The sequence below is a fragment of the Zalophus californianus genome, chromosome 4, assembly GCF_009762305.2.
Source record: "Zalophus californianus isolate mZalCal1 chromosome 4, mZalCal1.pri.v2, whole genome shotgun sequence".
Taxonomy (NCBI): Eukaryota; Metazoa; Chordata; class Mammalia; order Carnivora; family Otariidae; genus Zalophus; species Zalophus californianus.
In genome coordinates, this window is record NC_045598.1 from 93972569 (window position 1) to 94115655 (window position 143087).

A 143087-nucleotide genomic window follows, 5' to 3' on the forward strand; every position below is an offset into this window, starting at 1 on the left:
AAAGCATCTCTGTGCTGATGAATCCCAAATTTATATCCAACTGTTGTACTCAACGTTCCATGTGGGTATATAACAAGCACCTTATGTAACATGTACAAAACAGAACCCCTGATCTCCCCCATCCCCAAATTTCTCCTGTTTGAGTCTTCCCCGTCTTCCGAAATGGCCCCACCCTTAACCCATCCTTCAGGACCTGAACCTAAGAATCATCCATGATGTTTGTTCCTTCACACACTCTCTGTCAAATCCATTCCAATTCAAAATGTATCTGAATAACCTTCTCACTCCTTTGTTGCCATCCTATTCCAAGTTACCACCACCAACATCCTTAGTGGTCTTCTTGCGGACATTTGTGCTTCCCTATTGTGTATTTTACACATTAATATGTGTAAAGAATATGTGCATGAATAACTTTTTAAAATGTGAATCAGATGTGGTCATTCCTCTGCTCACCCTCCCATGGCTTTCAGTTGCTCTTACAACAGTCCACAAGGCTCCCCAGAATCTAATCCTTCCACACCTCTCTCCACACCTGCTCTCTGGCTAGCTGGTTCCATTCAGCCATACTGGCCTTTTGCTGTTCCTGCAACCTACCGGGTGTATTATTCTCACCTCTGAGTTTATGGCTGATTATCTTTCAGCTTGGAAAGGCTGTCCCTGCCAACCCCCTCCCCACCCCAAACACACACCCTAGGTATTTGCTAGGCTCATTCCTTCACATCATATGTATATAGGCGCTCAAAGGTGTCCTCTGCGGGGCAGTATCTGGCCAGCTATAAAGTCACTCCATTCCTGGCTTTATTTTTCTTACCTGACATTTTTCTTACCTTACATGACAAATGTCATTACCTGACATTTTTGTTTACTTGTTTGTTGTCTGTCTCCTCTCTCCCACCCCACTAGAATTCAAGCTTCCCGAGGGGCCTTTGCTTGCCCTATGGTGTTATCCCACCCTCCCCCGCCGCCCCGCCCGCGCCTAGAACAGCGCCCGGCACTTACTAGGTGCTCAATTAGTATTTGTTGAATGATTGCATTCCCTCCAAAATTCTATTCCTCCTGAATCTTCGGACCCTTCCTCATTTCGTTTCCCGCCTTACGCAGCCTCCCACCCAGCCCTCCGCAAGGCCCCAATACCCGCTCCTCCCACACGGTTCTCAATTCCCACCACCCTCTCCTGCGCGGCTCCTTTAAGCGGACTCCGGAAAGCCGCGGGGAAGGCGGGGCCGAAGCCTCGCTGACGCGGACTCGGAGGGGAGGGGCGGAGCTGGGGGGCGGGGCCTGCGTGCTGCGTGCGTGCGCGTTCTGGAGGCGCCGCCGCCGCCGCCGCCGCCGCTCTCGAGGCCGCCGCCGCCGCCGCCGCCGCCGTCGCCGTGCGGAACCCGAGCAGGAGCCACGGCCGAGAAGAGGGAGGAGGTGGAGGAGGAGGTGGAGGAGGCGCCGGACCGGGGGGGTGAGTGAGGGGCGGGGAGCCCGAGTCGGCCCCAGAGGGAGCCGGGGGCGCGGGTCGGCCGAGCCACGGCTGAGGCGGCTCATGTCGCCGGTCAGTCCCCTGGCTCCCCCTTCCTCCTCCGCGTTCCCTCGGTGTCCGGGGCGGCGGCCCGGGGGCCTGGCCGGCGGGAGGGGCCGGGGCTCCGGGAGGCCCTGCCACCGCCGCCAGGGCCAGAGCCAACCACGCCCGCGGACCGAGCCGGTCGACTGTGGCTAGGCCTGCGGGAGACGGACGGGAGGGGCCCGGGCCGGGTGTGGGAGAGAAAGAGGACATTGTGTCCCCCACCCTCCAACTGCCCGAGGTGTCATGGCACAAGCCCATTTCCCTCGCCATCTCCTCGGACACAGTGCCCTCGCCACTCACTGCCCGAGAGATGCAGAGGGTTGGACATCGTTGCCTTTTTTCTCTTCTTGCGTGTCCCCAGACTAGGGTCAGACCTTCCCTCAAACCCAGCTCTCCCCTTGGGGGTCACGCGAAGAGGGGTTGGAGGGTTGGGTGAATTTTCTACCCTCCTCCCTCTGCTGGAGAAGGTGCAGGTAGACGGGAGCGTTGCCCTCTCTGCGTGCACTTCTGTCAGGGTCAGGGTCTCCCTTTCCTTCCTTTATCCCCCCCAGTGCAGAGGGCTGACATCTCTACGTCCCACTCCACCTCCCAGCCCCTTTCCCGCCCTCTTTCCCCCACGTCTTCCGTAGCTTGCCATGTGTTCTCCTTTTCGGCGTTGCTCTTCTTGGGTCTGTGTTTCTTCCCTGAATTTTCTTAGGGAAGGGGTCACCGTGTGATTCTTGGCTTCCTTCAGACTGGGGCTGGTAGGAGTGTCGCTTGTCCCCTCAGGAAGTTAAGGACAGTGTCTTCCGCTGAATTGTGTAATTTACTGCTACAGGGAGAAGGTGAGGGGAAGACACTTGTGCCTGAAAAAATGGGATCTTCTCCGCAGGGCTAAGCACCAAGAGTTTGGGGGACCTTTTGACCTCTTGGAAAAAAGAACTTACGTTGAGTTATGTTACTCCTTTTTGGGAGGGAAGATGGTTTTGTCACTGCTTTGAAGGGAGGAGGTATAAGAAAAAAGGGAATAACAGGGCAGGAGGTTAATGGGCCACAGCCTTACAGGTGGCCACAGTTTTCTGCTTCCTGGGTGTGGGATGATGATTCTGTTTTTACCACAGTAAGAGTAAAGTGGCAGCTCTTAGTTTTAACGTGGGGCACCTACCTTCAAAAGCATGCTGCAGGGCAGTCTCAGAAGGGATGCTGCTGGAAACAGGATTTGGAAACTTTCTTCTGGTTTCCTGTCAGTGTGTGGAGGCGGGGTGTGTGTGTGTGTGTGTGTGTGTGTGTGTGTGTGTGTGTGTGTGTGTGTGTGTGTGTGTGTGTGTGTGTGTGTGTGTGTGTGTGTGTGTGTGTGTGTGTGTGTGTGTGTGTGTGTGTGTGTGTGTGTAGTTTTTCTTTCCTTTTGATGTAATTGATATCTGATATCTGCAGTATTTTGACATAATAGATACTAAATCAGGCCCTGAGCTCCTTTCTGTCTTTATCATGATTTCTTATAACACTTTCTGTTTTGAAGTTATATTTGCATTGGTTGAAATTATTTTTGCATTAGTTGAAATTATTTTTGCACTGGTTGAAATTATTTTTTAGTCTGGTGTTTAACTGAACCTTGTCTCCTTGGTATTTTCAATTATGTCCTGCAAAATATGATTAGGTGTAGGATATTGAGGATCACACAGTGCCTGGCACAAGGTAGGCACTCGGTATTTTGTGGATGAATCGAATGATTACAAAGAAGTGGCTAGATATCATATATCTTCTGTCCTTTTGAGAGGTGGCTTATATTAGAATATTGCATTTCCAGTATAAAATAGTAATTCTTAACCTTTTCTAGGCCACTGACACCTTTGAGATTATGATGAAATATATAGTCTCTCTCCCCAGGAAAAAAAAAAAAAGTAATAGACTTTTATGCACGAAGTTTTGCGTTCAGTTTCAGGGTCGCTCTGAAGCCAAGCATAGATACCTGTCTCAGACTGGAATCCCTGTTATTCAGTTCCATATTAAAACTGTTTAAAAGCCTTTGTTCACTGTCTATGTGGCCTCAAGAATGACAGTGCCGATACTTACAGACTAAATTTTGGGTCTTTAGGAACAAGATTTAAGAATAATTGTTACTACAATTTTATGAGGAAAAGTTGTCACTAATAACTACTACCGGTTTTAAGCTAATACACTAATGGCTTCCAAGGAAGTAAGATTGTTGTAGTCACTTTTGGCAGCCTAAAATCATAATCACAACTGACTTAAAATTTTTATTATACAAACTCCTTAGTTATATGATCAGCACTTGAAAATGTTCACAAATCAAACTATTCATTTTTCCTGTTCTCTTCCGAGCTTGTTTATATGCATGATTTTTCATGTAGTTAAAATTGTATCAACATTTAATATTAATTCAACAAATGCTTTTTGAATGCATGTTCTGTAAATAAAATCAAGTTCTTGTTGTCATAGAGCTTATATTGTAATCAGGAGAGATGGGCCATAACCAAATAAACGTAGAATATGTTAGATGATAAAGTAGGGTGAGGGGAAAGAGAGAAGCAGTGGCAGGGAAGTCATGAGACTGGAGCAGAGACCTGAAGGAAGTGAGTTAGGTGTGCTCTCTTGGGGAAGGTTATAGGCAGAGAGGACTGCAAGTTCAAAGATCCCCTCGGTGTACTTGGCCTTTTGAGAAGACAGTAAGCAAGACTGAGTGAGAGAGCTTTAGGTTAGAGAAGTAACTGAGCCTTGTAGGTCATGGTAAGAACTTTGAATTTTACTTTGAATGAGATGAGCAATCAACTATTGGAAGGTTTTAGGTAGAAGAGTTTGTGAAAATCCTTCTGGCTGCTGTGTGGAGATCAACTTGGTGGGGAGTTGAGGTGGGCAAGAGTGTAAGCAGGAAAACCAGTTAGGAGGCTAATCTTTATTTTAAGCCTTTTTCAGAGGTTGCAAAATAGTCCATCTACCTGTTGTTGGGCATATAGGTAGTTTCTGTTTCCCCTTACTAAAATTAAGATGAAATGAACACTTTTGTATATGCAGCATTTTCTTTCTTTTGGAGTATTTTCTTGGGATTGATTTCCAGAATAAGGACTGCTGAATCAAAGTATATGAATTTACTTGTCTTCTTGATGTATCCGTGAATTCCTTCAGAGTATATTGTACTAGTTAAAGTGATAGCCACAAGTTGTTGATCTAGTGTTATGGCAATGTCACTTGTGTTGAGTGTTATTTAATACTTGAAGAAATCATTTTGGTTATAAAAGAAAAATCTTCTCGATTGTTAGGTTGAATTTTCCAGTAGCTTGAATTTAGAGTTCGTATGTTAGTTCACCTCTCCAGCATTTAACAACGGAGTGCTAATTGTTGGGTATACAGAGATGAATTAGACAGGGTCTTTGTCCTCAGTAAGTTTTACATTCTGTCAGAATCTAATAGTTAAATAACTTAAAAGTCTTGCCCAAGTTTACTACCATCCATGAACTTTGTTATATGGTTGATGATCTTTTATATAAAATAGACATTCTAATCAAGCATCTAATTTTTCATATTGATAATTTCTTTTTTTTACAAAGGGATTTTTAAATGATATCTGCAATTTATTTAATTTCTGTTTTGTATGTCTTTAGAATCTTAAAACTGACAGCCCCGTGTTTTGTTCTTTGCAATAAATTATGCAGCTAGTACTTAGTTGAATTTTTAGATTGTTGTAATTCGTTATAGTTATTCAAAACACAGGGACTATTGTTAAATAAGGTTAGCTTTGCATCTTTGACATTTTATTTAGTTTATAAGGGAGAATGATACCAGCCTGTTTTGATAGGAATTATACCACTGTGAGGGCATTGCTCAGCATTTCTAGTTCTGAAATCTAGATGGCTTGATTTGGCATGAGCAGGGAACTCCACCATCTCTAAAAGTAAGTGAGTTGAGTAATTGAGTTACCTGCAAACACCTAGCACTGTGGCTGACACATGCTAGGGATCCAGCCGATGTTCACTGAACCTCAAATAACCTCTAAGTTTCTAGTTCTAAAATTCTCTTATTTTAGAAGTTCCGTCAAAAAATTTGTATAAAGCGTTTATATATTAATGTTGTGAATTTAAAATTGTGAACATCATCTTACTTCCTCCTGATGTTCCTTTTCAGATTAAACTCATTAATTTTAAAAAGAGTTATGGCGTATTTCCAAGTGTTTTCTGTTCATTCTGATGTCATATATTGCTGCATGACTTAATGCCAAATTCACATCTTATGGAAGTGATTAGTGTTAAACATAAATATGTTTAAGCTTTCTTATGTTACTGAGATGAAGCATTCACTTCCCTCCACCCCCTTTTTCTGTTCGTGAAATTTGGGCATTACAAATAGTAGTTTTTATGTGCTTTTCAGTCTTTCATGTACATGTACATGTATTGGCACATTCAGGTTATGGAATTTTTGTAATAGTGATTATGGACACTGAATGATTCACACACTCTTTACAGCCCCCCTTGTCACAGTTTTGAGATGAGTGGTTAAGAGGCCAGTTTGTTTCAAAGTTAAATGATCCAGAAGAGTATTGAACCTATAAGCTTAGCTTATTATGATGTACTGATCAGCAAAGCAGTTCAACAGAGAACTATGCCATGCTCTCGTTTGCACTTGAAAATAGGCCTTTTAGACGTAGAAGGTACATGCGTGCACCAATAAGAAAAGGAAATTGTGTGTGATGATTAAGGTGGAGTTCAAAGAAAAAATAGTGTACTTTTATAAGTGGTCTAAAAATAATGGTTTTAATATGATCTTCAGAAATATATGATATACATAGGGAGGATTAAATGTGTTTTATGAAATTAACTTTAATCAGTAGACAAGTTAATGGCTTTTTTTTTTTAAAGGTACTGATGTCTTATTTATTTAGGCTAATTCCAGATAAATCTGGAAAAAACATTTCTTTGCCTACCCAGTTTTCTATTTCTGGCCTATGTATGTAGTTCACATTGCTACAGATTGGTTCAAAGTGTGGAATGATAAAGTTAACCGAATTTGGAATTAAATATGTGACCCTGTGTTTGGTTTTAGAATATATTTAGGTTAGTCCATATTTCATAAGAGTAGGAATATACTAAACTATACATTGTAACTGGTAAAAGATACTGTTGGATTAATCAAAGCTTGAAGTAAGTTACTTTGAGCTCATAAGTATATGTACCTGTAACATTCCATGGTTGTTTGCAGTGCTGTGTTATACACATTTATTCTGGTTGTAAGACATAACTTTGCTCAGGATAGAACTGTGGTTTCGTTATCAACCACAAAAGTGTAAAAGTAAGAGGCAGAAAGAACTGGGTGCAGTTGTTTTTTTGGACAGATCCCAAATGCAGCTTGTAAGATTCTAAGTTAGTAATAGGAAATTATCTCCTACTGCAGACTGAACTTCTCAGATCAGTCCGATGTGTAATCTGAAGAGTAAATTCATTCACTATATTTTCAGTGATATTTAAAAATTCATTTGTAAACAGGATCATTCTGTTCTAGACAAGTTGGCTGTATTATAAAACATTAAGCAAGCCATAACCTAATTATTTTAGCAGTTGAAATTTAGACTAATCTTTGGAGTTTCTGTAGTTTTCAGTATCTAGCCCAAATCTTTGATGTCTTTTGATCTACCTTTTCCATTCCATTGAATGCATGTAAAAATGTTGCATGATTTTATTAATAGATTTCAGATTCAGTCATTGAACAGATGTTTGCATGACCCAATATTAGGTTCTTTGATGGAAACGGAGATGTGAGACTGTAGCTTCTATTATAAGGAATTTATAGTCTAGTAATTTATTTTGTTTGCCAGAACCTGACATATGTTTTATAAATAAATGTTGGATTTTCATGGTAGAGTGGAAATAGAATGATCCTTATTTTCTAAGTAAGATCAGTGTAATACTTTAAATTTTCTCCTAGTTGCTCAACAACTATTTCTGTGGTATTATTTTCTTTTTTTCCCCGTGGCTTTATTTTCTAACAGCTTTTTAGTATTACAAGTAAACCAGTTTTCCAGTTTAAAATACAGTAAAATAAGAATTTTTTGCTTAATGCCTGTTTTACCTCAAGACTTTTTGTGTTTTTGTTTTGGCAAATTGTTTTTCTGAATATATGCCAAATGGTAGGAATTTTTTTTCCTCCTGGTTCAGCTGGCAATTTTAATTTTGTGTTTAATGCAAGAAGGTTTTTTTGTTGTGCTTTTGTTTTTTTGTAGACCAGCTTAATCTTTTTTTTCTACACTGGTAAAAATCATCTTTTGCCACTAAAGTTAACTATGCCCTAGAACAGAAATGTGCATGTAGAAAAAAATGGCATCAATGTGCATTTTTAATGAATGTTGGTAGCTTGCCAGCTTTATTTTCAAGTTCCTCCCCACTCCAGACTTAACTATGTTGGGCTTATAAGGCAACAGCGGTATACATAGTTAATTTGCAAAACAAGAATAGTTTTTCTGGTTTTTCCCTTTTGCATGTTTTGAGTTAGGATTAATTGGACATTTATTATTCTCAATAGACATGCAATAAAACAGTTCATTTAACTGGTGCTTTCTGTTGAAACATTGGCTGACTTTTAGATAGTGAGCCTTGTGCAAGTTCATGAATACTACTGAATTTTGGGTGACATTCTTTACACAGTCTAAAAGTAAGTGTGAGCTAAGAGAAGGTGGGAATGAAACAAGTTTGACACTTTCTTTGCACTAGGAAGTGTTTCTTTTCCAAGTAACATGCCTTTGTAGGTTCAGGATCATTTTCAGTGAGTATAGCTGCTTAAGTACTTTTTTTCTTGTTTAAAGTAATTCATGTTCCATTGTGGCAAATTTTGAAAAGAACATAAATGTAAAGAAGAAATTGAAAATCATCTATAAACCATCACACAGAAATAATTACTGCTGACATTTTTATGTACACTTTTCTAGTTCTTTCCTTGCATGTATAGACTTTTTAATTTAAAAAAATGGAATTATACTTTTATATATACTGTTTTGTTCCTACGTTTTTCTCTGAACAGGATATTGGTCTCCTAGCTTGGGACTTTTAGGTTGATTCTTTATAATACTATTTTAAGTAACACTGGAGCAAACATTTTTGTACATTTATCTTTGATTGCATCTCTGTTTTTTTTTTCTTCCTTTAGGATAGATTCCCAGAAGTGGGATAACTGGATCAGAGGGTGGTTACCCTGTGTATAAGAGTGTGTGTCTCACTGCACCTTCAATGGCATTGAGTAGGTCAGTTTTTACAATCTTTGCCAATTTGATAGATATGTTACAATACGTGGGTGGTGATCGCAGAATCCTCTTATTTTTAATAATCTGTAAAACCATCATAGTGTATGATTGGTAATTTGCAGTCATCTTTGAAAAAGTTGGTTGGAATGAATTTCTTTGAAAATATTTTAGGTGAAAGTAATCTTTGTGACAAAAAAGGACATTCCTTAAAATTGCAATTTGAGCATTGTTCTTTTATTGGAAAGAAACAGCATTTTAATGTTCTCCCTTTACTAAACTGGCAAACATGAGAAAGCTTATTGCATAGTATATAGTAAGTGGAGATAATCATGTAAAACTAAATTATTTCAGATAGATGAGGGGGGTAGTCACATAGTTCAGACCAAAAAAAAAAAAAAAAGCCAACTGACTTAGGGTTTAGAGCAATGTTTCTGGACTTAGGCAGCCTGGGTTCAAATCCTTGCTTTGCCACTTAACTAAGTCTATGAGTTGTGGCAACTTACTGAGTATATAATGTGAGATAACTTACTAAATGTATGATTTGATGTTTCTGAACTTTGGCTTTCTCATCTTTACAAGGAGAATAATAATAATACCTACTTCATAAGTTTGTTGAGAGGATTAGAAATAATATGTAAAACTAACTGCTTGGCACATAGTAGGCATTTAATAAGAGCCAGCTGTTGTTAAATTTGGGTTTTTTTTTTTTTTTTTTTTTTGCCCGTTTGGGGGGTGTGGGGCAGGAGATATCATTTGTGTGTCCTTGTTTACATGAATAAATGCAGAGATGCAAAAGGGCCATGAGCAGTGGCAGCTGGAGGGGAGTGGTAGACATTCTTTATGGTAGGAATGGCATGAGCCAAGATAGAAAGTTCAGGACAAGTTGGAGGACAGGAGATTGATTTGACAGAAGCCTGAGCTTGTATAATTAGAAAATACGGTGATAAGGCTATAAAGATTTGTTGGGCTAGACTGTAGAAGTCATTGAATGCTAGATTGAGAAGTATAGGCTTTTATTTAGGAGCACAAGAAGTTTTGATATGAGGAAAATTACCCAATCAGAGCATTCATCTTTTAAAAGATGAATCTGGGTATAGAGTACAGAGTGAATCGAGGAAGAAAGGCACTGAGGGCAGGGAGGCTGGCTTGATAACAAAGGTAAGGCAAATCTGAGGGTTTAATGGAAAACAAGAAGGTAGGTTTTGGGGAGAGTTGCTGGGAGTCACTGTTGTGAAAGTCTCTGGGTCTTTAAGTGTACTCAGTTTGGAGATGAAATTCAAAAGAAATAGTCTGTGCCTAAGGGATTAGGTAAATGGAGTTAGGAACCACTGAAAGAAGATAGGACTCACCATGCTTTGGTTGTTGCTACTTTTTTTTTTTTTTTTAATCGAAGGGTAAAAGAATCCTATTCTTTCACCTGTGAAAAGCATATGCTTACACTCTTTGACAAATGGATAGTCTGCAGAAATGTTATTTATTTAGCATTTTTGAGTTCTTAGTTAACAAAGACTCCTCAGTATTAGACATTATATTTCTGGAGGTATTATCTTAAAATACTTCACTGTAAGGTTAAATTCTGCTGTCCATGCAACTGGGCTTCAGAAGCATCAGTTATGTGAGCAGAAGTGATGAAAAGTGAAATACAGGCTTCTCGTTAAGCAGCTTAGAATATTGCCAGTGAAATATGGAACAATGAAAAATAGGAAATCAACTATGTGATCTTTAGAGGAAATCCTACTTTTAGTACTTCTCTCCTCCCCTCTTTAATTTCTTAATTAAAAAAAAAAGTTTACACGTGCCGTTCTTAGTCATTTTGGTACCTGGCTCTAGCTCTATGCTAAATTGTACTTTCCACTTGGCTGAATAAGTAAGCAGGTTAGCCTACAGACTGATATTAATGTTTCTTTGTGACTGGTAAGTAAACTCACATGGGTTGTGGATTATCTACTTGCTGTCTTCCTTTAATACCACCAGTTGAAAAAAGAAGCAACACCCGATTTTTAAAAAATAAATATGGGCTTGGGATGCTTTCAAGGTGTTTGCATTTTTTAAAGCACTCAGTTGTTATATCTTTCTTAAATGTTTCTTTTAGTTTTCAGATATTTTCTAAGCTCAGAAATAAAGTTTTTATTGTTAGTTATTTTCATTTAAATCTCTTTTAAAAGTATTCTTGAAAATATTTTTAAATTAGCAAGCAAATGTAGCACATAGTATTGGGATTGTGTGTGTTACTTATTACAAATACTATGTTTTTCTTATGTGAAACTGCAAAAGCCCGTTATCTTGTCAACCGAATGATATTTCATTTGCTAAAGAGACCTCAGGTATTCAAAACAGTTATGTAATGTCGCAAACTATAAGATTCTAGTTGAGTCTCTCTTGATTTGGTTTGAAGATATTTCTGTTTGTTAACAGAAATCAGAACTACAATTATTCTCCTAGGTCTGATCACTCTATCCTTCCCTCCTTCCCAACACGTTATAGCTGAGAGCAAGATCTTCCCTGGTTTGGGCCATTCTGGCACGGTCACTGTTAGGGCAGCTATGGCCTTCCCAGTCTGTATGTTTTACATTCTTAGAAGCTGTCCTGCTTGCAGGAAAAATAAGTTATTAGATTGAGTGGCTGGTAGTTCATGGTATACGATTATAAGAAAATTCACAATTTTGTGCATTATAGCTCAGTAAAACTGAAATAAAAAAATTCATTTTCTTTTTACATGAGGTGACATGAAGTGTGTGAAACATGAATAGACTTTCATATTCTATCCAAAAGGATAGAAATAAAATAAAGCTCACTTGTTGAATAGAATGTTGTATACATTTTTCTTATTCTTTATAGTCAAAAAACATTTTTTTTTATTTCTTTTGGATCAGCAATTTTGAATGCTAAATATAAGTTGACTAAGAAATCAGTCTTTCCCCAAAACATTCTTAAACATTTTGGCTAGTGAGCTAACAAATAGTTATTGCACGATTATGGGGTGCCTCATACTATTCTAGGAACTAGAGATAGAGCAATGAATAAGACTTGCTGTCGTGGAACTCTTTATACAGTGGGGTTTGGTGGTGGTGGAGAGAAATAATAAGTGAACAAGATAATTTCAGAGGTCACAAATGCCATGAAGAAGCTTTAGATTGAGTGTTGAGGGAAAACTCTGAGATGATAATATTTAATTTGAGACCTGAATGACAAAAAGCTAGATGTAATGATCCGCAAGAAGAGTGAACCAGGCAGAGGGCCCAGTTAGTACAAAAGCCCTTAAGTGAGAAGCAGCAAGTTGTTTGAGAAGGCCATAGTGATAAGCTGAGAGGAGACCAGTAGATGGGCTTGTCAGGAGACAAATCACATAGGTCTTTGGTGAAGGGTTTGGATTTTGTCTTATAAATACAAAGGGAAGACACAGGATATCAGTACATACTTACCTCTATGGATAAATATGTGTAACTTTTGAATTTGAAGTTGGTGTTACTAATGTACTGGCTTAAATCTGTAGGGTAACCAGTAGTTTCTCTAGACATAGAAAATCATGAACATGGTACATAAATTACGTTTTTCTCGGGGTCTGCAGAGAAAGGAATGAGTTATTCTCAGTATTGTAAAAAGCCTAATGAAATTATATTTGTGCTCTCGATAGATTTAAACAGGTGAAATATTGTATATCTTTGCTTTGACCAAAATTATATTGACTCAAATCTTTGCGGCTAATTATCACAAATCATTATCATATATTGTGGTGATTTGCAAGCTGTTAATGAAATAAAACATCATACTTGCACCTCAAGAACCTAACATTGAGTTTCATTAGTATTTATGTCTTTGACAGTTTGAGACATCTGATTAGTCATTACTTCTCTAGTTAATTAAATGTCATTGCAATTGATAGACAAAAATCTGTAAAGATGTGGAATCTGGAGAAAAGAGATTTTTCATAGTAAGGTTGAGAACCACTGATCAATGTCCTAATCTGTAGAGGGCCCTACAGGGAGAAGGGAAGTAATATCTTTTTGAAGGTAAAATTACTACATCTCATTTAATCTGTACAACAAATCTGAAAAATAGATATTGTTCATTTTTTACAGATGATAAAACTCAGAGTAATTATATAATTTATAAAAATTAACAAACTAATTATGAAGGTTAATGCTGACAGCCGACTTCCAGAAGGGACTACCACATTACAAAGCACACAGTAGGTGGTCAGTAAATATTTGTATTTTGCTTATACGCAAACTTGAATGAATAAGTAGCTGAATCCCTATATCCTTATAATCATTTCTTCAGTGTAACACATCATTTTTCTTCTAGATGAGTCTAGAAAATTACTCAGAAGTAATTGGCTTCACTTTTTTTTCCCTGCAAAATTCTGCCCCCCCACCCCGCCACCACAAGGTGTAAGTTATTTAGATCAATCACAGAGTACAGGTCCTGAGGAGGGAAATAAAGACCACAAACTTGGAAAGTGTAATTTTCATTTAGATTTTAACTGACTAGTTTGTAATGTTTTTAGCTTTTAAAACATTAAAGATACCATCTTTTGTATTCACATTCAAGATACCATTTTTGGTTCTTTGCTCTTAATTTTTTTTTTAACTTAAAAATTTATTATAGTTTTCTGAATTGAGATGGTGGAAAAACAGTAGTCAAAATGTTTATGTAGCCAATATAAGTTGTCCACCTAATCTCTGACTGTTTCAGTGGTGTGGGAGGGAGTATACTTAGGCAGAATAGTAGTATGAGATCTCTGAACTGCTTATTTACAAAGCTTCTTCTAATCCTTCAAATGAATTAATATCCAAATAAATTTAAGTTTAGAGTTCTTTCAAATGAATACCTAATAGGAATGGATGCCTAAGTGATGAAAGCAAATGCAGGTGATCTAGAGAGTAAAAGAGACTATTTTAGTGGAAGGTCTCAAAAGGGGAAGGGATTATGATACAGGATTAACTGTAGGAGAATGGGTAATGCATGGAAGTTGCTATGATAGACTGGAAAAGAAATTTATTTTCACAAAAACAAAAACGAAACTGATGAAACGTGGGCTATGAGATAAATTAATGTTGAACAAGTAAAAAGAACACCTAGGTTAGATATGGTGGCCTGCGGGGACCTTCAGAGAGGATATGATGAATCTTACCATGTGTGGCAGTATCATCATTTCACGGAGTATGGGATCTGTCTTGTTGGTTTGAGTTGGGAGTACAGTACAATAAAATGAATAGGGTTGTTTTTGTGAAGAAGGAACATATTTTAAAATATATTTCCAGTTGTCTGAGACTAAGGTTATACGATGACAGGTCCACAGAAGATAAGTTTGTATGATATTTTGGTTCTTGGTATCCTTGAAGTGCTCTTTTTGTTATTTTGGATTTTTTTGCTAGATTTCTATATGACAGCTTTTAGACTGCTTCTGCTGCTCTTTATTCTAATCATATAATCGGTTTAGTAATGGCATACATGACTCCTGGGATGAGATTTTCATGCTTCAGAAAATTGTTTTGCATATAAAGTACAAGTAACAATTAGCTCTATAGATGTGTATATCTAAAAATTGTGGGTGAAACGTTTAATTATTTGAGAATATCAGATTAAGAAAAACGATGGGCAGGTGAGCTTAGAAGGTGAATCTTATGTCTCAGACCCACCTTTGTTTAGATTTTCAGGTGGTAGGTTATTTTGATGATGTTTCTTTTACATTCAAATGGTAAGGCTGGAATTTAACTCAAAATTGGTCAAGTAGTATATACTCTTTTAAAAAAGTTTTTGTGTCTTTTGAATGGAATTTCACACTTAGGACAAACTCCATTGTAAAACATCCCTTTGAATTTTGAATAAATATTCAGTAACTTCTCATAGTACTCCAATGTCATAATTTTCACATTGGAATATGACAGCATATAATTCAAGAACCAACCAAAATCTGCAGTTGAAACCATGAGTAGAGGGGTTTTAGATGACGTAGTCATTCTGCTATTCCCATTATGCTTTAGACTTGGACTACTGTCATCAATAGAACAAGCTTGAGATTGTGTCACCACTCAGTACCATCTGCTTGCATGTGTATGTAAGCAATAGGCCTTCGACACTAGATAAAAAGAATCATCACTTTGTGGTGTTCTTAGCTGGCTCTGCTTGGGTTCCAGTGTACTGGGCTGAGCTTGTGTCTACAGTGAATTGTCACAGTTTTGATCTTTTGCAGCCATAACACTTCTGTAACCATGTTTTCGATGTGTTGCTGTGCTGAAGATGGACATGTGAAGTTTTTCAGTAATGAAAAGAAAATGCTTATTTAATCAGTGAAATTTAAAAATGATTTTTAAAAAATATTCAAATACTTGCAAGAGAGAGAACTCTTTCTATAAAGGACCAGCCATCTCCTCTACACCTCGTGGTTAATTTTCGCAGTATAACAAACTACTTTTTAAGTCTAGTAAACCAAAGTATTTTGTAGAAAATCAATCATAATTTTATTTGTCTGCACTCTTTTTAAAAAGTGCTGTATTGTTAAGAGAAAAATAAACATTACCAATGTTTATATAATATCAGTTCTTAGTTTTACAAAATGCCTATTCATATATAGGCTAAAAGGAAATACCAAAAGACTAAAGTTGTTATCTTGAAATTGTGATTATTAGGTGGTCTTTATTTTTCTCTTTAAACCTTTTATTTTCTGAATTTTTATACATCATTCATATATTTTATAATTTAAAATGAGTTCATTATAGAATGTGAAATGAAATTTAATGACATTTTTAAAGATGAAGATTCTTAGGGGATAAAATGAATTTAAAGGCTTTACAAATGAATTAATATAACAGGATGCATTCCTGAGATGGAATATATAATGATAAAATCTGTACTTTAAAACAAAAGCAAAATTAAGTTGTCATTTTTTGGGTGTAAGGAGTGAGAAAAAACTGGAAAAGTTTTGTACTACTTGATATGATGACTTGGAAAATTTTTGTTCCATTTTTCTAACTCAGGTTTGCCTCAGTTACATTCATTTATTTGCTCTTTTATGGATAATTATTTTATTACAAGATTTAAATTTATTCATACAGATGATGTGCCAAATCTCACCGAATATTTGGTCATTTGTTAATAACATATTTGTGGCCAGCAGGCAAAACACTCAGTGAAAGCTTGCCGATAGCACCTACTAGCTGTTACTTCTTATTTCTCAGTCTTTTCATCTGTAAAATGGAAAAAAAGAACAGTACCTATTTCTTAGACATGTTTGAGGATTAAATAAGTGTATGTGGCACACAAAAAGTACTTAAATATTATTGCTGCCACTATAAGGATTATCACCACCACCAAAAGGTGTGTAGATGTCTGTAAGGAATTGGAAAAGATTGCTATGGACTGGAGCGGTATCTTACACTTTGTATCCACTACTTTGACTAATCTCCTTGTATTCTTCTTTCCTTAAGTAGAACTATTAGCTATGAACTTAGATAGTTTCATTATATATGTATGCAATAAATCTTGGCATTGGTGGCTTAATGTTTTAAACCCAGAGTATTTAACATGGAAGATGTTTAATTTGGTGTAGGCAAAATGTTGAATTCTGCGTATTTCAAGGCTGACATGCTACTGAAGTTTTTGTTTGTTTGTTTTTGTTTTTTGCCACTGAAGTATATTAACTAGAGAATTGAGTTTAGTGGATTGCATCCTAGTTATTATTATCCAGCAGTGACTTTTGTTCCTTACTTGTTTAATTCGCATAAGATTAGAAACTGTGTTTCTGTGTGACTAATGGTGCCTTGAAAAAGCCAGTGGTTAATGCTGGTTTTTGCAGATTTAACTGAAGTGAGTTTATTTTAGTGGCAAAATTGACAAATATTGCTTTTTTCTTTTATATTCTTCACAATGCCTTGTCCAGTAGAGACCGCGAGTAATAGGGTGTGCTTGATAGTTTGTGAAGAAATTTGAATCTTCAGGTTCCTTAAAGGAAAAAGAGGAGTTTAGCAGGGATTCCTAGATTTCTGGGCTCTTAGTTTATTTTAATTTTATCATTTTAGTACATAATTTAAAAAGTATCTTAGACCAAATTAAAATATATCTGTATTACATATTTCTGTGGAGCGGTATGATGATGTAAGTGTGCCTCATTGAATAAAAGCCACTAGCCCCATGCATAGAAATTTTGATTTTATTAGGTCTGCAGTAAGGTTGACTACCTTTCAGTAAAGGTAGTTTACTTTATAGTTGATTTAGTTTACTGCAGAATCTGTAGTTCACTTCTCCAAGTGATTCCAGATGATTCTGATGCAGTACTTTCTCATTTTCTTTATATTTTCATTTTAGTATTATAGTGAATAGTCTACATTGTATTTTTAAAGACTTAGAGGAGTATAGGAATAAATTTTATATTTAAAAATGAAAATTAATGCTATGTCTTAACTTCCATTGTATATCCCTTTGTAATTAGTCCAATGTGTATATATATTACTATCCAAACTCATGTAATATCGGGACACCTGGGTGACTCAATCAGTTAAGCATCTGCTTTCAGCTCAGGTCATGATCCCAGCTCCTGGGATCGAGTCCCATATCGCACTCCTTGCTCAGGGGGTAGCCTACTTTTCCCTCTGCCCGCCATTCCCCCCCCCCCCCCCCCCGCTTGTGCGCGCGCTCTCTTTCTGTCTCACAAATAAAGTCTTTAAAAAAAAAACAAACTCAAGTAATATCAAGTTCATTGTAGAAAAATTGAGATTACCAGTGAAGCAGTGTTCGTCAACCTTTTTAGCATTATTACTTGCTCACCCTGCCCCAGTCTTTAGATATTTTTTTTCCTAACTGTACCCCCATGAAATTTTAATAGCACAGATATACTCTATGTTTATGTACTGTATGTTAATTTGTGTTTTATATGCTAAGAGTTTTACTTTTCATTTTTCTTTTCCTTTCTTTTTATTTTTGCCCCTCAATAGCCAATTTTCACCCCCTTGGGGGTGATATTGCCCCTGATGAGAATGTATGCAATAAGCTTAAAAAAAAAACCAAAAACCCTTAATTTTACCTCTTAGCTTATTAATATTTTGGTATACAACTTTCCCAATGGTTTTCAGTGCATATTTTTTTTAAAAAAATGAGATCAGATGCATAATATTTCATCTCCCTTTGAAAAAATATATTGTGAATTTTTTGTGAAAAACGAACATATTTTAATATCTAAGGATAAATATCAGTGCATTGTATTCCATTATATGAATTTGCCATCATTTCTTTAAGTGATTCCTTGTACTTCTCAGGTTTTTTCTATTATAAAAAACCCGATCTGAATATCTTTGCAGTTGAATTGTTCCATGCATTCTTAATTATTTCCTTAGGATAAATTCCAAGAAGTGGAATTATATTATTCTGTACATTTAAATATTTTTGGTATGTATAGCCTAGAGTGTGAAAGCCCTTTTCCCAAGGACAACCACCATTAATGACGTGCAGTAATTTATCCATTCTTCTATTGAAAGACCTTTTGTTTCCTGTTTTTTTTTGTTTTTTGTTGTGGGCATGCATCTTTGTTTGCTTGTGTTTTTCTGTATAATAAATTCCCATTTGTGTGAGAGTTGTTGGGTCATTTAAAAATTGGAAGTACTTTACATGCTTGAATTTTTTTTCTTTAGGCTCTCCTTATTTGCCTATTCTGATGTTGCTACTAGATTTTAGTTACTAATAACTTTGTAGTGTTGTGCTTTTATATCTGGAAATATAAAATGTTCCATTAAGTAAGCAAATGTGTTTGTATATTTTTCAGATTACAAGTTACAGTTAAGTTTGGCTAGCTTTTTGTTTTATTGTTTTTTAAAGACAAGTATATATATTTTAACTAGACTAGAATAATACAGATTTTTGAGGATTTACAGTTTTAGGCTTGAGAACTTTCAATGCCTAGCAGTGATTCAGAACTCTAAAAGCACCTCTCAGTTGCAAAGGAAAGAAAAAAACTACTGAGCTGTGAGCTTTATGGAATATTTGGAACTGCAACATTTTTTTTTAAAGATTTTATTTATTTGACACAGAGAGAGAGAGAGTGAGAGAGGAGACACAAGCGGGGGGCGGGGTGGGAGAAGGAGAAGCAGACTCCCCACTAAGCAGGGAGCCCGATGCGGGGCTCGATCCCAGGACCCTGGGATCATGACCTGAGCCGAAGGCAGACGCTTAACGACTGAGCCACCCAGGTGCCCCTGGAGCTGCAACATTTCTGTCAAATATGCCTTTTAATCTTTGGCTTATTGATGGAAGTATCTTGGACATATACTCTGTTTGCAATCCAACTTTTCTTCCTTTTAAAAGGAAATATATTCTCTTTCTCATTTTACGTTTCTGGTAAGCACTTATTTTAGGTATGCGCTGCTGTGCTGTTTCTGCTTATTTTTTATAGAATTCCTTTATATATTGTCTTCAGAGTTATTCGTACATTTTTCTGAGGTTTAGAGTCTCATAAAGTTCAAAATATATCAGAATAGTTATTACATTAGAATACTTGTGAATCAGCACCCGATTTTTACAGAATCTTAATCTAATTAGTGTTTTTTGCTAGATTGAAACAGGTTTCTTTATAGGAAACCATTAAACATTGCAAAAGAATTATACTTTGGTTTTAAAAGTAGAAATTTTTTTGTTTTTGAAAAATAGAGCTAATTTTGGGATGCCTGGGTGGCTCAGTCAGTTAAGCGTCTGCCTTCAGCTCAGGTCATGATCCCTGGGTCCTGGGATCGCCTCCAGCATCTGGCTCCTTGCTCAGCGGGAAGCCTGCTTCTCCCTCTGCCTCTGCTGTTCCTCCTGCTTGTGCTCTCTCTCTTTCTCTGACAAATAAATAAAATCTTAAAAAAAAAAAATAGGGCTAATTTTTCTCAGGTAGTTTCATCTTTAAATTTGAATTTAATTTTTAAGTGCTCACACCATCACTAAAATCTTTAAATGTTGATTCTGACCCTACTGTAATTATATGAGCTAGTTTTTTTTTTAAGACACACTCTTGAGTGAGACTTTCAAATGCTCTAAGTGTTCTGGAAGAATTCATTGACCTTTGTAATGAAAAATCCCTCCCGAGGGTACTACACTCACCACTAGGATGAAAGCTAATTATAATAAATATAATAACCGATACTCTACCTCGGCAATTCAGACAGATCTGTTTTCTAGGAGTAGCCTCTCTTGGAGTTGAGTTGTCACCACAGCTAGCTTAGGCTCATTGCAGAGGTTCCCCATGCTTTGGATCACAGTTCTTTATTTAGTGAATTGAAAAACCATCTGTTTTCCCTCATAGTAGTAGTCTTTTTTTTTTTTTTGCATGGTATGTTAAAAAATTAGCATCTCAAGTGTGATTTTGTCTATTGAAGCTTACCATTTAACCAGGTGGGAGATTTTATTCTGTGGTGCAGAATTTAACTTAAACACTTTATGAATGTACACAAAGCTGGGTCCTTTGCTCAGAATCACAGCAGCAAACAAATGACAGCATATGTTTGAGCATTAACTCATTATGACTTTAGACCTTTGGCCAAGCCTTATGATTGCTTGGGTACTGCCTTAGCACCCGCATTGCCTACTTCTTTGTTTTCTGAATCCTGAAGCCAAATGAAAAACTTAGAATTCATTTAAATGTATAGTCCATATAACGAGGATATTTTATCTTAACTAAATGTTATGTGAGATTACTATAAATGATTGTAAAAATTAGAATGTGTGATAGACGTTTGTGTTTGTAAAACTTCAAAATATTTCCATTTTATGGGCGCCTGGGTGGCTCAGTTGGTTAAGCGACTGCCTTCGGCTCAGGTCATGATCCTGGAGTCCTGGGATCGAGTCCCACATCGGGCTTCCTGCTCAGCAGGGAGTCTGCTTCTCCCTCTGACCCTCTTCCCTCTCGTGCTTTCTATCTCTCATTCTCTCTCTCTCTCAAATAAATAAATAAAATCTTTAAAAAAAATTTCCATTTTATTCTTATTTAAAATATTTTCTCCTCACACTAAGTATTGTGATGAATTAGTACCAGTAAGACTTTAATTAGTAATAGCCATCTGGGGGTAAAGATTTGTTAATAGATTGTTAGGATATAGATCTCCCCTGTACAGAGAAGTAGGGAGTTTCTGTGTTTTGTGCTCTGACAGAAAGTAAACTTTCAGGACAGCATTAAGTAATTTTTACTAGTTTTTTATATAATTTTTCTATTCAAAATATAATTTAAGTAATCCTTGAATATCTTTTTAGTCACACTATTTTTAAAAAACTGATTGTTTTTAACTAAACAAGTAATACATTACAAAAAGAAATAACAGGTCACATAAAAATGTAGATCAAGTGAAAAATACAGATAAGGCAAAAGTAATAGTTACTAGTTTGCTGAAATTCCTGGTAAACATACGTACATGTACAAATATTGTTTTCATAGCTTTTTTTTTTTAAGTTTTCAGATACGGAGGTGACACATGAAGACTAGAAATGTTCTTTGCTATCATGCTGTGGTACTAAATAAAAATTCCATTCTTTAAAGACAGGTTTTGTCAAGTTCCCCATCTCCGTCCTTGCTCTTCCCCTCACCTGGATTCTATTTTCATTATCACTTTTGTCCTTGACAGGAGAGAGGTATACTGATGTGATGCATCTCCATTCTGGCTTGGCTGTACATAAGAATTAACTGAGGAGCTTTGAGAAATAACCACATCCTGGCTCCACTATCCAGAGATTCTTATTTAATTGGTCATGATGAGGCAAGACATGGGGGAGGAAAATGTGCTTTATCTTGGCCTGAATATGGAAGCTTGCTGGAGCTTCTGAGTTCCAGTATGGGATCCAGGAAAGCAATGATTAGTCCAAGGATCTTCTTCCTCAGTTTCCTGTCTTTAAGAAGGGTGATAGGCATAGATATTTATAATCCCTCAGGTTCTCAAAGGAATGCAGTGCCACAAACTTCTTCATTTATTCCAGTATTGGTTCATCTACAGAATTTGTAATACTTAAATTCTAAGGAAAATCAGCTCATTAATGCAGCACAGATTAGACAGAGAAGAAGGTCAGTGGTGAAGCAGTATAATGTTGTGGTTAACTGCACAGATGCTAGAGGCCGACTGCCTGGGTTTTAATCCCACTTCTGTAATTTATATCTGTTGAGCTTGGGCGAGTTTGTTTTCGCCTCTCTGAGTCATCAATAAAATGGGGATAATAGTCTCTACCTCATAGGGATGTTGTGAAGATTAGAAATACTAATGTATAAAGTGCACAAAGCAGCATTTTGTGTATGATAACTACTCAATAAATAGTACAATTAATGTGTTTCTTTTCTTGTATCTTCTTTTCTAACAATGTTACTCTTGCCCATTCCTCCTGGAGGTAAATTAATGCTTTCTTTGGTAAACTAGAGCAGGGATCAGCAAACTTTTTTCTGTAAAGGGCCAGATAAGAAATATTTTAGGTTTTCAGGGCCATATGGTCTCTGTTGCAATACTGTGGGGCAAAAGCAGCCAGAGACCATATGTAAACAAATGAGCATGGCTGTGTCTACTTTATTTATGGACACTGAAGTTTGCATCTCATACAATTTTCACATGTCATGAAGTACTGATTTTCTTTTGATTTAAAAAAAGACATTTAAGACTGTAAAAACCGTTCTTAGTTTATAGGCCACACAGAAATAGGCAGTGGGCCCTGTTTGGCCTGCAGGTCATAGTTTGCTGATTCCTGAACTAGAGTAAAGGAACCCACACATTCTGACTATTTTAGACACGCTTTCTTTCTTGAAGCATGCCTTCATTCTTTAACTTCCCTATACTTTGGAGGAATCTAGAAAATTATTTTTATTGCCATCAGGTTTAGAATTTAAAAATTCTACTTAGAGTTCTGATCTTAGCAATAAGCACATGTGTGAAACAGGAGCTCTGTGAACTCTCCTCTCCTCAGGGACGTATATAATAGTACTGAGGGTTCTTCAGTTGCAAGCAACAGAAACAGACTTTGTCTTGTTCTCAGCACCAGTATAGTAGGTGTTTGTATTAGGGTTCTCCAAAGAAATAGATCGGTAGGATACATACACAAATACTATACATTTTGTGTGTATGTGTGTATAGTGAGAGATTTATTTCAAGAAATTGGCTTAAATTGTTTTGGGGCCTAGCAAGTCCAAAATCTATAGGGCAGGGCAGCTGGGAACTCTCTGGCAGCCTTGTGGTAGAATTTCTTCTTCGTGGAACCTCAATTTTGTCCTTAAAGGCCTTCAGCTGATTGGACAGAGCCTCCCCCACATTATTGATAATTTCCTTCACTTAAAGTCGACTGGTTATAGGTATTAACCACATTTACATAATACCTTCACAGCAACACCTAGATTTTGTGTGTGTGTGTGTGTGTGTGTGTGTGTGTGTTTTTAAAGATGTTATTTATTTATTTGACAGAAAGAGACACAGCGAGAGCAGGAACACAAGCAGGGGGAGTGGGAGAGGGAGAAGCAGGCTTCCCGCTGAGCAGGGAGCCCGATGTGGGACTTGATCCCAGGACCCTGGGATCATGACCTGAGCTGAAGGCAGACGCTTAACAACTGAGCCACCCAGGTGCCGTTGTGTGTGTTTGAATAACTGGGTACTACTATATCCTAGCCAGGTGACACATACAACTAACCATCACATAGTTCAGTAAATATTTTTCCAATAAAAGGATGAACAAATGGCTAAAATGGTTAATGTAAGCAGAAAAAGACATGTAATTTGAAGGATGTTGAATAATAGAATTTAAGAAATAAGCGTTCAGACCTAAGGAAGCCCCAAGAAACACTGGGACAGTTTGCAGGGTTTGAGACCTAGGTAGCAGGAATAAACAGTGTCTTTAGTGTAGCACAGTCAGAATGAATCTGCTCTAACCTTCTCCAGTCCTCACGTCATTCTGCTCAAGATTCAGCTTCTTAAGAGATTCTGCCTGATTGGCCTACCTTGAGTTTGGGTAAGAGAGCTCCTTTGCCCAGTAGAGGGTGGGACACCTTGATTGACATTTCCACCAAAACTACCGTGAGGGAGTGAGGTTATTTTCCAACAGAGTGTTTGGATGCTGTTACCAAAAGGAGGAGGAAGGGATACTAGACTAATGCAAAAATAACAGATGTCTGCTTCACCAATTCTTGATATCTGCCCACATAGAAAGACAGCTGGTGAGGCTGACATGGACAGGGGCCAGATCATGAACTTTATAGGCCCTGGTAATCAGCTTGGGCCTTAATCCTCTAGAAGAAGGAACTTTTTTGGAGTCATAGACTCCAGTGAGAATTTGAAATTTTTGAACCAAATTTTGGACCATCTTCCTTTCTTCAGAAAATTACACTTAGGCTTTAAAAAAGGTTTGTTTTTGGAGCGCCTGGGTGGCTCAGTCGGTTAAGGTCTGACTCTTGATTTCGGCTCAGATCTTGAATTCACAGTTAGGAGATGGAGCCCCACATTGGGCTCCGTGCTCGGCGTGGAACCTGCTTAAGACTTCCTCTCTCTCTGTCTCTCCCTCCTCCCCACTTGCTCATGTGTTCTCCCTCTCTAAGAAAAGGGGGGGGGGGTTGTTTTTGTTTTTTGTTTTGCATAGGATTTCAAAAGATCCTCCTACCTTTTGAAGTACATCTGTGGTTGGTGGGAAGAAGGGCCAGTCTCTTAACCAGATGGTTAAGAACTCATAGGGAGACAGTGGTATATACTACGTAAGGATTTTAGGCATGGGAACCACAATATAGAGTTGCATTTTAAATAAATCATTCTGGCTTGAATTGGGGGGTGGATTCGAGGGGTCTGTAAGGCTGGATGGAGGCTGAAAAACAACCACAAAATTACATCTCTTCCCTCAGCTTCTGATAGTTGCAATTTTATGATTCTCTTTAATCTCTGATTGCTCGTGGAAAGATTTGGTTAAGGGATGACGAGGGCTTCAATTAACAAAGAAGAAATAGGAATGAAAAGGGAAACAACTTTAAGAACTATTTGGGAGATAAAGTTCACAGGACCTAGCTATTGATCATATTTGGGGAACAGATTGTCTATGGCCATGTATGTCTCTAGCTTGCATGACAGAAAATTGCTGAGGGAATTAGTAGAGAGCAGGTAGAGGGATTGACCTTAAAGGTGAGGAGGGACTTTATCCCCTGAATGGGACTTGAGGAAAAAAGATCATAGTGACTGGACTTGATAAGTTTACCAGTGAGGGGAGGGAATGAGGGAGGAAGTAAAGCAATGATTGGTAAAAGGATGATATGCGGTACTGAAGGTCCAAGTGAGATTTCAGACCAGGAATTTGTAGTAGTGACATGAGTTACATAATGCTGTTTTCTCCAGCAATGAAGAGAGATTTTTAAGATTCATTCATGGTTGGGGCACGTGGGTGGCTCAGTCGGTTAAGCATCCGACTCTTGATTTCATCTCAGGTCATGATCTCAGGGTCTGAGATTGAGCCCTGAGTCAGACTCCGCGCATAGCGGGGAGTCTGCTTCTCTTCCTCTCCCTCTGCCACTCCCCTCTGCTCTTGTGTGCCCATGTGTGCACTCTCTCCCTTTCTCTCTCTAAAATAAATAAATCTTAAAAAAAAAAGATTCATTTGTGGTTGTTACACTGGCTGATTTTGGGGGAAACACAGGAATATATAGAAGTGGCTGGGCAAACAGTAACTCAGACAAAGAGTGTGATAATGATAAAGAGGAAACACATATAGAGCCCTTACTCTGTGCTAGGCACATATATAAGTATGTTTTGAAGATACTAACTCATTAACTCAAAATAACCCTGTAAAGTAGGCACTGTTATCCCAATGATGAAACTGAGACACAGAGAGGTTAAGACATTGCCTAGGATTATAGAGCAAGTTATTAACAGCTGGACTTCGGACCCAAAATTTAGTTTCCAGAGTCTGTGCTTAGCTACTAAGCTACACTGATGATCACTCTTGGAATCCAGGTTTGGGAGAGAAGGAGAGGAGATGATAGGCTAGGAGATGGTAAAGGCATCAAAGTGTCTGAAACTTTAGTGCGGTGGAAAACCTGTGCTGTAGGATTTTCCTCAGATTACAGACATACACAAATACACACTGATTTATACCAGGCCAGGTATTGCAAAAAAGGAAATTAATTTAGACATTTACTAGTAATTCTTAATGATCAGGAGCCTTTTTCATGAATTATATTTGGACTTCACAGTTCTTTTGCTTCATTTTTGCGTGCTGACAATAAGATATTCTTGTAAAAGTAAACCTCTGTGTTTCCTTTTGTATGCTTCATCACCCCAGTTTTGACAGAACCTTTAGTAAATGACCAGATTTTTTCTACTCTTTTTCTTTGCTCTCATAACATTAATGTGGCAGGCTTTTTCATTTTAGTGTGTTTGTATCCACTGCACTGCTGCTGTTTAGTAGGGGAGCCCTGCCAGTTAGAGCTAGAGATGTTTTGTTCTAATTTGGAGAGACAGCATGTGTTTAAGTTCTCCATCAGATTTCCTTTTCTTTCCTTTTTTTCCCCCCCTCTTAATTTGGTGCCCAATTTGTAAATACATTTCTGCAAATGCAGACTAAGGAATAAAAAAATGAATGCATCCCTCAGGATGGAGCACCTTTTCAACATAGAACTAGTTTGCTTTTTCAAAAAATGTTTGGCTTTTTCCAATGGTGTTGTTACCTAAAGGCCATACAATTGATAAATTAATCAAACTAACACTTTGACAAAAGGCATTATAATATTTTTATTTTACTAAATTTTGACAACTGGTTTTATTTTCCTATATCTCTCATTGTCTTATATTCTTAGATCAACATAATGGGTTTTTGCAGTATTAGAGACCAGTGGAATGCTGTTGTTGTTTTTTTCTTTTCCCCCCTGTATTAATCTAGATACCAAGTTAGGTTTGATGTTTGCTGTGCTTGGTGTGCTTTACATATTGATTTGGGCTAATAATTTCAATTATTTGCTTCTAGCCAATGAAAGGCATTGTTAGAAACAGGACTCTAGATCTAGTTGTTGAGATTTTAGCCTCTAGAAAATTTAATAATATATGTTTAATTATAGTATCGGCCTTTGAACCCTGACCCTCAAGGCTTTAGTGATAAACTTTTTTCTGTAGTCAGGTGGCTTTCGATTTGACTATAAATACTTTTTCCCAGTTAACAAGCTTAGTTCAAATCTAGGCCTCAAAGTAAACTCTTTTTATGCTTAAGAGAATTTTAGTAGTTATTATTGATTGGTATATTTTATGTGAAATTATTTAAATTGGCAAATCATGATCAACAAAGTATTGTAATAATTCATTTTTGTAGAACTTTGAGGATTAGGTGAGTCCAAAAGTATTAGACTCAAGCACAGTTTTAATAGTTGGTAATTTTGTAATTTATTTGTATGTAGCGTTGTCCAAATTTCACAGTTTATATATGCCTTTGTTTGATACTTTCATACATACCAAAGGATTAAGATAACATTTAGATACTGAGAAATTTCTAATAAATGTGAATGTGTATGAATGTTGTAGATAACCTATCAGTCTTTTAATTTGTACTATATTGAGAATTCTCTTCATTGAAAATAGCTGATATACTTGTTGTCAAGAATTAATTCTACATAGAAATTCCTCTATAATCATATTTTCAGGTGTTTTATAACAAAGTCACTACTCAACTGTGCTATATAATTTCTGTTTGTTGTATTTTGTGTTTGTGGTTACTTGGAAATTTTATCATATATCATGGGAATAATTCTTTTATGACAATTTAAAGATTGTTCTCCTACCCCTACATTTTATTTTTGTAGTTTTAATTATTTTATTAAATGTTGGGGTTTTTTTTGGCAGTTCTTCTAATATCCTTAAATGTTTCCAGGCTTGTGACCCTTGGTCACTGTCTTTCAACATATTGATGTCAAATGCGAGATTTTGGGGTTATTTTCCCCTTATACAATGTTCTTTAGATAAAAGAATGATACAATTCATTCAGACATAACTTTATTTTTTTTATTTTTTTTTAAGATTTTATTTATTTATTAGAGAGAGAGCGAGCGAGAGAGGGAACACAAGCAGGGGCAGAGGGAAAGGGAGAAGCAGGCTTCTCGTGGAGCTGGGAGCCTGATGTGGGACTCTGTCCTGAGCCGAAGGCAGACGCTTAACGACTGAGCCACCCAGACATAACTGTAAAAAATAGAATTAGATACTATTATTGAGCAGATATTTTGCAGGATTAATATTCTTTCTAGTTAGAATTTTCCTGGCAAAAATGTTGTAATTTTCAGAGTTTAAAGTATTTTAAAGCTTTGATCAGAATTTTCAAGGAGGTTGTTGTAATATATTGGTTTCTTAAAACATGCAGAGTCATTAGGTACCAGACCTTACATTGATGTATATACATAAGTAAAAATGGGAGTAGGGAAAGTGGAGGTGGGATTAGTTGGTTATGCTGATGGAATGTGGGTGGACCTGGATGATGACAAGTATTTCCTGGTGATCATTTCTGTCAACAAATAGGATTTCAAATATTATTCTCTGAGGCAAGTATTCTAGCACATTTCAACCACAGTGACTTAGACTTATAGTCAGTGGAATGGGTTTTCTTTAAAAGAAATGTAGCCACTGTGAGCAATGTAATCCACTGAAACAAGGCTTAATTTTGAATTAAAAAAATTAAAAGCTGATATTAAAATAAGTATATATAGGATATGTTATCTCAACCCTTCATTCATCACCCTATTTTGTTGTGTAGGCTTCTGGTCATTACTTTTTATCAGTTTTGTAGTAATTGGACAAGGAAAGAAAATGAGATGAAATGCACATCTGGAAATTTTGCCTTTTTTTGGATTTTGTTCTTGTTTTGCTTTTACTATAGAAAATAAAATCTGATAAACAATTTAGGAAGAGGGCATAGAGTTAGGTTAAGAATGTGGGCACTAGAGTCATATTACCTGAATTCTGATCCCAGCTATGCAAATTACTATGTTCAGTCTTCAAAATACTTTTCTTAGCCTCACTTTCTTTAGCTATAATATGACAATTATAATTGTAACCCTGCTTTATGGTCATGAAAATCAAACAGTATGGTCTATATGAAGTACTTAGCATTGAATATTAAATATTACTGTTTTATTATCCCTTTTCTGTTGATCAAAACTTTACATGGATTCTGACTTCGTTTTTGAGGTTACTGTTTGGTTCCCATTGAATTTTTACCAGGCAGTTTAGTGTTTAAAGGAATATTTAATACATTTTTCCTTTTAACTGGAATAAGCTAAGGATGCAAAAGATTGAATGTTGTCTTAGATTTCTAAGACCTGGGGAACCGGTCTGAATACTTTTATGCACTTGGTTAACCTTTATGCCATTCAGAATGCGAGACCAGTTTGTGCTGATTTCCATTCCTCTGTTAGTCTTAAAAAATGAATCACCATTGTCTTCAATGATGTCATTAGGACCATTAGGAAAAATACCTGTTATAACTATGAAGATCCAGGGAACTCTTGTTTATACTTATTTTAATAGTGATAGCTTGGTTTTGGTTATTTCTTCTAACAATATATTAGTAATGTTACTAGTAGAGTGCTTTTTATAGACTTTTATAAACTTTGTCTCATTTGATCTTCACAATTTTGTGAAAAAGGTAGGACAAATGGAATCACTCCTACTTTTAAAGATGAGAAATCTGGGCTTCAAAAAGTTCAGTGACTTTCCCAGAGATAGTGATGTCTGCTGTCTCTTACATTAGTTTTCATTCTACCATATCAAAGAGTTTCTATGTAGAACCAATTCCTTCTATATGATCAACCTATAATTTCCAGAATGTAATACTCAAATTGTTGAAATTACTGGATTTTCACATTTGCCAGAAGTATGTACCTTTTGTTTTGTTTTGTTTTGTTTGGCTATATATCAAGTTAGAAGAATAAATAAAGTTCTGCCATAGTATATTAGTATAATTTTAATCTTATTTGTAGCTGTAGGATTTAGAGATAATTGACGTGGAAGTATATCCTTAAAATGCATTTGGTGCTAGAAAGTTATTTTAATAAGTTAATTAACTTTCAATATAATTTTGATTCAAAGGGCACTATGAAAGATTTTTTTTCTCTGATTCTTATGATATTCTTAGTCAAGTTGCCCAATTTCAAAAGAAAGGTGACTTTACTTTTAGCAGTCATTTTAAAAACTAGTATACTTTATATTGTGTAAATACCTATGGGAAGATGCATATTTCTTTTGATTGGGGACATTCTTTGTGTAAGAAGTTCAGATGAAGTGTTTTTATATCCTCTGCTTTTGTATTCATGGGCTCTATGCACATCACTATGAAGGAATATGAAATAATCCTTGCCTTGCTTTCAACAAAGTTGAAGCATTGATAGAGAAGGTAAAGCTAATTATGACACAGAGTAGAGGCTGCCAAACTATAATCTAAGGCCTGATTTTATATGGCAATCAAGCTAAGATGGTATTTGCTTTTGTTGTTTAAAAAAACAAACAGGAGACTATGTAACATAGACCATGTGTGGTCTGCAAAGCAAAAAATATTAACTGTCTGGGTCTTTACAGAAAAGGTTTGCTGACTGTGAATTAGAGGCATATGTATCACATAAGATATAAGGAATGCAAACCAAAACCACAATGAGATACCATTTCATACCCATTAGGATAGCTGTAATTAAAAAATGGACAGTAACAAGTGTTGACAAGGATGTGGAGAAATTGGAATTCTCATGCACTGCTGGTAGGAATGTAAAATGGTAAAGCCACTGTAGAAAACAGTCTGGCAGTTCCTCAAAAAAGTTAAACATTCTTACCACATGACCCAGCACTTCCATTGTAGATATAAGCCCAAGAGAATTAGGAACATATGTTCACGTAAAAACTTGTTCATATTATTAGTCACAATAGCCAATAAGTCCATCAGCTGATAAATGAATAACCAATATGTGGTACAGCCATACAGTGGAATATTATTCAGCCATAAAAAGAAATGAAGCACTGATACATGCTACAACCATAGATGAGCCTTGCATTATATGTGAAAGAAGCCAGACACAAAAGATCACAAGTTCTGTTATTCCATTTATAAAAATGTCTATCTAGAATAGGCAAGTCTATAGAGACAGTAAATTAGTGGTTGCCAGAGGCTGGAGAGGGGGAATTGGGAGTGACTAGTACTGGATGTAGGGTTTGTTTTAGGGCAATGAAAATGTTCTGGAATTAGTGGTGGTGATTGTACAGCCTTCTGAGTATAATTTAAACCACTGCTTATACACTTTAAAACGGTGAACTTTATGGAATGTGAATTATATCTCAAAAGAAAATGTAACTAAGTAGTTTTATAAAAGAAGTAATGAGAGATCAGATAAAGAAGACTGCAGGCGTGAATTGATTGATACAAACTTTGAAGTTTGGGCTTGAAATGCTTCTCAAAGGGCATGGAGAATTTGGATAGAAAAAGAGGAAGTAGGTGGGTATGGCATTACAGATCTTAGGAACAGGTACAAACTAAAATCTTCCTGTTTGACAGGAGAGGAAGAAGTGGCAAGACTAAGGAAGAAAGACAAGCTGAATTTGTTTCCATGAGATTTCTAAACTGTCATATTTAACTGAATTGCACTGCTAGGGATCATGCTTTGCACTATCATTTTTATGGAATAAATTGTGTATTCTTCTAGGCCAAAGCGGGAATTTTTTATTCCAGCCAGAAAGCAAGAGCCATGGTACTTTTAACAGGTTATTGTAAGGACTTCAATTCTCAGTAATATGCTTTGAAGAATTTGCTACCATCTTTTTTTTTCTTCTTTTTCAAGTTTTTATTTGAATTCCAGTTAGTTAACATACAGTGTAATATTAGTTTCAGGAGTAGAATTCAGTGATTCATTACTTAAATATAACACCCAGTGCTCATCACAAGTGCCCTCCTTAATACCCATCACCCATTTAGCCCACCCCTCACTCATCTCCCCTCCAGCAGCCCTCAGTTTGTTCTCTGTTATTAAAACTCTGTTTTTTTGGTTTGCCCTCTTTGTTCTTTTTTTCCCTTATGTTTATCCTTTTTGTTTCTTAAATTCCACATATGAGTGAAATCATATGGTATTTGTCTTTTTTCTGGCTATTTCCCTTTACATAATACTCTAGCTCTATCCATGGCATTGCAAATGGCAAGATTTCATTCTTTTTGATGGCTGAGTAGTATTCCTGTGTGTGTGTGTGTATGTGTGTGTTCCACATCTTTTTAATCAAATTTAAGTCATACAAAGTATCTATCTGATTTTTTGTTATTTGGAACAAAAATCCTTAATAATATGGTTCATTATACTTGCTGCTTTACACTTGCAAAGTTCTTTCTTGTGTATTGCCTCATTAAATCCTCTCACCACACCTGTGAGATAGATGGTATCATTCCCATTTTTTTTTAAAGATGAAAGAGGCCATATGATAGAGTGATTTGGAGCTACAGTGGGGCCACTGGAGTCAAAATGCCTAGGTTGGAATCCTGGTTTTGCCATTTACTAATTGTGTGTGAGTTTTGAGTTATTCTAACCTCTCTATGTTATATGTTTTCTCTTATGCAACATGGTGATTATAATATCATAGAGTTGTATTTATATAAGTTATAGAAGTAAAATTCTTAAGAATCATGCTTAATGCATAGTAAGCCCTCAGTGTTATGCTCTTATTTGTACATTATAAGAACTGAGTGAGATTAAGAAGTCCATAGTCTTCCAGCTAATAAGTGGTAGAGCCAGCACTTAATTACAGGTGTTCTGAATACAAGTCTTGTTTTTTTAGTTGCTTTTACCAGATTTTTATTATATACTTACTTATTGGCCGTACGTTTACAAACTTTCTAAACTTTCCATTTACATGGAAACCAGACAATAAACCAGATATTGATAACACAGGGAGATTTTCTACCCTCTTTACAACAGAACTTTCATTCAAAATCCAGTCTTTTGCTTTAATCCACCGATACCCAGTTCTTAGCTGTTATAAACCCAATTATATATGGGTTTATGGGAACTATGGAGGGAAATTGACAAAGGAAAACATAGATTTAACATAGTTAACAAAAATCAACTTGAATATGATAAAAATGAACGATTAACAGCAAATAACACCTGGGGGGAAATCTGGAATAATCAAAAGGGTGGCTGTCCTTAATAAATAAGCAGAAAAGACTGATTGATAGGAAAAACAACTTTTTTCAAAGACGAATGCGAAAAGAATAGGCAGTTTGCAAAAGAGAAAAGATGTGACTGATAAATATCTGAAAAACAGTTTAACTTCACAAGTTAATCAAAGAAATTTAAGTTTAGGATAATACATTTTTGATGATACAGTTAAACCAAGAACATTTAAGTTAAAATTTAAAAATTTAAGTTGAAACTCTGTGCTGTTAGGGATATAGTGAAATTAGGATCCACATATTCCTGATGAGAATGTAAATTGATAAACCTAGTAGTCTCCATGAAAAACCTTAAGAATGTTCCTAATCTTAGACCTAGTAATGATCCAGCTGAGAATGTAACCCAGAGAAAAATGATAACTTTGGATAAAAATTTATGCACAAAGATTCATTGTAGCATTATCTATAATAAAGAACATTTGGACATATCTGGTGAAAAGATATTATTGTACATTTACTGCAGTATTATTTGTCAAACAGTTTTCATTAAAAATCTTAATGCCCTTGAGAAAAGATGATGAGAGAATGTTTGGACGGGGAGAAAAGCAAGATTCAAAATTACAGCACTAACCTCTGTGTCAAGTGGTAAACTGAAGTCTTGAGAATAAATAGTTCATCCTGGACAAACATATACTGAGTAGCTCTTAAATGTTTGATGTACTGAATGTCCACCCACTATAAAAATAGAATAAATAACACAAAATACCTCTTGAACCCAAAACCTCTTTCCTTGTAGTAGTGAACACTCATCTCTATTCTTTAAGCAAACTCCTCAAAAAATTTTCTACAATTCTGTTTCTAATTTCTCACCCTTTCCTGAATTCAGTCAGGCTTTTGTCCCTAGGTTAGTCCACTGAAATGAGCTCTTCAAGTCTCCAGTGACCCCCAGTGGTCAGTTCCCAGTCCTCCTCTTACTGGACTCATGAAAAGCATTTAGCAGTTGATCACTTCTTTCAGATGTTTTCTTCTTTGTCTTCCAAGAAGCCACACACATGGTTTTCTCCCTCCCTCACTGGCTGCTGCTTCTTGTCCTCCTTTGCTGACTGCTCTACTTATGATTTTTTTTAAGTTAATATGATGAATTACGTATTTTTAAAAATTGTAAAATACACATAAAATTTACCATTGTAATCATTTTTAAGTATACAGTTGAGTGGAATTAAGTCTTTTACATTTTTGTAAACTGTTCCCACCATACATGTCTAGAATTTGTTTCATCTTCCCAAACTGAAACTGTGTACCCATTAGACATTTAACTTCGCATTCCCCTCTCTGCCCAGGCCCTAACAACCACCCTTCTACTTCCTGTCTATGAATTTGACTATTATTGACTGTTCTAGGTGTTTCATGTACCTTGGAATCATACAGTATTTGCCTTTTTATGATTGGCTTATTTCAGTTAACATAATATTTTCAGGACTCATCCATGATGTAGCACGTGTCAGAATTTCCTTCCTTTTAAGGCTGAATATTCCATTGTATGTATATGCCACATTTTGTTTTATCTGTTCATCTGTTGATGGACACTTGGGTTGCTTCCACTTTTGACTACTGTGAATAATGCTGCTATAAACACACATGTACTACAAATACCTATTTGAGTCTCTGCTTTCCGTTCTCTTGAGTATATACCCAGAAGTAGAACTGCTGGATCATATGGTAATTCTGTATGTAATCTTTTGAGGAACTGCCATAGTGTTTTCCACATTCCCATTAACAGTGCACAAGGGTTCTAATTTCTCCACATTCTTACCAATACTTGTTATTTTCTGGTTTCCTCATTTGTTTGTTTCGTTTGTTTTGGTAGTAGCCATCCTAATGGATGTGAAGTGGTATTTAATTGGGGTTTTGATTTGCATTTCCCTGATGATTAGTGATGTTGAGCATCTTTTCCATGTGCTTATTGACCATTTGTGATTTTCATACCTTCTTTGGAAAAATGTCTATTCTTAAAGTCCTTTGCCCATTTTTTAATTGTGTTGTTTTTTTGTTGTTGAGCTGTAGGAGTTCTTTATATATTCTGGATATTAACCCCTTGTCAGTTGTATGACTTGCAAATGTTTTCTCCCATTCTATCAGTTACCATTTTACACTATTGGTCATGTTCTTTGATTCACAGAAGTTTTAAATTTTGATGTAGTCTAATTTATCTCTTTTTTCCCTTTGATGCTTGTGCTTTTAGTGTCATATCCGGGAGATCATTGCCAAGTCTAATGTCATGAAGCTTTCCTTTATGTTTTCTTTTAAGAGTTTTATACTTCTGTTCTTACATTTAGGTCTTTGATTCATTTTGAATTAACTTTGTATAAACTGTAAGGTAAGGATCCAACTTAATTTGCATGTGAATACCCAATTCCCAACACCATTTGTTGAAAAGACTGTCCTTTCCTCATTGAATGGGTATTAGTACCCTTGTCAAGTCATTTGACCATTTATATAAGGGTTTATTTCTGGGCTCTCTATTCTACAAATTTTGATATGTTGTATTTTCATTTTCGTTCTATTCAAAATACTAATTTCCATTTTGGTTTCTTTGAATCATGGATTATTTAGACATATTATTTTGTTTCCAGATATTTGGGGATTTTCTTAATGTCCTTTTCTGATTTCTAGATTAATTCCACTGTGGTCAGAAAACATACTGTGTATGGCTTAAATTCCTTTAGATTTATTGAGACATATAGTCTAGATTCTAGTTTATCTTGGAAATGTTCCATGTGCACTTGAAAATGATGTGTATTTTGTTGTTGGATGAAGTGTTTTATAAATATGAGTTTGATCCAATTGATTGACGGTATTGTTTAGTTCAAATATGTCCTTACTGATTTTTGCCTGCTGGATCTGTCAATTACTGATAAAGGGGCGTTGAAGTCTCCATGAGTCTATAATAGTGGATTCATCTATTTCTCCTTGCTATTGTATTTTTTGTCTCATGTATTTTGATGCTCTGTTGTCAGGCACATACACATTAAGGATTGTTAGATCTTCCTGGAGAGTTGACTCCTTTATCATTATATAATGTCACTCTTTATCCCTGATAATTTTCCTTGCTCTGAAATCTGCTTTGTCTGAAATTATATAGCCACTCCAACTTTTTTTTTTTTTATTAGTGTTAGCATGGTATATTTTGCTCCATTTACTTGCTCCTTTACTTTTAATCTATCTGTGTTCTTATATTCAAAGTGGGTTTCTTATGGACAGCATATAGTTGGATTTTGGGTTTTGGTCCACTTGGCAGTCTTTTATGGTATATTTAAACCATTGATGTTTAAAGTGATTTTTTATTTGTTGAATAAATAGCTACCATAGTTGTTGCTGTTTTCTGTTCATTGCCCTTGTTTTTTTTTTTGTCATCTCTTTTTCTGCTGCCTTCTTGTCTTAATTGAACATTTTATATACTTTCATTTTTTTCCTCTCTTACCATATCAGTTATATCTTTTTTAGTAGTTGCCTTTGAATTTAAAGTACACATTTACTGCTGATCCAAGTCCACTTTCATATAACACCATACCACTTCACAAGGTTGTACATGTACTTAATAACAGTATTCCCAGTTCCTCCCACCAATCTCTTACAACAGTGCTGTCATTCATTTCAGTTACCCATAAGCTATAGTCACCTAATGTATTATTATTATTCCAGATGAGATAAGGCACGTTCAGGGTGGTATGGCCGTAGACTGTTGTTATTATTACAAACAAACTGTTATCTGTTAGATCTACTGGTGATAAGAAAAATAAAAGTTTTTATTTTACCTTCATACATTCATATTTAGTTCCAAGTACCGGCCCTAAATCGTTTTCCTTCCTTCTAAAGAACTTCTAACATTCTTTGCAGGGTAGGTCTTCTGACAACAAATTCTGTGAATTTTTGTTTGAGAAAGTCTGTATTTATCTTTCATTTGAGAGATAATTTTGCTGAATATAGAAGTGTAGCTTGGTGGGTTTTTTCTTTCAACACCTTAAATATTTCACTTCCCTCTCTTTATGCTTGTGTTACTTCTGAAGAGAAATTGGACGTAATTCTCATCCTTACTCCTCTGTAAGTAGGGTGTTTTTTCCCCTCTGGCTTTTTTCAACATTTTCTTTTTGTTTTTGATTTTCTGCAGCTTGAATCTATGCCTACGTGTAGATTTTTTGGTATTTATTCTACTTGATGTTCTCTGAACATCATGGTTTTGTGGTTTGGTGCCTTCTTTTTATTATTATTATCTTGATTATTATTTATTAGTTACTAATTATTTTTTCCTTTCAACTCCTCATTCCTTTTGGCCCTGAATTCAGAGTATGTCTGGAAGATAACTAATTCTTACCACTCCACCACTACTACTTTCGTCCATGTTACCATCTTTTGAGTTGTTTCATTTGCTTTCACATAGTTCTCCTTACCTCTGCCCTTCACCTCCTCCTTCCTTTCACCACGTAACAACAGGATAGCTGTTTAAAATTTCAGTGGGAACCCGGCATCCTTTGCTCACAACTATCCAGTGACTTCCCATCTCATAGCAACTAAAAGCCAAAACTTTACCATGGCCTGTATTTAGCTGTCTCTTACCTTATCTGCGACTAATCACACTGTACTCCAGTTAGGATGCCCTCCTTTCTCCTTGGAAGTCGGCATACATCTCAGAGGTCTGCACAACTCTCTTGTCTAACTTCCCATTGCCTTTAGGTGCTCTTGAAATTCAAATACCAATTTTTCAGATTATAAATCTTCATGCCCCGTGAACTCCCTGTCTTCCTTTCCTGCCTAATTTTTTTCCAGAACACTTTCACCAGCTGACCTGTGTCTTTGGCAGGAGAGAAAATAGCACATTAGAGAAAATTAAAGAAAGCCAGTTAGCTGGAACATTGAGAATGAGAGGGAGCATATTGTAGGGTGAAGCTAGAGTAGGAGTTAGGGACCAAACTGTGGGGAACCTTGTAGACCATCTTAACATTTTTGATCTTTATTTAAAAGTAGTGCGAAAGCACTGAAGTATCTTTTTTTTTAATTTTTTTATTATGTTAATCACCATACATTACATCATTAGTTTTTGATGTAGTGTTCCATGATTCATTGTTTGTGCATAACACCCAGTGCTCTACGCAGAATGTGCCCTCTTTAATGCCCGTCACCAGGCTAACCCATCCCCCCACCCCCCTGCCCTCTAGAACCCTCAGTTTGTTTTTCAGGTCCATCGTCTCTCATGGTTTGTCTCCCCCTCCGACTTACTCCCCTTCATTCTTCCCCTCCTGCTATCTTCTTTTTTTTTCTTAACATATATTGCATTATTTGTTTCAGAAGTACAGATCTGTGATTCAACAGTCTTGCACAATTCACAGCGCTCACCATAGCACATAGCACTGAAGTATCTTAACTGGAGGGATTTGGGAGGATAACATGGGTCAATAACATGATTTGATAATGATCGTTCTGGCTTCATTGTGGAAAAAAAGATTGGAGGGGGAAAAATTGGGTGTGGGGAAACCAGATGAGAGGCTATCACAGTAATCCAGGTGTAAGCTGATGGTAGCTTATCTGACCAGAGTTGATGGCCATATGGAAAAAATGTTTGGAACTGTTTGATTCTTATGAAGAAATCCACTTATAAGCATATATGGTCAGCAATTTATAACTCCTGATTGCCAGGTTAAGATCTCCCATTTATGTGATCTCCATCGGATTCCATTATGAGAAAATAAAATTGTTCACCCAGTGTAACTCTTTAAAATAGAGCCTAGAAAATCAAGAGTTTTATATCTTTTTATATATTTCTTTGTGGTAAGCACAAAAATCAAAGATCCCTAATTAAGTTATTCTTATTTTAATGGCCAATTTCTAGACCTGATCAAATTGATTTCTCTGTCATGAAAACAAGGCTTTAAGTAATTTTATTATATTTTTTCTGACCTCCTCTCCTCTCAAAATTTAAGAAGTTGATTAGGACTAAGATTGTTCTCATCGGGATTTTTAAAAGACAAAGATGTCTGCCTGTGGTATTTCTTGTCACAAAGCCAGTAACCTCTGTCAACAGGAACCTGGGTAGAACTTCAGAGTTTATGAGAATCAGAAACTGAAGACAAACTCTGGCCATGCTAAGATAGATTTAAAGATCTTAAAGCAAACAAACTAGTAAACTAGGATCCTAACAGTAGTTTTCTAATGTGGCAATATTTTCATCAAACCAAAATGTTGGTCCTATATTTGTTTGAGTTTTAAGAGGGAAAAAGCATTTAACTTCTCCCATGGGAGGCATTTTATTTTATATGTGCCTAAAATATATTGTTTAATTATCAGAACCAAGTCAAGTTATCTGAATCCAGCTTTGTTTTGTTAATAAGAAAATTGCATATTAATGAGGGCAAATAACTTGTCCAGGCTCGTGCAATTTATAGAGTTTGGTTTTGGATCCAGATATGCCAGCAGAAAGATCTTTCATTTCAGTCAGGGGTGTTAATTTGGGTTCCCTGGGCCCTACTTCCCCCTATGTGTTTATGGTTTTCAAAGAGCTGTGGGCCCTTCGATTCAGTAAGGTTCAGAATCAATAAATTTTGTTAATCTGCCTCCTGATTTGGGATTCCTAATCTGACAGTGCGGTCCACTCTTGGCTTATATTACCTTTTCACAATTCTTGTCAAAATACCAGTAACACTCTAGTTACAGTAGTAAAGCAGTGATGGTAGTTATTTTTTAGTGGATAATATTTGCCAGGCATTATACTAAGGGCTATATAAGCATTATCTTGTTCACAGCAACGTTGCTGAACTATGTCCTTTACTTTAAGATTAACCCTCCTTCTATCTCAAATCCCAGCCCCATTCCTTGCTTTCCTAACTGATTTCCCTGCTCCAGCTTCTCATTCCTTTGTTCCAACCTACACAATTCTCATAGAGCTTTTTTTTTTTCTTAACTCAAATTATCTGCTCAAAAGCCTTAGGTGGCTTTCCCCCACTGTTAGGAAAGGTTCAGGTTCTTAGAATATCAAACAGGGCCTTTGGTAGCTTGCTAGCGTACTGTTAACGTCTGTATTCATTCCTTTCCCACTGCCTTTCACTGAAAATACTCAAACCACCTAGTCTACTTTCTAAATAGTTTTTTTCTGTTAGACTCATTTTCTTGAGTCTGCCTTTTTAAATGGAATTCCATGTCTACAATACTGCTTCTATCTCTACCCCCTTCCTCTGCCTCACCTTCAAGAAATATATGCAAGGCATACAATGAAAAATCTCCCTTTTTTCCATGTCCCCTCATTCCTCAGTTTCCTTCCAAAGGTAGTCTGTGCATTTACAAGTTTCCATGTACATATATGAGTATAGAAGGAAGTTAGCATGTTGGTTAAAGAATGTGAACTCTGGAACCAGGCTGCCTAAGGTTGAATCATGGCAGCTCTTCCTAGATGTGTGGTTTGGGCAAAGTACTAGTTCCTACTTCATAAGCTTTTTGTGAGGATTTCTTACAACAGTGCATGGCATGTGATAAGCTCTCAGTAAATGTATGCTATTGTTATTGTTGTGTTGTTTTATAACAGAGCATGATACATTGAAAAGAGAATGGCATTTAAAAACATCCTCTTAATCTTCCCTCTCGTGCTTTCTCTCATTCTCTCTCTCTCTGAAATAAATAAATAAAATCTTTAAAAAATAAAATAAAATAAAAACAGCCTCTTAGTTATTTTGTGCCTGAGTCATTTAACCCAGGTTAAACCTTGTGTGGTTTCTTCATTTTCATAATTAGGATAATGATGTACAGTTTTGATTTTGATGAACTGAACAATAAAAGGAAAGAGCTTTGCAAATAATAAAATGCTATATGAAGTTTAGTTGCTGTTGGTCACATCATTTTGTTTTCTCTTCTAGGAAAGGTCACAATATTTCAGCTGATCATAAGAAGTGAAATGGTCTTTAAAGGATAAAGATATCACAAATTTAATGACAGTTCTGCTGTTTTGCTTTACTAATTCTAAATTCATACTTTTTCATTAGCTGTGGCTTGCTTTCATATTAGTCTTACATTTTTAAATTATGATTATATAGTTTATGTGTCAGTGCCATTAAGGGAATAATGTTAAATACCTCTATTTGTGCAAATGTATCAATATTTCAGAATTGATATAATTAGCAATACTTAGCATAAATTAGTAAACCTAATTTGGTAAGCCTTATCTTTTAAGGAAAAAAATTTTTGTCAACCTAGAAAATATTAGTCACTGCCTGTAACATTTTTTCATGGTTTACAAATGTGTTATTTGCCTGTGATGATAACAGTTGCTGAAGAATATTCATTTTACTAAGTATGTGGTGATACATGTAAAAAGAGGTTCCCTTTGATGCATCTTTTGATGTTTATGCTGTTGTTAAAACAAGAGAGGCATTCACCTTTTTTTTTTTTTTTGATAACTCCTGGATTGCACAGTGCATATCAGTACCCAAAGACAAACAGAATGGCATATTTTTGAGTACTCTGATATTCTCCCTTTCTTAATGAGAGGCATTTCCAGTATCCAATGTTTAGGAGGAAAAATGTAGTCAAGTTAGTAGGTGGTAGAGCAGAATTCTAGCCAGGCAATATGGATGCTAAGTTCAGGCTTTAAACATTTCCCTGTATTGCTTATGAGAATGAGATCACAAAAAATTAGCAGTAGACAAAGGGAGGGGGGATTTCTAGAAATAATATAAATTAAAAAGAATATAAGCTTAAGCTTCATGGATCACTTTAACAACAGATTAGTCTAGAGAATTGGTGAAGTGGAAGATGATCTGAAAAGTAAATTAACTAAAATAAAGAGGCAGGGATAGGACATGTAAGAGAAGAAAAGAAAAGTAGAAATTTCTAGTTTTCTTTAATTCCTGTCTCTCTCTAAGTAATGGATGTATTAGTTGGATGCTTTGCTGTCCCGCTACAGTTTCCCCTTTGCTGCCTTTCTGATAGTGAAGTTTGACTACATGACAGGGTTTGGGCAGTTGAGATGGAAGTGGAAGTTATGTGTGCGTAGGTTTTAATCTTATAGGTTATGCCTATCAAAGGAAAGAGATATGCCTTTTCCTTCCTGTGGACTGGAATGTGTACATGGTAGTGAACTATTTTTAGGTTGTGGAAGAGGGCAGTACTCCAAGGACAACAGAGCAACAAGATACAAGAACTTAGCTCTCTGACTGCTAAGCTGCCCCCTGGACTGTATCCACTCTGACTGTCATATGAGAGAGGGAAGAAATTTGAATTTTGTTTAAGCCCTCCTAGGGTCTCTTACTACAGTAGCCTAGTCAGTGTCCTAACTACTAGAAGAAGAGCATGAGAAAATCTAACAAATCTAAGCACAATCCAGATATGAAGAAAAATGAAGTAGAATATTTGAAGAGATTATGATTGAGAATTTCTAAAACTACAAAAAGACCCAAATTTAAGAAGTCAAATAAAGGATAAATAAAAATATAATTTGCATACAATGAGCGATCTTAAAAATAGCCAGAGGGAGAAGATAGATTATTTTTAAAAGATCTGCAATTTATTGAAAGGAAAATTGAAACCAAAAGACATGAGGATAATAACTACAGTGGGCTGCAAGTAAATAACCCTTAAGGCAAAAATTTCTTTAAGAGTATAGGTAATACAAAGTTTTCAGATAAATAAAAATTGAGAGATTTTACTACCAATAGAACATCTCTAAGACAACTTCAAAAAGACATACTCTAAGATGTGATCCCTGATGGAGGGTTTGAGATATTAATTAGAAAAGAAGAAAGGCTGAAAATTAAAGAGCCAGGCATCCAAACTAAATTAGAAAAAGAACAGAATAAAAAAGGGGATGAAGAAATAGACATAAAATCAGATATTAAAGAAATAAAAAGCAAGCTTATAGTAAAGGATGAACAAAGCCAAAGTTGATTCCTAGAAAACGACAGACCTGGTAAGATCAGTCAAAAAAACCCAGAGGATTAAGAATGAAAGAGGAGCTACAACCACAGATGCTATAGGATTATTATAAAAAAAGTATACCTAAGTAACTTTTTGTTTAAGGAATAATTTCAATGGTAGTTTATTGCATGTGTTGTCATAATAGTATATTAAGCTTTTCAAGACCACTTGTCAAATTTGCTTTCCTGAATAAGAGGGTTGGATTAAATATTTTAATCCTTCACTTGAATTTTTGGAGAATTTCAAGGGTGCAGTGAATGGGATGATTGTCTCAGTCAAACTTTACTTAAGTCATACAGTATTAAGATTTTGGTAAAGATTTACTTGGGCATAATTGACGGATGAGTTTCTTTTAAAACAGAATTTGTGTTCCTTTTTAATATATAAAAAAGTGAGGAAGTGTCATTCAGTAGGAAATGCAAGAATACAAGAAACTGTAGAAACCTTGTATTCTTAAAATTGTTTTTTTAAAACGTGTTACTGGGGTGCCTGGGTGGCTCAGTTGGTTAAGCCTCTGACTCATGATTTTGGCTCAGGTCATGATCTCATGGGTCCTGAGGTTGAGCCCCCATGGTGGGCTCCTCTCTCAATGAGGAGTCTGCTTGAGATTCTCTCCCTCTGCTGCACACTCCCCCCACCATCATGTGCTCTCTCTTTCTCTAAAAAAAAAAAAAAAAAAAATCTTTTTTTAAAGAAAAGAAATATGGAGGAGAACATTCAAAGAAGCTAGAAGTTTGAAGTAGCTGTTGTAAGTTAAAGGGGATACAGTGACTGCTTTTTTTTTATTTTAAGCTTTTTAGTAATGCCTGCTAATAGTACTAATTAGCACATAATACTTTTAAGAGAGAGTAAGAACTAAAACTTTTGCAGAGAAGACGAGAATGACTATAGAATTTGAAACTTTACCATTTGAAAAAGGAAATAGGATTGCTATTTGAAAAAGAGGATATTAGAGATGGGGGAAAATAACTGTCTTCAAATATTTGAGGGATATGGACTTATGAAGAGGAATTCTCTTTATTCTGTTTAGCATCAGAGGACAGACCCAGTAAATGGCCACTACAAGGAAATAGAATGGTGAACGGTGTAAAGAACATTATAACAATTAGGTTACCCAGAAATGGAATGGACTATTTTATGAAGGTAGAGTTCAAAGGGCTTAGATGACCATATCTAGAGATATTTTTAGACTGAATTTCCAGAAAAGAAACACCTACTATAATTCAGGCATGCTGTTGTTGAATACTGACTTCAGTATGTAAAACAAGAAAAGACAAAACCAGCTATTCATACAACATGTCATAAGATTTGCTACATGGAAGTTAAATGTATTGTTTAACAGGTCTTATATTTGTCATCCTAGACTTCATAAAATAAGGTTTTATCATTTGTGGTTTGTAAACTTAGGATTTAGGAGGACTTCTTTTTATTGTATCAGGACTACTGATCTCTTTTGTCTTATTCCTGTTATCTTTTGTTTACCTTTCTTTCCTGTTGTTTATTTTTCATTTTCTAACTTTTGGTTGAATTGGTCAGGTTTTCTTGCCCATTTTTCCTTTAGTGATTTTTAAATTATATATAATCTAGTATTTTTCATCTGTCTAAATTTATATTTTTTCAATATATAGAGAGATTCAGTATCTTATTTTTTTTTCCCCAAGCAAGAGAAAAACTTCAACATGCCTTAACTTTCCTTCCTAACTCCTCTCTAACCAGTGTGGAGATAATCATGGAGTTTTATTTCCAAGTTTTTGTACATATTTTACAGCAATAATCTTGACTAGCCATAATTTTGACTGCTCTGCTTGCCATGATTTCTTATTCTTAATGCCTTTTTGTTTCTTGAATCGTTTTCCTTTTTTTGTTGGCATACCCATACCTGTAAGTTTTAATATGTATTTTTTATTGTCATTTAGTTCTAATTGCTTACTTTCCATTTTGATTTCTTCTTTGACCAATGTATTATTTAGAACTGTGTTGTTTAGCTTACAGACATTCTGTGATTATGTAGTTATATTTTTGTTGTATTGATTTCTAGTTTGATTGCATTATGGTTAGAATACTCTGTGATTTCAGTTCTTTGAAATTAGTTGAGCCCAGCATGTCCTTACTAGTAAGTGATCCAGGCACACCTGGCTGGCTCAGACTGTAGAATGTGTGACTCTTGATCTCAGGGTTATAAATTCAAGCCACACATTGGGTGTGGAGATTACTTAAAAATAAAATCTTAGGAAAATTAAAAATAAAAAGTATGGGGAGCCTGGGTGGCTCAGTTGGTTAAGCATCTGACTCTTGGTTTCAGCTCAGATCATGATCTCAGGGTCTTGGGATTGAGCCCTGCTTCTAGCTCAGCAGGGAGTCTGCTTGAGGATTCTCTCCCTCTCCTTCTGCCCCTCCTGCTGCTCACATGTGTGCACTCTCTATCTCTCTCTAAAAAAAATAAATCTTCTTAAAAAATTAAAAAATAATAAATGATCCATGTACACTTGAAAAAAAATGTGTCATTTGCAGTTGTTAGGTATGGTGTTCTATATATATATATATATATATATAATATATATGTATATATGACTATTGGGTTAAGTTGATTCATTATTTGGTCAAATCTTTGTTACTGATTTTATCTTCCTCTTCTGTCAGTTCCTGAGAATCATGTTAAAATCTAATCATGGCTGTGTATTTCTCTAGTTTTCCCTTTAGTTGTGTCAACTTTTACACTATGTATTTTGCCTTGTGTTTTAATTTTCTTTCCTATTGAATATTTATTAATGTAATTACTGATGTATTTGCATTGTTTGACATCTTTCCATTTCAGTTTGTCCGTCTGTTCTTTGTTCCTTTATATTTTCTTTTCTTCCTGCTATATTTAGTTATTAAACCATTCCAAACTGTAGTGGCTTAAAGCAGTAACCATGTATTCTCACCCATTAGTTTTTTAGAGTATGGAAATAGGGAGTGGTTCAGCTGGGTGGATCTGGCCTAAGGTTTTTCAAGGTGTTGCAGTCAAGATGGTGGCTGTCTGGGATCATCTTAAAATCTTCTTTATTCACAGATCTGTGGGTACTGAAACTTTGAGGGCTCCTCACGCAACTCTCTCTGTCCCGACGGTCTCTAAAGTGGTGGCTTCAGGGCATCCTGACAGCTCTGGGCCCGATGGCATGGCTCCCAAAAGAGAGATCCAGGAGGAGGCTCTGGCCACCCTTTCTAGCATCAGAAGTCAGACAGTATCACTTCTGCTGTATTTTATTTAATAAACCTGCCCCTGATGTCATGAGCACTGGGTGTTATATGCAACTGATGAATCACTGAACTCTTCCTCTGAAACTAATAATACAGTATATGTTAATTAATTGAATTTAAAATTTAAAAAATAAACCTGCCCATATTCAGAGGGAGGGGAATATATTTTTCCTCTCTAGAAGCTTTTTGGGATTTTGTCTTCACTTTTAGTGGTTTGAAATTTCAACTCCTGTATGTTCAGTTGTGAATATCTTGTTGTTATTTATTATGTTTGGCATTCATTGAGCACTTTAAATCTGAAGATGCCTAATTTTCTTAGTTTAGCTCGGGAAGTGTCTTTCTATTATTTCTTCAATTCTTCTGTTTCTAGACGTCCTGTCAGAGAGCTGGTGGAACTTTGAGATTTAGCCTTCTTACCTCTTTCTCGCATATATTCCATCTCTCTATCCTTTTGTTCTGCACTCTTTGGGTAGGTTCAGTATATTGCTTCACTGACTTGCTTTTCAGCTATATCCATTTTTCACTTCAGCTCATCTACTGAGTTCTTTTCTGATGGTCATATATTTTATTTCCTAAATCTCTGGTGTAACTTTTGCATAGACTTGATAACTTTCTGAGTTTCTTTAGGGATATTTATTTTACAGTGCTTTTTAGGTCCTCTTAACTGTTTTCTTTGGTTTTTGTTCTTCTCTTTGTTGAATTCATTGCCTCTGTCAAATTGTTTTCCTCGAATCTGTGATTGTCTCCTCTTCTTGAGAATCCCTGTTGGCCTCTTCTATTTATAAGAGCTTATCTCCTTTCATTATGGGAAGGGGTAGGAATGTTGTTGGGCTGAATGTGCCTGGTTTTAGACTGTGAAGACTAATTTATATACTTCATTTACAAATACGTGATGTCTGATCACTTTATATATATCCTACCCCCAAAGTGCTAATCTTGAGAAGAACAAGAAGAGAAAGTATCAAGGAAGAGATTCTTGCAATGAGATAATAATGTGATTTCATGTTACCAAAAAAGTTGAATTTCCATTATGATGTAATGTGAAGAACATTGTTCTTTATTTTAGGAGATTAAATCTTACCATGATTTCCATATTTACTTAACCATCACCCCCAGCATGTGTAGTCAGTTGTCAGTTTTAAAATATTCATGGCTTCTGGGGCGCCTGGATGGCTTAGTTGGTTGAGCTTCTGACTTTTGGTTTCAGCTCAGGTTGTGATCTTGGGGTCATGAGATAGAGCTCCGTTGGGCTCCAGGCTCAGCAGGGAGTCTGCTTCCCCTTTCCCTCTGCCTCTCCCCCCTCTCTAAAATGTGTAAATAAATCTTTAAAATAAAATAAAATAAAATATTCATGGCTTCTGTAAATATAATCAACAATATAACTGCTTGTTAAAAAACTACCTTCAGTGTTTCTTAATGTAAAACATTTTTTCTCTGAAATTTCTCATCACAACCAAATTTCCTTAAATGAACTTTGTTTTGTAGGTTCATTTGTGTAGGAGAAACTATTTCATCTTGTAATTAATTAGCTTACCTATTTAAAAACTGAAACAAAATTGGGATTGATTTGTGTTACAAAGACAGTCATGTTATTTTGTGAAATTTAAAGTTTTACTGAAGGAAGAATGAAAAAATTGTATTATAGCTTAGACTATAATGTTAGGAACTCAAGATTGACTTAAAATTTAAACATAGTGTAATGTTTATTCTTGTCCTCCTTATTTGTCAGAGAATCTTAACCAGAGTGAGAAATTTTCTGGTGCTGTGTTGGGAGTGCAGGGCACAAGAGATTTCCATAAAAAGGCATGGGATTTGCTTGGAAGAACATAGTGGTTTTCTAACTTGGCAGTAACGAGTTAGAACTAACCCCTTTCAAAAGAAAATATTAATCCACATTATTCCTTATTGGGTATTTGTGTGTGTTTTCTTATCTGAACTATATTATTTTTGTATTTGCATGTGTGTGTATGTGTATACATTCATGACCCATGGTATTTGTTAGGTGTAAAGAAAATAATTTTCTGTACATATAGTATATATGAAAAGTAACTTTGGGATTTGAATATCTTACTACTTGATTTGAGGAACAGGGGCCAAATATTTTGTTGTTGCAGAATACCCAAAATAATTTGGCCATGTCTGAGTGCTTTTCCCAAATTCTGTTGCCCTAGGAGGCAATTTGAGAAATATAAATGAGCCTTGCTATATTAGGATTCCCTCTTGAAAGATAACACATTTTCGGATTAGAGAGATGATGTATTTACATCTTGTTAAAATGACAGTGGTTCCCAGCTAAGAATCACCAGGGACCTGAGGAGGGTTATAGAAAATTGTAGATCTGCCTGGATATATATATGCTCTTGTGTTTAATAATCAAGGTGTTTGTTTTAATTTCGTTTTCACAGAAATAAGAGAACCACCTGATACAGATAGAGGTATAGGATGCTCAGTGTCCGGCACAAACCTCTTCCAGCTCATGTTTTCGTCTGGTTTCCTGTACATCTACATTGTAAAATGTGGCCTTTTTTTCAGGGCTTAATTCTTAGCTTTCTTCTATTTTCACCGAATAAATTCTCCTTGGTTGATCTCATCTGCTGTGGTTTTAACTACTAACATTGCTTACAACAACTCCTAAGTCTGTACCCTCTAGCCCTTTGGTTTCTACGGAGCTTCCAGACTTAAGAGTTTTAAATACCACATATTACCTACTTTTCCCCATAGGAATTTCAAACTTAATTTTGGGCAGGAATATTAACTTTCTTTTTAAACCTCCTTTTGGCCACCTAATTTGCCCAAAGTAGATATTTAGGAGTTATCCTTGATTCCTCTACATTCCCATAAATAATAACCTATAACTAGCTATGGAGGCCTGTCGGTTTTACCTTCAGAAAACCACTGTCCCCTCATCAGCCCTGGTGCCACTATGCAGGCCTGTGTCATTTTCCACCCGAGCTATTTCAATAGCTTCCTGACTATTCTCCCTGCCTCTGGTGTCTCCTTCAGTCCATTTTATATACTGTTAGCAGTTGTCTTTCTGGAATATATATCTGACTGTATTACTTTAAAAAAAAAAAAAAACTTTTCTCCCCATTGCTTACTAGATAAATTGTAGACTCTTTTACATAAGTGCCTTTGCAAGCATAACCCAGTCTCCGTACCCTGCTCCATTTTCCATACCTTGCTTTTTTTTTTTTTTTAAAGGTTTTATTTATTTATTTGACCGAGAAAGACACAGCGAGAGAGGGAACGCAAGCAGGGGGAATGGGAGAGAGAGAAGCAGGCTTCCCGCTGAGCAGGGAGCCCGATGTGGGGCTCGATCCCAGGACCCTGGGATCATGACCTGAGCTGAAGGCAGACGCCCAACGACTGAGCCACCCAGGCGCCCCTCCATACCTTGCTTTTAAACAAGTTCTGTTCTGGCCACACCCAGCTGTGGGGTATTCCCTGGATCTTGTGTATTCAGTGATTTAGAGTATTTGCTCAAGCTGTTTCCTCTCCTTAGAATGCCCTTCCCTACTTACCTGGAACATTCCTATTCAGTTTTTCATTTAGTTGTTATGTAACCTCCGTTGAAAAACTAACTGCTCTCTCCTCTGTTTCTCCATCCTTCCCCAACCTTTTAATCTCTGTTCTGTAAAAGCAGAGAAACACACACACACACACAAATGTGTTCACATCATATTGTAGTTACTTATTTTTTCCTCCTCCGTGAGCTCTTTGAGGATGGGAAACATACTTTTCATTTTTGTGTCCCTTGCACCTAATACAGAACTGGTACCTGGGAGATACTTTGTAAATGTTTTTTGATTCAGAACAGCAATCATAACCTGCTGCCATGTCTGTTGCATAGTCTACTATAATTTATCCTTACTATGTTTCTTAGTAAGGGCTGCTGGAACAAATTAGCATAGACTAGGTGGCTTCAACAACAAATTTATTTCTCATAGTTCTAGAGGCTGGGAAGTCCAAGATTAAGCACTGGAAAATCAGGTGTTTGAGGAGGACCTGCTTCCTGACTTACAGGTGGCTGTCTGTTTCTTCACTTGGTGGAGAGTGAGAGAAGCAAGCTCTTGGGACTCTTATTAAGGGCACTAATCCAGTCATCTAATCTTCTTCTAATCCTAATTACTTCCCAAAGGCCCCACCTCTTAATATCATATTGGGGGGCGACACATTCAGTTTATAAAACTATATATGTAACGTATTCTGAGAAATTTCCCTTTTTCCCCATTGGATTTTCTTAAATTAATTCTATTGAGCTACAGTTTACATGTAATAAAATGTCCCTGTTTTTTTTCCTTTTAAATTTTTAAAATTTTATTTATTTTTAAATTTTAATTCCAGTATAACATACAGTGCTATATTAGTTTCAGGTGTATAATACAGTGATTCAACAATTCTGTACATTACAGTGCTTATTGTGATAAGTGTACTCTTAATCTCCTTTCCCTATTTCCCCCGTCCTCCCACCCACCTCCCCTCTGGAAACATCAGTTGTCTATATTTAAGAGTCTGGTTTGTTTGTCTTTTTTCCTTTGTTCATTTATTTTGTTTCTTAAATTCCACATATGAGTGAAATCATATGGTATTTCTCTTACTCTGACTTATTTCACTTAGCATTATACTCTGTAGATCCATTCATGTTGTTGGAAATGGCAAGATTTCATTCTTTTTTATGACTAATATTCCATTGTCTATATATACCACATCTTCTTTATCCATTCACCTATTGATGGACACTTTGATTGCTTCCATAATTTGGCTATTTGTAAATAATGCTGCAATAAACATAAGGGTACACATATCTTTTCGGATTAGTGTTTTCATATTCTTTGGGTAAATACCCAGTAATGGAATTACTGAATCATATGGTAATTCTGTTTTTAATTTTTTGAAGAACCTCCATACCGTTTTCTAAAGTGGCTGCACCAGTCTGCATTCCCATAGACAGTGCATGAGGGTTCCTAAAATGTACTTATTTTAAATATGCAATTCAAAAAGGGGGCACCTCGGAGACTTGGTCAGTTAAGCATCTGCCTCCAGCTCAGGTCATGATCTCACCCTCTTCCTCTGCCCCAGCTGCCGGCCCCCTGCCCCCCTCCCCTGCTTGTGCACGCTCTCTCTCAAATCTTTTTTAAAAAATGTACAATTCAGTAAGATTTGATAAATGGAAATACCTATGTAACCACCACCATTGTCAAAGTACAGATCATTTCCGTCACCCAGAAAAATTCCTTTATGCTCCTTTATAGTCATCACCCCTGCCCCACCACTGGCCTCAAGTAAATTTCTGGCACTATAACTTGGTTTTGTCTTTTCTAGAATTATATGAGTGGAATCATAAAGTAGTCACTCTTTTCTGTATTTTGCTGAGTGTTTTTTGAGATTTATCCATCTTGTTGAATCTGTCAGTAGTTTGTTCTTTTTTATTACTGAGTAGTATTCCATTGATTGGACATACCACAATTTATCCATTCACTTCTTGATGGATACTTGGGTTGTTTCTAGATTTTGGCTATTATGAAAAAGGTAAGAGTTGAAATTTATTTTTTTCCAGCTTGACTTGTTCAAAAGACTGTCTTTTACATACTGAATTACTTTTGCCCCTATCTTAAACAATCTATTCCTATGTAACAGATTAACACAAATCTTACTGGGCTTAAAGCAACATTAATCATTTATTGTCAGTATCTGTGGATCAGGGGTTGGGAATGGCTTGACTGTAAGGTTCTGGCTCATGGTCTCATAAGATTGCAATCCTCTAAATTAAGGCTTGACTAAAACTGCAAGATACACTTCTGAAGGGGGCTCACTCACATGTTTGGTAAAGTGTGCTGTTGGTAGGAGTCCTCAGTTCCTCTCCAGTTGGGCCTCTCTGAAGGGCTGCTGATTAAATGTCCTCATGACATGGTGAGTGGCTTCTCTTAGAGAGAATGATCCCAGAGACCAGGGTATAAGCTGCAGTGCCTTTTAAAGGAGGTCACATATGGTCACTTATTCTATTGGTCACACAACCAATCTTAGGAAGAAACTATACAAGGATATGAAAACTGAGAGTGAACAGTACAGGTTATGAATACCAGGAGGCCAGGATCCTTGGGGGGTTATCTTGAAGGATGGGTATGACAGTCCCTCGATCAAAAATGAACTGAAAATATATATGTGGTTTTATTTCTGGATTTAATTTGGTGCCACTGATCTGTTTGTCTTTATGACAGTAACAATGTCTTTATTACTGTAGTTTTATATTATGTCTTAAAATCAGGTTAGTGTAACACTTTTTTTTCTTTTTCAGAACTGCTAACTATACTAAGTTACTTGCATTTTCAAAAAAAAATGTTAAAGTTATCTTGTCAATTTTAACAAAAAAGAAACCCGCTGACTGGGATTGCATTCAATCTGTAGACCCAGCTTGGAGAGAATTGACATCTTAACAATAATATGGACATATCTTAATAAAATATGGCACATCTCTCTAATTACTATGTCCTAAATTTCTCCGAGCCATGTTTTGTAGTTTCAATATATAAGCCTTGCACATATTCTGTTAAATTCATCTTTTAAGTATTTTATTTCTTATTAGATACTATGGTAAATGGTATTTTTTAAATGACATTTTTCAGTTCTTTGAGAATATATACAAATATAATAGTTACTATTTTTTTTGTATCAATCTCTTATCCTGAAATCTTGCTAAATTCACCTGTAAGTCTGGTAGCTCTTTTTGTGCATTATGTACATATGGGATCATGTTATCTGTGAATAAAGACAATTTTACTTCTTTCTTTTGCATAGGCTAGACCCTACTATATCTAGCTTAGAACAATGTTGAATAGAAGTGGAAAGAGCAGACATATTAGTGGGAAGAAAAAGAAAAACTGCATAATACCAATAGATGCAGAAAAAGTATTTGGAAAAAATCCAACATCCATTCCTGAGAATCCATGTAAATGTAAACTCTTAAGAATATAAAAGTGTATAAAGAAGATGTGAAACCAAAAAGTTTGAGTTTGATTAGAGTAACCAAAATGTTAACTTCTTGGAGGAGGTAGGGATTCATAATCTAGGGTCCCCAACACTTGTATAGAAAAAAAAAAATCTTTATTTTTCCTTAACCTCTAGTATTTGTTTCTATTTTGAGTGCAGGCAACAAACCACAGTAGTGATATTAGCAGCAACTGTTGCTTTGTCACCAACAAATACTACTTTTAACTTTCCTTGTATCTTTAAAGTTTGTTTCTTGAAGACAACATGGTTAGGTCTTGCTTTCTTATCTTGACTTTGAATTGGAATTTTGGAATATTGGAATAGATGATTTACATTTAATGTAATGGTGTGGTTGCCTTTTAATTCTGCTCTCCTGCTGTTTGCTTTATATTTTTCACATCTTTTCTTTGTTCTTTTTTGCTTTTTTGTATTTTTTCTGTTTTTTGGATGAATCAGTTTGTTTTCATTGGCTGCTCTGGGTTTTACAGTATGTATCTTTAACATACGACAGTTTATCTTCAAATAATACTATACTACTACAAATACACTGTAAGAACCTTGAACAATATACTTCCAGTCCCCTTCCTTTTTTTGTGCTATTATTGTGGTATTATTGTACTATTACTTCTGTGTGTGTTGTAAAACCTTGTAGTACATTGTTATTTAGTTTTGCTTTAAGTGGTCAAAAAGGTCTTGTAGATTTACTCTCATTCACCATTTTTGGTACTTTTTATTCCTTTTGTAATCTTCATTCCTTTATATAGATCCAAATTTCTGTCTGTTACCGTTTTCTTCTACCCAAAGAACTTCCTTTGCTTTTTTTTAAATGGTACTGGTAAAATTTTTTTCCCCAGCTTTTCCTTCTTCCTTCCCTCTTTCCTTCTTTTGTTTCCTTTCATTTCCTTTTCCTTCCTTCCTTCCTTCCTGAAAAAAAAAAAAACTATTTCACTTTCATTTTGGAAGGATAGATTCATTGTATTTAGCATTCTAGATTAGCCATTTTTTTCTTTAAGCATTTTATTTTATTTTTTTAAAGATTTCATTTATTTGAGAGAGAGCACAGGGGGCGGGGGTGAGCAGAGGGAAAGGGAGAAGCAGACTCCACACTGAGCACAGAGCCTGACACAGGGCTCGATCTTAGGACCCTGAGATCATGACCTGAGCAGAAACCAGGAGTCTGATGCTTAACCGACTGAGCTACCCAGGCACCCCTTCTTGAAGCATTTTATTTTTATTTTATTTTTTTAAAACTTTTTTTTTTTTTTTTTATTCGTGAGAGACAGAGAGAGAGACAGAGAGGCAGAGAGAGAAGCAGGCTCCCAAGGAGCAGGGAGCCCAATGCAGGACTCGATCCCAGGACCCTGGGACCATGACCTGAGCCGAAGGCAGACACTTAACCATCTGAGCCACCCAGGCGCCCTTCTTGAAGCATTTTAAAGATACTCCTTTTTCTTCTGTCTTGCATATCTTCTCAAGAAGTCAATGAATCTTCTGGCATTTCAAGTGAATTGCCTGTTTTTCAACAAGGGGAACTTTCCTGACCAAAACTCCCAATATTTCTCAGCACCCTGGAATTGTTCAGCTTATAGATCCCTATTTATTCTTTGCCTTTACCTCATGGAGTTTCATCCTGCATGCTCTGCTTAATGTTTGGTCAGAGACTCAAGTGAAGGCCTGTGCAGATTTCTGGAATTTTCTGTGCTTAACTCCCTCTTCTCTGATACACATTCTGGTCTCTGCTTGAGTTCTTCCTCTGTGTACCACAGTCTGAAAAGTGCCTCCAAGCAGAAAGCCAAGGCAGGTGTAGGCCTCACTTCATTTTGTCACGTCACTCAGAGATCGTAATCCTATACTGCTTATTGTCACATGTCTGAAAACAGTTGTTTCACGTATTTTATCTGGCTTTGGTTTTTACTGTGGGATAGAAAGTCCATTCGTACTTATTCCATCATGGCCATTAGAAATTCTTTCCTGCCTTTTTACCTCTTAAGATAACTGGAGATAAAAAAAAAAATAAAGTTTATATTTCTTTTTTTTTTATTCTTTCTAGCAATTTGGGCCTTATGGAGTATATTGCTAATACCTATGTATAGAGTTTTAACAATTTCATTAATACTATCCCTTTCGTATCCTAATAATTTTCAAGGTAACATTTTACATGGTTCAGCTATGATAGAATAATGATCAAAATAGTATATAATTACCATGATATTTTAAGCAAATAAAATAGCATATACTTTAATGCTAATGAGTGAATTTTTCAAAAAAGTGTGTTAGTCGTTTAAACAATAGCTTTATAAAGAATTAGGTTCGTGATTGTAGTTACAAGACAACTACTAGTTTTAATCACCTTATTTTCTGGTCAGTCACTTACAAGTAACAGTTACTTACAAGTAACATGAATAGGCTCTAATGGTGATTGATGCCTAGTCAAAGATGATCTTTAATGAATTAAAGTGCCTGGCAGTAGTCCTATAAACTTAGCTTAGAATCTGCACACATCTACTGTGTGCCTGTCTTCCTCTTAATAGTCTTAAAGGAAAAAGCAAACAAAAAACAAAATACCATATATTTCATGTAACAGTTGCACATTCTTGGCTATTCTTAGCATGTTTATTAATCTTTAGGTTTTTGTTTTTTTCCCCAGATTGTCAGTATTTAAACAGACCACATCATGCGTGAGTACAAGCTAGTGGTCCTTGGTTCAGGAGGCGTGGGGAAGTCCGCTCTGGTAAGTTAGCCACCTAACTAACTTAATTAGTATAGTACAAGAAGAACATTGATATTTGCTTGCCTTAGACATTTAGTCATCAGTGAGAAAAGGTGGCAGTATTTTTTATATGCTTAGTGTCTGGCCTACAGGGGACAGAGATTCATTCAGTAACCACACACGTGTACCGTGTGTACAATGGTGGCTCATTCATTCTTTCACTTAGCAAAATAGTTACTGGGTGCCTACCATGTTCTTAGCACTCTGTGATTGTGATTCAAAGAGGAATAAGATTGTTCTCATTTTTTAAGGAACTTACATTCCAGGTGAGGAGGACTGATTATTTCAGATACTAGTGGATAAGTCCTACCCTGCTCCCACCCCAGACTTAAGTGAAATGAAGTTAGTTTTTGTTTATTTAGTAAATATTTATTGAGCTTCTACACTGTCAACTCTAGGGTTACAGCAGTGAACAAAAACAGTCATAGTCCCTCAGAGCTTACCATATAGTGAAGGAGATACAATAATTACAAAGTTAAATGAAGAACTACCTCATTATAATTGTGAGAGAGATACTTTGAAAGAAAAGTACAGACTGTTAAGAGAGACCCTTATGACAAATGAACCTCAATTAGCATTCGAACAACTGAGAACAGGTCACAATTGCCAAGGCAGGAGTGAACTGGAAGGAAAGTAGAAGGAATGAAGTGAGAGGCAGGGACCACGTCATGACTTGAAGACCATATAACAACTTGAAACTTACTCCTAATGACAGTGAGAAGCCATTGAAAGTGTTTTTTTGGGGGGTGGGAGGGGTGTTGACAGAATTGGATATATGTTTTAAACAGAATACCTTGTTCTGTGTGGAGTAATTTAGAAGAGAAGCCGAGTGGACATGGGAGACCAGTTGGGAGTTAACGCTGAACCTGATTGTTTGTGGAACCTTATACTGGGGCTGTGCCAGCGAAGAAGAGAAAAGTAGATGTTTTGAGAATTAAATAACTTGGTGCTGGAGTGATGTGAGGACTAGGAGAGAAGGAGCTGTTGAGGATGATTCCCAAATTTCTAGTTGTTGAGCTACTAATTTTATGGATGGATCATTTAAGTAAAAGGGAAACACTGGAGAATGAGTAGATCTGAGAGTAAAAATGAAGAGTCATGTCAAATTTGGTTATGTGAGATGTTAAAGTAAATACATCAAATAAGTAATTGGATCCTCAAGATAATAAGCTTGAGAGACTTGTGATATGATTTGGGGCGCCATGAATATATCAGCGGTATTTAATTTCATGAGAATTATGTTACTTTTAAATTAGTACCTGTAAATTAGTACCTCTGTGGTGAATGAGAATATCTGTCATTTTAGATGCATATATTCGGGGTACCTGGCTGGCTCAGTCAGAAGAGCATGCGACTCTTGATCTTGGGATCGTGAGTTGAGTCCCACATTGGGTATAAAGATTACTAAAAAAAAAAAAAAACTTTAAAAATAAATATAAATGCATATAACTTTCAATTCAGCAAGTCTCTTGAAATTTCACATATAAGTTCATATATACAAAATAACATGGTCAAGGATATCAATTGCAACATTCCATACAGTGGTAAGAGTTTGGAAACAACCTAAATGTCTACCAGTAGGGGCTGGTTAAAAGTAAGTTTTTCAGTATACATTTTGAGTAGAATAATATATAACTATTAAAAAGAATGTAACAGCTCTGTATATACTGATATATAGTGATATCTAAGATGTATTATTTAGGGGGAAAAAAGGTACCAAACAGTGTAGACTATCATTTGATAAGAAAAAAAAGGAGGCTAAGGGGGAAGATAGTATAAAATGTAGAGACTATCTCTGCAAGGTTAAATAAACTACAGATAACATACTGGTTACTTGGGGGTGGAATTGGATAATTGGGAACAAAGGTGATAGGTAGAGTTGGTTACCACTGCATACTCTTTTTTGTCTTTTGTATTTTGTCCTATGTCCATGGGATTACCTTTTCAAAAATAAATAAAATAATTGAAAATGAAAATCCATAGGAATAAGTGAGATTGTCTAGGAAGAGACTAGAGAAAGAAGAATTCAGGACTGAGCTCTGAGTACCTCTCAACCTTTAAAGAGTAGGTAGGATTGAAGAATCCAGCATAGAAGAGTATATCTTATACTTGAATGTAAGGAAAGCCGCTTTACTTGAAGTCAAGTAAAGGAGAGGTAAGAGATGATACAGAAACATGGAGGTAGCTGGACTTGGTAAAGGCAAGCTTCAGTAAGGTGATAGTGCCATAACCATGCTGGGGTGGGTTAAAGAGTAAATGAGTGCTGAAGAAACAGAACCATGATTGTAGACAGGTGAAGTTTGATTATGAGAGGGAACAGAGAGGGGAGGTGAAGCTGGAGGAGTTGTGGAGTTAAGGGAAATTTTTATTTCTGGGTGGGAGAGGGTAGAGCAAACGGTTTGTGTGCTGGAGGCAGTAATCCCGTGGAAAGGACAATGATGACATAGGAGAGGAAGGGAATAATTGTTACAGGGGTCAAAAGTTCAAGAAATAACAGAAGTAAAATTAATGAATCATTGAAGTAGTAATTAGTTTATTGTGCACACACCAAAAAGACAGTTTGCAAACCGGGAACCTTCAAAACCAGAACAAGGAATGAGGCTCAGGGGTGTATTGTTATAAAGCAGCTTATAGAGTGAGAAAGCAGTGACTTTATTCTTCAGTGACTGGTTATAGTGTTAGAATTTTCTTTAAACGATAGAGAATTGATTAGTGGTTACCTCAAATCAACCTTGGGAAACTGTAAGTTTTGCTTTTGATTTCCAGAGGCATAAGCAAGAAATGACCACCAGGTCAATTTAGCTTTGCTAAATAAACTAAATTAAGCTTTGTTTACATGACTAAACTGGTTTTATCTGCTCAGGGAATTTTCAGGCTGGTCTCTGTTTTAGATTTTAACACAGAAAGGACAGTAGGTAAGGAAGGAAGAGGAGGCTCCAGCAGGAAAACTGAAGGTGTAAAAGTCGGTATGAATGAGTAAGATGTCCCTGAGAACTGAGGAGATGAGATTCAGAGAAATAATGAAAGCTTGCTTTAGGAAGAAGGAAGTGAAAAATGGGAGATTGTTTTTCATTTTTGCAAGTCTCTAACAACCGCTTAGAGAAAGCACTTGGGTTCTCATACCTGCTTCTGCGTCTAGTATCTAGCTGTAGCATGTTATATACCCTTTGGAAAACCCTGTACATTTATGAGAGAAAGCAAGTATGTCATGCTATTATGAGGACAATAGGTTTTTTCCTAAACATCTGCTCTGGACCACATTTTGAGAACCTCTGTTCTAGTATAAAGCATATTAGGAAGTTTTCCATGTTTGACTTCTATGTAGTGCTAAGAAGATGAGGTGATTAAATCCTTGATAAAAATAATGATTAAAGTTTTTGGTGTAATTATATCCTGAGTCTCCTTTGAAGAACAGGAGCTTAGAGGAAGAAAGGTGAAGTTTACTATATTCCAGCTAATGTGTTTAGCTCAAGCTTAAAATCGTGCATAATTTAAGTGTAGGTGACCTCGGGCCACATTCTTACCCTTCCTTGCTTTTAGGTGACAGTGTGCCAGACCTTGTTTCAAAGCTGTCCAGGCAATATTTCACAACCATCTTCCATACTTCTTTTTATTTACCAAATGATAAACTACCTAGTTTCAAGTCTGTATTTATAGAAATCTTAGAGAAAGAAGTACATAACCTGAAAAAGATGAGTAGGCATGAGTTTCCAATGAAAAAAGTAAGGCTTTGGAATCAGAAAGGTTATATATTTGAATATATATATATTTGAATATATATATATATTTGAATCTCAGCTGGCAAATGGGAAAAATAACTACTTCTAGGGAGAACATGAAACTTGAATGTGACTGTAAATTTAGTAAATTCGGGACTTTCTAATTTCCTTTTCTCTTTGCCCCCACAATTAGACTGTTTAAAGATTTTCAAAGATTTAGAACCTTTTGTTTATTCCTTTAAGAGCATGAAATAAAAGTTCCTATAGATGCGTAAAGAGGTATTTGGAGTTTCAATACTGATAAATTTTCATTTTTTCATTCATTTGGATCTGTGTCCTTATTTGTGTCTTCATTGTATTTTGAAACTTAAAAAAATATAGTAATTATTTCACAGGGGGAGTTGGCTACAGCATTGTTGACAGCTTTTTAACATGACCGCCTCCTTTCTCAATGTGCTCTCTTAGTTGTGGATGTATCCCTGTATTGAAAAATAACGAGACCGTACGTCTGCATGTTTACCCAAAATTTTCACATAATTTCATTTAGTCTTTATCACTTCTGAGGGTGTAAGTAGCATTCTAGAAGAGTTGATTTTTCTCTGAAGTTCTTAACTTTTCTCTGCTTTTTTTTTTCTAGACAGTTCAGTTTGTTCAGGGAATTTTTGTTGAAAAATATGACCCAACGATAGAAGATTCGTACAGAAAGGTAAAATGTGAAACTTGTGTACACATGCTCACCAGTAGTTCCTTAGGACTTTAAAACTTGACCCATAGAATTGCTCTTTAAAAATACATTTTGAGACGTGATACAAATGTTTCATACCTGTTTTTACAAATTTCACGAGGACAGACTATTTCTCATTAAGTACTACTTAGCTACAGAGAGCCCTGTACTCTGTGACTGATTAGTAGTCTGTTCTTTAGTGTACACATTTTCCTGGCAGAGGGTTTTTTTTTTAATTTAGAAAAATTGCATATAAATAGGTACATTTTTGACAACTCTTTTTGTGAAGTAAAATTAAGATCGCTTTTATTCTCAAAGTTATCCTGTGACCAAAAGTTTTTATTTTTGTTTAGTTTTAGAATAACTTTAAGGGATTTCATCTTTAGACTGTAAGAAATTAGATACTGGATTCTGTATGATACTATAATGGTAGATACATGTCATTACACATTTTCCCAACCCATAGAGTGTACACCACCAAGAGTAAACCCGTAATGTACACTGCGGACTTTGCATGATAATGATGTCTCTACGTAGGTTCATCAGGTGTAACAAATGTGCCACTCCGGTGTGGAAGGCTGATGGTAGGAGAGGCTAGTGGGAAGCAGGAGAAGGGTATACGGAAACATTGTACTTTCTGCTCAATTTTATTGCGACCCTAATGCTAAAAGTTCTGAAACATAAAGATTATTCAAAAGAAAAAATTTCAGTAGTTTTGACGAAATACTATTTTATTTCATTATAAGACTAACATTATGAGGAATTTTCATGATTTTATTTCCCAAGTACATTAAGAGGGGAGGAAGAGGATTAAACCTACCTTTCAACAAATAGGAAAGAATTACTTTGTTAAATGTTGTAGAATTTACCTTTAATAGTGTTACAAGTTTTGTTAAATTATGTAAGCTCATCCAGCCATACTGGCAGAGCAGTTTCGTTATCTGCAAATTGGAAATAAAGTTGTGTTCCAGGTACATTGAAAAACTACAGACCTAATTCATTATTCCCTGAGCATGCCCACTTACTGATTGTGCAGATTACTACAGCAGTCCTGTAAGTGGTGTGACAGTGAGTTTGTAGGTCCATCAGTGGTGCATCTCAGCAATCCCTGATCTGACGCAGAAGAATTTAAAATAGGCCTTATGTTTAATACACTTATTTTTAGAAGACAGTGTTGCCGTACTATAATTGCTCCCAAACAAGTTGCTGGCTAAAGCTGTAACTACAAACAGATCTGTACCTAGAATGTTGAAGATTGGACTTTTCTTAATCACTTCTTTATTAAAAATTTTCCACACAGTTGATAGTTGATACTTCTTTTAGGGCAACCTTCTCTTACTTTATAAAACACTGGGGAAATACAATTCAGTATATACAATTTCACCTTATGCACATAGCTTTTCCAAAGACATACCTTTTCCTTAAAGCCTTGAGGACTGTATGAGCTCAGTATTACTCATTTTAGCACCTCTGCTTTCCCCTTACCTCTTAAAATTTTCCTATATTAAATTTGGGGCATATTTTAGTAAAATTTTCTTTAAAATCTTGTCTGCATTTTGAGCTATTTAATAATTTTGTGCTTTGTTTCCTTTGAAGATAATACAGATATACATATTTTTATACATTTTTATTTGTTAGAACTATACCTGTTTGTTGCAGTTTTTCTTAAATTGGAGACTGTGACCATTACCTTCTAATAATAGCAAAAATCATTGCTCAGTTTATAGTGGTCAGAAAATATCTAAACTCAGCATTAACAGTCCTGGCTTCTGTAGTATTAATAGAACATGCTTGAGATCTCCTGTTCTTTATTATAGTACCAAGTTAAGTCTCAGCTAATATAGCAAACTCCTAGAGAAAAGGCTTTGTAGTTGTTAATAGGTATTTGGAGTGAAGAGGTGGCAGGAAGACAGACTGACATTTTGATTTTGATATTACTCTTTCATTTTTCCTCCCTTCCCCAACAGCAAGTTGAAGTAGATTGCCAACAGTGTATGCTCGAAATCCTGGACACAGCGGGAACGGTAAGGATGTTTTCTCTTTTTCTGATAGATTTTAGTTAGTGAACAGGTTTTGTCATCTGAATAATTCCTCTGAGTAAAATTAATTATTCTGATTAAGAACAAATTATCTAAATGTAGGGCTTCTTAAATTTTCTTATATGCTTCCAACAATCTGTGATGTACTTCATGCCCACATACCACTCTTACGTTGTATGTCAAGTTCACCTACAGAATGTGTATGTTGGGTATCTTCTCCCTATATTGAGGTAAGGATTACCCTATTACTGCTTTTTTAAAAAAAGGTATTTTAAATCCAGAATTTTAGTTAAAATGGGTATTTCTCTGGGTTTATGTAAGACTTTGTCTCTTGGCACCATAGTCTTTAATTTTTATCAAAATTGTTTTTGCCCTTTATTAGTATTTTAACATATCAAGGGGCTGTTGACAAAAATCTTTAGGATTATTTTGAGCCTTATTTTTCTCATCTTTAAATGACTACTGTATGATGACATTAGTATATCATAGGGTGCTTGTAATGATCAAATGAGATAATGATTATAAATCACTTGGCATAATGCCTGTTTTATAGTATGAGCTCCAAGTATTTGCTTTTATTTTCATTGCCTTCATTTGTCATCTCCTTTATAATTTTGTTATTAATTTCTGATGATTTCCTGTTATACTGCCATAAATGCACACCTTAAGTGATTTTTCTTTTTTTCTCCGTACATATAGACTTTACTTATTAGGCATTTCTCAGCTTTAGAATGGATGGTATTCTTAAATGTTATAAGTTGTTTAAAATTTAGCACAAATTTACCACATAATTTTATAAATGATGAGAAAGTTTCATGTCATTGAGAAAAGCATATAAGTAGACTGGCACAATTGTAGTGCTAATGATACTATATTTTTCCATTCTTTTGTGGGAAAATGGATCTTGATTCCAGTAGGAAGCTTGGGATCATTAGAACTACATCTTTCTTATATCTGCTGGCTCAAAATATCTCCCTCTTTTGCCAATCCAACCTCCCCTAATTTCCTTAGCCTCTGAATCAGCAGTCATTCCCCTCTGTTCCCAGATATCCCAATAGTTAAAGAGCACTTTTCTACTTTTTTCTTTCATCACCTCCACAAGGGTGAAGGAGTTTTTTGTTCTTCCTCTTGTCCAAATTAAGGAAGTTCTTCCCTACTGTAGAGATCTTTCCTTTGTGCTCTTAAATATCTTGTCATTCTCCCATCCTAGTGCTCAGCGTACAGTGTCATAATTGCCTGTTTAGTTGTCTTTGTCCCCAGTGCCTTGCATAAAGCTTGGAAAGTAGTTGATGCTCATTAATCGTGTCCCAGATCACTCCTTACTCCTTGAAGAGTTTTGCTCACTCTCTTCATCACTGCTTCAGTCAGAATTCTTGGTGATTTTAGAATTCAAATAGAATCTATATGGATATTATAGATGATCCATTTCCTCGGCCTACCAGTTTATTGACCTCCATACTGCTTCAGCCATTCCCACCCATGGTCTTACCTAGACTATCTGATTACCAATAACTGTGATACCACCTTCATCTCATTTTCAAGCATGCTACTCTCTACCTCTTGTTTTTCCATCTCACTTCCTTTTATACCTTCAACTTCACTGGAACCTACAGTCCATTTATCCCACCATCTTTTGATTGTCCTCATATCCTAAACCTCTCTTCACATGGCTTCAAGTCCATGGCCTGTCATTCATGATCAGTCCTCTGCATGTATCCTCAACTCCCTTGGACTTTTCAGCAACCTCCAACTCGGTTGATCACTGTCCTCTGTAAAAATTTTATTCATTTGGCTTCCAGGAATCAACACTTGCTTGGTTTTCTCCCTCTCTCATTGGCTACTCCTAAGTCTCCTTTCCTGATTTGTCTTCATCTCCCCAATCCCTTAATGTTGGAGGGCCTCAGGATTCAGTACTCAGGCGTCTCTTTTCTAACAGCACTTTCTTGGAGGTCATCTTTAGTAGCATCAGAATAATTTAATTAGGATCTATATGTACAAAGGAATTATATACAGTTTTCTAAACCACACAGAAAGCATGATATTGCATGATAAGGTGGTTAAGATCTCCCTTCCTTTTTTTTTTTTTTTTTAGATTTTTATTTATTTGAGAGAGAATGAGAGATAGAAAGCACGAGAGGGAAGAGGGTCAGAGGGAGAAGCAGACTCCCTGCTGAGCAGGGAGCCCGATGCGGGACTCGATCCTGGGACTCCAGGATCATGACCTGAGCCGAAGGCAGTCGCTTAACCAACTGAGCCACCCAGGCGCATTGTCATTGCTTCTAGTTGTATAAGTAGGGAACAAGAACATTTACCTCAGAGTTTCTAGAAACTGTGTAATAGGTCTTATATTTCCTGTATGATCGCGTGGAAGAAAAAATTGAGTAGCTTACTTGTGATTATTCAGATGTAAATTGTTCCAGTATACATTCAAGAAATCATACTTATAATTGTACATTTTTTATTATAGGAGCAATTTACAGCGATGAGGGATTTGTATATGAAGAATGGCCAAGGGTTTGCACTAGTATATTCTATTACAGCTCAGTCCACGTTTAATGACTTACAGGACCTGAGGGAACAGATTTTACGGGTTAAGGACACAGAAGATGTAAGTATTTTTCTATTTGTTTTAAAGATTGTATTTATTTGAGAGAGAGAAAGAGACAGAGCACGAGCAGAGGGGGAGAGGCAGTGGGAGAGGGAAAAGCAGACGCCCTGCTGAGCAGGGAGTGGAGCTCGATCCCAGGACCCCGAGATCATGACCTGAGCTGAAGGCAGACGCTCAACTGACCGAGCCACCCAGGCGCCCCTGTTTTTCTCACTGTAAGACATACTGCTATCTCTCTGTGGCCAAAAAGTGTTTTTGTTTTTCTGTTAAGAGGATTTGGAGGGTATCTACCACAAACCTAAAGGTGTCTCTGTGATCAAAAAATTTTTACAACTTTCTGAATTTACCTACAAATTAATATGCTAAGATAGAGGGCATGTATGATAAAGTGCTCATTGTGCTGTGTGTTAATAAGTGCAGTAGGGAAGAGAGAGGAGTCAGAGTACTTGGGAGAAGTGGGGCTCGAATTGAGCTTTGAAAGGTGGTAGTTATGTCAGAAACAGTGTTCAAAGAACATTAGTAAGAACCATAATGGTATGTTCCATTTCTAAAATTCTCTTGGTATAGTTTGTACTGAACAGTTTTTTTGCTTTGAGTTATGTTGAAGATTTTAATTAACTGGGCTTTTGTATTTTTTTCATTTTATTTTTGTTGCAGAATTCTTATTTGATGAATAACATCATTGCTGTTGTGCCTTTTTGCAAAGATGAAATGTATATTTTACATGTTTACCTCAGTTTTGAACTACAGAGAGTTCCTTTTCAGTTGTATAAATTGGGATATTAAATTTCATTTGTACCTTTCTTTCTGTTTTTGTGTGTTCTCTCTCATTATTAATGGGAACATATGCACCTGCTCAGGACCTTAACTTTGGGTAATACTGTAGGCGGAAGGGATTTCTACCATATGACTCATGATCAGCGTAACCTAATGAATAGTTCTCTTGCTTCCCATGAGTAATTTATCTAAGAGACTTCTGTTTTCATAGGCAGTTATATACAAATCACTGAATTCTGGTGATGTTAATCTCTTTATCTCATGTCATAACTAAAAAAGATGGACTTGTAGATGTCTAGTATGTTTCATCTAACTTGTGATAATTGCTTATTTTAGGTACAAGATCCACCATGTCCCTTAAATCCTTTCTTGTGTGTAGTGTGCATCACCTCACAAATGACTTTGTTCTGTGGACACCTTTTATCTAAGGATGTTATATAGTTTGTTAGCAACTTGTTTTATTGCAAGTAGGGGCAGCGTTTCTGGTATGGAGAAAAAGGGAAGGCATGGTTGCTTTGTGGCTCTATTTTGTGGGTTGTTGTTAAGCTGTTATTCCTTCTTAACATCTCACCTAAACTGGTCTTCCGATCTAATGTCAAACATAGAAGTAGAACCTGTTACTGTGTTGGTCTTGCCAACTACTTTTGGAATTTGTTGGACCTGTGAGATGAAGCACTTAAACCACAGTTAGGCCCAGTGAGTACATTCTTCTCTGCATTGCAGAAGGTTCCTTTTCGTTCAGATTTTTGTACTTGGAATTCAGCTATTAGTAGTAGTCCACATGAGAATTATGCGATTATATCCTTAAAATAATTTAGCAAATGAACGTAGTAGGGTCTCTTCCATATTTTTTCTGTCTCTTCCCCCTCCGTCTACCTTCTTTCCCGCATTGTGCATACACAGAATTTTTTTAAGCACTTGGTGAAGCTTATAGTCCTAACTAATACATTTCAATTGGTGACAGACAGGTAGTTGCTTACTTAAAGGAGGCTAAGGAACAAATATGCTAGTGCTCATATTACGTTTTTTCCTTCCCACAGGTTCCAATGATTTTGGTTGGCAATAAATGTGACCTGGAAGATGAGAGAGTAGTTGGCAAAGAACAGGGTCAGAATTTAGCAAGACAGTGGTGTAACTGTGCCTTTTTAGAATCTTCTGCAAAGTCAAAGATCAACGTTAATGAGGTAACTACAGCTGCTAGGCAGCACAAACAAGTGCCTTTTTAGATACCTTTAAGTTAATAGCTAAAACCAAATTTTCTGAAGAAAAAATTTTGTTCTTCTAAGTCGTCTTGATTTTCAGTGTACAGAGAACAACACTAAGTAATTCCTAGAAATCATATTCCCTCATTTGCGTAAAATCACTTTGATGGCTGTGATGCAGACACTGATATTTACCTTATAGGCAAAGAGAAAGTTTAAGTTAAACAATGTGTTTCAAGTCCTGCTAAGCTTCTGAACGATATGCCAGAAGGTGGTGTGTGCACATGGTTCTGTCACCCTTGCATTGTAACAGTTACTATGCACATGTGTGTAAAGAGGTTGTAAAGTCAAGTAGGAAAATACAAAAATCAAAGTAGTTATTGAGCTTGTGAACCTGTGTTATACAGAAAGATAATACCTCATGGATACCACAGAATTTGGTGTTTTGAGTCATGCCTGCCTTTGGTTTCTGACTCAAATGGAGGAATCTGTGAGCATGGGCATGGAACTGGAATTCACCCGCTCTTTGAGGCCTGGTGCAGCAGGTGCCCAAGGCTTTTTTTGTCTGTGACTTAAGCCTTCCACTATCCTGAGAACGTAGCTGTGACAGGAAATGCTTAATAAGCATGCCTGCTGCCTGGGTGTCAATCCAATACCCTCCTGGATGCCTGAAAGATCCGTGTACTTCACCTGCCGCCACCAACCGACCAAAACCTCAAGAGGTTCTCTTTGCTTTTGTTTGTTTTAAAATATTTAACGTAAGCTTAAAAAAAAAAAAAAAAAACACCAACCAGCCAACCAGAGTAGGCTTCTTTCCTTTCCCCGTAATGCAGAAGTCTTCACTTGACAGTTTGCATGTCATTTGTGGCGTCACAGGTAATGAATCAGTTTAGCTCACTTATAACATAGGTGAGAGTTATGAGTGCCTTAGGTTATCAGCATCCTGTGTTTTTGTTTGCTATTCCTCTCTGGCCTTTGGGTCTGTAGGTCACTTTTCCTTGACTTAATATTATGGTTGTAGGTCACTTTTCCTTGACTTAATATTATGATCATGACTTTTAAAATGACTAAGTTACTTTAAACATCTGACAGGCAAAAAAATTAAGCTTGCTACAGATCCTCTGTTTTCAAATAACCAAGAATGTTAAAGCTTACTTCTTTAGATAAAACCAATTTTTATAAGTACATAAAAGATTCATAAATTTCATTATTCAGCAAATATTTATTGCATGCCTGTGTGTCTAGTAGTGTCTGGCACTTTATTCAGCAAATATTTATGGTGTGCCTCTGTGTCTGGCAGTGTGTCAGGCACTGGGGTAACAGTGATCCAGACAGACACTATTCCTGTCCTAGAGAAGTTTGCATCCTAGTGGGGAACAGTCCTACTGAGATCTTCAACAGTCATTTCTTTTTCACTGCCAAGTAAATGAAAGGAAGTATGATACGCTTTTAGCTTCATCTTTCTCTGTTGTATAATTACAGTTTTATAGATGTTATTTTGAAAAATGTGACTAATCATAAAATTTTAAGTTTTTTTTTTAAGATTTTATTTATTTGAGGGGTGCCTGGGTGGCTCAGTTGTTTGGTGTCTGCCTTTGGCTTAGGTCATGATCCCAGGGTTCTGGGATCAAGCCCCACATCGGGCTCCCTGCTCCACAGGAGGCCTGCTTCTCCCTCTCCCACTCCCCCCCCCCCCCCGCTTGTGTTCCCTTCCTCGCTGTCTCTCTCTCTGTCAAATAAATAAAATCTTAAAAAAAAGATTTTATTTATTTGAGAGAGAGAGAGTGTACAAGGTGGGGGGACAGCGGGAGAGGGAGAAGCAGACTCCCCTCTGAGCCGGGACCCTGATATGGGGTTCCATCCCAGGACCCCAGGATCATGACCTGAGCTGAAGGCAGACGCTGAACCAACTGAGCCACCCAGGCGCCCCTAAAATTTTAAGTTTTACTATAGTCTTTTCTCAAAAAAAAAAAAAAGAAACAAAACAGATAAAAAGCATGGTGGGGGGTGCTCGTACATCCTCGCATGCTCGCTGTCTTGTACATAAGTAAATCTTGGGGAAAAAAAGCATTAGGATTGATGCATGAGCTTGGTTAGGGAAACAGTAGTACAGGGTCACCATCTGCAGGATGATTGGCCTTAGGGATCTGGTTCTTTGCTGTCCCTATTCTCACCCTCACTGGTACCTGCCGGTACCCTCCCGCCAGGTTCATAGGACTTGGCTATGCTGGGGCTGGGTTGGGCCAGGGTCCAGTGAGCACCATGGCCTGGAGGTGTTCCTTACTTTTAAAAAGCATTACATGTTTGTGAGAACTCACCTGCTACTTGCTGAGCCTCCTGGGTTATAGTTTCCAGTGCCCCAGAGCCCCATTTTCACAGCAGTCTTGTTAAACTTTGATGTGAGGGTTTATTAAAAACAGAGAACAGTAAAACAAAATGGAATACGTTAGCTATTTAAGGATCTTTACTCTTTTAAGGGACATACAGACTTTATGCTAGAGTATAATATTTGAGTTTCTTTTAATGTTTCTCTATTTATAGCTTGATAATCCAGCTACAGAGTTCCTTTGATAGTTAATAGTTCCTCAGATAGCTAATGCTTTGTAAATATACATGTGATTTCTGTTGGACTGAAATTTCAGATCACACAGGGACGTACTGCTTGGCTAAATAGCCCTCTAATTCCCGATACCTGTAGCAGAATATATATATTAAACTCTTATCCAAACCATTTTTGCTATGTTTTGAAAGTAGAACTGACAGTACCAGAATCACATCAGTCTTACTCAAGAATTAATTGTTCTTTGCTGAGGCTGGAATAATAATTGGAATCAAGACATCTCCGTTGAGTAATGGCAAAGGGATTGAGAAACTATTCTGTGTTCCCTTTAGATTTTTCTGTAGTTCAGAGAGATGAGGAAGAACCTAGGCTGAGGCCTCTGAGCCTATCTAACCAAATACTATAGTTTGAACTTGCCTTCATCACTGAACCAGCTGCTGCTGTGAGGTGGGCAGCGTTTGCCAAAGAAGTCATTGAGGATATCACTACAAAATCAGTTAGTGTAGTACCAGAAACCCAAAACTGGCTGGCATGAAGAAATATGTGGTTTTGATCCTTGGACTATTTTTGTTTGTCCTTTATTTTTTCATCTTCTAGCTTATGCATTAAGGCTAGGGAACAAAAGAGAACTTGTTCGTGGCTTATGCATATTAAGTTCTTGAGAGAGTTTCAGAGTTGTGAAACTGCTGTTTTGTTCATAAATCCAGTGTTTTCAACTTTCTTAGAAATAAGATAATAGAGAAGTTAAATGGTTTGAAGAAGATGGCAGTGGGGAGGATGGAGCAGAAAGCACTTAAAGCTTTGGGATAAAGCTTTTCTTTTTAATAATTTAGCCTTGTAATCTTAGGACCATTTTAAAAAATAAATAGAAGTTGTTTTATCTGGGCACCATCCTCAAGAAATGATTTTAAAAATATTTTACTTTTTAAAACTTACTGAAAATATGTAAGAACAGTGGAATTTGTTCACTCTTCATCCAGATTCACCAGTTAATATTTTGTCAGTGTTTAAGTATCACACTCCTTTACTCCTAAATATTTAGTGTATGTATCCTTAGATCAAAGACCTTTTCTTACACAACCACAATTATTAAAATCAAGAAAATTGTTATTTACACAGTCCCTGTTCAGTGCATATTCAGATTTTGTTGTTTGTCCCTATAATGCCCCTAAAAGCTAGGACCTTTTGATACACTTCTACAAAGCACTATTTATTACAGATGAGTGATAGTAAAGAAATTCTGCGATATTTGCTTCTCAGGTCATTAGTAAGTATTTGCATTTCATAGCAAAGAACCAAATTCAGCTGATCTGTTGTTCAATTGTTCCAATACTTGGACATACTTAGCACTATGAAACATATAAACATATCAGTATTAAAATAATCTGCTTCTGTGAAATAAGTACTATTGTATTTTTGTCTCTGATGCCTTGCATTTTTCATCCAAAACGAATCCAGAAGTTGTAGTAACAGAGATTGTTACTTAAAATTGGGGTCACACACTTTTTCTCTTTTTCAGTTTAGCCAAAATTAATATCACCAAAAGCAGCAAACAAAAATCATTTGCTTTTACATGTGGTATCTTGAGGGGAACACGGTTGTCCTAGTCCAGCCAAAAATATATAACATGAATCTACTCATGAGGAAACATCAGACAAACCCAAACTGAGGGAAATTCTATAAAGTTACTAGCCATCCATTTTCAGAAATGACAATGTCATGAAAGACAAAGACTAAAGAACCGTTCCAAATTTTAAAAGATTAAAGTGACAGAAAAGTAAATGCAGTATGTGATCCTAGATGGACCCTTTGGGGGGGCGGGGCAGGAATTCTATATAGGACATTATTGGGATAACTGATAAAATTGGGATCTGTGCTGTAGATGATACAAAGTAACGTATCAGTGCTTAGATGTACTCACTGTGTAACTGTCACATGGGTATGGAAGAATATCCTTGTTCTTAGGAGATACACACTCAACCATTAATGTATGCAGACTACTCTCAGATGGTTTAGAAAATAAGAGTGTATTTAGAGAGAAATGATAAAGTACACGTGGCAAAATGTTACTAATTGGTGAGTCTGGGTAAAGAATGTACACAAGTCCTTGGTATTCTTGCAACTTTTCTGTAAGTTTGAAGTTTTTATTTTTATTTATTTTCCTTTAAAGATTTATTTAAGAGGGAGAAAGCAAGTTCACACGAGAGCAGGGGAGGGCGGAAGGAGAGGGAGACAGAGACTCCCCGTTGAGCAGGGAGCCAGTCACGGGGCTTGATCCCAGGACCCTGAGATCATGACCTGAGCCGAAATCAAGAGTCGGACACTTAACCGACTGAGCCACCCGGGCGCCCAAGTTTGAAGTTTTTAAAAATAAAATAAATGTGAAGATTCAAGTTGAGCATTAACTATTCCCTTAATAATTATGTTTTGAAGCATAGACGAGTCCATGACGAATATAACTTCACTATCTTGTTTTTCACTACGAACTTTTTTTCTTAAGTTTATATTGAATATCTAAGAGCAAGTTATTTCCCTCACAGTAAATTGGTAAGTCCTGCTTTACCACCTGGGGCTTCTGAGAAACCTGCTGTTAGAATAAAGCAGCAAAATACAGATCCAAGAGCAGAATAACATTTAACAGAACCAAGATGGTTTTGTGGAGCAAGATCTCAAGTGTTTGTTGAATAAGACTTTTTTTCTTGTTTTTATTTAGATATTTTATGACCTGGTCAGACAGATAAATAGAAAAACACCAGTGGAAAAGAAGAAGCCTAAAAAGAAATCATGCCTTCTGCTTTAGACCCACAGTGAGCAGCAGCTCTGAGCCAGGTAAGGTCTGGAAAGCAGAACAAACGCCTTGCTCACACTCTAATTTTGGGCTTTCCCCACCTCTAGCCACTTCCCATTCCACCTGTTAGGGTATTTCCAGGTTTCTTTGTCTTGTAAATGTGATACATGGCTTGTAGATGTGCTCATCTGTTGATAATTTATCTCTCCCCCCATGAGATGAGATTCTAAGCTGTCCAAGGGCAAGGACCATAGATGTTTTGTTCACCACCGTGTCCCCAGTGCTAGCTACAGAACGGGTATTCCAAAAATAGTGGTTGAATAGGTAGAATTCCTTCCAGGGTCACTCCTGAGTTCCTGCCAAATTAAAGCCAAACATGGGTCATCTGAAACAAAATGCTTAAGTGCACATTTGATGTGTTATTTCAAAGTGAACACACCTCTGTGTATCAATAATAGTCATTCCTCCCCCAGGGTAATCCCTGCCCTGATTCCTAACACCATAATTGGTTTTGCCTCTCTTTGAACTTAACATTTAACAAAAACAGATATTCTGTCTGGCGACTTTTACTCAAAAATATGTTTTCGAGAATTACCCTAATAAGGCTAGTACTGCAGTAGCATATGGCAGCTCATTTGCATTGCGTGACTGTACTAGCAGTAGACTTACATGTTTTGCTACTGATGGACATTTGGGTTCTTTTCAAGAACTAATATGGATAATTCTGTGCATTCTTGCATGAGTCTATATGCACATGTGCATCATTTCTACTTGGTATGTACCTAGGAATGAGATGGCCAGACTATACACTATATATATGGATAGCTTTTAGTAGATACTGCTAAAAAGTTTTTCAAGGTAATTGTACCGGTTTACACACCTGCTAGCAGTTTATGAGTTCCATGTCCTCCCCAAAGATGGTATCGTCAGTCTTTTTAACTCAAGCCATTCTGCTGGGTATCTGGTGCTATGTTTTGGTATTCATTTCCTCTCGGATCTAGGTTGACTTCTTTGAATTGTTTTGTCTATAGGCTTCTAAGTAGTTGACTTTAAGTACCACTTAAGTTTTCGTTAAAGTGAACCTATTGGAGAGAAATTAGTGGCAGCATTGAAGCTACCTATCAAGTGAGAAACCAGGCCCTGTGGGACCGTTTGTTTCTTTTTATCTAATTGTGTATATGAAATCCTTGAACAATTTCTGCTTATCTTCACAAACACTATAAACTATGCCGTAAGAGAGTATTTTCATGAAGTTATTTTACGAGGTAATTTGGTGCTGGTCATGTGCATATTACTAATCTTGGTTTGGTCAGAGGAAAGGCTGCTGTTCCCACTTGAGAGTTGCTTACACTAAGTATGCAAGTCTCTTGGGTCCATCGAGCAGAGTACCTCTTCCAGAGCACCAAATTAACTAATATGTGCCCCCTAGGAGACTTGGGCGAATCTCTCTCTTCAGGGAAACAACTCAATAATTGTACCCCCCTTTTAAACGAAGGTCAAGGAAAATGGGCAGAAAGAAGGAAACAGCATGGGGTTGCCTCTGGTTGGATTTAAGAAAGACAGCTTCTGGTCAAATGTTTGCTTTAGGCTTTAAGTGAAATCTTGATTCAGTAACTATAAATCATTAGCTCCGTGAAGGTGATTATTTTAAAATTTCCTGGTGTGTTTGTTTAGGTAAAGGTGCAAAGGTAAGGAAAATAGTACTTCAGTTCCTGTTCTGAACTATTATCATTTAACTCTCCGAGTTAAGTCAGCTGTAGTTGACTGTCTCGTTGATGCCATTACCTTAGCTGAACCTAGTTTAATTTCCAATTCTCTAGAAAATGTTTAGCTTATGTTTAAAGGAAGAGGTGCCATCTTCTGGCCTGTTATGAAAATTCATTCATATACACCCTGCAGTGTATTGTGTTTTACCTGAGAGGAGAGAAATCTTGGCCTACATCTAGACATAAGACTTTCATCCTGGTTGTATAAATTCTTAGGCTCTGATATGTAAGTCAGCCTAACAATATATTTAATAAGTCACCTGAGATCTCTGTGGATGTTTGGAAATACCAAATAACGGGTCAATTAGCAGTCAGAATACTTGGCAAAGCAAAGAAATCACAGAGTGATTATAGACTGGAAGTGCCATTTTGATCCCACTTGAAAAGTACCGAGATACGGGGTAAATTTAAGTAGCTATATATGTTTTTAGTAAGAGTACATGAACCTTGAGGGCAGTGTATCTGACCCTACCCTTTAAGTAAGATTGTATTGAAACATGTTAATCTCTTTCTAGTGTGTCCCACTTCTAAAGACTAGAAGAGAAATTCATCTTCAGGAAATTGTTCCTTTAACCTAATTCTTTTCTGCTGAGTAATACAACTAACGTGGATTCTTCTGCCCTTGCATATGGGGGTCAGCTCTTTCTGTGTCATCTTTTCTGGTCCTAACAACCTGTATTAGAAGTGGTAATCCTAGGGGCGCCTGCATGGCTCAGTTGGTTAAGCGTCTGACTCTTGGTTTCGGCTCAGGTCATGATCTCAGGGTCACGAGATCGAGCCCCGCAACGAGCCCTGTATCAGGCACTGTGCTCAGCTCGGAGTCTGCTTAAGAGATTCTCTCTTTCTCCCCTCCCCCTCCCCCCACTTGTGCGCTCTCTCTCTCTCTCAAGTAAATAAATAAAATCTTTCAAAAAGTGGTAATCCTAATATCCTATAGTCCTGAAATGGTTGGATAAAGAAATTTTACGCACAGGTATCATTTCCTTTTTGGAAAAATAAGATGATGATGAGATAGAAATAATTACTGTTTTCCTTTTTACAGACAGGACTGTCAGATTGTGAAACTAATAAAACTATTTTTTAAACATTTTCAAAAGGAGTTTAAAATAGCCCTGTTACTGTAGCTGTTTAGTGTAATTTAGTTGTCTAGTAACACTCAGCCGATGTTTCTTTCTATATGATTGAGTATCTCCTTGTTCACTACCATCTTCTGACACCAAGAGATTAACCATATATGTGTGTGTGTGTGTATATATATATATATATTTTATATCTATATATAAATATAAATATATATTCAATGTTCTAGATTACAGGAATGAAGAACTGTTGCCTAATTGGGAAGTGCCAGCATTCCAGACTTCAAAAATTAAATCTGAAGAGGCTTCTCCTGTTTTATATATTATGTGAAGAATTTAAATCTTATATTGGTTTGCACAAATTCCCTGGAGAAAAAAAAAAATTGCTCTGTGTATATCTCTTGGAAAATAAGACAATAGTATTTCTCCTTTGCAATAGCAGTTATAACAGATGTGAAAATAAATATACTTGACTCTAATATGATCATACAAAAGAGCATGGATGCATTTCAAATGTTAGGTATTGCTAGTATAATCAGATGATTTCATACTGACCTTTTTATCATGATTCCTCCCTGTCAAGAACTCAAAGTTGAACCATTATACTTTATATCTGTAATGATATAGATTATGAAATTTCCCCTCAAACTCATTGCAGCAGATAACTTTTTGAGTCATTGACTTCATTTTATATTTAAAAATTATGAAATATCATTCTGTCATTATATTCTAATTAAAATTGTGCATAATGCTTTGGAAAAATGGGTCTTTTATAGGAAAAAAACTGGGATAACTGATTTCTATGGCTTTCAAAGCTAAAATATATAATATACTAAACCAACTCTAATATTGCTTCTTGTGTTTTACTGTCAGATTAAATTACAGCTTTTATGGATGATTAAATTTTAGTACATTTTCATTTGGTTTGTGTGTTTTTGTTATTGTTTATAGATTTAAGACTTTTATTTTAATGGCCACACTGTTTTAAGTGCAACAGTAGCTCCTTTCTGCCTGTACCTACAGAACACTTGGCTTTAAACCCCTAAGTCATTGGTAATTTCTCTAAGAACAGACCTCACACTTTCTGTTCTAGATGTATTTATTCCTACTATACAGCAAACTACATCGGACTACATAGATTAGTTTTGTATATTCTCTCTTGATCTTAAAGATTGTATCTTATTGAATAAAATATCCCACTGTGTATTATTTTTATATGTAAAAATAAGTTTAATACTGTATCAGGGGTTAACTTTACTATTTCAGATCTTCCACAGCTTGTAATTTCATCAAGGGAATCCTTTTGTCATTGTTAATAGGTTGGGTATAAGCCCACCAATGAAATGTTATGTAAAAATTTTCAAATTTGCTTTATAATAGATTGAAGAATTTGAGAGAAGTGGGGAAAAGTGAAAACGCATATGGAGAATGTGTCAGTTGCTTTTGCTTCGACTGTATATGAAGTAGTGTGGTCGTCAGAGAATGGAAAAGATCGCCAAGTTAAAATTTTAGCTGGCTATATAGTGGTGCTTTTCTTTACCTTCCCAGTTGTTTCTGTTTGTACGAAAATGACGCTTAATGAGGACATGGATCTAGGGTATCGATACGGCTTACGTGTTCTCCACAGAGGTAGAGCAAAACAGCTTGTCGGCCGGTTAAGTGCTGGCGAAGGCAAGAAACAAGCTGAGAAAACCCTGTGCCTTGTCCCCGAATACTGAGGAGGAGACTAGTCCTAGAAAGTCTACATCGCTGCTCAGGGATCTAGATACTGTCTCGTTGCAACTAGGTATGAAGTAGCGTTCATGCCTTGCTGAGACTTTCCAGGAATGTGGTCAGGCCATCGGTGACTAAATTGAGATTTAGGAATAAGATTTCAAATGTAAGCTCTGACCAACCTGAGAAAATGTTAAAATATTGTAAAAAAAAAAAAAAAAATTGGAAATTGTATTCTTTTGAGTTTCTAATAAATGTAGTTAACTAATACTTTCCTTCAACTGATCCAGTTACACAGATGTCTGGGATTGAGGGGCCAAAAATCTAATAAATGCAATAAATTAAAAATAAATAAGTGAAGCATTAGGGCCAGTCTGTCCAGGTCAAGGTGGCATATTTTAAGGTCCTCTACAGCCATTCTGCTTGAAAACTCACCTCTCAGACATGCCTTTGGACTTAAAATTATAGACAAACATCTCACACGTAAGTAAAAATTGCTAAATATTGCCTGTTACATAGGTTGTATGGTTATTTGCCAGATAGATAAGAAATCATTAAGAGTAACTCCCATCTGCTGGACTAATAGCATCAGTTTGCCCTCCGTTTTAGAACATGGGAGAGAAAGATGACAGTGCTGGATTCCTTGGTCATATCTTACACAGTCCACTTGGGATCCAATAGGACTGTGAAGAGACGTGCCCCGGTGCACACAGCAGCATGCAGAGCAGGACCCACTGAAGTCAGGGAGATGCATTACTATCTGCGAGGAAATCTGCCGTGCTGAGTGAGGCAGAAGGGTAGCCTGTCAGAAAGGAAGATAGGTGTGCTTTCATCTTGTCCCTGTGGACTCTGTAGTCTTGATTTCAGAGGGGAGGGTGCCCAAAAATAAGATGTATTTGATGTATTTTTTATAGCTGAAAAGTAAAAAAGCCCTCAAATATATTACATATGAATTTCATATGATAAATATCCAAGAACTGACCCCACGTTCATATTTGTGACTCTTTAAAGTAGAACGCCTTTGGCCAGATAAGTAACATACCATTTAAAGGAGGCTTGATATCATAGTTGATAATTTTTTCCCCATTAAAACACAAATGATTTTAATAGCTTACTAGTGCCCCCAAACAATCTAGTTTTAAAAATTAACAGTAGGGCGCCTGGGTGGCTCAGATGGTTAAGCGTCTGCCTTCGGCTCAGGTCATGATCCCAGGGTCCTGGGATCAAGTCCCGCATCGGGCTCCCTGCTCCTTGGGAGCCTGCTTCTCCCTCTGCCTCTCTCTCTCTCTCTGTCTCTCATGAATAGATAAATAAAATCTTTTAAAAAAATAAAAAATAAAAATAAACAGTAAATACATAATCTATCATTTTACCCTCCACCAGGGGGAGCTTCAGTATCAGTTAAATACTTCTACAAGCCTTGCATGAACAGTATGAATTCAGTCCATCTGTTCTTGTAAATAAACACTGCTTGCTTCACAAAGAGGCATAAAGGCCTTTCCTCAAGAATTTCCAATCTACCGGGCAGGAAAGATATGTAGGAAATTCATCAAAGATACGAAAATGCTGTAATTTATTAAACTGGTCACAGAGTTCTCAGGAATGTTTGGAGAAATATGGGTGTTGGTATGTTATTCTCTTTCCCCTACAGCTTTGAAGTAATCTCTCTTTGGCATCTTGATCTGCCATCATAACTGACCGCCTTTTACCCCTCAGTGAAACAGCCTGTTTCTTTGAAGTTAGAATGTACTTGGGAAAAATTAATCTTTGGGAAGGTACTGATCTCTGTTTTATTACCAGCATTATTAAGACAGGCTACTTGGTCTGGAGCTATTTTTCTCTATATAGGAACGTTCTCCGTTATCTGGACCTGCCCGAGTTCAAATATTTTGCCTCATTTTCCTCATTAGGTACACATATATTTGTCAGTTCATATATCTGATTTTTGTTTTTAGGACTGAGGGACAGAAAGAAAGATTACCTCAGTTTTTTCCTTGTTATGCAGTCACAGTAGACTGCTAGAAGACCTAAAATATGCTCTTAAAAATATGTGTGTAGTGAAACCAGCGTGTGAAGAAATTGGTATTTGGAGGAAGAAAATAGCTTGTAATAATAACCTTTTGTTTTATTTGGGTCTTGTACTTATTTAAGGTGCTACTTAAATGTGTATTGAAATAGCCCCTCTTGACTCAGCTCCAAACTTAAAAGGGTAGAGTGGTTTGGGTGCTTGTCCAGGACCTGGAAAAAGCCCATCTTGTGCAGGGAAGGAAATGAATGTGAGCTTTGAGGTAGTCCAGCCACCAAGCTTTTAGTATTTCTGTTCCCCAAAAATGTAAAAAATGCAAGTTATTCTTGAAAATGTAGTACAGATATTACATTGAATATGAAGTTTTTTTTTTTAATTGTAGTTTCATCTTGGGTTTGCTGAATGCACAGTCCATTTATTTAATGCCATGTCTTACTAAAATTTGCTTGTTGAGAACAGCTGGAGACTTTGAACTGGATGCCTAGTTCTCTTTTCTGGGAAGGCGACATCGATTGTTTTGCAGACATTAAGAAGAGCTTTAAAAGGGAATTGGGGGATATAGCTCTGGCTTTTTAAGAAGAAGCCTGTGATTCTGGGCTCAAGGTGTGACATACATTTCCTGCTAATTGCTTCTCTTAAGAAGCATGGGCTTGGCTGTTCCTCTTGAGGAAAAACCTTAATAAACCTTCTCGTTTTAAGCAGTGATGTGACTCTTATTTTGAGCTGTTGTTTTCAGCGTATTTTTTTGGTAAAGTTTAACCATGTGCAAGTTCTTGTGCTTGCTTTTAAGTGTGTAAAAATTCTTGGGCATATAAAGCAGATGATCCTTAGGGGCCTATCAGCAAATGGTTGCTTCTACTCTATGCCAGGTGCTGATCTGCATGTTGGGAATACAGCAGTGAATAATACAAAACAAAATCTTTTCCCTCGAGGAATCTTTGGCAGGAGGCAGAAAAATGTGTGTGTGTGTGTGTGTGTACGTATGCAGTGAGGAGTGCTGTGGAGAAGAGTTAAAAGGCTAGGAGTGCTGGGCGGAGAGAATGTGGTGGTGGGCTGAAGGTTTATATCCTTGCTGAAGTTGCTGTTTGTGTAAATGTTTGAAATGTGCAGCCATGCAACTGTGTCGGGGAAAGAAGGGCCTTCAGTGCATTGGGAAGGGTCTGCAGATGCCATGAGATGGACGTGTGCCTACATGTTCAAGTACAGTTCAAGCATTGGCTGCGTGGGGTCCACAGAAGGGACTTCAGCAAAGGCTGTAGAGAGCATGATCTAAAAGCCTCTCATCAGGACACTCTGGCTGCTGAGTTGAGAATAGCCTGTGGAGACCAGTTAGGAGAAAGTGGAGCTGGCAGGACCTCCTGACTCAAGTGCAGTGTGAGAGAAAGAGGAGTCAAGGATGACCCCCAAGATTTCTTGCCAATAATCAAGATAGTGAAAATTGTGGCAGGCGCAGGTTTGGGAGTTCCATTTTGAACAAAGTGTTGGGAATGGGTCAGATTCTCGAGTTGCACTGTAGGCAGTTGGATAGGTGTCTGGCATTCAGACGAAGAGACCTGGCCAGGAGGTTCACACTGAATGTTTAAGAACGTGGAGCTGAATAGGACCACTAGTGTTGATTGTAGATGGAGAAGTCAGGTGTGGACTGCTCTGTTAAGACGGTTGCCACAGCACATGTTGGTGCACTAATAGGAGTGGCCCACTGAGGAGCAAAACTGCGTAGGCTACATGGACGGAATCTAGCATACAAGTAAGGGGGCTGAGCCAGATAGGAGCGTGGGCAAGCCTGGAGGTGGGAAGAAAGGATGGGATTGTAGAAGCCGGGAGGGCACAAAGAACTAATAAAAAGTACCATAAAGCAGTGTTCGGCTAAGTGGTAGGAGAGAGAAGGGACTGATGCTTTCTGTTCTGGGAGAGCCGAAATGCTTCAGGGAGGGGAGTTTGAACTGGCCTTAAAGGGTAGAATTTTAATAGATGAGCATGGGGGAGAGTGTCACAGAGTTGCAGGAAACGGGAGCAAGAAGTTGGCAGTAATGTGGAAGCAATGGGCTAGGGAGTAGGGTGGGGCCATACTGTGGCAGGCTTTAAAGGAGAAGGTGACCTTCTGGTAGGGTGAGCTAGGAAAATAGGGCCTGGTGCTCATCTGGGGGCCACGGAGAAGGGGGGATGGGGAAATTTCAGAAGGGATCTGGATCAAAACGCCAGGGTGGCAAGGGTGACCCCATGGATGAATGATCTTTCCAGTCTGCATTTCTCACTTCCATTTCCCTCCTTTCTCGAATGAAGCTGGTCTCAGTCATGTGGTCGTGATCATTCGCAAACAAAAGCTCAGTTTAGAAGGGAACCAGCATTAATACTCTGGCAGGCAAAGATACTCGGATTGAAGAGAAAAATCTCCTTTATTAACTCTGCTGCTCCACTCTACCTGACACGATTCTGCTCCCCTTAGGCCTTTTGGCACCTTGGGGGGCATGCAGCAACTCTGGGTTCCACCCTCACACCCTCCTAGGTTCTCCTCCCCCTGCTGTTAGCTCACAGTGGATGACCGCAGCCTCTGGCCCTCCCAGCCCTTGCCTCGGCACCCACCAGTGATTGGGAAGTCACTAGGAAGGGGGCTCTTTTCCTGAATCACTCTGTTGGGTAGCTGCGAGCCTCCCCACCAAGGTCCCGTCATGCAGGCCTTCCCTTGTGGGTGAGAGGGAAGGCACAGGCCACACTGTAGCCCCTGTCGCATCACCAGTGTCCCCAGTTGGGTGGGTTAAGCAGTTTGAAGGGGCTGCCGGGATTAAGGCGATGCTAAGCACGCAGCCTTCCCAGTTGGGAAAATTAGGGCATGGAATTGTGGGACGGGCTCTTGAGCTCTGCCTTTCCTGGGAAAGGATACCTTTAATGGAGAAGTTTAAAGGTACTCGATCCCCAAACTCCCAGCAGGGTCCTGAAGCCAAGGCCAGAGGATTTGGAATTCTTTGGGCCCATGAAATCTCGGATGCAGAGCCCACCCCCTTATTTTCTGCTATATAAATGGACTTATCTCAACAGATGCTTGGAACCTCAGACCAGGGATTCTAAGACCTGCCTAAGTCAGTCTGGCCCAGTGCTCCCTGTGGTAATGAGCAGGCTCCCCGGGCCGCCCCTGCGCTGTGGCGGTGCGCGTGGCAGGCTTCGAGCGAGTGCTCGCAGGCCTGCCGGCCCTTCTGGACCCACGTTCCCAGCCTGAGTCCATGTAGGGATTTCAGGTGCTGCACTTGGCCCATTGGGAAGAATCTCTGTTGGGTTTTTTTGCTTTAAAAAAAAAAACATGCCTGACATCCTCCCCCTTCCCACCACTTTATACAAATGCGGCCTGTGGGCTACTCAGCCCTCCCCCCCCCGCCCCCCCCCCCCCCGAGACACTGCCTGGAGTATGGCCAGTAGCGGGGCTGGAGGTAGGGAAGCCCAAACACCCAACTCTCAACTTCCTTCCCCGTTGCCCCGCCCTGCCTGACCCTCCATAATCACAATAGGGGAAGGAGAATCTAGCAGACTCAATGTCCCCAGGAGGGGTGGGGATCCCTGGCAAGACAGGTTAGGAAAAACTCCTCAGGGAGAGTAAGTCCGGGGCCAGAGGTCGTTGCCAGAATGGACAAGGAGATGAGCCAGGTCAGCAAGACCGGTGTAGAGGGCGCAGGCAGAAAGGGGGACAGTTTGGAGGCTGGGGTAAAAGCGATGTCCTCTGGGCTGGAAATGGGGACCCATTTGGGACGGATCCGGCCTGGGAGAGAAGCGGCTGTGGTGGCCATACGAAGGGCCCGAGCTCTGGGCGGCCCAAGGACACTGGGGCCCCCAGGCAGCCTGCAGGAGAATAGAACTGGCCTGGGAAGCGAGGGTGGAGTAAGCCAAAGTACCAGGTGGCACAGAGGGGACCGCACCACAGCTTGGAGACGGGGCCAGGAAGGAGCTTGCCAGCTGTCCTGAAAGTGGGCCTTGGGAGCAGCTGAGGAGGCCTTGACCGCTGGCCTTCCTGACGCAGGAGCCGGGCTCGGCGGAGGGCTCACTGTGACGACGACGAGAGGTCACAGTCACACCAAGATACAGAAATGCGTAATGAGTACTTGCCACCCCGGAAGGGCTCACGATCTAGATGAACATGCACGGGAGCAATTTCAAAGTAGGTCCTGTGGTTGGGTATACGGGCACAGGTGAGGCCCCTGGGGAGGGCTTCTCAGAGGAGGTGCCCTTTAAACTGCAGTGAAAGCTGAGTAAAAAGCCAGTCTGGGGCCTTGAGGAACCTGGACTCTGCGAGAACAGCCCATGGAAAGACCTAGAGGCAAAGAGCCCACGCTTGGAGCGCTCAGTAACACAGCTGCCTGGAGGATAAAGAAGCAAGTCCCCCGGGGTCTGAGTGGGCAGGGCTGGGCCTCCAGACATCTAGAACAGTGAGGCCAGGTGAGGATGAAGTCACAGTACCTTGAAGACATTTCCTTCCCCTCTCCCTGTGCTGGCGGGCAGCATTTCCTTGCAGATGCAGCCTCCAGTCAGGAGGAGAAGAGGAAGAGGGCTAAGGGAGAGGCACAGGAGGAAAGGGAAAGCAGCCAGACGGGGTGACAGCAGAGCCAGAAACCAGAAAACAAAACCGGACTCTTCCCTTGGCGGGAGACACCCCCCCCACACAAGCAGTGCCCCTGAGAGCCACCAGGTAGCCTCAGCTGGTGGCATCTGCTGTGTCTGAAGCCCCCCTCCCTGACCAGTTGGAGGCTGCTAGGGGGCTTCTTTCTGGGACTGGAGAGGGCAGGAAGAGGGGCAGGGAGGACAGCCCAGAGTCTGGGTCATGGGCAGGAGAGGGTGGAGGTGCCGAGCATGCGAGAGGTGATTTTTGGCAGGGATTCCTAGATCCCTGGAATGGGGCGGTCATCTTGGGCGCCATGCCCAGAGGGGCAGATCCAGAGAGAATGGATTCTGTGGAGTGGAAGCCAGGGAGTACAGCAGCTGCGGCCTGAGGCCTTAGTATATGGAGCTGGAGATCCTGCTCCCTCCTGCACCCGGACCCGCCAAGAGGCAGCAGAAACAAGTATGGCAGTCCCTTGTCAGATTATGATTGCCCCAAGCACTGTGTTGAGGGGTAGGCACCCCCAGGAGGGCTCCCTGCCTCAGTGTTCCTCAGGGGCCTCTCTCTGACCAGAAACACAAAGATGACTTTGGAGAGACCTGGGGGGGGGACCCTAGAAGGGGAAGAAGAAAGAGGAGGGCTCAGGAGGGGATAGAATGTGGACCCTGGGATGTTTCAGGCAAGGCTGACTTCACCGTGACCCCTGTGTGCGGATGTAGCATAAAATTTGGGGGCGTACACCTGAAGCTTGCAGGCGGTGGGCAGAGGGCGTGTCCGGGCTGATTGAAGAGCAGGGGCAGAGAAGCAGGTTCTAAGTCCTTTGTCAAATTCAGAGTGAATCTGGGAGAGTTCTCTTCATTATCTTTGTTCTAAGGATTGGGAAGAGGAAGTAAGAGGGAGGCAGGAACATCCTAATAATAGTACCCAGGGGGGTGACTGCTGTCTGGGATGCCTGACTGGCTCACTCAGTATAGCTTGCGACTCTGGATCTCAGGGTCCTGAGTTCAAACCCCCACGTTGGGTGTAAAGCATAGTTTGAAAATAAATAAAAGTAAAAAAAGAAAAATAGTACCAAGAGGTTAACTACAGTCTGAGGTGCTTATCTTGCCCTGTGCTGTGGATCTACTAGGCTCTTCCTCCATCTGCACCATCCTGAGCCCCGAGACCTCCTGTGAGAGAGGGTTTCAGGGCACCTCCAGCCCCATCGGGGGGAGTGGATCCTAGCAGGACAGCCACTAGCACCTTTAGGCCATTAGTCCCCAGGGTGACGGGGGGGGGGATGGTAGGGGGTGAGGTGTGGAGCTTGGCAGGGACTCTAGGGACCAAGGCCTTAAAGAGCAGAGAGCAGATCAGGGGCTGGACTCTTCTCAAAGCCTTCAGAACTTGGCTCATTCAACTCTCCAGTCCTTGCCAGGAATGTGAGGGCCTGGGGGTTGACTATGAGGGACAGCTGGAGACAGAGGGACTGTGAGGGACAGAGGGGTGGCAGTGTTCCCTGGAGCACATCCTCAGGCACTGGGGTCCTCAAGCACCATTTCTGCGCTCAGCCCCCCTGCTGCTCTCTCCACACCCACCCTCCACCCCCAACACACATCATCCTCTATGAGAAAGTGTAAATTGTTTGCCATTTGGCAAGTAATAGCCCACCTGGGTTATATTTTTACCATGTACAAAAACATTGCAGAGAAGACAATAGAAGACAATAGAGAAACCTGTTGTCTTCTCTGATCCTTGCTACAGTCTGGTGAGGTAATAGGGCCAGTATACATTTTTTTTAACAGAAGAGGAAACCAAGCCCCAGTGAAAGTTTTTGTTGTTTTTGTTATTTTCTAGCAGTTTAGCTCTGGTTCACATGGTTAGTGCCTGAACCGAAGGTCAGGTGGCCCAGTAGAGAGCTTCTGCCGTGTTCTACATGGTGTGCATTATGTCCTTTAAAGCTCCAGCAGCCCTGCATTATCCCCACGTCAGACAAGAAAATGAGGCTCAGAGAGGTCAAGCGACATACTCAAGCTGACAGGGCCAGAAATGGGTCTCATACCCTGTTGGACTCCTAATCCCGTGCACATTTCATTGTACTGGCAGAAGTGCCTTAACTGCTCTGGTTGGAGAAGATGGGGTGGTGACCCGAGGTGCGTTGAAAGCTGGAGACAGGCCCCCGCTACCCAAAGTCACAAGCTGTGCTTTTGCTTTTATGAAGGCCCTGTAGGAAATGGTGTGACTTGGGAAAGATGGGGTGCCCCCTCCCCGAGGGGGAGCAAGGGGGATGTCATGGGAACAGAGTCAAACCAGGTCTCTATTCCTCTGGGCAAGTTTGGGTTCAGATCTCAACCTGAGGAGTGGGTGCAGGGGAGGTGCTTGGGGGGGCCCTCTGTGAAAGAGGGGCCCCAGGCCTGAAGGGTTGGAAAGAGAAAGAAAGGAGGGAAACCAGGCAGGCCCAGCAAGGACTCTTCTAGCTCCTGCTTATGGTGGGGGAACATCTAGAGACACACTCTGGCCACAGAGCCACAGAGAAGCAGGTGGGGGTCTGGGCAGATGCCTGGGCCAATCAGGGGGCCCCTGTACCTGCCAGGGAAGTGGGCCAGGTGTGAGGCAGGGCTCCATGCCAGGGAGAGTATTAAATGAGCTTCCAGCTTATTTGCATGTCCTAATTAACCATAAAATGAGCCCCAGGGGCAGAATTAAGCTGTCAATTTCCCTCTGCTAACTTCCACTACCTCCCCCTCATCCCGCTGCTTCCCACCCCTACATTTTTCCTGCATCTCTTAGGCCCCAGGCATTCCCATTCACCTCTCCCCTCAGCTTCAGTGAAATACAGTCTCCGTCCTGTCACAAAAAAAGCCCAGAAAAAGAAGGAAAAGGAAAAACTAGTGGTGGTGGTGGTGGTGGGTGTGTGTGTAAATGAACTGGCCATAGTCTTTCATTAGCAAAGCATGACCTAGTGATGAGGGCATTACACCAGCCCAGTCCAGACCAGGGCAAATTTCCCCCACCGGACAGTGAGCATTCCATTTACTATCCATGCATGGATAATATGGGGAGGACAGGTTTTGTTGTTGTTCCTCTTGACTTGGCTTTTGGAGCAGAAATGGACACTTTGTGGGGGAGTGTGCAAAGCACAAGGCTGGGAGTCTATCGCGACCAGTTCACTCCCAGCTCTGCCGCTGTGACCTTGGGCAAGTTGCTTGCCTTCTCTGAGCGGCTCCACGTAAAGTAAGGGGATCAGCAGCCCCTTCCAGAGTGTGGTGAGAAGGAAATGAGAACGCAAAGACGGCGGCGCCCGACGCCTGTGAGTTCTGTTGGCGGCAAATGTCACTCCTGACTGTTTTGTTCTGGCCCGAGTTAAGATGAGTTTTCATTCCCTTGGATCCCTTCTGGCCAACCGATGGGTTAGGAGTTGCTGCTTCTCACTGAACCCCTTGAGCCAGGAGCCAGGTCCTTTTCCTTGCTGTTCTGAGTTCCTGTCGCAGTGCCTGGCACTGGGAGGTGCGCAATAAAGTTCGGTTCAGTTGGTCCGGATTGCGATGGCCGGTCCACGGAACACATGAGTCACAGATGAATGGCCAAGAGGGGACTTGGTTTCCTGTGGAATCATTCCGGATTGAGAGCTTGGTGACTTCACCACGGCCCAGTGTGAGGACCCTTCTCTCTCTCTCTCTCTCTCTCTCTCTCACACACACACACACACACACACACACACACACACACACGCACGCTCACCGCCCCGCCCCCAGTAAGGCGGGCACAGCCAAAGGGCCTCCACCCCGCCCTGAACTACCCCAGTTCCCTGGGGAGACAGAAAGGATGAGCGGGGGCTTGCTCCTCCAGAAAAGGGCTGGCTCTACTGGCAAACTCCAGGGAGAGGAGAAAAGGCCGTTTTGCAGCCAGACAATCCTGTTCCAAATTCTGATTCCTCCATTAGCTCGAAGCCTGATCTGGGCAGCCTCTCTGACCCCTAAAGAGCCCCCACTGATTTACCAGGAAGATGGTACTTTCTAGGGCCATTCTGAAGTTTGGAAGGCATGGTTCTGCACACTGCCGGGCAAATAGCGAGCACTGGAGAAAATACATAAAAGTAGCACCTTCCGTCCGGTAGCTTCCGCCACCAAGAACTAAACATCTCCCCTGTGACTGAGTGGGGGTCTGACAGTGACCCTAACTGGCCCCACCTCAAGCTGTGGAGCTGCCGCGCGAAGCCTCCTCCCTCCTCCAGCTTGGTCTCCAGGGGTCCAGGATGCAGGAAGCGCCTCGCTTGTTATTCTTCTCCAATTTGCTGTTAATGCTCCGAGGGCGGGAAGGCTGCTTGCGTCTAATTGCGCTGTCACCCCCCAGCAGGCGGGAGGGGAGCTCAGCCGGGAGGGGCGAGGGGAGGAGAGGGGGAGGGCCTGCAGGGCGGGGCCGGGCCCAAAGAGGGACCCGCATTGTCTCTTCCCAGCCAGCGGGCGTTCCCTGCGGGGCGGGAGGGCCACGTGCGCCGCTCCAGGAAAGCTCTAGGCGCCGCGCGATGGGAGCGGAGCTGCCTGCCCGGCCCTTCCCCTTCCCCGCCGCCGGTCTGGTCCGGCCAGACGGGCCTCCGCTCCCAGCGGGGAGGGAGGCCACGGGGTGAGGCTGGGAATCTAAAAATGAGTGCGTCCTTCGAATGGGCGCACTTTGGCCGCGCCGACGGACGCCCGTGTGCTTGTGTCCCGGGTGCGGGTTTTGCTGGAGGCGGGGTGCGGGGGAAGGAGCGCGTATGACTCCAGCGCCCAGCCGCGGCCCTTCGGGCCAGCCCTGCACTGGTCTGCCTCCTGCCCGCAGGGGGCGTATCTAGGCCGGCTTCCTCACCTGGGAAATGGGGATGGTAACTGCCCTACTTGCTTACTCAGAAGATATGAAAAGGCTTTCCAACGTTTAAAGTGCTATACAGATAAATATCTTTCCTGTGCTTTTGAAAAGACATAGGGCTATCTCAAGTACTCCTCTAGGTACACTCCTTATTCGGCCCATGTCTCAGGACACGGGTATGGGCTGAAATCTTAAAGGCAACAGGGAGTGGGGGTGGGAATCTGCTGATCCCAATCCCAGGAGGGCTGGGGTTTCCATGCCTGTGCCTGGAGCAGTGCTTTGCCAGGGAAGCCAATGGTTTATAAGGTTGGGGCCAGATCGGGGGCCTCTCTGGGGGAACCTGAGACCCCAGGGCCCTAATCCATACAGAATGTTCAACTGAGGTCTTTGGGGGCCCTGAAGGAATGTCAGGATTGCCTGGTCTCCTCCCCCGGCCCCTCACTGTCACCTGCAGTCCCAAAGTAAGCGCCACTCTCTCTCTCAATGTCTCTCTTTCAGCCCAGGAGCCCTCACCTCCCCACCAGCCAGCCCCCACCACAGCCTCTCTCAACCACACACTGGTCAGCCCTGCTCCAGACACTCTTGCTGCTTCTCCCTCCTTTCTGGAGGAAACGAACTCGGAGTTAGGCTTTTGAAAGCCACAGTGCCCACACCCCATCCTTCCCAGGGCCGAGCACTGGGACCCGGTCATGTTGGGTTCAGTCAATGTTCTGTCTCTAGGACTCAGACCCAAACAGCGGTGTTAATATCAAAGCCAGAAGGTGAGGGTTCCAGGGCCTTGGGGCAGCTGGTGGAAGGACGTTCTCCCCTTCTGGGCTCTGCAGTGCCCGGGAAGGGGAAATGCCCAGAGCCCTTGGAATGGCTCCGCTTCTTGACCTTGTGTGAGCGCGCGGCTCTGGGCTCGGAGACCGTGGGCGTCACCCAGCCTGGCTTCTCCTTCAGCAGCCGGTCTCGGTCAGGCCGCACACTGCGCAAAAACTTCCTAAAGATGTTCGCTGTGAGGGCAAACCTGCGGCCCAGCTCCCGGGGCTGGCCCCTCTCCCTTTTGGGCTCCCCCGCCTCCCCCTTCTCCCCACCCTTCTCCACTTCTGGCAAGTCCAGCCAGTTGCCCACCAGGTCTGCAAAAACGTTGTCGCCTAGCACCAGAGGTTGTCGGTTCCGGCCCCGGGACATCAAGGTGGAGGTCCAGTCTTCCGGTTCCACCAGCTCGGGCCCCTGCCGGGCACCGCTTCGGTGCTCCGGTAGCTGTGCCCTGGGCAGGGGGGCCAGGTCCCGCCCACAGGCACTGCTATGGGACGGAAACTTGGCGCCAAGAGAAGGTTGGTTGGAGGTGGGGCAGGCTGCAGGCGTGGCAGGACCTCTGCCACCCTCCCATGGAGGGGGCTCGGGCTGCGTCCGGGGGCTTTCCGGGCAGCCAGGGGCAGGACTCCCTCCGGAGATCTCCAGCTGTTCCAAAGCTGTCTGCACCTGGAGGAGCTTCAGTTCTTGCAGTGCGCCCATCATGCAGTTCATCTGGTCCTGCAAGCCATCACCCACTTCCTTCATGGACATCTGCGGGCGAGAGGGAGAGCGCAGGCCAGTGAGCCATGAGGGGCTGGGGGAAGCGCTGCCCCTCATTGGCCCTGAACCTAGACTCCCCACTGCCCACATACACATCTCCAGGGTCATTCCAGCCGGCCACTGACCCCACCTCCGTGGGGCCCAGTACAGTGCAGCTCAGAGCTGGGAGAGGAGGAATCTCAACGCTGGTATGGCTGCATAACTTATGCATGGCCGCTAACATGCTAAGGCAGGCGCTGTCCTCAGCCACATATATGTGACTATGCATACACTTCTATCAATTAATCTTTTTTTAAAAAAAGATTATTTATTTATGTATTTATTTGAAAGAGAGGGAGAGCACAGAAGGAGAGGGAGAGAGAGAAGCAGACTCCCCGCCGAGCAGGGAGCCCGATGCAGGGCTCGATCCCAGGACTCCGGGGTCCTGACCTGAGCCGAAGGCAGACGCTTAACGACTGAGCCACCCAGGTGCCCTGAGTTGATCTATCTTTAATCTCACCAACTAGTCTATGAGGTAGTGACTAGTCTTGTTGCCATTTTACAGACGAGGGGGAAGAGGCACGTGAGTAAGTTGCTCAAGGTCAACAGAGGAGGTGGAGCTGAGACCGGTTCGAGGGTGCACGCAGCTGTGGTGGCCACCCTTGACCCTTTAGGTGCTGTGCCCTCCTCTTGCCGAGCCTCCCCGAGATGAGGATGACGACGATGATGACGGCCACGACAGTTTGCAGGTTTTTACTATTTAATAGGGATTGAGCTAAGTGCTCTATGCCCCTCACCTCTTAGGATCTTTGTACAAACCCTATGAGGTTGCTAGTATTGTTCTCATTTTAACGAGTTAACCCTGGTGGGGCTGAAGTAGCCTGCCTACGGTCACGCACGCAGCTCATATGGCTGGGACTCAAACACGGGACACTCACTCCCAACACTATGGCCCTAACTACCAAGCCCTGCCTGCTTCAGGATGGCGGGGCAGTGGCTGGGCTTTGAGGGCTGCGTTGTCCTCCCCGGGGCCGTGGAGAAGGCTGGAAAGGAACATGAGGGCAAAACAAGGGGCTCAGATTCCCGAAGAAAAGGGGTAGGCCGGGGGTTTCCTTTCACTGCTGTGCACATCTGGCCAGCCCGGAAAGAGAGATGGAGGCCAGGAAGCTCCTGTTTGCAGAAGCTCTTCCCACCCCTTCTCTGCCTTCCAAACACCTGTCCTCCCTCAGCTGCTCTTCGACTTGGCTCCCGTGCTCTTCCTGCCTTCTCAGCCCAATTGGCTCCACGGCTCGGGCCAAGAGTGGGGACACTGGAGGCCAGCTCCCCAGTCCCTTTGTGGGCGTCTAAGGCCCGGGTCCCAGGTGCCAGCTGGAAGGGGCTGAGAGGCTGACTTGGGCGAGGGCCGAGTTTGGAGGCTGGGCAGGGGATGCGTGGTCTGATAACATTCACAGTCCAAGCTGCCTTGGTCCCGCCAGCTCCCTCCCTAGATCTGCTCATGTTACTAACAGCAAACCTCGCGTGAGGGGACCATCTGTTTCTTAAGCCCCCCAGAGACCCGCTGGGGTCATCTTACCTCTCAGCCTTGTCCTAATGCACAGAACTAAGCCCACAGGGTGGAGAGCTGGAGGGACTGGGAAGGGAGGCACAGAGGTGCTCAGGGGAGCACGGGCAGCTGACCGTCTTAAGCTTTGGGTCAAACCCTCCCCTGCCCACCCCAACCCTGGCGGGGGCGGGGGCACCACAGCGGGCTCCCCTGAGCCAGCCGCACTAACGACCGGAGGAATAACTGTCCTTGCAGGCAAGGAGGCCTTTGCTGAGCATGGTGGTCGGGGGTTGGCGGGGGGGGCCCTGGTAACCCTGGGATTTGCCAGATTGCCCGGGCGAGCAGGCTCCATTTGAGTGGCAGCTACAGCGGCAAGAGATGCAGCCTGGGAGGTGGCTGTGCTTGCTGATGGCCCCTTCTCTGACCTCTTTGGCTTCCAGCCTCCTGACCACTTCTCCTTTCTGAGGCAGGCCGGCTGCAGCTGAGAAGACCCAGGGCAGAGTCGGAGGAGACCCTAAGCCTCAAACCAAATGCCTCCAGGTCTCTAACTGCTCACTGGCTCTCTGACTTCCCTTTTTCTGCCCCTTCCCTCATGCCCCTTTCCTCCTCACCCCAACCTAGACCTCAGAGTCCCTTTTGGCTTTTCCACCCAGGGCCCCTGCTCTTGTCCCCAGATGTCTCACATCTGCTTTTCTGTTTCCTGGAATGCAGAAGCCTCCTGGAAGGCCTTCCGGCCACCAGATCAGTCTTCCCAGCATGCTCCTGTGATCATGTCACTCAGAAGCGTGTCTCAGTCCCCATATGCGTGCCCCTGGCTGGGGTCAGAACCTCTTCCGTGACACACTTCAAATGCCCTTCCCTGGAGCGCTACTCACTTCCCCGCCCCGGTGCCCCCACACGTTTAAAGGCTCAGTTGTTCATGAGACATTCACTGAGCATCTACCATCGAGGGCAGGATCGGAGATCTACACATTGTTAGGTCTCTGCAGAACCTAGCTAGCCCCTTGCCCCTGCCACACACGCAGAAAACATATTGAGTACCCCTGAATGCCGCAAGTCATCTCTCCAGACCTGCTGCCCTCAGGCAGTGACACACTCCACAGGGAGAAAGAGTCAGGGATGCGGCTCGCGGCTGCATTTCACCAACAGGCAAGGAGTCTGAGCTTGCAGGCTTCCTTCCAGAAGGCTGAACACAGTCCAGGTCAGAGGCAGTGGGAGGAATGAAATGACCCTATTCAGTCTCTTCCAGTATGGAAAAATCCTGAAGAAATAATGCTGACATTTTGTACGGTTTTCCAGTGAGAAATGTTATGTGGGTATGTATGAATTCAGGGCTGCCCATAAAACAGAGGCCCCATTTAAGTAAACAGGCGGTGAAGTTACACCCCTCTGGAAAATGATATTCTGCACTGGTTGAGGTTTTCTGTTCTAGAGACAGATGGCACAGCGTTCAAATCCCGGCTCGGCCACATAGTAGCACCTGTATGAGCGGGACCGGTTATTTAAACTGTTTCTGTTTCTCAGTTCTCCCACATGGGAATAAGAGTTTCTTACTCGTACAGCTCTGGCCAGATGAGGTGAGGTCATGAGTGTTTGTGCGTGACCTGGAGGCGAGTTCTGGCGGTTACCGTAAGACTTCCTAAGAACCTCCAGAACGCTCCTTCCTCAGTAGACCGTAGCACATAGTAATGACAGGACCCCATTCACCTACCGGTGCGATCAAGGAGAAACACGACGCCTGCCCTATCTCTTCGGTCCCATCCCTGCGCCCCACAGAGGAAGAGCCGGGGAAGGAGAGGGGAGCCCCGCATCCTCTCGCCCATTCTCAGGCCGGCTGGGTGGGCCAGCCACGGTGCTGACACTGCGGGCGGAAGACAGCTGTGAGAGGGAAGCCCGGAGGAGAAGGAAGTGTGGGAGGTGGGGAGGCCGGGGCATCAGCTGGGTCTTGACTGAGAGCGAGCTGCCTTTCCCAGTCCCGAGGGGAATGATGTCACCCCAGGAGAAAGAGCCAGAGGGCGAGCTGCTGTCCTCGTCTGGGGCGTGGGACCTTCGCAGATCCCAGGGTTTCCCTTGCCTCAGGAACCCAAGAGGGAGCAGTGCGGGGTGGGAGCAAAGGAGAGGGGCCAAACCAGAGAAGATGCCGAACTAGAAATGATCGCCACTAAATCCCGGTCCCCAGACTGTGGGGGGTCTGAGTTCCTCTCTGGCCTCCCAGTGCCAGAGCCTCAGGTCCTTCCTCAGGACAGGGACCGAGTCATACCCAGCTTGCCCTCGGGGGCCAGTTGGAAAAGCCCTAAGAGGGTCTAGTTTGTTCTGATTAGTCTGAGTGGGAGTGGATCTAACAGCCACCTCCCTCTGTCCACCCCTAGCCATGCTCACTGACCCGCACGCATGCTAGGCAGACCTGCTCCACCATCGGACATACTTCCCCAGCAGTACATCCCAGAGACGGGTGTGGGACTCCTTGCTGAGAAAGACCATGAAGGTCTCACCACCCTCCTTGCAAGCACCCCCTGCCCCCACCAGCCATCTCCTATCTCCCGGCACCTCCTGGGCCTTGAAATGTTTCAACCTAAAAGTTTTCTTTCTTTCTTTTTTTTAATTTCATTTATTCATTTGTCAGTGACAGAGAGAGAGCACAAGCAGGGGGAGCAGCAGAGGCAGAGGGAGAAGCGGCTCCCTGCTGAGCAAGGAGCCCGACACGGGACTCGATCCCAGGATCCCGGAATCATGACCCAAGCCAAAGGCAGACCCTTTAACCAACTGAGCCACCCAGGCATCCCCTAAAATTTTCTTCACATCACGCTTCAGTCTCTCCCACTGCAGTTCAAAGTGCCTCCGTGTGTGTGAGAGCTCGATGGCCCCCGGGCACCCTCCACGGGAGTCCTAGCTGCCTAACTCAGAGGATTCCGGCCCTCAAGTGATGCTCTTCGCTCTCGCCTTGTCAGACCCCTATAGTTACTCTGGTAAGCTGGTGACCCCACTGTACGGAGTAAGAAATGGAATCTGAGATGTTCATTTTCTTCCTCGACATCCTTCCCTAGACTGTCTTCGGTTTTCACCACATCCACGGAGGAGCTCATCTCCTACTTAATGTTGCGTGTAAATCTGTTTGTGTAAATAAACGTATTCATGTAGGAACTTATATGAAATGCATACACTTGCCATAAACAGATGGTAACTACCTAAAACTACAAGTTCTTCATCTGAGTATCACGTAATGTCATCCCGAGCGCCTCCAGCGCAAAGGCAGATCTATTGCCTGGGGTCCGAGGCGTACTCAGGAGGACTGGGCCTCCAAGCCTGGCCCTCTTACTCCAGGCCAATGGGCTTCCCGTGTCATCATGATGTAGCTTCTCAGCCCCGTGGGGTTTTAGTCAATGCGACGCGCAAAGCACAGGTTATCATCCTATGGGGAGGAAGAGCACGAAGTCTTGGAGGGACTCCAAGACCCAGTTCAGTTGCTTTCCACTGACGGAGCTTCTTCACTGAATCATCTGAAGAAGGAAGAAGGCCTGTCTATCTGAAGCTGAAGGGGAAGATGCCTCTAGGAAGCAGACCCCACCGTCCTGGACCTGCAGTGCTGTGCCCTCCGGGGGTAGTGTGGGGTCAGCTGCCCACGGACAGCACTGTCTCCCTTGGCACTCGCTGGGCCTTTGTGGTACGGGAGGCGTGGCGATGGGAAAGTGACACCAGCATCCTCGGCAACCTTCCCCAGCCCTCTCCTAGGCCCCCAATTGATCCCACAGCTGTGCCCTCCATCCATCCATCTCACGCCCTCTCCCAGCTCAGCCAGAATCCTTTGACACAGGCTCCGGCTTTGCCCGTGGACCTGGCAGTGTGCCCTGCCTCACCCCCCCCCCCACCTCCATGACTCACAAGACCCCCACACAGTTCCTTTCAGCCCCTCTGGAAGCTACAAGGAGGTTCGGGGCCGGAAACGGGAAAAGCCCTGCTTTTGCCAAGTGGCCCATTCTCCAGTCCAGTGAATAGGGACCTTCACAGTCCCCTGCTCTTGGCTGGGACGCGCAACAGGAAGGTAAAGAGGAAACTGTGCCAAGAGCTGGAGGAGGGCGGGGAGTAAAGAAAGAAGTGCGAAATGGATGAGCCCTCTCTTGACTGAACCATCTACCAGGGGCCATGTGCTCGGGCAAGAGGCAGACACATGGAGAGAGGGGCCCAACCCTGCCCCCGCAGAGAGCCTGCCTCCCCTGACCGGCTTTAGCTCCTCTCTGCTGCAGGCAGTGCAGTCAGGACCTCCAGAAGTTACCTTCCTTTTCTCCTTTCTGGTTCAGGCCTTCCTACTCTCCTGCATGGGCTCTGCGATCACCACCTAACTCAGCCTCCTGCCTCAGTTTCCTCCCTCCTCCCCTCCACCCCATACCATGCACCTCTAGATCCCAGGGCACGTCTCCCATCCTGCTTCTCGCAGCGCACATAGAGAAGGGCAGGCCCTTTAGCATGGCATTCAAGGTCCCCAGAGGGCTGCTCTCAACAATTCTTTCAGCCCTGTTTGCTCACTATTCCTCGGCACATACCCTATACCCTAGCCAAGCTCCTGTAGTCTTCAAACATCCCCTCTACTTCCATCTCGGTGCCTTGCGCTCCTGTTGCTTCATTATCTGCCTGGAATGCTGTTTTTCTCCTGGTCACCTCCCTGCTGATCCCTCAAGGTCAAGCTCAAATGCTACCTCTCCACGGAGTTTTCTCTGATCCCCCCGCTGGAGCTAATTCCTCCCTTCTAGGGGCATTGCGCCTGTGCCTCTATGTAGCACGGCCCCTCTATTTCTGTACTGGACATATGACTACATGTACTGGTTAAGAGTGTAAGTTCTGCAGTCAGACTGGCTGGGTTTGAAGCCTCTCTCTGCCACTTACCAGTTCTATGACCTTGGCCAACTCACTTAACCTCCCCATGTCTCATTTATAGAATGGGAATAAGGGAAGTACAACTTCGAGTTGCTTTGGCAATTAAATGACAGAATCCATTATATGCCTGACATATCGGTAAGTGTTAACATCAACAAATGTTATTATTTTTTTTTTAAGATTTTACTTATTTGACAGAAGGAGACACAGTGAGAGCGGGAAGACAAGCAGGGGGAGTGGGAGAGGGAGAAGCAGGCTTCCCACTGAGCAGGAAGCCCGATGCGGGGCTCGATCCCAGGACCCTGAGATCATGACCTGAGCTGAAGGCAGACGCCTAACGACTGAGCCACCGAGGGCCCAATAAATGTTATTGTTATTACCTCCCCTATTGAACTGCGGGTTCCCCGAAGGTGGGATCTGTGTCTGTTTGTATTTGTAACCACAGTGCTAGTGTCTGGTCAGGTGCTTTAAACATCGGAAGAACTCAGTTAATGTGTCCTGTGAATGAATGACTCATGCATACCAGCCTGATCCATCCGTCAGGAGGTCGCCAGGCACAGTGTTACAGGCTAAGGACAGACAGCTGCCATTTAATCTTCACAGTGGCTGTATAAAGTAGGTATTTTAAAAACCCTGTTTTAGGGGCGCCTGGGTGGCTCAGTCGGTTAAGTGTCTGCCTTTGGCTCAGGTCATGATCCCAGGGTCCTGGGATGGAGGCCCGTGTTGGCTTCCCTGCTCAGCGTGGAGCCTACTTCTCCCTCTGCCAGCTTGTGCTTTCTCCCTCTCTCTCAAATAAATAAATAAAAATCTTAAAAAAAATTGTTTTAAAATTTAAAAAACCCGCTTTACAGATGAGAAAACCAAGGCACAGGGGGGTTAAGTAATCGGCCTGGGTCACACAGAGCCAGGATTGGAGTTCAAGCTGGCCTGCCCCCAAGTCCCACAGTCCACACCCCTCCCTCACTGACCCCACCGGGTTCTTCACCCTAGCTCTAAACGTCAAAGGAGGCCACATTAGGAGATCCTTGGTAAAAGCTTTTTTCTGCCTCAGGAAATTGGCTCTTTGGTCCCAAGAGTTGAAGGCTGTTCCGACTATATCTCTTCCATCACCTTCTTTTGTTCTTATCTTGCCCTTAGGCTCTGGTCCTCCTCCACGTGTCAGAACCTCTTGAACTTGTGGCCACCAGTGGCTGTAGATAACTTCCTTCTAGGAATACGGAGTTGTCCTAGAAGGCCCTTCTCCAGCCCCAGAGAAGTCCCTCTGCTGCTTCATCATGCCTCAGCTAGGACAGGCATTCCAGGAGCTGGCCTCCATCAACCTCCTCCTCCTCCAGGAAGCCTTCCTAGCCTGGCTGGACTTCCTGAACCCCTATCGCTCAGCCTCTGCACACTCTTATTTGCTCTACACTGGTCCTGACTCATGAGGAACACGCTGTGAGCATCTTACATCTGCTTTCTCTGTGTTCCTGTGTCTACCCCATTTGTTGGAAGCCCTAGAGGGAGCAGTGTGTAAGAACAGCTGGTCCCAAGGCCTTGTGTTCGTGCAGGGCCCCTCTCCGGTGGCTGGAGGGGAGAGAGATATGTTCCCTGCTGAGCTGTGGCAGCTCTGACCCCCTCATCCTAAGGAAGAAGTGTGTCAGCTGTGGCTACTTTCCTGCCCCATTTCATCCCTGAAACGGATCCCGGTCTCCTTCCAGGCAGGGGGAGAGGGCCAGTCCTCTAGGCATCAACCTAAATGAGCCAGGATCCCCAAACCCTTAGCCTCCCCGCAGGGCTCACTTGTTAGAGTGCAAGTTTTCTGCTCCGAGAAATTGAGAAATTCTGCCACTTTGGTTTTCAGGAGCATGTTCTTCTTGTCTAGATTTTCTGGGCCAAGGACAGGGCCAGGGTGCAGGAGGGGACACAGAACACCCCTGACAAAAATAATGTCATGACCTGTTAACGTTTCCTTTTCCAGCAGCCTAACCCAGTGTCTGTAGGACACAGGCTTCTTGAAGGGATTTGGTGGCATAAATGAATGTAGAATGTGACTGGTATTACATGCAGGCCATTCCTGAGCACATGCTAACTTAAGGCAAAGCCAGGCAACACACAGTCCCCCTCAGTGGCAGGGAAGTTTCTCCCTGGGATAAACACACAAGCCCCACCGCCTGCCCCCACCCTCACAAGCTCATGATGTAAGACTACCGTATGCCTTTTGTACCCCATTGCAGACCTGGGGTATAAACAAACAAACTCTCCCTATCCTAGTCACAACCACGTTGCACTGAAGTCAGCTTCACAGTCCTTAGAGGAGCCAAAGGGCTCAGCCTGGGCTAACTCAGCTCTACTTTCTTCTTCATTCCCATTGGGAAAACTGAGGCACTGAGGTTTGGTTCAGCTACCTAAGCACTGGGCTGAGGTGTTGGGGAGTAAAGGAGCCTCTAATTCCTCTGCCTGTCACTCTGCTCTGTCTCATTTCTGGGCAGCCTGGCACAAGGGGAGGAGGGGGAGGAGGCGGGGCACCGTGGGGGTGGGGGAGGGGGAGGCTGCAGAGCTCTCCCATCTGAGTGTCATTCTGGGCCCCAGGCCAGGCATTTGGCTTCCTCTCCAAGAGAGTCAAAGGCTGAAGCTGCTCAGACAAAGGGCCAAATGAAAGCTAATGGGGAGCGCGGTGACTTCAGCCTCTCCCCTTCCTCCTCTCAGGGACGGGGGGCTCAAGTCCTTGGCAGGAGAGGGTGCAAATCAAGACCTGGAGCTCAGTTCAGTGCAGATTCCTATTTGCCTTTTTTATTCTCCTGGCATCCACAGACTGTCTTCCTCCCCTCACCCCCTCCCATCTAGGGTGCTATAAAAAATGCAAATCAGTAGGATTTTAAAATTCAAGCCTATGCCAGGAACACCCACAAACCCTCTATTAAGGCAGATCCTGAGGTGGGTGGTGTGGTCCCAGATTCCAAGCATAAAAAGAAGACTCTATTAGATTCTTTTTTCAGCATGGGCCTTGGACTTCAGACATGATCTGTGATGACCTTGACCTTTCTGATATTGGACAAATGAATGGGAAGGGTCAGAACTGTATACGTGTGGGCTGGGGCTGACCATCCCAAACTGACATGGGAAGCAGGGGAACACTAGTGTGGGAAGGGACACGGTGGCAACTTCTCTGTCCCTCACCTAGGCAGCATTTCTCTGGGTAACTTTCCCATCTGAGTGTCACCACAAAAGGGGCTTGAAGAGGAAGTTCCAGAGAAGTGACCATTGACCTGAGAAACACGCTGGAGTGGAACAGACAGGAAGAGTGCTTGGGGGCCTTGACCAGGAAGCATCAGTGAGAACACCTGCTCTGCAAGCTGCCCTCCCCCCAAACTGGCCCCAGATGCAGCTGCCAAGTTTGGAGGGGTGGGGGTGGGGGGGAGTGTAGAGTTTGCAGGAGCGGGACAGGCTGTCATGGAATCTGGAGAGCCATGGACCCAGGTCTGCTGTTGAGAGCCTGGGTGCCCCTGGCTCTGGAAAGTAGGAAGAAAGAAGAGGGGAGAAAAGTGAGACCGAGGAGAGGTCCACTCCGAGAGAAACTAAAAAGAACAAAAAGAGGCAGAGGCAAAGGCACAGGAGGGAGTCGGATTGAGAGAAAGGTGGGCCTGGGGGCCAAGGTGGGGCGGGGCGTGCATATCTGTGTGAATTCGGGTGGTTGCGGGAACCAGAAAGGTGGCAGGTGTGTGTGCGGGGTGGGGGGGGTGGTATATGAAGTCGGTGAGAATCAACCTAACGGAGTTTTGGGGGCACCCTTCCCCCCTCACTTTGGTGATGCCCGGGTCCCAGACGGAGCTCCTTCTCCCGACCCCTGTACCCCTGGCCTCCGAAAGCTCCCTCCGCACTCCCCACGCCCGGCCCTGACATCTGGCCGGGCCCCCGCAGCTCCGCTCGCGATCTGCCAGGCGGCGCCCCGCCTCCGGCGCGGGGCCCTCCCCCGCCCTTCCAGCTGCCAGCCCCCCTCTCCCCACCCCGCTGGCAGACAAGCCCGGGCAGACAGCCGGCCCGGACTGCCCCCGCAGCCGCGCCAGCTCTGCCAAGCCCGGCGGGGCTGGGGGCCTCAGGCGGTGCCAGCTCCCCGCGAGCCAGCGGTCCCCGGCTGCCCTCCGGCCCGCGCGCCCGGCCCTGCTCCCGGCGCCCCGAGCGGTCCCAGCAGCCGTCCGTCTGGGAGTGTGCCCCCGTGTGTCCGGCGCCTTCTCTGGGCGCATTTCGGTCCGGGGTTGGGTTGCTCGGTCTCCGTCACTTGCTCGGGTCTGCCTCACTCTCACAAATATTTGCTCCAAGTTTCCTCGCGGCCCTTTCCCTCGGGCCAGGCCCTGCCCTCTGCCTGCCCGTCCCCTCCTCTCTGGCCTTCCTCCGCCCGCGCACTTCCCGGGTCCCGGGCCCGCGGCGGGGACCAGGTGCCGTCGGGGCGGAGCTGTCCTCCGGGCCCCTGGCGCCCGCTTCGCTCTTACCAGCTCCTGTCTGAGGCGGCGCAAATAGCAGTCCATTTCCCTGCTCTCTTCCTCGTGCGCCCATTTGCCGGGCTCGGCTCCGCAAGAGCGTCCCCGGGTGGGAAGAGCGGCCCCCGGCCCCCGCGCTCCGCGCCTCTCGCAGCGGCGAGCCGAGCCACGGCTCCCAAGGCCCGGACTTAGAGCAGCTTCCCTGGCTCTCGCGGCGCGCGGTCCGTGCAGGGGGCGGAGGAAAAGTGGGACAGCCTATGAGAATTCAGGGGGGAATGCCTTCAGCCAATGAGACGGGCGCACCGGGGGCCGCGGGCTGGGCTGCGGCCAGTGGACCCTGCCGCGGGTGGTGGCACAGGGCTGGGGCAGCGGCGACTGGGGACTGGCCGGGCGACACCTGGTCCTCGCAGGGGGGCCGGGGGTATGGTGACGCCAGACTGTACCGACGTCCCCCAACAGAGCACGTGATCCCCGTTTGGTCATAAAGAGATAGCAGCGTCTTACGGGGCGGGGCACTTGGTAGTGGTCTCAGTAAGAGGCCGAGTGCCTTAGTTTCTTTCAACCCTGTTTCCCAAACTCCGATCAGAAAAGGAACACCCTCCACCCAAGCAGCGAATCAACAGCTCTTTTGAACTCTGGAAGTGTGCTGGAAGTCTGGAAGTGTGGGTCTACCTCACCTCCAAGGTGTAGGGTCCCCCCCCCCGCCACAGCCCACTCCTCACCGGTGGAGGTGAGGAGCCACTTCACTTATTTAATACAGAACCGTAGCAGAGGCTCTGCTGTACTCCCCACAAGGGTGTAAATCTGGGGGTACAGAATTAAGACAGTCAAGGTCTCTGCTCTCAAGAACGTGCATGGGGGCGGGGAAGGGGAAGGATGAAACAGGTTAAAATAAACAAACACGGTGATTTCAGGTAGTGATTCTTCGTGAAAACAGCAAACAGGGTCATGGGATGGGGGCTGCTTTCAACAGGGTGGGCGGGGAGTGGAGGAATAGCCCCTCTCTTCCCCAGTACTCCCCCAGTGTCAGTTATCCTAACTCTTGCCCAAGGGAGGGGGACTCAAAGTTGCTCGGATTCTAGTCAATGGATACGGCCCGAGCCCGGGCGGGAGCTGGGACAGGTGGACCTGAGAGGGGCCGCAAGCCGGCCGGGCGCCCCTCCCCGCGGAGCTCCGGACCCTCCACGCCAGCGTCCGCTCGCGGCCAGATTGTGGGTGCCTCCCAGGGCCCAGACGCCGCGCCACCCGCCCCAGCCCGCGGGGGGGGGGCGGGGCGGGGCGGTGTTGCAGGACCCCAGAGTAATTAGGGTAATTAGCGACCTGTTATTTCAAGATAATTAACGGGAGAAAGTTTGCCCCAGGCAGAATCTGGGGTCTCTGTGACAGAACGGTGCAGACGTGGGAGAAGGGGCAGAGAATGCAGGCACTGCAGTCATTCCCATCCTTGTCAGCAAAGAGTGCCACTCTTGTGGGGGGGCGGGGCTCGGGTAGAGGCAGGGAGGATAAAAATGAACATCTTCAGAAATGAAGACTTTGCAGAGTCCATTTGGATGCCTTCACTTCACCCCGGGTCCTCAGTTACAGGGGACCTTGCCCCTATCTTTCGGCCTAGAACTGAGTCCCACCCCCCCACCCCCGCCCCCTTTGGACGAAGCTGCAGCAGCAGTAGCAGATGGTTCCAGAAAAGAAAGAAGAGGCGTAGGTGGGTCGGAACTCAGTCCGAAGTCTCTGCTCGGTGGCCCCTTGCCAAGCCCAGGGACCCGCGCTCCCTTCTCGGTCCCTGCTCAGGATCCCGTGTGGGTCGGAAAACCCGAGGTCCCCAGGATGGAGCTGAGAATCTACTTAGGCCTTCCCAAGCTGCTTAGCCTGACATCACATTTCCGTCTGCTCTCCAGGTTGGTAGATTACCGGGGAGAGTGCGGCTCCGCCGGTCCGAGTGAGGCGCTGTGCTTGGCCCAGGCTTCCTTGCAGTTGGGAGCCCGAGATCCCCAAGGGAACCTTTCCGTGTACCCCAGGAGTGTTCACAGTGGGAGCCACCCCCAAGGACGCAGCTGCTGTCCCCAGACTGGCTGAACCCTTCCTGGAGTTGAATCTTCTGGGATTGGGATAGAAAGGGGCACCTGGCCACTGTCATAATCCACACATAATCTTACACTGGGAGAAACACCACCAAAGGGTTTCCACCACTGCAGGCCTTGCTCACTCTTAGAGCTCCAGCACTCAGCAGTGGCGGCTATAGAAGGCAGTGAGTAAACAGCGGGCCTGTGGTTGAAATAGTTTTTGGAGTCAAGTTTAAGCCCCAGTTTTGTCATCCCTGAAAGCTCCTGGACTGGAATCCTCTTGGAAGCTAAGAGGATGGCCGTACTTCACACTCCAAGAGATGCAGGCTGATCTCCTGGTAAGAACCTTAGACTAAGTGGTTAGCCCCCCTAGCCTACTGACAGCACAGTCTGACTTGCACAGATGCTTTCCTTTTACTGGCCTCAGCTTCCCTTGTATAGTTAAACCTTTGTGAGCCTAACACTTTTCTACTCCTTATGAAACTCTTAAGAAACTCTATTTTGACAATGATCTGTGGTGTAGTCAGGACAAGAGGAATCCACCTCAGAGATGAAGACTATATTGTTAGCAAAGCCAGACTGCATTCCATCCACCTTAATATATATATATATATTTTTTTCTAATTGAAGTACAGTTGACATATGATATGATAGTTTCAGGTGTATGACAATTATATACATTACAAAATCCATCTACTTTTAAAGTCAAGGAGATGGCAAGAAAAAAAAATTGATAACCATAATCTCAGTGCAGTGCTCCAAAGAGAAGTCCCAGACAAGTCAGAGGTGCTATTACTGTGTGGTTCCTACAGGATTTTGGAAGAAAATGGCTGTCAGACTCTTAAGTCCTTTCATGATGTTGGACCATTGCAGACTTGCCCTTGAGAAGGCTGACATTGTAGCAGGGTGTGTGGGGCTCTCTTACCTTGCTTCTGAAGAGACAGCTCAGGCCGGGGCAAGAAAAAGGACTGCTGCTTCCATTTTTCCTTCTTCTTCTTCTTCTTCTTCTTCTTCTTCTTTCTTCTTCTTCTTCTTCTTCTTCTTCTTCTTCTTCTTCTTCTTCTTCTTCTTCTTCTTCTTCTTCTTCTTCTTCTTCTTCTTCTTCTTCTTCTTCTTTTTAAATAAGGGTTTAAGTGGTAGAGGATAAAGCCTGTTGCCATAGTTATATAAACATGGGTAAATATTCCTAGGCTGAGGATGGGGAGCAGGGGACATGATTCATTTTTGTTGAAGAAGCATCAAACAGTTCAAACTCCTCTCTCCTGCACCCCAAAACTCAGCCTGGAGGGAGGATGAGATTATCTCATTTGAAAATGAGAGTATCTCAACGGTCTGAGATAGGCTGTGAACATACTTTCTCAAAGCCATCCAGTGCTGGGGTGGAACCCTCCGGAAAGGTAACTCAGCATTTGCCCGCTGCTAGTGGGGATCGGTGTGTGGTGGGTACTTTTCCTGAGGGAGAGGGTGCAGTTCCTGGAAACTGGTGTCTTAAGGGTGTCAGACTCATGGGGTTTGCCCAGCCTAGTCAGGGAGGGTGGCCTCCTCTGTCCCATTGCCAAAGCCTCGAGGTCCTGGCAGCAATGACTGAGCTCACAGGGAGAGGCAGAACCAGTTGTGTCCCAACAGAGCTCACATCCTAAGCGGAACAATGGAAACACTGCTGTTCTCCTGGCTCCATATCCTGTGGCCCCCACCTGGAGGTCCCCACCCACCGCGTCCTAGCCAGCTCTGGAAGATGCATCCCTGGGTGAGGCAGTGCTCCTCTCCCCTAGCAGTAGAAACGCCAAGGAGCTCATACCAATGTGAGGAAAGACATACGTGGCCACACACAGTCTGGGAACCTCATCATAACACCCCGCTCCCCAGAGTGGGGTCCGTATCGCCACTGCCCTCCTGCCTCCACGTCCTGTGCCTGCCAACAGCCATTATCCCGATCTCCCTCCCTGCTCCCCTGCCCCCCGCCCCCCCCCCCACACACACCTCCAGAGCATCAACAGGAAAGGCTGACTGGAGATAAACACGTGCTGCTGGAATGTGCTCAGATAGCACCAGGGAACAGTTGCTCTCCAGGCAGAGGACCTCGCCTAGCAGGCAGGCCCCGAGGTGTTGAGCAGAGACTGCGTGTCTGAGTGTGAACGAGTCGGGTTGGTGGGGAGGGGACCGGAGTGAGGCCTAGCTGTTCTCGAAAGAATCTAACTCCTAGCTTTAGTCCTCTGTCCCACCTTAGACAAGGCACTGGGCCTCTGCCTCATGCAATCCCAATTCCAGGCGGGACAACAGAGGGACCGAGTGGCCTCTGTGTTGGGAGGTCTTTCGGTTCTAAAGGAAAGATTCACTTTGGATTTCAATTGAAAAATCTTTTGACTGGCTGGAAGAATCAAAGGGTCTAGTCATAAAAAAAAAAAAAAAAAAAAAGAGCTCCTTAGCTTTCGTGTCTTCAAACATGGAGTTTCGTTCTCCCCACTTAAAGACAGAGCAACTGTCTTGGTGGAACAAAGTCTCCCCGTTCATTCTTTCTACTACCTGTTCTGCGGAAGGCAGGAGGGATGTACCCTAGGGTGGGACACCAGAGATGACTAGAGCCACAGAGGGGGCGAGCTCCTGTAGCTCCCCATCCATAAACCCCACCATCGATTTACACTTAATGCCAACCTAGGCACCACCCTCAGCCTTAACTTCTCTACCAAGTCACCTGCCCGCAAGACCAGGCCATCAGTCATGCAGGTGCTTAAAACTTCTTCAAGGGGCACAGAAGGAAGGTGCTGGAGGAAGAAATAGCAGTAGAGTACATTGGGAAAACTCCAGGTATGCATGGGCTCTCTCTCCTGAACAACTCAGAGGGAATGGACTAGTGCAAATTAGACTAGTCCAAATAATGAACCGTAATATAGACCAGTCCAAATATGGGCAGCTACTGAGCCCTATTTTGGAATTATTTGCAGCTATGGGTCTTGTGCTTATGATGCCTACGCAATGGTCTCGTTGCTACTCAGGAAGCAAATATTTCCATTTTGCAAACATTTACTGGAAAAGCAAGTATTTTTCAACTGTGAAGAACACCTGAGGAACGTCAGGGCACAGCTAAGGGAAATGCTTATGCGATTTGTGCAAACTAATGCTTGCAGATGGAAACTGCACGGAAAAGGAGAGGGACTCCTTCTCAGCACTCTCCTGGGGACAGGTCTGCCACCGCCGACTTCCTGGAGTCCCACCGCTGGCTTCCCTGTAACCTTCCCTCCTATGGCCTGCCACTCATAGCGAGCGCTCATTTCATTACACGCTACTTACCATCCCTGTGGAGCGAGCTGGAGCGAGCTTCGAGCTTGAGCTTCGGGGAGCTGTGAGCAAAAACCAGGAGTTGGCGGTCTGCCAGGGAGAGACTTGTTGGCAAGACTGAAAGAAGGCTACCTGCTTCTCCTCCTGAGGCCATGGGGCGGGGAAATAAAGAGGTCACGTCTCAGGGTTGGCTTACTGTGTATTTGCTTCCAGCAGGCTTCTGGTCTTCTGCAGGGGCCAGAGAACTGTGTTAGCCCTGATCAGACGTCAGCCCTGGGGTATGGCTGGGGACCCGGAGGGCAGCCAGGGCCGGGGTTACTGTTGGTACTGGGAGGACTTCTACCTGGCCAGAGAGGTGGGACCCTCTCCCTGGGGCTCTGTAGGGGTGGGGCCAGGGGCCAGGGGCTGCTCCCAGCAGCAGGAGTCTACACCTAGAGAAAGCTTCGAGTTCCAGAGTGGAATGGCGGTGAGACCAAGAGACACTTGTCCTCACTTCACAAATGAAGATGCATTTTAAAGAAGAGGCTCTGAACGTCCAACGGGGTTTGGGGTTTTACTGCTGCCCCCCCCCCACCGCCTTTGGACAGGTTTTCTTTGCTGTGATTATTTGCCATGAATCATCACCCATAGGAAGTGACTGAGGCACTGGAGAGTGAATAATGAAGCCCCTAAATGGTCTTTTGTGTCTCTGCCCGGAGGCTTTTGGAACTAACTTGCATTTTCATCTTTCTGACTTGGAATCATAGAATTTGGGAGCTGAGGAGGACCTTCTAGAGAATCAGGGGATTGTGACCTCATGGAGAGACCAAATGTCAAGACGTGTGGGTCTGAACCTCCGGTCTGTCACTAAAAATAGTGCTCACTAACATTTACGGAAGGCTTTCCCTGCATCAGGCACTCATCCATTCTTCCCAAACCCTCAGAGGCAGGGGCTCCTGTTGCCTCATTCTGCAGATGAGGAAGGGAGATGAGGAGCCAGAACTCCCCTCCGGTCACACAAAGGCTCTGGTTCTCTCTCCAGAACCCACACCCATTCGGTCACCCCACTGCCTCGCCACGGGGCCTCAGACAAGTAATTCAACCTCTCTGGGTCTCACTTTTCGCCTCTGTGATCTTTAAAGTTTTAAAACTCTAACCAAAGTCTGTGTTTCCTGCCCAAGCATATAACTTACAGGTCGGGGAAGTGCAGCCCAGAAATGCTAAGTGATTTGCCTTAGATCCCCCCGGTCGCCAATGGCAGAACCAACACAAGATCCCGGACCCGGTGGTCTTTCCTCCCTGCCTCCCAGGCAAGATGACCTTCCCCTCCACTCACTTGGGCAGGTGTTTCTAGAGGAATCCAACTCCGTACCTAAGAGGAGTTCAGATAGATTGGAGATGTTGGGTTTGGGTGTGGCCAGTGACAACACCAGAGATGAGTTTAGGAGGCTGGTGGTATTTGTCTAAGTGCCTTCGACCTACCAGTCTGTCTGCCCTTTCCTATCTTTCTTGGGTCAAGAGTGGTGATCTGAATCATGGAGTAACCACAGAGAAAGAGCATGGTGGTACATGATCTGGTGTGGCACATATGCGCCCTCCCATGGTGGGTGATGTTCACAGTGAAGCCAAACGTCCTCACCAAGCAAATGCTACCACCTTGTGCCCACTCTCACCCAGCGTCCTTCATGGTGGTTGAAAGTCTGCTCCTCTCGCCCCCTTCCTCCTCTCCCTATTCCGCCGTTGTGGGATTTGATCATGAACTGGTTGGTGTGTGATGAGTGTGCCCCTGGAGGAGGCAGGTCCGACCGTGCACTCTGGCAATCGGTGTGCACCGCCTTTGCTAGTATCCTCAACCAATGAACAAATCGATGGCGTGTGCCCGAAGTGGGAACAAGGACATCGTGGGTGAGGCAGCGCTCTGTTCACAATAACGGTGTGTATCCGTGTGTTTGTGTGTGTATGTGTGTGTGTGTGTGTGTGTGTGTGGCTCAGACACTCTGAAATGAGCTCTCACCCACCGGTGAGTGGAAAATTAGCTTTGGCAGGTGAGGAACTGGGTGACAGGTGAGGAAACCAGCAGGGTATTGGTGTTAGGCTCCTACAATTGTTGTTGCTGCTTGGCTAACAATCTCTCTTGCTTACCCCCTCTCCCCTGAATTGTAATTAGGCGAACTGGAAATGGCTTGGAAGGGCTTGGGCATGTGGGAGGGTGACATGAGTATGACAGAATGGCCTCGTGACCTTTGGAAGCTAGCTGTGTGCTTTGCAGGTGGGCCGCACCAAGCCAATTGGGAATTGGCATTTTGCTGACGGCCCACAAAGCAAACTGTGTGGCTTACATTTCTCTGGTGGGTGGGAGAAGAAATAGCAGTCCGGCGACTAAAACTGGGGAAATTCTGCCATATGGCGTAATGTTGGAGGCGATGTGGGCCAGAAGCCACACAGGCAGGAGACCAGGGGTCTTGGACCGGCACTGTTGCCCGTCTCTGCCCGACTCTGGTTGGCCCTGTAATCTCTCCGTGCCTCAGTTTCTCTAACTGTAAGGTGGAGCAGATAATCCCTCTGCTCCCTGCCTGTTGTAAAGGTTAGATGTGTAGAAGCCCTTTGAAATGTCATGAGCACAGTTCCAAATGTGAGGCCCGGCTGCCAAGGGAGTTTGCAGAGCCTACAGGGAGGCAGGCGTCTGCCTCTGCGTCAGCCTCACCAGCCTGCGCTCAGACAGGTACTTAAGCATCGCACATCCATAAATCTCATCTCCTATCTGTAGTCAGCAAATAAGCGAAAGGGCAGGCTGTCGCTCTGCTACCATCTGATCTTCTTACCAACCTGGGCTCTGGGCCTCCTCCACCCCCGCCCGAGGCGATGATCCCTCTGCCCTCCCGCGTCTGCTCTCGGCCTGTCAGTTTAATTTAACAAGGTTGCGGGAGAGGTTTGATTTAATCAAACCAGTTGCTGTATCCGTTCTGCTCCGAGGTCCCTCAGTGTCACCACCGAGGCTCAGATTAGACAGTGACAATTACTTCTTCCCTGGCGCTTTCCTTTCCCCTCCCTTTCTCTCCCTGAAGGGAACAAGGAGGCAGACCAGTCTCCCGGGGCCTAAGAATAGATGCAGGAGGATCAAAGGAGGGAAGCAGCCTGACCCGAGAAAGCCCCTCTCGGGCCTTCCATGCCTTGTTTAAGGCTGAGCAACAGCCCCAGGGATGGGGGCTAAGAGAATTCGAGCAGAGCTGCCTCAGGGAAGCCCAAGACTGCCTGAGGACAGAGCTGTGCCATCACCTGTGCCACCACGCCCCTTATTGTCAGGAAACGGGATGGAGGGTGTGCCAAGGCGGTGGGGGGGGGGGGGGCGGGGAGAGGTAGCTGCATGCTCTGCACACATCAGACCACAGGCATTTACTCCCAGGGTCTCAGCGTGGGTCCTGGGAGCTCCAGAGCTGGGAGACAACAACAGAAGGTGAGTCTCCACCGAGTTTCTGAGGCTCTGTTCTTGGCACGAAACCAGCAGTGGCAGGGGGCGCTGCCACCCGAACCAGGGGTTGGAGGGACGCGCGTGGAAACTGGTGTGGGGACAGCAGGGTAACTGTGGGGCGTGGCAGCGCGCCTTGTGTATCTGAGGGTCAGTGGCTGGAAAGCAAGGGAGGGGTCTCTGGTGCAGAAACCTCAGGGCGCAGGGAGTTTAGAGTTCCAGAACAAATCTCTCTTCTTGCCACTAGACTCTTTTCTTTCCCCTCTTTTCCAGGAAGTGGGTGCTCAGCACCTCTTGCTCTCCTGAGCAGCTCGCAGGAGCGAGACAAAGGCCTCTGGAAGGGGAGTCCTCACTGAGGGTGATAGGAATCTTGTTTCCGTTTGCTCATTTGTGTCACATTCTTCCATCGGGCTGGGCAACTGACAGGTGCCTCCCTCCCTGGGCCCCTTTCAGAGTCCCCCTCCCTGCCATTTGTCTCTCACACACATATCCAGCAGACACCACCATCGGCAGGAGCTGAATATGATTAGCCGAAGCCCTTCCTGACAGCTCCAAAGAGAATCCCTCAAATGCATATTTTACTGAGTGCATCTCATCGCTGCTGACAGCCGCTTTATCAATTAAATTCCACATTCCCCGTCTTTGGAGATGCCATAAGCCTCCCTACCTAATAAATCACAGGCCCCCAGTTATTGTTAAATGTCCCATCGCTCTCTAATAAACTTCCTGCCAACAGGGGCAGGTTATTTATTATGCTGCCTGGACAAGAATGAATGGGGCCCCGTTCTCACAAGGAGAAGAGCAAACATGACGCCCTCCTCCCTAAAGACTGAGGCCTTGGTAGTAAAAGGGGCAATTAATCAACGTGGGCCTTGGGCAGAGGGGAGCCGGGTCTGGAGAGAGGGAGAAAGACCTGGGGTTCTTTCCTGAAAGCCTGCCAGGCAAATGCCCAGGGTGGTAGGTGGCTACGCAGGGCTCAGGGGTTGGGCTTTGGCTGCTTCCCCACCTCCTGATTCCCGTCTGAAAAGGTACTGAACATAGGGTCACCCCCTAGGCCAAGGGGCACATGTAAAAATAGTTATTCTCTGTGTTGGGAGGAAACCACATAGGATTGAGCAGATCACGAAACAATAAATTCCGTCCAGACGGCCAGATGTCGTGACTTGATAAACTTCGTATAACTGAAGTTTATTGATGGCGCTAGTCCACTGAGCAGATGAACGGAAGAATGGAGGAAAGGTCCCCCTTGTCTGGGAGAGCGAGCGAGGAAACGCATGCTGAGTCAGTTTGCTGGATAAGCCGCACGCAGGTAAGCCCTGATACTCGGAAAGCACTGTGCCAACACCTAAAACACCCAGGAGCCATCGGGTGTGAGAAACAGTGTGTGATGTGGGCCTGCTGTTACCTGCCTCCAATTAGATCCCAAATTTAGATGATGCTCCACAGTCTGCAAGTTAAAACCCAAACCCCTCAGCTTCGCCATGAATCGAGCCCCATCCACATTTCCAACCGTATTTCTCTTGTTACATAACAGACCCCCCGCCCCCGGCGTTGGGAGAGCACAGCACGCACATCTGATTGTCCTTATGGTAGCAGACAGGTCCTCCATAACGTGGGACTGATATATCTCTGCAGGCTCATTTCCTGGTACCTGCTGCCATATTTGCTTCCGTTCACACTAAAGCTCGTGGCTTCCCTAAACTATTATGGTTTCTCAGGCTTCCACGCCTTTGCACAAACTGTTCCCTTTGCCCAGAATATCTCTCTGACTTGTCTGTTTGGTGAGCTCTCCTTCCACCCCCACTGCCTGATGAACTCCTTATCTATCCTTCAGGATCGGCTCAGAAAATGAGCCCCCAGTGCTTCACGGGACTTGAGCTTTGCCTCTTGGTGCTGCCATTTTGGCAGAAGTACTAGACTCAGGGATTAGGTAAGGAATGATCCGTGCATGGAGTTTTCCCGATAGTTCGCTGCACGCTTTGAGGCACTTTGATTTTGGGTGGAGATGAGGAGGGCATAGGGAAGAAAGCTATTGCTCTCTGAATACCAAAAGCCATTTTCCTTAATTTCTCAGAAGTTCTCACTCTCTCCCACATGACAGCCACACTTGAACTAAGGCCCTGGAAAAATGTCAGGACTGCATATTATTTTACACCACCTCGTGCCACTTGCATATTTCCTCCTTGATCGGGGCCACCTGTTTGCGTGTATGTTTCTCCTTGAGGGCAAGGCTCTGCTTATTTTGTCCCATTTCTGTATCTCCCTCACGTGGCTGATTCATATTAGGTGTTCAGAAGATGACTGTCAAAAGAAAGAATAAAGAGATGTTTGCAGGTTGCATGCAACTTATATTGCCTGCCCTTTGTTGCTTTGAGGGTTAAATGAGAAGAAGTTGCTGTAAAGATGGTAGTGCTTTTCTTTTCCACATTTTCCCCATGGATCCTCACACTCAGGGTGGGCCACCTTATGTCCATGCTTTTATTTCCATTGCTTTTCTCTCCTCCGGTACAGAAACCTTCACCGGGAAATGATCGTATGGGCCCTTTAGATAATCCTCAGCATCCATCCTGAGTCTACGTTTTACTTGCTTTTCAGTGCACAGGAATCCTTCCCTTCTCTAGCTCCCAGGTACAGAAGGTGAGGAAAGGCTTTCCAAGGTAGACAGAACGGCATAAGAAAAGGTTGGGGTCCCAGTGTGATTTTACCCTGGGGGAGGCCAGGAGGCACACAAGAATCCAACTCCTTACTGTGTATGTTACCCTCACGCCTTACCCAGTTATTAAATGGTCTCTTACCTTTGGGTTTTATCTTTATGGCACTAAAAGTTACAGCCAACAACATTATTAACATTTTTTGCTACTGAGGAAAACAGTTTATTGATTTGTGTTTTTAGCTGGAGCAATACAATTTATTCCTAGTAACATTACAGCAATGTTTGTGTCCGTGAGACATCATAAACAACAGACACAATCACAGAATGCCTATAAAACTGGAAATGTTCTTTTCTGGAAGAGTAGTCTTTTTGTTTCTTTTGGGATGAGAGCTGGCTGCTTCATCAGTGACTGGTGTTCTGGAATTCTATAGAACCACTGCTATGTGCATGGAGACCCAGCAAAGACTTCTGAGCAAGATTCAACGTTTGTTAGGCCCACCAAGGGCCTGTGCTGGGCTGGAGAGCACAGAATGATAAAATCCCATCCTTGAGATGCTCATAGTGAGGGACAGACACGCAAACAAGTAAATAGAACACGGTGAGAGCGAGACTGGAATTACTATAGTGTGAAGTGGGGGTCTGGTGTGGGAAATAAAAAAGGCCGTTAAAAGGAACAGGGCATGAAGCTGGACCCAAACAACCTAAGATGCGCACTTAAGAAGGATTACTCCAGCACCTGTGGGTTGAGTGGCTGGGAGAGAAAAGAAACTCGGCAGGGGGACCATTCTGGAGGTTGTTGCAACAGCTCGGATGATAGAGGGGCTTAAAATAGGATACATGCCAGGGAGACTGGAGAGAGGAATGAATAAAATAGGTAGAGGCCAAATTACCTGCCCTTAGGTAATTGTTAGAAAAGGAGAGGGATGGTAGGTGGGGGGGTCTAAAATAATTCCCAGGTGTGGGATGTGGGGGTTAGGTGGGTGAGAGGCGGGGGTACTGTGGGGAAGCCTGGAAAATTCAGTGCCCAATCCCAACAGGCCCCCCTCTTGCACATGGGCAGTTGACATTTTCTCAATGTTTTCTAAATTTCTAAGCAAAATACATCTTTGGGACCTCTTTCCAATGGGATTACTTTGCCAAAGCCCCCCCCCCCATCATTTGGAATCTGGGTACGTGCACATGTGTGAAAATAGGGGGAGAGAGAATGATCAGAATGATGATATAAGGACAAAAGAAAAAGTTGGGAGTTGGACGCAGAATATCTTTAGGTTTGGAATTTGAATAAGATTAGGTTCCAGAAATATTAAATTTGGAATTATGACTAAGACTTGGTCATAGGAGCTTGTTTATTCAATATTGAGCACTTACTATGTTTCAGATCTGGTTTTTCCCATTAGGAACACAGGAGAGAACTAGACAGGTCCCTGTCCTCACAGAGTGGGGGAGACAGACAATCAACACAATCTCAGGTCGTGGTAAGTACCATGAAGAAAAATAAAGCAGAACCAGGGAACAGAGAGTGGTGGGAAAGGTAGGGGAGCTCAGGGGATGGGGGAACTAGGTTAGATGATAATAATAGGTCGGGGTGAAGTAGGTGATGGGGGTTAAAGAGTAAGCTTCTCGTGATGAGCACTGAGTAATGTATAGAATGGTTGAATCGCTAGCTCTTACACCTGAAGCTAATGTAACACTGTTAGTTAACGCTACTGGAATTAAAATACATTGACATTTATGGAGCTGGAGGGTATTATGCTGAGCGAAGTAAGCCAATCAGAGAAGTTATATGGTTTCACTCATATGTGGAATATAAGAAATAGTGCTGAGGATCGTATGGGAAGGGATGGAAAACTAAATGGGAAGCAATCAGAGAGGGAGACAAACCATGAGAGATTCTTAACTACAGGAAACAAACTGAGGGTTGCTGCTGGGGCGCCTGGGTGGCTCAGTCGTTAGGTGTCTGCCTTCGGCTCCGGTCGTGGTCCCAGGGTCCTGGGATTGAGCCCCGCATCGGGCTCCCCGCTCAGCGGGAAGCCTGCTTCTCCCTCTCCCATTCCCCCCGCTTGTGTTCCCTCTCTCGCTGTGTCTCTCTCTGTCAAATAAATAGATGAAATCTTAAAAAACAAAACAAAACAAAACACAAAACAAAACAGGGTTGCTGGAGGGAGGGTTGGTGGGGATTGAGGTAACTGGGTGATGGGCATTAAGGAGGGCAGGTGATGTGATGAGCAACTGATGAATTACTTAACTCTGTATCTGAAACTAATGATGTACCATATATTGGCTAATTCAATTTAAATTAAAAAAACTTATTAAAAAATAATAGGTCAGGAACGACCTCTTTGGAAAGGCGATATCTGAGCAGAGACCTTAAAGGAAGGGCAAGTGGCAAAGACTGTCAGTTGTCACCCGTGAGATGGTGGTGCATAGCGCCAGGGACAGGAGCAGCACAGATGACATGATAGATTTGGGAGGTCTATCAGACTTCTGAGTGGCGTTGCTGAGAAGGCAGATGGATGTACAAATCTAAGTTCAGGAGGTGTGAGGCCGAGCTAGGGCTTTGGGAGGTGTCAGTCGGGGCCTGGCTGCAATTCAGTGGACGGCACGGGAGCTCAGTGTGCCAGGTACAGCGCTGCGGCTGGGGACAGAGAGGAGTGAAGCGGTACCGAGACGGACACGGACCGCACTACGGGGAAGTCCTGTCCGGCCGTGCTCGGAGCTCCGGGCGGGCGGGGACAGGCCCGGCCGGAGGCGCCCGCCGCCCGCCGCCCGGAGGCGGGGAGCGTGACGCCCCGAGCGCATCACAAAGCCCGCGTTGTGAGCGGGGCGGGGCGGGGCGGGGCGGGGCGAGGGGCTGGCCGGACCGCCCACGGAGGCCCGCGAGGCGGGGTGGTGCCCCCACCGTGAGCGCGCGGCGCCCTCTGCAGGCAGCCCGCGGCAGCATCCCGGTAGCCCCCGCCTTCCTCTCCTCCCTCTTCCCGCCTTCCTCGGGCCACATTTTTTGTCGTTATCGCTGTTTCCGAGACTTCCCAAGCCTCCGACTTCCGTCCCTTCGCCCCTCTCCCAGGCCAAGCGCGTCAGTGTCTTTCCGGGAGGGCTGCCAATAAAGTTTTTCCTCTTCTCGCTCTTAGGCTCCCTCCGTCGCCTCAAGTACCGCGAGATCGGGCGGCGCGGCGACGATGGCGGCGGCGTTTGAAGCCCCCGCGGCCTTAGCGACGGTGGAGGCCGCTATGCTGGCGGAGCGTGTGGCCGCACAGCTCGCGGCCTCGGAGCCAGCCCCCGGGCCGGTGCGGAGCCTGCGGACGGCTCACGACGTCAGCGGTCCGCGGACCCGCACGGGGGACGTGCTGCTGGCGGAGCCGGCCGACTTCGAGTCATTGCTGCTGTCGCGGCCGGTGCTGGAGGGGCTGCGGGCGGCCGGCTTCGAGCGGCCCTCGCCGGTGCAGCTCAAGGCCATCCCGCTGGGGCGCTGCGGGCTCGGTGAGGGCGGGGGCCGCGCTCGGGCCGGGAGGGTCCGGGAGGAGCCCCAGGGCCGCCGCCGGTGCAGGCCTTGGCCTGCGGCCAGGCGCTGTGCGCCCTCGAGCCTCAGTTTCCTCTCTTGTAAAACAGAGACGCGGTGTTCAATTGGAAGATGGTTACGGCCCTTTGCACAGTTGACAGATGGCTCTCAATTCGAGAAGATGAAGTAGAGGTTCAGGGAAGAGGCATGTTTCCGGATATGGCCTCATGCTTTTTTGAGTTAACTACAAACGAATGTGCCAATTCGGTGATCTCTGGAGAACCTTCTGGTTCTGTGGTTTCATGTTGGTATTTAAGCTTCTTTAGTCAGTACTGGCTAGTGATGCATATAACTTTTTCTCCTCAGATTTAATTGTTCAAGCCAAATCTGGCACTGGGAAAACCTGTGTGTTCTCTACCATTGCTTTGGACTCGCTTGTTCTTGAAAACCTCAGTACCCAGGTGAGTGTAGCTCAGAGGACCTGAAGGAGGGTATGTGGATTTTGTCACAGGTTGGATGCAATACCAGTAGCTCCTGAGAGACGGAAGAGATGAATTTGATGAATGATTGAGTTAAGCCATATGAAAAGTATAGAAGTAAAGTAGACATTAAAGCCCTTGTGTGGCGGTGGTGTGGGTGGTAACCAAGGATCCCTCATTAGTGTTAGAAGTTTGGAAATTTCCATTACTCCATCTTAAATAGATTAAGTCTGCCATGTGTGTCAATTTTTTCATTACCTGAAAACACAGATAGGTTTTCTTTACTCTCTTACTTGCTGCCCCGAATGTGGTAGGGTTTAGTATTTGGCCTGATTGATGATAACGTGGTGCTCTGGCTCTTGCTGGCTCTGTGAGTGTGTCCTATTGCTCTCCCATCTTCTAAGTTCTCTTGGAGTAGGTCTAAAGATGGCCTTACCTAAATTAATAAGCGATTTAGGTTTGGGGATCGTTTCTTCGACAGAGTTTGGCTGAGCCCATGTTATGTATAAACACTATGCCAGTACATCCATGTTCAAAGCTTTTTGAGTCTTATAACCACCAGATTCTGGGTTATGCACATAGGAAATCTTCCTGCTTCCTGCTTCCCAGAGACCTCAGCTCGTCTACTAGCTAGTGAATTGGAGATGTATTCGAGATTTTGGCTTCTGACAATTTGGCAGTAGGTGAAATGCCAAAACGCTGAATAAGTTCCATAAACCAAATTTGAATTTTTAAACTTCAGATCTTTGTGTTCTCAAAGTAATACATATTCATTTTTGAAAAATTGGAAAATTCAGAAAAGTAAACAAGTACCAGGAAACAGCACATAATTTCACCTACCCAGAAAGAAACTGCTGTTAACTGTTTTGGTATATTTGCCTCTAGCTTTTTTTTTTTTTTAAGGAGTTTTTTTTCTTCTCATACCTGAGAACATGTAGTTTCACCTCATCCTCCAGTTGTTATATTGCAGAGTTCTCACCATGAGTCTCAAGGCTCCTTTTTCATGGGCCTAGATATCTGACCCTGATTTGGTCCAGTGACGAGGGCTTCCCTGCTGTTCCTCAAGCACACTAAGAATATTATTGTCATAAGGCCTCTACATTTGCTGTCTTCTCTTCTCGAAAACAGCTCCCCAGGTGTCTGTGGTATACATTTAGGTCTCTGCTCAGATGTTACGCCCTTAGTGGCCTTCATGGATTGCCCCATTTAAAATAACTCCTTCCCTTCCTTGTCACTTGTCTCTTTTCCCTGTTTGATTTTTCTTTATAGTACTTTTCATTGTATGTCATGATTTACGTATGTTTGTTTATTGTGTATCTTCTTACACAGAATGAAAGTGCTGTGAGAGCAAGGACTGTGTGTTGTTTCTTTTTTTTTTTTTTTAAGATTTTATTTATTTATTTGAGAGAGAGAGACAGGGCATGAGCCGTGGGGAGGAGGCAGAGGGAGAGGGAGAGGGAGAAGCAGACTCCCCGCTGAGCTGGGAGCCCGATGTGGGACTCGATCCCAGGACTCTGACATTATGACCTGAGCCCAGGGTAGACGCTTAACCAGCTGAGCCACCAAGGCGCCCCTGGACTGTGTATTGTTGACTCTACAGCAACTTACATGTTCCCTAGTACATATAGTAGGTTCTTGTTTAATAACATTTGTTGAATGAATACATAAGTGAATGAATGGAGTAGCTTCCCTTGTCTATAAAAACTCATCATTTAAAATGATTGTTTAGGAGCACCTGGGTGGCTCAGTCGTTAAACGTCTGCTTTCGGCTCAGGTCACGATCCCAGGGTCCTGGGATCGAGCCCCGCATCGGGCTCCCTGTCTCCCTCCCCCACTCCCCCTGCTTGTGTTCCCTCTCTCGCTGTGTCTCTCTCTGTCAAATAAATAAAATCTTTAAAATAAATAAATAAATAAAATGATCGTTTAAATGAAAAATAGCTCACTGTAGTACGAATGTGCCAATCACATGTATCTATTCCACTGAGTTGTTAAAGGTATATATATTTTATGCTTTTTTAGATTTTGATCTTGGCTCCTACAAGAGAAATTGCTGTACAGATACATTCTGTTATTACAGCTATTGGAATAAAAATGGAAGGCTTAGAGTGTCATGTCTTTATTGGAGGGACTCCATTATCACAAGACAAAACCAGACTTAAAAAGTGTCATATTGCTGTTGGCTCTCCTGGTAAGATATCACCCTGTTTATAACTGGCGCTTTTAAGGAACTGAACACTTTTCATATAAATAATATAATTAAGGTAAGAAATATGGGAATCTTTAATAACTATGATAATTATTTTGAGGATTATAAATGAGGATATAAATGAAGAGGCTTAGACCAGTGAGATATAGACACGTGACTGGATTACCAGGAGGACTTATGAAATCTCCATTCCTAAGGATGTTTAAGCACACGTATGGAAATGGCTTCTGAGAAGAGGAGAAATGAGGTGATTTTCAGGAAGCCTTTCTAAGCCATGCATTGGGATTATTCTTTGCTTCTCCATTAATCATTCAGTTGTGAATCACTCAAATCAGAATTTAGTATTCAGGGCCTTAGCATTCAAGTCTTTTTTGATGAGAACAGTGTTGTGATCCATACTTATTGGTGGTGAAATGTGAGGGAAAAGTAATGGATTTAGGCAAGATCAGAACTCAGTTTCTGATTGGTGGTTCAGTGTATAAATGCATAATAATGAGGGTCGGGTCAAGAAGGTCAGCAGTATAAATGGTGAGTAAGTAGGGTAACAACATTGACTGAGATTGGCACACATTCAGTGCATCTTAAATATTTTCGATATGCTTTTTTTCTGGAATTTAGGCAGAATTAAACAACTGATAGAACTTGACTACTTGAACCCAGGCAGTATACGTCTCTTTATTCTTGATGAAGCAGATAAGCTTTTAGAAGAAGGCAGCTTCCAGGAGCAAATAAAGTAAGAGAAATAACTTGCATGACTAATAAAATAGTGTCCTGAAGTGTCTATTTTTAGCTTTTCCAAGTGGTAATTACTGTCATTGGTTTCCATGGTGTGTATTTCTCTTCTGTTTTGCAGCTGGATTTATTCTTCCTTGCCTGCCAGTAAACAGATGTTGGCAGTGTCAGCTACCTACCCTGAATTTTTGGCTAATGCTTTGACAAAGTACATGAGAGATCCCACTTTTGTAAGACTAAATTCCAGTGATCCGAGTCTCATAGGTGAGTATAGATATTGGATACTTATATTCCTGGTTTGTGATATTCTGGAGCTTTCCCTTGCCTAGTTGGCTGCTGTTTTCATATTTGCTATAGCAAATATGTTTGTTTTAACAGAAGACCTTTGACTTCTTTCTAGGTTTGAAGCAGTATTACAAAATTGTCAATTCATACCCTTTGGCCCATAAGATTTTTGAGGAAAAGGCTCAGCATTTACAGGAACTGTTCAGCAGAATTCCATTTAATCAAGCCTTAGTCTTTTCTAATTTGCACAGCAGGTAATGTACCTTAAGAGGTCATCTGGGGAACCTGTGAAATAAAAGGTGTAAGGTCGTATTTATAAAATTATAACCCTCTATGTTATTTTTCATAGAGCACAACATTTGGCAGATATCCTTTCTTCTAAAGGCTTTCCTGCTGAGTGCATTTCAGGTAAGTTCATCTCTTACTTTAATCTTTGTTTAGTGTTCTGACTTGAAGCCTGTCCAAAGTCAGGAGGAAGAAATACTACTTTGTGAGTTGTCTTGAGTGTGAGGTTACACTGAGTCTCCAGAGTAAAGGAAATTTCAGGTGAGTATTTCATTGGGATTTGATATATCTATATCCTTGTTGTTTAAGAAGTAACTTGGTATATAATATGAAATTAGGAAAATTGAAATGAATTCTCCATAAAGAACTTAATAATTTTATAAAGTTTGTGTTTGTCATCTTCAGAGAAAACTATTTTGCTTCTTTCCATAATTATTGTAAAAATGCTAAGAATTGCCACTGAATTACTGCTTTAAGGTCTTGTGGAAGGCAAAGATGATTCTTCTTTTTAAGATTTTATTTTTAAGTAATCTCTACATCCAGTATAGGGCTCGAACTCACAACCCTGAGATCAAGAGTTGCACGCTGTACCCACTGAGCCAGCCAGGTGCCCCAAAATGATTCATTTTTGACACATAGCTAAATTATTCCTGCTGACTTAATAGGAATGAAAGATTTAAAGGAATTTTGATCAGTGAGCTCCTTTTTAGAATTTTCATTGATAGCTTAGTTTTTTAACCTGTTAGCCTAAGCTTGTCTAGTCTTTGTATATCGTGAGATACTGGGGAGACTTTATTAATGGACAATATTTTGACCATAGATCACACTTCAAAACAAAATTTATAAACAGCTAATTACAGCAATTTTATTTTCCTAAGAATTACTCTGCTTCATATGTAACTTTGCAGATACAATGTTATATCTGCAGGCATAACCTAGTCACCATTTAAAATTAATTTTTGAATTTCAAGTTGACTGCCTAACCAGATTTTTTTTTTTTAAAGATTTTGTAAATTTATTTTTTGACAGCAAGAGAGGGAACACAAGCAGGGGGAGTGGGGGAGGGAGAAGCAGGCCTCCCGCGGATCAGGGAGCCTGACGCGGGGTTTGATTCCAGGACCCTGGGATCATGACCTGAGCTGAAGGCAGACACTTAAGGACTGAGCCACCCAGGGGCCCCCTAACCAGATTTTAAAAGATTCTGACTTTAGGTCTTAACCTAGATTTGCATGTAAGGAGAGAATTAACTTTGGTTGGTGTATTTTTAAAGCGTTAAGACTGGTAGTTATGATTTCTGCTTTTTGTGGATTTGATAAATATGTATTAGCTTGTTTTTATATGACTTTCTTTTTGGGTGTTTTTAGGCAACATGAATCAGAATCAGCGTCTTGATGCTATGGCCAAACTGAAGCAGTTTCATTGCAGAGTCCTCATTTCCACAGATTTGGTAAATTGCCTGTTCAGTTCGGGTGACTAATCCATCCTGACTTGGGCTCTATTATCAGATGCACAGGTTTCATTTATTATTTTATATGGGTGTATCTGATAAGAATACCAGAAGGGAATTGTCTTTCCAGTGCTGGGGAATTTGCTTTCTTCAAAGTCTTTTATATTTTCATGTTTATTCTTGAAACTAGTCATTAGAAATGAATTTCCTTTTCCTTTGCTCCTAAATATCTTCCTGGTCTTAACTTGGCTCTTGGTTATATTAGAATAATCGGGTGTGCGTTGGTGCCCATGTAGCAGTTAATGCAAACACTTGTTCTCTTTTTTAATTCAAGACTTCCCGTGGGATTGATGCTGAGAAGGTGAACCTGGTTGTAAATCTGGATGTACCATTGGATTGGGAGACATATATGCATCGGATTGGCAGAGCTGGCCGTTTTGGTAAAAAAAGAAAAGAAAAGAAAAAAGTTTGGCTGCTTTCTTTAGGAGGAAGAATTACAAATATGACAGGTGGAGTGACACGTATGTGAAATTGATCTACATAACATTCCCTCTGTGCTTTAGGTACTTTGGGGTTGACAGTGACCTACTGTTGTCGGGGAGAAGAAGAAAACGTGATGATGAAAATTGCCCAGAAATGTAACATCAACCTTCTGCCTTTACCAGGTACATTTTGTCTATTTCATTTTGCCGTCAAAGGAATAATCATATTGGTGATAGACCTCATAAAAATAATAGCTGACACGGAGTACTTAGGATGTGTTGGGTCCCATTCAGTATGTTAACTCGTCTAATTCTTGCCACAATCCTGTGAAGTGCATGCTGTTATTACTGACTTTTTGTGAATGAGGGTATTGAGGCATTGAGAAGTTAAGTAATTTGCCTAAGTTCTTATAGCTCATAAGCAGTAATTCCTGGCACATGAAAAATGTTTTACTACTGTATTAGCTCTATATTTTAGCTTGTAGCCTTGCAATTTCATTTTATTCTTTTATATAACGGGGCATATATTTTACTACTTTTGTGACTGTAAAGGTAGTTCTTGCCATATTCTCCTTTGTCACCATGAGGAAGGAGTAGTATCTTTAATTTGAATGCTATTTTGAAAAATTTGAAGTGTTTTCTTTCTTTTCTTTTTTTTTTTGAGTTTATTTATCTACTTACTAAGTAATCTCCACACCAGCATGGGGCTCAAATTCATGACCCCAAGATCAGGAGTTGCATGCTCTTCCAACTGAGTCAGCCAGGCACCCCTGCTACAATGTTCTCTTTTGATTTTAGTGAATCATTTGTCAAGCTGAATTTTTAAAAATTTTTTTTTAAAGATTTATTTATTTATTTATTTGAAAGAGAGAGAGAGTGCACATGAGAGGGGGGAGGGTCAGAGGGAGAAGCAGACTCCCTGCTGAGCAGGGAGCCCGATGCGGGACTCGATCCCGGGACTCCAGGATCATGACCTGAGCCAAAGGCAGTCGCTTAACCAACTGAGCCACCCAGGCGCCCTGTCAAGCTGAATTTTTTAAGTGCCACTTGGGAAATTGCATATCCAAAACTATTAATGATCTCTTGAAAATTTAAAAAAAAACTGTCATGTAGAAATGTGGTTTATTTGCTACATTTGTTCATGTGTGCAGTGTTGTGTGTGTGTGTGTGTATACATAGATATATACTTATATACATGATCTAGAATATGGGATACGTAGTTAATTGAATAAATAACAGCATGGAATATTTTACTAATTTATATATAACTCCTTTAGTGGTTTTTATAAAGCTAGACTAAGCACATGTCTGGGAATTAGTTTTGGCTTTATAATAACTCATTTTTTAATCTTTTCACAAATTTCTTTAATTGCTCTAAGCTTGTGTTCTGATTTAGAAAATACTTGTTTTTAGAAATGGTCCGTAGGTTCTTTGTCAGTTTTAAGACACTATAGTATCTTAATTCTATGTCTAAGTCTATTAGTAACCTGTCAAATGATTATAATGTGGAAAAAATAAATTGAAAACTGGTATAAGAGGGTTAAGACTTGGTAGGATTCAGTATCATAGCATTCAGCGATAAAAAGAAAATTTGCCTTTGGATATTGGAAAATGACATATTCGGATCTTTATGTAATGTTAACAGAGCCCTGAAATCATGAGAAAGTGTATTTGTGGTGTTAGACTTACATCGGACTAGGAACTTATATGACAATAGGCTGCTCAGATGAAGTACCTGGAGCAGGAGTGGGAGAGAAATTGGCCTGTTTTATAGGTGTAGGCAAGCAAAGGATATCACCTTAGTAGGAATCAAAGTTCTAGTCAGAGGGTCTGTTCAGCCAGAGATCAAGAGCCCCAGCTGAAAAGTCCTGATCCGAGGGATTAGGTAGTGGGTACATATACATTAGCACCAATAGCAACAACAAACGGGCAAGACCTGTGTAAATCATGGGCTCTGTATGTTTTGTCTGCCTAAGGTGAAAACTGATCACACTTGGGGAAGGTCAGAGTGTGCAGGTGGGAGCGAATTGTCCCACCTGGATGGAATAGGAAATTTAGAGAGCAGGAGCCAGCAAATTTTTGAAAACTTAGAAGTGCTGTTGAGACCGTAAATCTTTTTTATAGTCATCTAACTTTTTCCCCTGTAGAGGTTTTTCTCCACTGTTGGAGGCAGTGATTTCTCCTTCTTGGGAGTATAGAGTGACAGATTTACTTGGGTGCAGAGTTGCAATTGTAATATTTCCCAGCTGATAAGCTTTGGGGGGAGTACAATCCATTTGCTAATATCTTGTTTTGCTGTTGGCATTGGGGAGATCAAGGGGAGGAGCTGGGGAGAGTGAGGAGGGAAGAGATGGGAGAGTTGCTGCAGACTTGGACCTTACTCCCAGCGTTAGCTTTTTTTGAGTGGGCGGTATGGGAAAATATTGCTTATGGGTATGGGATGGGTCTTGCATATTTGGGGGCATATTTCTTTACTGCAAGGATTGTTTAGATCTTTTAAAATACTGATATAATGTAATCCTTAAGCTTCTTAGTATATTATTAGTATATTTTATTTATTAACCTTATTTGACTGTGGAAAGCTTTATGAAGTCATTCAAAAATTGCTGATCTAGAGCAGCTCACACTTTTAATATTCTTTTGTTCCTTTTATGTAGATCCCATTCCTCCTGGTCTAATGGAAGAATGTTTGGATTGGGACGTGGAGGTTAAAGCTGCTATGCATACGTATGGCTTAGCGAGTGTACCTACCCAGCCCTTAAACAAGCAGATCCAAAAAATGGAGAGAAACTTTCAAACTCAGAAAGGTCATGGTAACCACGTGGCTTCACCTAAAAATACTTCTGTATCTTCACTATTAGTCAAATCAAAAAATAATACTAAACAGAAGCTTCCTGTGAAAAGCCACTCAGAATGTGGAGTCATAGAAAAAGCAATGTCACCAAAAGAAGTGGGCTGTGGCATACAATTGGAAGAGCAAATGAAGAATCCTGTTGAGATCTCTGTTGAAAACTCTACCAGTCAGCCCCAGGTCAAAGAAGCTTTACCTGTGTCACTGCCCAAAATTCCTTGTCTGTCTTCCTTTAAAATCCACGTGCCGTACTCTTTGACTTTTACAGAATTGGTAGAGGATTATGAACACTATATTAAAGAGGGGTTAGAGAAGCCTGTGGAAATCATCAGGCATTACACAGGTCCTGGGGATCAGACTGTGAATCCTCAAAATGGATTTGTAAGAAATAGAATTCCCGAGGAGAGAGTGCCGATACTGGCAAGTAGTAGTCAGTCTGGAGACTCAGAGAGTGACAGTGATTCTTACAGCTCGAGGACTTCTTCCCAGAGCAAAGGAAGTAAGTCCTACTTGGAAGGCTCTTCGGATACTCAGCTGAAAGACTTGGAATCCACTCCTGTGGATGGCCATATCTCTCTGGAACAACCTCTGAATGGAGACGATACCCCTCATCCAGCAGAGTATCAAGAATCACCTGGAATCCAGACAAAGGCCAGGCATAAAGAGGGGGCTAACCAGAGAGCTAAGCAGAGCCGGAGAAACCCTCCCAGGCGGTCTTCCTATCGAGCGCCGGCAGAACCTCAGGAAGATGGTTGGTATGACTGCCACAGGGAAGCACATCCAAGTTTTTCTGATGCCTATCAGGATTATGAGGAGTACTGGAGGGCTTACTACAGGGCATGGCAGGAGTACTACGCCGCTGCCTCTCAGTCGTATTACTGGAACGCTCAGAGGCATCCAAGTTGGATGGCGGCTTACCACATGAATACCATTTATCTCCAAGAAATGATGCGAGGCAACCAGTGATTGTAGGCGGTACCTCATGCCATCCAGAAACACCAACGAGCGTATACCTTTGCATAGCCAACCTCCTTGGCCTATATGGTAGAGTGGCATTTTTTGAGGAATTTGAGAAGTCTTGAGGCTTCCCACCGGGACACATCGATTTTTCCCAGATTGTTTTGACCTACCTGACCAGGTACATTTATCTTTCTTTTTAAGAAACTTCACGGATCAGATTCTTGAAGGAAAACTTTGGGGACACAGAGCTAAAAGTTCCAGGATGCCATTTTCTGTAAGCCATTTGGAAAAGAAACATTTAAAAAGACTTATACCACTGCTTACTTTAAAAAAATAAAAACAGTTGAGGATTTAAAAAATAATGTTAGTTATGCTGTGGAGTTCTTGACAAAAGGCTTGGACTGTATTTCCGTAGAGGTGTGTTCTTGTAGAAATTTGTAGCATGGTAGATCAGAAAATCCCCTCGCCTTTTATATTTAGGCAGGAAGGAATAAATATTGCTTCAGACTTTTCCAAAGGTACTTGCTTTCATGCTCTTTGCTTCCGGTAAAAATATTTGTTACCAGTAAAAATGCAAACTTTGTCAAATGTTTATTGACATGTTTATTCATCTTTTGAATGTCTTTTGTTTTTAAGATTGTGAAAAGCTGTGTTTTTACTGTGCATTAAATAGCTGAGGATCATCAGTGGCTGTCTTATTTTTGTTTCTCAAGAAAGGGAGTAACTCTTACTTTTCACTGGTTCTTGGATCCTTTTAGGAGATGAAAGCTATAGATTTGTAGAGTTGCCATTCTGTAAACAGGAACTGTGTATGTAATTCCAAGAGGTTCATAGACCTTCTGAAGCCCATGTATGGAACCCAGATTAAGAACTGCACTACTCTGCTGGGAGGCTAAGGGAAAGTTCTCTGTCTTTAAGTATTTTTTGGAAGCTGGAACTCAGTTCTGTTCACTCTTCCCACAGTGCGTCCTGATCCTATGTCTTCTAGAAATTTCCCCCCAGTTTTTACTTTTACTGTTCCCTTAATTTTAAATTTTCTCCCAGTTTCTACTTTTAATGACACCTAGTAGGGAGCATCTCATTTTTCTGAGACGGTGCATCTATAAATTACAATTTAGAAAAAATGTAATTGGAAGTTACAGCAGTGCCCCCTTATCCGAGATTTTGCTTTCTGCGGTTTCAATGACCCCCAGTCAACTGTGGTCCAGAAGCAGACGATCCTTTTGACATATTATCAGGCTGGTAGTAGCCTAATGCTATGTCACAGTGCCTACGTCATTCATCATGTGGGCATTCTATCAGCTCACATCATCACAAGAAAGGTGAGTACGGTACAATAAGCTTTTCAGAGACCATATTCACATAACTTAGAGTATGTTGTGATTGTTCTATTGTTAATCTCTTACTGTGCCTCGTTTATCAACTAAACTAAATTATAGGTATGCATGTATAGGAAAGAACAGGCATATATAGGATTCGGTGCTGTCTAGTTTCAGGCATCCACTGGGGACCTGGAACATATTCTTTGTGGATAGGGGGGGACAACTGTACACATTCTTTCATTTCTTTTCTGTGGCAATCCTTTTATGATTATGCGTTTGGGTCCCAAACCTTTTTGTGAACTGGTTTTGTGGTGAGAGAACCTGTTACAAATAGAAATGTATTTACTTTTTAAAGGGAAAGCTCTTCTTTCTTGTGTACATACTTATCTAGGCAGTGCACACATTTACCCCCAGGGCTGTCTGCAAACATCCACGGCCATTGTCATTTACTGTTCAACACTCACATACCACCACCCTAAATTCCTGTTTAACTTGGATTCCTGTAATCTGGGTTGGGCAATGGTAGGCTTTACTTAACACGTATCTGTACTGTACATGTATTGCCAAGGTCGAATGAATTAAATTAACGCTGTAAATAAATAGCAAATCCATAATTAGGTCCAGCATGTCATTAAGAGGTAGAGACTTTAATTACACACATTTCAATAAGATCCCATCATTGCTATATAATTGAACTTACTTCTTTTCTTCAACCCTCTCCCCCACAATACAGCCGAGTTCACAGTCTGTCATTGCTAGGGGATTTTAATTAGGATACTACTGCATCTTAATTAGAGATGAGGTTACCCATTTGTCTTGAAATTAATTGGATTCTTTCTTTAGGTTTGTTGTATTTTGTGTGTGTTTTTTAATACAAAAATAAGCTGGAGGTGAGAATACATATAACAGGAAAATAATGATTGCTTCATTTTCCATAAGCATTTGCTTGGAAGATTTCAGCCATTACCATCTCAAAGAAGGGATGCAGTAGTAACGGTGGCTGTGGAAGGAACTGCTGCTATTTGTCCATGATTATATGGAATACTTTTTTGTTTAGAATTGGCAGTCAAGGTGCAAGTCTCCGTCATGTTAGGAACCATAGCTAGGTTTTAGGTAAATTTGCTTGTGACTGCTTTGTGGTTTAGTCAAAAGAGCATTCGTCCTGGTGGAGACTCGGCTGCTGCCTCCTTTATCTTGTACCTGCCATACCACCTCTTAGGGTCTAGTTTTCTCAACAATGAAATGCGACTAGATTTTTAGGCTCCCAGTTTCTAAGACTTAATTAATATATGACTAATAAGAGAAAATAGTTTCTAGTTAGGGAAAAGAATCATCATTTCATGAATATAGAGAGCCTTTATAAATTCAGGTGATTTGGATGAAGGCCAGTATGAGTTGGTTTAAGGTCTGAATTCTAGAGGGCTAAACTATACTGACCACAACTATTCAAGATAAGCTTCAACTTAAATTAGGCTAGCAGTATTAACATGTAGAGAAATCTTTAGGAAACCTGCAGCTGTGGATAATTCTGACTTGGAAGACATTATTATTTTGGGTAATAAAGTAACATTTTCTAAATTAGCTTAAGTATTACAGTAATACTTAACGTTTTAAAAACGTGGTCTAAATACTAAGCCCCTGAATACTAAAATTGAACAGGAATTATACTTCGTGAAGATCAAATTGTATGAGACAAGAAAGTAAATATGAAGTTTTAGGTTTTTTTCCCCTTCTAAAAATAAATAAGTCTGTTAACCGTTAAAAATAAGGATAGGGGTGCCTGGGTGGCTCAGTCGTTAAGCGTCTGCCTTCAGCTCAGGTCATGATCCCGTGGTCCTGGGATCGAGCTTCGCATCGCGCTCCCTGCTGGGCGGGAAGCCTGCTTTTCCCTTTCCCACTCCCCCTGCTTGTGTTCCCTCTCTCGCTGTGTCTCTCTCTGTCAAATAAAATCTTAAAAAAAATTTATGAGGATATTTTTGATAGTCGTAGCTGACCATTGGAACTGGATCAGTCACCAGGTGTTACTCTCTTGTTTTGGCAGAATATGGTTTTGTGCCTCTGTGAGCAAGCACATATGTCCCAGTTAACACTGAATGCTTTTCAGTGAAAACAAACATGCATTGCTCAGTGCACATCTGGTTTCCAGTTCCTGGGCTCCAGATTGTATGAGGTATGGATCCGTAGTGACACCTAGTGGGTGATAAGGATATGAGCACCTGAATTTCATAACCAGCTTCTAAGGCCTTTGAGCCTTGGATTGGCCTTGATGTTCCACTTCTGTTACGGTTTTCATTGACTGAGATGTGGTTGTGGGGAAATTAAAAGGATTCCCATTGTTGTTGGGAATGTGTGTTGTTCACATTACGGTGGAATATGAAAATTCCTGTTCTCGCTACCTAAATCAGAATTAGTAAGGTTAGAGCAGATCTTCAAGATATCTAATCCAGTACCCCCTTCTTAAGAGGAAACACACTGAAGCCAAGAGAAAAGTGCCTGATGGGAAGTCATGCAAGGAAGTGACAGAAGCCAAATATGAGCCTCCGTCACCTAATTCCAGAGCTTCCTGCTGTACCCTACACAGCATTTCATACTGGGGTTTCTTTTTAGTTTCAGACCCTGGTTTAGATGGAGTGAAGATTCCATATTCTCAGCAGAACCAACACCGATATGTAAAGGCATATCAGTATTCTGTATTCTTTCAGTAATACAGGGCTGGGGCTCAAAACAGAGCTGTTGACAAAGGCAACCCGGTGGTTGTGGACATCCCTGACTAAAGCACACAAGCGGGCAAGAACCGTGATCTGTGTCGCGGAGGGGTTGCTTGCACTGAGGGTGGATGCGGGGGGAGGAAAGCTGAGACCACCCCATCAGCACTCTCTGGAAATGCTGTGGCTTTTCTCTGGCAAGAGAGAGAGAAAGCCCCTCTGTGTTCAAACTTTCCTTATTTGCTAGTGGATAGCAGGAGAATTGGTATGAAAATAAACATTCGTAATCACTTTAGGGTTTGTGGCACATAGTCTGTTTAATCCAGATCGGATACATCAGGTACAGCAGTGGCACATGACTCTACTGTAAATGATAATACGTTTTAACATATGCACTACAGTTTCAAAAGAAGACGACAGGAAACTCAAGAGGTTTTTTTTTTTTTCCATAGAAAGTTTTCACGTTTATCTTCCTGCAGTTTTGTACAGTATTTCTTCTTTGCCATTGAGATGTTGGTAAGCAAAGCCCATTTATTATACGAAAATAGAAAAGAACACACTTGATGTTTTTCACGATAACATTAACGGAGGGGGGTGACCTCTAAGGAAAACATTACATTGGAATGTCTGATTATCAAAAATATACCATCCCTCCCACCTCCCAGGTTTGTAAAATAGTCTATTGGTCCAAGGAGCCCCCCAGGACTTGGGTCAGTGCCCTACACTGGTTTGGAGTGATATCATCCAGCGTAGTTAAGTAACCTGCTAAGATAAATGTCATTCCCACACTTGATGAGAAAAACATAGAACATTCTGAATAGAAAACAAGACTCAAAAGGAACCCTTTAAAGCTGTTTCTTTTTCTGATAGCCACTTTCTCTTCATGATGCTGTTTGGGCTCCAAGGGTCATGGGTCATAAAAATGCTTTTCCTTCATCCAGTCATTTTAAAGCTTTGCGAATGATGCGATTTCATAAGGAAATCAGAAAGGGAAAATAAAAGTCTTCCAGGTTCCCGTTTGTCATGGTTACCATGCCAACTAGTTTAGAAGGGAAACTAATATTGCCTTAGATTAACAGCGTTGGGATCTTCCTGCCTTGTAGTGACCTGATGATGGAAGGGAGGGAGCCTGGACCCACTGGACTTCATTAATAACCTCAGAATCTAGGTTTAGCTCCATTTCAACCACTACCTATGCAAAGTTAAGAAGACGAGGAAAAAAAATCTAGGTACATGTTTCAATGTACACTTTTCCTGCCTATATTCTGAAAAATAAGTGACATGATCCTGAACTGCAGGAATCATAATTTGACTAGGTAAAGTCCTCAGCACGTCTACAGGGTGGCTCTCGTAAATCATGGATCAGCATTAACTGTCCACTTTAATGTCTGTTCAAATTCTTTGTTTCTCTTAGTTTCACTTTTCTACTTGCTGACCTTAAACTCCTGTGTGATTGTAGATTAATGTGTTCAACTGTCACTGAGACTATCTGGTCTTTCAAGCAGGATTCTGCGGAGTTAGTCCTGAACTTGACACGTTAAGAGAATAGGGGATGAAGGCGGAATAGTACAGTTTGCTTCTGGAGGTCCTGGTTCACGGTGGTTCTGATGGAATGCTTCCTCCCCCTAATCACCATCCTGAAAATCCAAGTATTAAAAATAGAAGCAAACCCCAGAGTAATGCAAGGTGATGTGGGAGAAAAATCTTAGGATGAGGTGTCTAAGCCCTGATTTGCAATCAGTTCTGCCACTAACTTGCCTTGTGAACTTGGAAAAGTCACTCAGCTTCTTCCCGATTGTTTTCCTTCTCTGTGGATACAGGACTTAGTCACTTGACCTACCACCGTCAGAGGTTGTAGTAAGGATCAAAAGACTCTAGAAGGTGTGCTTTGAAATGTTTCAGCCCTCTCTTCAAAGAGAAGAGGTAGCATTTGGCTGAATGAAAACTGTTCGCTTGTTCACCTTTTTTTTTTTTTTCTTTTGACAGAATTGATAGTCCATAGCTGGTTCTACCCAGGGAATGGTGGTTTCAAAATGATGGTTTGTATTAGTACAGTCAAATTGTTCCTAAGGGCTGTGTCCAAGTCGCGTTGACATTTACATAAGACTATGTCTCTAGTTATAGCATGTATTCTTTGATGGATCTTCTCCGAAGCGTCATTCCTTCAAGAGGTAACAAGTGTAGTGAAAAAAGCATTAGACTAACAGCCAAGGGACTTGTGTTCCGGTCCTGGTTAGGACATTAATGACTGCATGACCTTGAGCAAGTCACTTCATTTCTCTGGGCCTCAGCCTTCTATACTGTAAGGTATTCCTTAATCCCTTCTAGTTCTGATATGTTCTTAGTACTATGTTTTCTAAGTTTCCATTCATTTGAACGTAGCCTATAATAATAATTATTTTTTAACGCTCCCCAATGCTGAGTGGCATCGAATGGGGTAAGTGGTTTTGGGAATCTTCTATTATACTGAAGTGGTTCAGGAACTATGAAAGCTCAAGAGTCATTTCCCCTGAAAGCCATTGCCTCCAGAAAGCCCTGATATCCTGGTTCGTCAGTCACTGGCCAATGAGTTAGATTTAATACACCAGTTCAGCACACTTAGGCCTTTTAGTTGACTTACAGAAGTCTTCCAGCAATGCAGTCTTGCTGTATTCTGTTGTGCAGATGCTCCATTTTCCTGGGTTGACATCTATTGGAGCAGAGGTGAGCTGGGTCTCTTATCCCTGGCTAAGTCTACACTGGGGGCTGGAGATGGAAGGGGATAGTCTAAAGTCTTTTAGGAACCGGCATAATGTGGGATTCAGACATGAAATTGAAGGAACACAAAACAGTTCATTAGGGCCAAAAATGAGAAATTATTTGAGACATGATTTTAAAAAAATGTGTTCACTAATTTTTGCGGGAAGCGCTAAAATGCTCCCTTGGTGCACTATCAAAGAGATCCTGGGTTGGATGTTGTCATTATTCTAATCCTGTGATGACCTGTTCTTAAACACGGGCACTTTGTATGTGTATGTAACCATGTTCCTACTTTCCTCTTCATCCCTTACCCCACTCAGTTTTTATGATGGAAACTTAGATACTACAATATTCCTAACTTTGTTCCGTTATCATTCTTTCAAAGGAAAAATTCCGTTTCTAGTCCTGTGCCTGACTTCTACATGGAGTCCAGCCCAGGCTTTTGCCTTCCCTAATGGGATATGTGTATGAAGGGAATGGATTTAAGTACTTACTGTCAGGTGTGTTTAGCTTGGTGGTGTTGTGTTTGTGTGTGTGTGTGTGGGGGGGGGGTGTACACATATATTCCTTCGTAGTTGTAAAGCTTTTCTGTCTTCTTAGATTGCAGGCTCAGAAGGCCAAAACCACCTCATTCTCATGGGGTGATTTCCCCCTAATGAAGCCAGACCCAGAGAAAGGACTCAGTCGGTGGTCAGCAGAGAGCAGCCTCCCTCTCCTCTGTCCGTCTGGCCACCTTCTGGTTAGAGGCCACCTCAGAACCCACTGACCTTCCCCTTGCACAGGGTCACTAGAGCTGGGGCTTCATTAGAGCTGGGGTCATAGGGAAGCCCACAGAAGGTGTTTTGTAGGTTCCCAACTGGTGAAACTTGTCTAGATTGTTGTGGTGGGCAGAGAGGTCCTTGGCCTACGGTGAAACTGCTGATCACTAACCTGTATCTCAGAACCCAGACTAGAGAGACCGCAACTGGGGAGGGTGGGCAGGGGCTTGTCACTAACCCTGAGGCCCACCTGCCTGCCTACAAGCAGTGAAAAATGGTAGAAGCCTTCCAGAAATGCTTTCCCAGTCCCCCCACCCCCCCGCCCCCAGGGTGCAAACCACTTGAACAGGTTCTCCAGAAGTAACATCACCTTCCTTGCATGGAGGTGATCAGGCTTCACCCGCACTTCATTTACCTTTGGGGACATCAGGCCTGAAGACCCTTCAGACCTCAAACATTTTTCAGGCCAGGTAAGAATCATCTAGAATTGCTTACTTGCTTTCACACTTTGGAGCATCCTTCATGAAGCACACAGGCTTAATCGTCTACAGCCTCTGGATGGGAGTTACCTCAGTCATAAGGTAAGTCGAAAGCTTGCCCTTTCTGAAAGAAACTGCTTATGGGGCCTCTTGGCAGAATTCTGGATGGGCTTTATGGTGGGTCCTGAAAGAGGGTACATAGCAAGGTGCTCCAGCAGGCCGGCTACAGCTATGAGCCCTGGGTTCTTCTGTTCTCTCTTCGCTAGCACACACCTGACCCCACTGTACCTCCTAGGTCTTGGCTATTTTCTGTGTCAAGATCCCAGTGTAAAAAATCCGGTCATTCCCTTTTTTGCCCCCAGAAATGGAAACTGCAAAGACCACCACCACAAGGGAAGCACTTTGTTCTATAAAGTGGACTTCCCTCATCCCTAAACTCTTCCGTTTTAGCTTTATTCTTTTCTCTTCCACAGCTGCACTCACACAGCTATAACTCCCAGGCATGAGTCTGCAGGTGCTTGGAAGTGGAGAAGGCTTTACTAATGTGTCTCAGGATCACCAGGGTCCATGTAGAGACAGATGGCTGGACACAGAGAAAAACAGCCAGGGGGTGAAGCAGAGAGGTACAGAGACAAAGGACAGACGGAGGGTTAAGTGTTGCTGTGTGGTCAGTTGGCAGCTCTGTGCAGGTCAGCTGGGCAGTGGGGGCCCAGGCTCAGTTGACCTCACCCACCTGGGGGAATGGAGAGAGAACTCAGCAATAACTGACTTCTTAGCCTAAAAGCTTCTGCTATAAAAGGAGAAAGAAAAAACAAAACAAAACAAAACCCTCACAAAATGCATTGTTTTGGTTCAAAGGTATTGGGTCCATGGAGAAAAATATTTCACAAAAATCCGTTGGTGTTTTGTTTTCCACCTTTTCCCATGAATAAATATTATCCATTAAGAGCCTTGAAAAAGGTGCTTAAATACACAGTGTTATATTTTCTTCCTGTTTTGCATGTGACAACTCGGCCTCTGTGCTGCTCTTGGTCTTGTATTTTCCTCACCCGGGTCTCCAGAAACACCTGCTATTGGGTCTGAGGCTCCCCCCTCCAGGCCCTGTCCTGGCACGCAGCCTCTACACAACCCCCCCCCGCCACCGCCATCCCATCTCCACCCCCCCCTTCCTCTGGCCCCAGCGAGATGCCACGGCCACGGCCACGCCAGCAGTGGTGAACCTCAGGTGCCCCTTTGCTGCCTCCTTTTCCTTCCAGGCACAAGTCTCAGTGCTAGGGGTGCAACGGGGCCGGCAGAAGGAGTGGGGAAGGGAGGGAAGAGAGTGGTCCCAAGTGGCCACCCACCCACATGCCAGCCCCCTTCACTCCCACTCCCCGCACGGGCCCTCTGTCCAGTGGTTTTACAAGGCAGAGACCTTGACGACATTGCTGGCTACGGAAGGAATGTTCGTGTTGGGGCCGGGGCTGGCAGGGGGTGGCCGACTTTCCCCCTCTGGGGTTCGCGCTGGGGGGGTGGGGATGCTGATGATGGCTGTGGTGATCTGGGATGTTTTGCAGTTTGGTCTCAGTCCGTCGTCTGCTTTCAAATTAAGGCTGGAGCGACTGAGATAAAAAAAGAGTGAGTTGGTGATGGTGTTTCTTGCTAGTGTCCCCGAGCATCCCTGACCGCCCCCCCACCCCCCACGTCTAGCTCAAGGTAACTAGGAGGAAGCTCCCGTGTCCCTCTGTCTCTGCTTTTGGTAATCGGCCTGTCACTCTCCATTCTAATTATTATTTCTAACAATTGCAAAGTCACTGTATACTGGGCTTTGGAATTCAGAGTATGCGTTTTTTTCTCCCTGCCCTAGACCGTTTACCTATCCTTTGTGGCATCTGAATTTTGTTTTCCCTGAGTCCCTTGCAACTCCCTGGAGGTAGTGGGAAGTGGCCTAAGTATAAGCAGAGAAGGGAGGGAAAAGGTCAGTCTGTGGTTCAAAGTCAGCCTGGGATAAGCCATGTCGAACACAAATGTGAAAATTGTTTCCCTGGGAAAACGATCATTCTTTGCACTAGGGGAGGTTTTTTTCTTTGTTTTGTGTTTTTGTTTTCCCAGTTACTGTTTCTGGTATCTAACCCCACGTTGGGCCTCCACCTGCTGTAGTACCCTCCCAAGCAAATGAAGGGCCTTTGGGTTAACTTGTAAAGATAGGGAAGGTGGAGGGAGCTCGTGCATTACATAAGGGGAAGGAGGGCTCACTTGAGGCTCTCCTAAGGCTGAAGCTGTTCCCTGCTGGGACCGGCAGGACTCGAGCCTTGGGGAGTTGATGCGGCTGGAAGCCACCCACCTGGTAGTGAGGGAGGGCTGCTCACTGCCCTGGATGTGGATCGTGCTGAGCTCTTGCATGCTGCGCAGGCGAGTGGCCGGCAGGTTGGAGTTGGGCAGGTGCGTGGTCTTCTTACTACGACGGGAGCAGCAGGTGGTAGTGAGGCCTGGGTGACTGGACAGTGAGGGACTTCTTGTGGACGGGTAGTTCTGCATCGAGCTCTCCATGCAGTTCTGCTCAAACATCTGCTCATCTATGAACTCGTGGTTCTGTGGGAAGCAGAAGGAGAAGAGGTAGGAAAAGGAGATGGGGAAGGAGGGGGATGAGCCCCCGTGCGCCGTGTGGCTGCCTGTCTCTGTCTGGGCGTCGAGAGGAGGGATCCCAGTGGCCTGGAGCACGGAGAAGCATTCGGGAGGGGCGATGTCCCACAGGCATCAAATGCAGGAAGAGAAAGATTCCTATTGGCAGCCCTGGCCATCAGGTTGAAGGGTGGGGACTGCAGCCATTAAATCGTGATGGGACATACACCCCGTCTACAGCTTTGAGCTGACAAGACACAGAGGACCTAGAGGGATTTAGTGGCATCCTCAGAGCTCGAAGCAGACTTGACTTACTCTGCAGGCTTTGCACAGGATCTCCTGGAGGTGGCAGGTAAGGAGTCACTGACCCTGGGGAGTCGGTAGGCTAGGCAGTCTTGAATGCTGGGTTGGATTTAATGGGTAAGATCCTTATGAATCTTGGGTGTGTGTGAGATATAAGCTTTTAAAGGCACTGGATTATTCATGGAATGGGGAAAGCTTTGCTCTTGAAGGCCAATGGGTCTGTCAGGGTTATGATTTCTTTAATTATTGTGTCCTACCCCCCCCAACTGATTACGGGATGTGGATCCTTAATATATCTGGAGGCACAGGATTCCCTAAGTCAAATGTAAGCAGGGGAAGGAATGCTAACAGCCTCTTGGTGCTGAACCTGGGATAACCAGAAAAAAAAAAAAAAAAAAAAAAAAGGCTGTTTGGTCAAGGTGACTAAAAACCTACGGCATTAATGGTCTGGCCGAGGCCGCCAGTCTGGAGAGAATAAGCATGAGAAGAGCGTGCAGAGAGAGACCAGCCCTGGCAGCCAGTACCAGGAGTCCCTGCGGAGCTGGGGAAGGGGCCCAGGGACACTCACAGGGGACCGACATGGCTGCCACGTTCTGCCACCCTCTCTAAGCCCTTGGGGAGGTCGAAGGAGGGAAGCAGAGAAGCAGTCAGGTAGTTCAGCACAAACACCCCCAAGCCTGAGCTGCTACTGGGAGTGGCAATAGAGGTAGGAAAAGCCCCAGAAGAATTGATAGCACATGCAGAGAACCAGACCCGGGGGTAAAAAGAGGAGAATCCACAGACTCAGAAGATTCAGAGAGAAACACATCAATTGAATTTTTAAAAAAAGTGATACCTTGATGGTGGAGGTTCGTACAGATAACAGGGGATCATCCACAAGATAGGACAACCCCTACAGGACAACATGCCAACAGAAGATAAAAACCCATTGATTGTACATTCCAGCATTCCAAGCTCCGTTCTGACATTCAGTCCCTCCATCCCAGCATTCCACCCGGGAGTCCAACATTCCACCCCTTGTTCCAACACGACCCTGTTCAAACCCACATTCGTTCCTTCCATCCCAACATTCTGCTTCTTCTAGCCCAACATTCCTCCCCTGAAGTCCAGCATTCCATCGCTTTCACCCCAGGCCCCCACCGCCCACAGTCCGACATTCGCTTCGCTCCCGCAAATTCAGCATTCCATCCCTTCAATGCCAACATTCCAGCCTCTCAAACCGAAACATTTTTACCCATATCCTTTCAGTTGACACATTCCACCCAGCACATGCAACTTGGAAAGGGCAGTTGGGTCCGGGCCTATCCCGTTGGCAAGCTCTGAGTCTTTGAGAGAAGTTCTAGATATACATATACAGGTCTTGACAGTAAGACATATTTGATAAGTCCTGGAAACTAGGGTTCTCTCTCCGAGTACTTTCCCATTTGGGAAGCCCTCTTTGGGTTCAACTGCCATCCACAGTATCCACACTTGGCTCACAGTAAGAGTCCTCTGACGTCTACTCCCCCTGCACCTAGAGGCCAGGATATGGGACATTCAGAAGTAGAAACCTCCTTCCCTAGGGTGCTGAGCCCTGACCTTGGGCTCTCTGGGGAGGGCGGGCCTAGGAAGGAACAGGGAAGGGTTGCACTTTGTCTCTCTTGGGTTGTCCACCCTGACTTCTCCTCTTCCCTACTGTTTCTTGCACTTTTTGCCAAGGGTCCAGGGTTGGCCCCACTGCCCTTCCTTTCAGTCTGTTTGTGGGGCACAGGCAACATGCCACATTCCAGCTACGGCATCCTAAACCATGGCTCTATTTTAACAAGAAGTCTTGCAGAATCTGAAGTCCCTGGGTGCTACAGAGTGACTAAGAGGGAGCGGTACCCATACAATCCCTGGCTGGAGAAATATAGGCACCGCCTCCTTCAGTCACTGTCCTCTAAAGGAGCAGTGTAGGGAGCAAAAGGGACCTACACATTGCATCAGCCTAGCCCCAGGGACAGGACAAAAATTGATGCCCCTCCCCACTGTCCTGTAGCAACCTAGGATAAATTCAGACCGAGTTTTGCAGAGTGATGCCCATCCGGACTGAGAAACCGAGAGGCGGAGCCCTCAGCTCCCAGTAACCATGAAAACACGGCTCTAGGGGCCGTGTGGAGGTGTGCAGAAAAGCTGGGGGCAATGTGCTTCTCTGCTGCTGCAGGACGGGGCTGGCCTCCTACCCTGGAGACCGCGCCCCCCCCCCACCACCCTCCTTGGGGTCTTCCTCCTGAGGGCGGACAGAGACCTCGTGGCTACTCTTTGGATCTGAAGGGGACAGACTCGGACATCTGCAGCCTGGGCCCGGGGCGAGGATGCGGGCACAGAGCTCTCCCCCTGTGAGCTCCAGCCCTCAGAGAGAAGGGCGGGGGTCAGGGGTGAGAAGGGGCGCGGCGGGCTGGGACTCACAGTGGTTTTCTCTAGACAGTGCAGCAGGTGGTGGTGCTGGCTCTCAGCGAGTGATGTGCTCTTGCCCACGTGCCCCTCCTCTGGGGTGCCCTAATCAGAAAAGAGGAGAGGCTGCGGATCATGCTGGTGGCTCCGCCCGTCTTCTCCATGTCCTTCTTTTCTTCACAGGAGGTGGGAGGGCCCCAGAACAATCGGGATGAACCAAATTTCAGGGTCACCAGAGAACATGCTAGCTCTGGAGCTGGGGGCCCTGGGTCTACAGCTGGGTCCGGGGTAGCGGTGAGAATCCCATGGGAGAGGGTCCGCGGAGGGGTGCTCCCGGGAGAAGGTCTGGAAACACGTCCTTCTTAGGTTCACACTGGGGGCTTTGGGGGGGGTGGTGTCCCTGGAAAGAGAAAAGAAGCCCGTCTCTCCTCCCCCTCCCCAGCCCAGGCCCTGCAGGCACCTACCATCAGCTCCATGGCCTCCGTGAGGAGTCCGTTGCGCTTGCTATGCAGGTAGGCATTGGAGCTGCCTGTCTTGGCCACACGGATCCTAGCAAGGCGGGCCTTCTGCGATTGGCAGAGAAAAAAAGAGTGAGCGAGCCTGAGAGACCAGACAGTGAGCCTGGCAAAGCCAGTGACAGCAGGCCGTCCCAGCGCGGCTGCGTTTCCAGGTGATGCCTGAAGAAGGGGAGGAAGGAGCTTCTTCCCGGCCACTTACGGATCTCTGTTCGCAGACCCTGGCACCGGGTCTGAGACTGCGTACCCACTCGGGGCAGCCTGGTCCTGGTCAGAGTTTCCAGGGGTCTCTACTCACCTCTCCAGCCTTGGTGCAATCCTGGCAGCAGAAATACCACTCACCAAAGCCCCGCCTCCTCCCAAAAGCTTCATGACTTTTACCTACTCGGTCTCGCACTACAGTATCTCTCATCTCTAACTGGACGGCCAGCTCTAGAAAGGAGCATGTGTTATCTCACCCAGCTGTAGACCCAGGGCCCCCAGCTCCAGAGCTAGCATGTTCTCTGATGACCCTGAAATTTGGTTCATCCCGATTTTTCTGGTGCCCTCCCACCTCCTGTGGAGAAACGAAGGACATGGAGAAGACGGGATATCCCGACGCTCCTCGAGGGCCCAGGGCCGTTCCCTGTACCCAGCAGGTGCCCAAACATCAGTCAATTAGGAGAAAAGCAAGGAGTGTGCATCTGTGCCCTTCAACATGTCTTCACTTCTTCCCTTCTTTCTATTTTGCCCTTAGCACTTATGACTAAGGGCGGATACGGTGTCTGCATTTACCTTGTCACTGCCTCCCAGAATGTAAATTCCTTGCGGGCAGGAGTTTTCGTTTTGTTCACAGACGTATCCCCATGGCCTAGTAATTTTTAAATCAATAACAGTCTTTAAAATCGCAGGTCTGTTTTGGGGTGTGGATGCAGGCATGGAGGGGCCAATAACGTGTTTGTGCTTGTTGTGCATGCCTGTGGGAACGAGAGCAGGTGCACGCGCGTGTGACGCGGTGGCCCACTGTGTGTGTGTGAGAGAGAGGGGAGGATGGAACACATTTTCACACACCGCTCTGGCTTTAACTAGGACAACTGGAAGGCTCCCTGGCCCCAGCCTGGGAGGCCCCAGCAGATCCCCTGCAGGGGGGCCGCCGGGTATCTCAAGGCAAGCACGCATCCGTCCTGCTTGCAGAGGCAGGGGAGGCGGGACCCACTGGGCATGCTGGCTGCTCCTGTCTTTCCTAATAGCCATAATCAGTGGCACCGCGACGCCAGCACAACCACGGAGGGAGGCCCAAGAGGAAAGAGGCTTCGGGAGAAGGGTTCCTGCTGGTTTACAAAAATGCAGCCAGAGTCTGGGCTCCTGCGGATGTAGAGGCAGCTCTAGGTAGGTCCACGCCGCTGGAAGCAAAGGAGCCCACAGGGACTCACGGGGCCGATCCTGGGCCAGAGGAGCCCCTCCCCTGCCTTTGTGAAAGTCCGCTGTAACTTCACCATGCACTCCGAGCAGGACAAGCGGCCTTGGGAAACTGTGGCAATTTCCGTGTCTCCGTCTACCTCTCCCCGGCCAGGGGAAGCGTCCCTTCCGAGGGTCCTGTTGGGCGGCCGCATGGGCTAAAAAGAGGCCAGGGAGTCGGCTTCAGGCTGTCAACGGAAGCACAAGGACACACTAGGTCTCTGGTTTCCTGTGGCCTGCGTGTCCCCACGGGGACAGCTCGACTCCCTTTCCGGGCTTCTGAATACGGGGAAGAGGCCGGGGCTTGGGCCCAGCAGATCTGCCTATGAGTCGGAGGGAGAGGGCTTCTCTAGACGGCGAGAGCGGAAAGGGGGATCCGGCCCGGAAAGGAGGGCAAGGAAGGCCAGGAAGCCCCGTCAGTCCTCTCCCCTTTTCATCCCAGGCCCAGGACAGCGCCAGCCCTCCCCTCAGGGACACATCTACATTCAAGCACGTTGCTCATCATTTGCGGATGCGGCTGTTACTGCCTTGGGTGAGGACTGGGTGTTGAGAGCTGCAAATGGAAATCCAATTGTGTCAAGCTCATTATAGCCTTCTATAATTTGATTGCGCCACTTAGAGCCAGACCTTTCTCATATCTGGGGTCTGTCTTCATTACTTTCTAGAGATGAAAGATTCTCCTGTTCTCCTTTGTGGCACTTCTTTTAATCTTATCTTACCCTGGGCTCTATTAAAGCAACAGATTGTCATATCAAATGCACAACACTGTTTAATCATTTCCCACACAGGATAAAGAGGTTTGCAGTACATTTACAGAACCATACCCGGCACATGAAATTTGGTGAGGATTTCTCGTTTGACTTGGAGCTCCTGAGAGCCAGAGTCTGCCTTACGCATATTTTTATCTTCGGCGTCTGACACAGGGCTGTGCACAGAGCAGGCGTTCAAGCCAGGCTGGTGAGGACCCAGGAAGGAGGACAGTCCTTCCCAGTCGGTCAGAAATCCATTAATAAGGCCCTGGTCATGGGCCCATCCCTGTGTGGACTGGTCAGCCTCTCCCTCCTCCACTGGCCAGGAGCACAACATGAGAGGTTCAAAGAGAATGTGGCCATCATCTAGGCTATTTTGAAGACAAGAAAATGGAGGCTATGAGGGGAAGTAACTTCTCCAGGACAAAGCAGCAGGCTGGGGTGGGGGTGGGGGTCGGGGGCTTCTGCTCAGGTCTCCCTACCTTCAGGCCAAATGCTGCCTCCAGTAATAGCCCTCTCCCTGAATTTCAACGTCTGCCAGGCAAGTTTCTAAACCGGATGAGCTAGGCCTGGGAAGTTGTCATTTCAGCAGGGATGGAGATTCCAGGGTTGGAGGAGAGGTCTGGAAGGAGGATGCTCCCACTCTCGGTACAGTTCCAGGTGCTGTCTGGGCCACGAGTATTGACATCACTTGCCCCGGGAGAGGCAGGAGAAAGAAAAAGAGGGAGATGTGGGAAAAGCCACAGGAGAACACGGCCAATTGCACTCTCGGGCGTTCATCCCAGAGAAATGAAAAGTTACGTTCACACAAAAACCTGTTCACGAATGTTCACAGCAGCTTTACTTATAATAACCAAAAATGTGGTTCGCATAGCCCCGGGGCACGGGATACATCCATGCCACGGGATACTGCCCAGCAAGAAAAAGGAATGGACTATTGATACTTATAAACCTGGATGCATCTCCAGAATTATGTGAAATGGAAAAAACAAAACAAAACAGAAAACAACCTCCAAAGGTTACCTACTGCATGAGTCCATTTATGTAGCATTTTTGAAATGAAAACATTGAGTAAATGGAGGCTAGGTAAATGGTTGCCAGGGGTTAGGGATGGGGTAGAGGTGGGGTGAGAGGAATCCTTATGGTGCTGGAATGGTTCAGCACCTTGACCGAGGTGATGGAGGCATGAAGCTGCCTGGCATCAAGCTTTTCACACACACACACACACACACACACACACACACACACACACACACGAGTACACGTAATACTGGGGAAGTCTAGAATAAGATTCGTGGATTGTACCAACATCCATACCTGGGTGGTGATAATCTTATAACTTACATGTGAGTCTATGCTTAGCTCAGTAAAAATCCAGATGTTCCCTTCTCTCTGTCCACCGCTAGACGTCCTTACTCGATCTTCAATTCACCTGGCTTCGAGAACTTAGCCTCTGAAGCCAAGAGTTGTGGAGTTCGTTTCAGTGACAACCCCAAGCAAACCAGTCGTGACAGGAAAGGGTGACAACTTCTTAAGGCTTCCCTTTACAGCGGAGACCGTGGGGAGCTGGAACTTTCCTTCAGGGCTGTCTAGCTCCTGAGTGTGTGGTCTGGGCTGAGAACTACCAGCTTCCCTGACCTCCTCCCTGTCCCATGTCTCCGCCGCCACTAAGTCTCTCGTACCTGCCTTCCTTGCTTCGCGGCGACAGACTCAGTGCTGGAAGCAGGCAGTATTCTTGTATTCTTTTTTTTTTTTTTTTTTTTTGCCTCTCGCAAGGCAGCCCAAGGTGAAAGAGACAGAG

At 42.6% G+C, this 143087-nt stretch overlaps 4 protein-coding genes across 12 annotated transcripts in view; 2 read left to right on the forward strand and 2 right to left on the reverse strand.

Moving 5' to 3' along the window:
- The first annotated feature begins 1322 nt into the window (after positions 1–1322).
- RAP1A (RAP1A, member of RAS oncogene family) lies at positions 1323–75981 on the forward strand. Of its 7 annotated transcripts, XM_027604482.1 has the most exons (9): positions 1433–1450; positions 8681–8774; positions 55678–55761; positions 60157–60225; positions 62211–62267; positions 64750–64890; positions 66708–66851; positions 72143–72258; positions 75293–75981. In XM_027604482.1, the coding sequence occupies exons 3-8, from the start codon at positions 55705–55707 to the stop codon at positions 72227–72229; spliced, it is 555 nt and encodes a 184-aa protein (XP_027460283.1). In that variant the 5' UTR covers positions 1433–1450; positions 8681–8774; positions 55678–55704; the 3' UTR covers positions 72230–72258; positions 75293–75981. The 7 variants fall into 7 exon arrangements, with proteins under 7 accessions (XP_027460318.1, XP_027460278.1, XP_027460308.1 ...); XM_027604517.2 differs by lacking the exon at positions 8681–8774 and having other exon boundaries at positions 1323–1450; positions 55678–55708; XM_027604477.1 differs by lacking the exon at positions 8681–8774 and having other exon boundaries at positions 1330–1450.
- A 6219-nt stretch (positions 75982–82200) lies between these two features.
- On the reverse strand, positions 82201–101007 carry INKA2 (inka box actin regulator 2). Of its 2 annotated transcripts, XR_003517053.2 has the most exons (3): positions 100622–101007; positions 87550–89755; positions 82201–86963 (listed from the first exon to the last, which is right to left on the reverse strand). XR_003517053.2 is itself a non-coding variant. In XM_027576898.2 (2 exons), the coding sequence occupies exons 1-2, from the start codon at positions 100655–100657 to the stop codon at positions 88928–88930; spliced, it is 864 nt and encodes a 287-aa protein (XP_027432699.1). In that variant the 5' UTR covers positions 100658–101007; the 3' UTR covers positions 82201–88927. The 2 variants fall into 2 exon arrangements, 1 of the variants encoding a protein (XP_027432699.1); XM_027576898.2 differs by having other exon boundaries at positions 82201–89755.
- Positions 101008–114892: 13885 nt separating this feature from the next.
- Positions 114893–125628, forward strand: DDX20 (DEAD-box helicase 20). Its single transcript, XM_027575766.2, has 12 exons — positions 114893–114988; positions 115172–115520; positions 115906–116000; positions 118038–118206; positions 118843–118957; positions 119078–119220; positions 119357–119495; positions 119591–119649; positions 120891–120973; positions 121308–121413; positions 121537–121638; positions 124113–125628. Exons 2-12 carry the CDS (start codon positions 115220–115222, stop codon positions 125270–125272), a joined length of 2472 nt encoding a protein of 823 aa, XP_027431567.2. The 5' UTR covers positions 114893–114988; positions 115172–115219; the 3' UTR covers positions 125273–125628.
- An 8818-nt stretch (positions 125629–134446) lies between these two features.
- KCND3 (potassium voltage-gated channel subfamily D member 3) overlaps positions 134447–143087 on the reverse strand; it is a 208852-nt gene continuing 200211 nt past the window's right edge. Inside the window, exons 4-8 of one of the 2 annotated variants that reach the window (XM_027615773.1) lie at positions 139050–139151; positions 138601–138690; positions 137009–137065; positions 135593–135840; positions 134447–134870 (exon numbers count right to left, since the gene is read on the reverse strand). In XM_027615773.1, the coding sequence (XP_027471574.1) occupies positions 134669–134870; positions 135593–135840; positions 137009–137065; positions 138601–138690; positions 139050–139151 (699 nt within the window). In that variant the 3' untranslated portion in view covers positions 134447–134668. The remainder of the gene's footprint in view (positions 134871–135592; positions 135841–137008; positions 137066–138600; positions 138691–139049; positions 139152–143087) is intronic. The other variant, XM_027615781.1, reaches the window with a different exon arrangement.

What these genes read in the sequence shown, in the direction of transcription:
- RAP1A (XM_027604477.1), top strand. Translation starts at nt 55,705, where the DNA reads ATGCGTGAGTACAAGCTAGTGGTCCTTGGTTCAGGAGGCGTGGGGAAG. An exon ending in TCCTGGACACAGCGGGAACG is followed by an intron (nt 62,268 to 64,749) that starts GTAAGGATGTTT and finishes TTTTTATTATAG; the next exon opens with GAGCAATTTACAGCGATGAG. An exon ending in CAAAGATCAACGTTAATGAG is followed by an intron (nt 66,852 to 72,142) that starts GTAACTACAGCT and finishes GTTTTTATTTAG; the next exon opens with ATATTTTATGACCTGGTCAG.
- INKA2 (XM_027576898.2), bottom strand. Translation starts at nt 100,657, where the DNA reads ATGGACTGCTATTTGCGCCGCCTCAGACAGGAGCTG. An exon ending in GCCGCCTCAGACAGGAGCTG is followed by an intron (nt 89,756 to 100,621) that starts GTAAGAGCGAAG and finishes TCTCGCCCGCAG; the next exon opens with ATGTCCATGAAGGAAGTGGG.
- DDX20 (XM_027575766.2), top strand. Translation starts at nt 115,220, where the DNA reads ATGGCGGCGGCGTTTGAAGCCCCCGCGGCCTTAGCGACGGTGGAGGCC. An exon ending in AGCTTCCAGGAGCAAATAAA is followed by an intron (nt 118,958 to 119,077) that starts GTAAGAGAAATA and finishes TCTGTTTTGCAG; the next exon opens with CTGGATTTATTCTTCCTTGC. An exon ending in TCCTGCTGAGTGCATTTCAG is followed by an intron (nt 119,650 to 120,890) that starts GTAAGTTCATCT and finishes GGGTGTTTTTAG; the next exon opens with GCAACATGAATCAGAATCAG.